The sequence below is a fragment of the Poecile atricapillus genome, chromosome 3, assembly GCF_030490865.1.
Source record: "Poecile atricapillus isolate bPoeAtr1 chromosome 3, bPoeAtr1.hap1, whole genome shotgun sequence".
Classification (NCBI taxonomy): domain Eukaryota; kingdom Metazoa; phylum Chordata; class Aves; order Passeriformes; family Paridae; genus Poecile; species Poecile atricapillus.
Window position 1 is genome coordinate 44,899,409 of NC_081251.1, and position 144,179 is coordinate 45,043,587.

General features: G+C 42.7%; 1 protein-coding gene across 2 annotated transcripts; it reads left to right on the forward strand.

The window, feature by feature from the left end:
* The first annotated feature begins 1,307 nt into the window (after window positions 1–1,307).
* SOBP (sine oculis binding protein homolog) lies at window positions 1,308–101,114 on the forward strand. 2 transcript variants are annotated; one of them, XM_058834664.1, is made up of 6 exons: window positions 1,308–1,498; window positions 10,692–10,830; window positions 12,688–12,873; window positions 25,081–25,232; window positions 64,823–64,918; window positions 99,160–101,114. In XM_058834664.1, the coding sequence occupies exons 1-6, from the start codon at window positions 1,403–1,405 to the stop codon at window positions 101,110–101,112; spliced, it is 2,622 nt and encodes an 873-aa protein (XP_058690647.1). In that variant the 5' UTR covers window positions 1,308–1,402; the 3' UTR covers window positions 101,113–101,114. The 2 variants fall into 2 exon arrangements, with proteins under 2 accessions (XP_058690647.1, XP_058690648.1); XM_058834665.1 differs by lacking the exon at window positions 64,823–64,918.
* The last annotated feature ends 43,065 nt before the right edge of the window (window positions 101,115–144,179 follow it).

The window sequence follows — 144,179 nt, forward strand, 5'->3', positions numbered from 1 at the left end:
TTTTTTCCAACATCTGCCTGATTCTTTCAGGCAGCGAGGGGAGTGGCAGCACCTTCCCCTCGCAGCGGCCGTGACCTTACCACTGCAGATGTGCTCCAGGATTTTACAGGGTCAAACTGGTTGCTATCTCATCTTTTGATGCTCGATGCTCTAACAGCTGAGACTGGGCTAAATCCCCGTTTCTTCTTATTCTCAAAGTCATGGGGGAAAATGTGCTCCGTGTCTCTAATCGCTTTGACAGGCAGGCAGGCAAGGCTCATTTTAGTAGCGAAACGAACAAAGTTGTGCTCAACTTTTCATGCTAAAAAGTGCCAGTGATTTAAAGCTTCGGAAACAGAGAATGTAAATTAGACATTGTTGCACGCAAACCGAACTCGTCTTTGACAGGCTAAACAGAGATTTTTATGGGGAGCCTACTCATGCCCACACGGAAGGCAGTTTATCTTTCGACTGTGGGTTTGGGTGTTTTACAAAGAAAATGGATCATTTTAAGGTGTATCGCAGTCGTAATGAGGAACCCCGTACGATTACAATTTTGGCTATCGGAAAAATGGACACCCCCGTGCCGTAATGTGTTGTATCGGGTAATCAGGGACTGCCAGGGAAAGCGGGAAAACAGAGCCTAGGAATAATCAATGTATCGCCTACAGTGTGTGCTGTAATCCGGCACCTCCTCGCTGAAGCGCGTCCCACCAAACCATTCATCCGCACCTCCCCGCCGCAGATAAAGGGAAAACCAGGAGTGATCAGGGGAAGAGCCTCGGCTGAAAGCGGCGGGGACGGGACGGGACCGGACGGGACGGGAGCGGTCGGGACGAGTCGGGTCGGCTGCGCAGAGGGGCACAGGCCGGGCGGACCCCTCGGGTGTTGGTGGAGGGCACCGGGCCCCCCTCCCCATGCCGGGCTGGGGGTGGGGGCGGGCGAGCACCGCCCCCTCCTCTCCGCTGCGCTCCGCTCCGCCCGGTGCTCGGCGCCTCCCCCCTCCCCGGCTCCCATGGCGGGCAGCAGCGGCCGATTCGGTGCCGGCAAGCCCCGCCCGCCGGCGGTCCGGGGCCGGCCTCCCCCTTCCCTCCGCCGCCCCCTCCGCGGCAGCCCGCCAGCAGCGCCACAGCAGGCGCGGGGCCGGCTCGCTCCGCGCTGCCTCCCGCCTGCCCGCCCCGCCGCTCCCATGCGGGCCGGCGGCGAGGCAGAAGATGGCTGACTCGCCGGGGCACCCGCGCCCCTGCCCGCCCGCGCCCCCCGCCCGCCCGCCGCCGCCGCCGCCGCGCTCCCCCCGGGCCCTCCGCGGCGCCGCCTGCCACCACTGAGAGCCGCCGCCGCCCCCCCGCGCCCCTCCCGGCCCCCCCAGAGCACCAGCAGCCATTTCATCTCCACCACCACCACCACCAAGTAGGCGCAAAAAATGGCAGAAATGGAGAAAGAAGGGAGACCTCCCGAAAATAAAAGGAGCAGGAAGCCGGCTCACCCGGTGAAGCGGGAGATCAACGAGGAGATGAAGGTAGGTGCCTGTGATGGGGACGGGAGCGGGGTCCCCCCCGCACCCCCCGCCTCCGAGCGTGGAGATGAAATAAGAAAGGATCTCTTGTCATTTTTTTTTTTTTTGTAGGATGCACTGAATGTGTCTCAACTCCGCCTCCTGGGCTGCAAACAGAGACGAATTCACAGGCTGCAAACCCTGTTCATTGACCAGCTTTATTTATTTTTTAAAAATAACTCTCTCGTTGGGCTTTTAAGCTCCTCGGGTGCCAATGATGGGCCTTTTTTTTTTTTTCTTTTTTTTCTTTTTTTTTTTTTTTTTCTTTCTTTCTTTCTATAGCCATCCCCTCAGGTAGCTGGGAAGCCCTTAAAGTTAGGAAAGAAAGGGATCTCTTTTAAACATTGTATTTCTGTCCTTTTTTCAGTAGCCAGCTGCAACTGTGTAATTAAATTGTCAAAGTGAAACGTTGCGGTCTGAGCCGTGCATCAGTCTCGCACTCCAGCGCGGAGACCCCTTTTCTCTCCTTCTCCCTCTCGCCTCCTCCTCTGCTGTACCGCTTCGCTCCGCGGCTCACGGCAGCGCAGAGGTGTCGTTGGAAGGTGCCTTGTCCGAGGGCTGCTTTTGATGGAAGTGTATTTACCGCGCGGAGGGCTGTCCTGCCTGATAGGAACCGGTGCCGCTCCAGCTGTGTTCTGGCGGCCGCTCCAGATGTTGGGATGGTTGCGATGGCACAAACCCGCTATTTTGGAACTTCTTTTATCATTAGTTCGTTGTTCCAGGCTGGACCAGTCCTATTTTTTGCGCCTGTGTTCCATGTCTGTTCCATGTCTGTTTGTTTGATGTCTCTAATTCCCTAAAGTTGGTAACAATGTATTGCTAGACTTCAGCTGAACTTATTGTTAAATGAGCAGATAAAGTGACTAAAACAGCCTAGTCTGGCTGCGAGATAAAGCTGCTGAGATTTAATTTGAATATGTCATTTATTAAAAGGCTGATTGTAAGTGGAAGACTGCCTGGAAAATGTCACTTGTTCACATAGTACGTATACTATATAGGCGACTGTATAAATATGCATGATACCTAGTGAAAATATCTTTGCTTTCCGGAACATTGATCTCCCCATATAAAATTTAACGGGAATGCATCGTTCCCTCCCCTCTCCCCTCTTTTGCACACCACTAATTTCTGCTAGGTGCCCTTTCCTGCCCAAGGCAGGCGTTCTTGTTCTTGCTGCCTATGTAATGAGCGTGTACATGGTTCTGTGTGCACTTCAAGTGTAAATGTGGACAAGGGTAGCATTAGGGGCACAAACAAAATAATGTGTTGGTGCATCTCTTTGGAAACAAACTGTAGTAACTTCAAGTCCAGAGGAGCGGGATCTTTCTTTGTGAGATATGTGACACATCCTATTTTCGGAGAGGGCTCTGTGCAGCTACCAGAGAGTCATTGCTCATTGTAATCCCACATAGTTTTGAGGACTGCAGAGGTCTGTAGTACAGGGCATTGGCCCCTCAGAGCATCGCCTAATGTGATCTATATGGATTGCAGCTTTTAAGTTTCATAGGTTCTAGAATTACAAATTAGCTAATTTTAATCAAAACATGTGAAATGTTATCCTGGCTGGATATAAAGGCTGACTGTGCTGGATCCTCTGGGTTTGTTTTGTTTACTTTGGCTGCAGGCACACTCAGCGGTTTGGGAGATAGTTGTTCTTCTACAGTATAACAGATGTTTGTCTGAAAGGGTGAGGAAGAAACAAAAACAACATTGTGTGAAGGAGAAAAATTACACAATTTTAAACTAATGCTTTGGTATTAAGCACTGGCATTAACCTTCGTATAGAGAGTTTCTCTTTTTTAATCATGGCTAACTGCTTAAGGTTAGGAATCTCAAGATTTCAGCTGATTAAAAACTAAATGTGTGTAGAAAGGACATTTTGAACCGATGTAATTTCTGGTTGAGAGTGAGACAGCTGATGGCAGAACCTTCCGTAGCCCATCTTTCAGCATACGCTATGCTAGATATACTATGCATTTAGTAGGACAGTTAGCTGCTATCATCTAAGAAGGGAAAAAGAGGGGGGAGGAAAAAGAAGTAGTTTGAATTTTTGACTGGTTGAGAAAGTTAAAATTCTGTGGCAATCATTTAGCCTTTTTCTTTACTGATGAATGTAGTTGTCTAGTTGTTCTTAATAAACCCGGAGAATACAAGAATGTAACAAATTGGTTGCAGTGTGCAAAATGTTTGCAGTGAAATTACAGAGGGAGCACAATGTGCCCTTGTGTAGGTTTGTATCTGTAATGTTCAAACAGGCTGACTGTTTCCCTTCATTTGAACTGCTTTCATCTGGACCAGTGTAAAATAAGCTCTGGTAAGTAATCACAGCAGAGCAGAAAGAAAGGAATGTATACAGCAATAGACAGCCTAAGCTGTAAAAACTGTAACCTGAGTATCAGCAGCAGATCAGATATCAAGGCTTTAAGGTAGGGGAAATGAAAGAGATGAAGGGGAGGAAAAGACGAGAGAGGGAATGGAAAAGTCAGCTTGGAAAGTAAAGGAGAAGTAGGAGGGCCCCCTCAGGGAAATTTGGCTCAGGGGTTAGGGAATTTTATCATGGTGTACATTGACCTACTCAGGTTTCAGCCCACGTTGGATTGAATTGCCTCCCTTTGCTAGCAGAAAGAGAAAGGACTGGTGTATATGTGATTTCTTTTTTCCCCCCTTTGGATAATAAAAAGACCATTGGTACAAGTGTCTATTTTAAGTACAGTAAATTCAAGGCACTGTGAATGAGCAATAATATTACCTCATCACAGAGACTTCCTTTGAGATTTGTTGTTTGATACAGTCAGATATTTACTCGAGAAGGATCACAACACCTCGCTGCTTGCTTTAGTGTTTTCCAGCAGTAGTGTCACAGCTTGATTTTAACATGACTGGATGGATATTCAGGTTGCTCGCTCTTTCCTTATGCCAGATATTGAGTTACATTTTTGTTATCGCTAACCTAATGTACACGATGGTTATAACAAATTTTAATTTGATACAATGTTGTGTGCAAAAAGTACATGACTCTGCACAGTTTTCTGATATTATGTTTCAATGAAAAATATATTCACGAGGACCTGTTTTGTTACACTGTGACCTTTACAGCCACTCTTTCCTATTTTCTAGCTGTTTTTTCTTTTGTCCTCCTTCCTCCTTCAGGTGAGACTTTCCAGTTTTTCTTCCAGAGGTGCCATTCACCTCGTGCCTTGGAAGAAAAGCAGATAGTTATCCTGAAATTCCATTTGGTGCCATTTTTCACTTGCTGGTGAAAAACAGAACACTTCATAGATCCAAACCCATTGTCACCAGGGAACCCACTGTTATTTTTTAAGATCAAAATATTTGTGAAAGTTTAATTGATGAAAGCACTTGTCTAGGCACCGTGGTGGATCCCCCATCCATCTGCCCTCAGCTTTTTTCCATTTGCCATCCTACTGCCAGGAAGCAGTGCTACTCAGGAGGAATAGCTAGGTGCTCTGCAAGGCTGTGTAGTGAGGTTACATACAGTACTGAATTGCACTGGCAGCTCTCCTGCATGGATGAGGCAATCTGTGCATCCGTGTGTCTCTAGCAGTTGAAAGGTAAGGAATTAATTTGAGTTGTAATTTCATAAGATTGCTCCATGTGGCCAAGGAGTTTGGTGTCCATAAATATTCTGAATAACTAATTTGTATCTAAAATCGGGCATTGTTCCTGGTGCCTAAAGCTTAGGGCAGCCCTATCTGTTATCATTTAATAGTAAACTCATCAGAATATTTTTCAGTTTAGTGTTTAAATAGTCCCTGTTTGGCGTTTGAAAGTACTGATGTCAGAAGGAGGAAAGTGGTGAAGCAGGCGTAGTAGCCCTGCGCCTGGAGCGAGCCAGTTTGCTCAGAGCGCTTGGAAGATTCCAAGGAAACTCCTCCCTTCTCTCCTGAAAAGCAAAAAATATCTTTGGGAAAGTGGAAAAGCAGGCAGACTTTATCAATTGTATTCTTTCAGGAGACCAAGGTGTTTCTGTGGAGTATGCATGGAAGTTTTGTGGGATGGGAGCAAAGGGCTTTCCTGTCTGCACAGGGAACCTCACCTGGCAGGGCACTGCAGAAATAATGCGTCCCCAAACAAAGCGGGTTACACAGGACTAAACATACATGAGAGGACAAAGGAAAGTAAAGCATTGTGGAATTTTGCTTTCTGATAGCGTAAAGGTCTAATCATAGAATTCAGTATGGTGACAACATAAACAAGCAAAGAATGTGGGGGCTGGGAAAAAAGATCTACATTTGTATAGTGCCTCTAGAAACATTTTTGTTTCCTTGATGCAGTGAAAGTGAAAAGTGAATTTGTGGGGCTCTGCACTGAGTGGGTTATGCAGGCAAGGAAATGGAATGGAGCCACTATGCTTCCTCCCAGATCTGAAATAAACATTCAGCAGTAAAACCTAGAAGAAAATGAGTCTGACAGACTCATTCTCCCCTGTGTTTCCTGCCTCCGTGTTTGCCAGGCCTCATTTGGTGAAGCCAGGTCTTGCCCCCTGTGAATAAGGTTCATAGAGAAAGAAAGTCAGGAGATCTAGGATAGAAAGAGATGCATGGCATAGCTTGAGAATGTATTAATTAGCAAAGATTTGGGGAAATGATGCATTGTAATGTAAAAAATAAAATTGTAGGTGTACTGTTACGATGAAATGAATCCTAAAGTGGGAATAAATGCGATTATATTTTTACTGCCTAGCATATAAGTCAGACTCAGAAAGGAGGGAAACCGCAGTCTAGCAAGTCAACACACTCTTCTTCATCTTTCAGTGGAATAGGGAGCAAATTCCAGTAGAAATACCAATGAGTATAACAGTTATCCTGGCCCTTCCAGGAGGGAAGATATTTTTGTGTAGTACAAGAATGGAGAAATCATGCAGTTAAAACATGCAAATTACACATTGCCCCACGGTGGTGATAAGTGGTTTGGGACTTAGCAGTGTGCAAAAGTTGAACTGCCATCTATTGGGAAGGAAGGGCTTTGGCTGTGGTGCGTGACTGGGGCCACCAGTGTGCATTTGGGCCATTTTCTTTGGCAGGCATGATCTGGTTGTGCCGCAGCCATGGTGAATACTCGGGCAGTCAGCAGCTGTAATGGTGCTCTGTCAGCTAGAGAAGAGCAGGAGGTTTGGCTCCTGTGGGATGTTAAACAACTGCCTGGGTGTGCTGGCAGCTGCAGGGGGGACTGGTGCTTCCACTGGGATCTCAAAAGCTTGTCTGCTTGGTGCATAGCGTGGCAGAATGAGCATGGAAGGACCTGGGGCAGGATTTCTGTGGTTTTCTTCTCAGCTCTGACACTGACCCACACTGTGGGTGACACCATGGCTCAGTCTCTGTTTTTGCACAGGGAACTGAGCGTTGCCTCCACACCTGGCTGAAGCTGGGCTCTGTGCTGTACATTTGCAGTGAAATCTGTGGGTCCCTGCAGGGAGGCTCTGTTTCAGCTGAGGGGATGTAGGGGTCCCAGCTTAGCAGTGTGATAGCTGACCTGAGATTTTATTGATTATGAGCAAGGTTTTCTCTTTGTGCCTGTCTTTCACATCATCCCAACCCTTTGGCACAGCTGTGGGATTGGGGTGGCAGCCTCATCCTGCAGACAATCCACATCCTTTTGGAGAATGAGTCTGAAAGTAGGCATGGACTGCCTTAATGCCTCTGCTGTCCTGTTCCTGCCAAAGCTTCGAAATGCAGGTCCTTGCACATCCTCCATCTGGTCATCCCTGCCTTTACCTCTCCTCCCTGGTCTTTGGCAGGTCTATTATCTTGCAATTCCTCTGGCTCCTGTCTAGCATGCTTGATCACTGCTGCTCCTGCTTTTCTGCTCCAATATTGAGTCCACGTTCCTGTTTTTCTCAAGCCGCAGTGTTACAATTGTCACCCTTCCTTTCACTAAGCCTTTGAAACTTATATATCTTTCAGTGATGTTCTGCTCTGCATGTACAGATTGTGTATTAATATGCTTTCTTCCTTTCCTTAGCTTCACCAAGAACTGGTCTTTGTCTCTCTTATTTTTTTCTTTTTCTTCTTTCTCCCTTCCCTTGCATTCACACAGAGAAAAATTGTCTCATTTGTGTTTTGACTATTGCCACTACACTGGTCTTTACAAATCCCATCTTGTTACCATGCCTTGAATCCACATGTATTGTGCCTATCATTGAAATAGAAGAAGGGAAAATGCATGAAAACAATGAATTAATAGTGGTCAGCTTCAGGGCAGTGGCTTCAGCATGATCTCAACTGTCAGGGTGTTAGACATCTCTGCAAATGGGTGTTGTAGTCAGGAGTCTGAGGGAAGGTGATGTTGTTCTTTGGATACACATCTATGCAAGAGAGTCAGTGTGGAAAAAAACATTTTTCAGGTTTGACACAGCTTGCTGAGGATGGGCTCATGCTTTCCATTTGCTGTGAGTAAAGTGTGGTGTAATGGAGCTCTGGCTGTTAGTCACTGAGAGAAGGGTATTGAGGGTGACTTGCAGCATTGTAGTAGGTAAGATAAATTATGGAGGAGAATGGCTTGGGTTTTTTTTGTTTTGGTTTGTTTTTTTTAAATTCTAGCCACTCTTTTGGGAAATCAGTGTTAAAAGGTGCTTACTTTTGTTATTCCTGGCATGCAACCTCATTGTATTCTCATTGAAGTTAGTAGAAAGGATGCCACTGATTTACTGTTTTATAAAAGAGTCAGATCTCTGTGATGAGTGATTTTGAAATCCAATGTATTTTTTGTCGGTATGAGTGTTCATTTTGGTGCATCACTTATCATGGATGGTTTAAATGAGACGTGAAAGGTACTTAAATTTGGTGCCATTACAAACCCAACCATCATTTTGATTGGACACATAAATGTATGAATTTTCATGAAAAAACAAACATATGTATAACCTTTCTTATGTGTTCCTTGACAAGTAATTAGAAATTATTCGTTGTCTGAGTTGATCAGCAGCGCAAATAAAACACAAAGCATCCACAGGAGGCAAATTTAGAGCTACTCAATTAATTTTGTTGCATGGGGTTTAAATCGGTAAGACTTTGTCAGTCGGTCTCTACCTTGCTAGATTAGTCTCTAGGGCTGTGTTTCCATAGTTGAAGTTTAGCAAAGCAAGGGAGGCTGGCAGACCTTGCCTTTGGGCCTCCATGGGCCCTTTCAGGTCATTTTGGGTGAGCTGGATTGGTGAGATTTGGCTCCCCAGGTCCAGGTCACTTTGTTATTGAGTTCCCATGGGTTACAAAAGGGGTTAGTGCATTGGGACTCTTCAATGCTAGGAGAAGAGTTTGCTGAAAATATAAGAAAAAATAAACCAAGCAAAAAAAATCAATTAAAAAAAAATTTTTTTTTTCATTTTGCTAGTGTTTAAAAGACAACACTGCATCATTCAAATGATTTAGGTAATAGTTAGCCACATTTACACTGCATTGTACTCATTGAAAACTGTAGTAGTGGCATAATTCAGATATCATACTTATAATGCTAAGTCCAGAAGTGGAGGTGGGATGATGGAATATTTTCCAGCAATTTGAGGCTGCACAGGACAGCCACGGAATTGTGACTTCCATCAGACAGTAAGGTGAAAACACAAAAAGGAAAAATCAAAAGGAAATGGATGCTTTAGGGGTCTGCTCTGGGGTTTTGTTTTGGGTTTTCTTTTCCTGAAATGTGCTTGTAGCATAATTGCACACATGATACTTTTGGAAGAGTACAAATTGCTTGTGTTTATTGCTTATAGCTGCTTTACAGTGCTCCTTGAGTGACAGGAACACCTATGTAATCTAGTGTGATGAATGAACCGGGAGCAGTGCAGCACTCTGAGGTTCTGGGGCACAGCGCCTGCTGTAGCTTTGAATTCGAAAGCAATTATCATCTGATTAATTTTATTTATTTGTTTAAATGACTGGAGAATTGCTGTGTTCTATCATTAGACTTTCTTCCACTCAAAAATTAAGCTAGAGCAGTTACTAGACAAAATCTGGCAACCTGCAAATTTGACATTTACCATTTGTTTTGAATTGGTGTTGTATTCTCCTTATTCCTTTGCCAGAGTCCCAGGAGACAGTGCTTATCAGAAGCATTATTTTAGAAGTCAAGATCTTGGAGGAATACGAAGTTTGGAATTTGTTTTAGAAGAGTGTTAATAAAAAAAATTCGCAAAAACCAAATAGGCTCTGTGTGTGGTTTTTTCGGTTTCAGCTTAGAGTTGTCATACTATTTTAAACTGATCTTTGCCATTGCAATAATTCATTAGCTGGTTTCCTTTGGTAGTTTCCTAAACCCATAAGCTGTAGAGCTCTGTGGCACTATTTGGTTTCAGAAAGCTTTGTTGCCTGGCTGCAGATTTCTTAACTTATTCCACTAAATCTCCTGGCCCGGTAATGAGCATTTTCTACAGAAATATTTTTGCTTCATGACCTAGAGGACATATTTTTAATAGAAATTGAGGGTTATGACAGTCATGTTCCATACTTTGCATTTCCATACAAACATAAAATGTAACCACTCAGCCGCTTGGAAATTGGTTTGAAAATAAATACTGCAAAATTGAGAAAGGTTTCCTTAAACAAATATAAGAAATGTTTGTATGAAAAATGATGGTAGAATGCTTTCACAGTGAAGAATATTTAAGTGCTTTGACTATGCAAGGGCTTATAACTGAGAAAAAACGTCTGCTGTGATTTTATTTGATTTGGTTCATGGGCACCTCAAGGAACTGTAATTGTGTCAGTGACCTGCTCCAGCTGAAAAGACTGTAATGCAGTAAGATTGATTAACTGCTGGTTGAAAAAAAAAAATCCTGGTTTTCTGTTATTCTCTTGCTTCAGTCTTAAATATTTTATGGCAACACAGACAAGTTTGTGTGAGGAATGTATGTTAAAGTATTTCTGACATTGAATGTCAGAGTAAAAGTCATAAATAACTCTCCTTTTCATTTTCTTTAAATTACAGACATATGAGTCTCTGTCATAATTACATGTGCCAGTCGTAGATTTAAATGCATTTCACTTTATGCACTTGAGTTATGAAATGAACATTAGTCTTTGAGGAGGTGGGCCAAACCTGACACTTCCTCATGTAGCACAGATATGGTTCGATTTATGCAGTCCTCCCTTCCTTCCAAATGGTTATTGATTACATAAATAAGTAGGTAATTTTTCTCTTTCAGAACTTTGCTGAAAACACTATGAATGAGCTCCTTGGCTGGTATGGTTATGATAAGGTAGAACTGAAAGATGGAGAAGATATTGAATTCAGGAACTACTCAGCAGATGGGGAAAGCCGCCAGCACATTTCTGTTCTCAAAGGTAACGAGACTTCATGTTTCTGTGTTCATGTAAAGAAGGATTAATCGCTCAACCTGTCTGATTGGTGTTGATTGCAAAGCATGTTCTGCTGCTTGTATCTTGATTGCTTTACATAAAAATATCTGTTTTTTAAAATAAAAATTCCTTGTGGTACAGAGAACCTGATAGGGTACGAGCGAAGTCACTTAACAGATTTGCTGTTGGTGTATTGATACATTGTAATATACTGATATATATCTTCACAAATTATGCCTTTCATGTGTTAGTTGAAAGCCATGTGCCTGTGGTATCAATAAACTACTCACAGCTGGAGAAAGGAGGGAGTACTTTCTTAGCCGGGTGGCTTTAAGGAACCCTTTTGTTTTCCATGCTAAGTCTGGTTGGCCTACAACTTTTTAAAATATTGAAAGATTTTAAACTGGAATATTCACGCATGTAGAAACAAGTGTGAATATTCACAAAAGGCTTCTCATCCATATTTGTAATTTATTGTCTTCTGCACTGTAGTAGACGTTTTCTGTGGATGGAATTTGTTTGAGACATTGCCAAATCTTTTTGATTCAAAATGTAAAGGATGAGAGCCTGTTGGTTTGTTCAGTCATTCAGTTTTTGCCTTCTGACTCCTCAGTCTCAGGGAATGGCTTCTCATCAGAGTAAGGAGAAGAGTAGAAAATTGCTGCATCTTGACTTATCGAACAGGAGTTCCTCAAAAGTAAGGTAAAGAGAGGAAATTCCTGCAGCTTTTATGCACTTTGAGTGCTACTTTTCACTGTGTTCATGGGCAGCAGTGTTTGGGTTTTCTTTCTGATAGCCAGCAGCAGCACTGTATTCAGTGAGTGTTGCAATGACTACTGACACCAGAGAGATCAGTGCTGAGGGACAGATGGCTAGAAAAAGGGGAAAAATTAGAGGTAAGGTGAAACAACCTAATTGTGTTAAAATTGAATGTTTGCAGCTTGTTAGTTCTATAACAACATTGGTGATCAATATTTATTCTTCAATGAAAACATAATGTCATTAAGCTGCCTTTGAAGAAACTTGTGCTTGTGTTGTAATGCACTTAATTTATTTCTGTTTTAATAAATACCTCTTTTACTGAAAAATTACTGGCTCCAGTCTATGCTTGATGAAATTTGTGACATACTTTTTTTTATAGGCACATGATACAAATCATATGTTTTATGTACCATAGATGTCAAATGCCTGTGACAGGTAGAAATTTTTGCTGTGTGAAGTTTTTGGGAGGGGAAAAAGCACATTTTTTGTTCTGAAAGATGGGAGAAGAGGGAGTCTCATGGGTGAGATATTAGAGAAATTCATACAAATAAGAATCCTGAGGTGATTTGGGATTAAAGAATTAGAATAATAACTGTCATCATTTTATGCACACTTTGATGTGATTTCAATATTTTGTTCCTTTCTTTAAATTCTGTTACTACTCATTCATCGTTACTACTCACTATTTATAGAGAACAGGAATTCTTTTATTCTTCAGTTAATGTTCCTTGTACTAGTGAAGCCACAGCACATTGAGTGTGATCACCATACAAACAGTAGAAATGAAGTACAAGAATAGGATGACTAAATCAGGCATATTAAGGCTATGCATGACAAAATAATCCCACCTTTTACCTTCTGCGAAAAGAAAGTGTGAGTTTTAATTTTGAAAAAAAGAATGGAGCACTTCTGAAGATTACTGGAAAGTATAAATTTCTTTAAAAGGGAAAAAACCTGGGTTTTTTGTGCACTGTTCTTGTATTAGGGTAAGTAATTTAATGAAGAGATTGGTGAAAGTATGTAGGGCCATTTAAGAAATTTATGTGTCATACTGTACAATATGTTCTTTGTATTTTACAGAAAATTCTTTGCCAAAACCAAAATTACCTGAGGACAGTGTTATTTCACCGTACAATATAAACCCAAGCTACCCAGGGCTTGCTACAGGAAATGGACTATCAGACTCACCAGCAGGGTCGAAGGATCATGGGAATGTACCTATTATTGTCCCATTAATTCCACCACCTTTCATAAAGCCACCAGCAGGTAAATCCTAATGAATATGTAAAAATGGTTACTGTTATTGACAGTGTCCTGAGATCACTGGATCACGGTATCTTACCAAGAGGGCTGATTTCAAAATTATTAAAATCCAGTCACAGGGAATTTTAAAAATGAGCAGGAGAGTGGCTTTAATCACTTTAGTATTCTTGAAAAACTCCTGAAATGCAATGACAACAAACTTAGATTGCTTGTGACACTCCTCACGCTAGATTATGCTTTCAGCACTTCAACAGCATTTGCTTTTAGGAAAAAAATAAAGATTTTGTTCTGGTGAATAAGGCCTTTAACTAAATTAATGGAGGATTATTAAATTAAAAATAGGCTGCATGAAGGAAACAGTGAAAGAGACAAAGCCATCAAATCAGTATCATGTCTTTATATCAGATTAACAAGCTCATACTGGGAAACTCTCTCTTGATTCCCATTGAAATCCCTGACCGCTGTCTCTCAAGGGTTTAATATGATCTTGACTCTACCCGGGAGACTGCACTGAGATGTTTTACATTTTCATTAGATTTTTATCAGGAGTGGTTTTCTAACATGCCATTCCTCAGAGTTTGCATGAGAAATGATTTATTCCCCTCTGCATGCTGCTTACTGTAATCTGTGAAAGGAGCTCTTACGGCTACACCAGGGTGATTAATTGTTGTGTTATTGTTTACTGCTCCACACGGTGTGAAAATTGGTGAATCCAGATAGGAGCAGGCTGAGTCCTGCTTCCGTGGACGTCCCTGGGTGGTGTTGTGGTTGTTCGTGAGTGACCAAGGCACTGAGGAATATAGGGTGACATGAAGCTCCTGCCCAAGAGCATCAGCTCTCCCCACACAGTGCTAAAGAGATCCTAGCAGGTGCTAGGATGCTTCTGCAGAGGCAGAACTGCTTGTAGGATCAGGTCCCAGGTGTTGGATGGTCACCTCTGCCCTTCGTAACTTTGTCTAAAAGTAGCTGTAAAATACTGATTGATTCAAGAAAGTGTTTGACTGTTGTTGATCATGTAACAGACTAGAGTTGCCCCTCCTAAATTATTGTTATGCCATTGAGTTTTATCTCTAAAGAAGTTTATAATATGCTATGAATAATTTTCAAATGTTACTCAATACACACTCCTTGCCAAAGACTTTCAATCTATTTTATATGATATTTGCTAATTACCAGAGCTATTTGGGCCCATTCCTGCAGCCTTTACACAGCTAAAGATCTCAGGCCATATGGGCTGGATCCTCAGCTGTTGTTGATTTGGCCCTAAAGCTTTAATCAAGGGCTTGTGCCATCCCAAGCTATTTTCCCCTCCAATCTGAGTCACAAATGAATCCAGAATGCTGAATTTGTGGTATGTGAACACAAGGCTATAGCATGCATTGTGCAAATTGCCACAGTTGCTGGATTTTTATGACACCAAATAAGCAGGAGGAGACTGAACTATGAAGTAGAAAAACAAATTACTGCAACAGTAGTTAAGTGGACACAAGGGAATCTTGGCCAAGTCAACTGCCTTCTGTTCTTTGCCTGTCCACCTACAACATATGATCCTGTGTTCAAATGTGCCTCTAAGGGTAACGTGTAGAGAGAGCTTTTCCTAAGTGTTTACCACCTTTAGGTTTTCTAATTAATTCATTAACAATGAATATTTGTTGTTGTACCTGTGCAGGAGATATGAATGCATAATCTCTGCCTCCTCTGACTTTATCCCATGATCGGTAATGAGCACTAGATTACCATGACTTCAGAGCAGATGAATGTATTTATCTCACCTTTGTTTTAGAGACCAAAGCCTGGGAGGGTTGGAGGGGGAGGAGGATCAGCACCTTTGTGGGATTTGCAAGAAGCATGGGTAGTAATGGTTTTGTTTTATCTCAGGGTGTAGGTGCCCTAGCCATGATCACCCCGAAGAGCCTGGCAAGAAACAACTGGTAGGAAAGGGAGTACAAAGGCGCCAGGAGAGCCAGTGTGCGAGGCAGTGGTCTTGGCACTGCACTTTGACACCATTTTGTGGGCACTACATCAAAGCAGAAAACTTCAGAGTGATACAAAGCCAGACAAGAGTAACTCTGGGGATGTTTTCTTGGAGTCACTTGCTAGCATAGGGGATGACTTTGGAAACAGCACAAAGGTGCTTCTTTTACTTGAGCAGGCAAATGAATTGACTCAAATCATTAATTAATAAGGTGAAGGTTGACATTTTCAGCATGGGGGGCAGGCTATGACTGACTGCCACAAACACCAAAGCATGTATCCACATTTGAAGTGGATAAATGAAGTAAGGGGACAGGAGAGAGAGGCAGAAAGAGGCCAAGAGAAAGTTTCAAGGTTAAAATACTGGGCAGAAAAAGGAATCTTTGCAGAATGTTTTGTGTGGACGCACAGAAGGCAAAGTTACATTACAGGCCAGAGAGAACACCAGGTAGTGATGGACTGTAGTGGCCGGGAGGCTAAGAATTAGGATGTGTCCAGAGTTTGTGAATGGATGAGAAAATCTTTTAGATGTTATATAGGAGAAAAATCTACAAGACTTCAATATAGCTCAAAAGGGAGTGCCCACTGGTGAAAATGATACCTAAATCATGAACCTGAAGGACAGGAAAGATGGTGCAGTCCATCCTTATTGAGCAAATAATATGGAGTGAGCACTCAGGGAGAAATTATTAAGACTTTAATTCTTGCTGTATTGATCTTGAACAGAAGGGTCAGCATAAGTAAAGAGGTGTCAGAGAGATAGGCTGAGGTATTCATTTAGACAGCAGTGTAATGGTCTGAAGAGGATAAGCAGGTCCATTGAATTATTAGATGAATAATTTTGCTGATCAGATTCAATACATGTAAGAGGAAGGAGAGCAGAGCATGGGGGATACTCACAAACCTGAAGAGAAACAAGAAGGATACTCTGCAATGTGCACTGACATAGCAATTGCAGAGGTAGAAAAGACACAGTCAGGAAGCCAAGGAAAACAGGAATTCTAAGAAGGCAAATATGATTCTTTATCAGAAATAGCTATCAGTTTGAAAAAGAGGAGGAAGGAGTGCCGATCCTAAACTGTCTAGGAAGCTGTCATTGAAGATTTCAGCAGACTAGGTTTTCCATGAGTGTGCTGGAAAGCTTTGAACAAGTGTTCTGTTTGCATTCATATTTAGTATGAGCAGGCTTAAAACCTTGAAGAGTTAACAAAATTACCTATTTTCCCCTCATAATATTTTTGCAGTAAAGTGTTTTTTGTTTTGTTGTTGATTTTGTTTTTTTTTTTATCTTATTTTTTGGGTTTTTTTTTGTTTGTTTGGTTGTTTATTTTTAAATTTGAAAACCAAATAATTTTAAGCAGTCTGACTAAAATTTTGTCTTCAAGCTGTTCAGATTTCTGTTTTAGTCAAACGAAATGTTAGGTTCCAATTTGCTTATATGATTCTGGAAAACATTAGGATGCTACTAACCAATTCAATAAAGGCACTCTCTCCTTGCTCTGCCTCATAATTAAAAACCAGAAAAGTCTGAATTAAATGCATGGGCCCTATGTGGTGCACTGAGTGTCTACAGACTCAGGTTATGGTGTGTCAGTGGAAGATGCTAAATCCAGTCATTGGAAGACTTCACCAGGAGAATGCAAGTTACTCAGATGTGGAGGCTATCTGCAAGAGCATTCCCTTGATCTGCAGCACCAGGCAGACCACACAGGAGCAGTGCCCAAATCAAATTTAACCTGATCAGAATTTAACCCTCCAGACTTTATAAGTCAGCATCAGCCATCCAACCTGCATCTGGAAGCATAAAAGTAGTCAATGCAGCCTCCAGAGAGCTGCTGTAAGAGTCTCCTTGTGGCTGGTAAGAGTCCATCTTGCCCAGCATGCTGATAACTACGTTTTGACCTGGCAGCAAATTCTCAGTGATCTCCAGGGTTAGACTTGAGTACAGCCTATTGCAACAAAGTGAGCCTAAGATTAGTTCTGCTTGGTGTTAGAAGGTTCTTATTTTCTGCACAGCAATGTAAAGAAGGCTGGTGGGTTGTTTCATTTGTTTGCTTGCTTGGTTGTTTTTCCAATTTAAAAGTTCCATAGAAATAGCGAGGTACAAAAATGCAATAGCCTGGAATGACCCAGAACTAAAAATCTCACCGTGGTTGTACAGGGAGTATATGGCCTTAGTATGTAGTGTGCAAACCTTCTGTTGTTCTGCAGCCTTTAATGATAGAGTAAATTTGAGAGGGCACTTAGGGTGACTCTGCCCTTTTGCTCAGGCAAGTTTGGACAACTCTTGTTACCTGGGATGAAGGAAGGCTGAAATCAAGAGTAGTCAAAGAAGAATGCAAAAAATTCTTTCAATGTGGGTGAGAACAAGCTGCCTCCTTCCCCTGGCACCTGCTGGAGGCTATGGTGTCTCAGTTTTCCCATTTTTTTGGAGTGCTCTTTGATTTATTTTATCCTGTGATCCCCATGGCAGAGCCTTGGTAGGGGGGTACCACTGCTGGTTGGTCAGTCCTTTGAGCATGAAGGTTGACAAAATCCTTCCCTTTCCTGCATCCTTCTGTGTACAGGTGATGCACAGAGTGCGCTGGCTGCTCTGAGCATCCCAAACGAGAACCGGCTTCCTGCAATGCTGTGCTGAGAGGGGAGATCACTGCCAAGGGACACAGTAGAAGGGGAGGCAGAAAGCATGATGTCATGCAGTTGACTGAGCTTTCCACAGAGGAAAAAAGTACAAAGGAAAAGTAATGCTCCCTCCCAAAGTTTTCAAAAGATACCGAGTACATTTGGAGAAGGAAAGGGGACGTAAATCCTACAACCCACAGATGAGTGTCTCAGCATAATGTTGGGTTCCAAATGATAATGACTGGAGTTGTACCAGAAGTTATCAGAACTTGTGAAGGTGAAGGAGGACTGGGCTGGAGGAATGGTATCTGATGAGTCAAAATGAAAGGAGAAGCATTTCCAGTGCTGACTTGCAAAATCAGCCTGTTACCTAGACTGGCAAAGAAATATCAGATTCAAATACTAAAGTGTTTAGTTATTTTATAGGAAGAAATTAGTGATCTTCCATGTTATGGGTTTAGCATTGCTTTAGAATTAAAGTTTATAGGAGATTCTGTAAATACAAGTGCAGATGAGTAACTTTGTGCAACATATGGGAATAAGCAGAGTTCCTGCCCTACAAACATTCTGGAACAGCCTGCTGTAACCTCCTTCAATATTTAAATTGAATTGGAGGAATCTGAAAGCATAAACGATGTTTTAAATAGTATTTAGCAGGTCACTAACAATGAATTCCGAGATCACCTGTCAAAATTTACTGAGGAATTGGATCTATGACTACAGTAGCAAGAAGTTTGATTCCAGGCAGAACCAAGTGGCAGTTTTCGTCAAGTAAGGACTACATTATCAGATCTAGTTGAAGTTTGTATATCTAGGAGACTTTCATTTTACTGTGCTCTGGATCCCTCTTCAGTATGTCACAAATATCTTCTGGCTGCTGAACAGCGTTACAATTTCTCTACCTGTAGGTTTTGCCCTCTGATAAAGACCACTACAACAAACCCTCTAGTCGCTACTCTTCAAATTATTTCTCTTGTTTTCAGTTTGAAACGTCATCAAATTTACACTGATCATAGGGTTATAACTGCCTGGGTTTTTAAATGCCAGTGGTTGCCAGGATGCCTGCTCCATCTAGCCCACTGTTGATGTCTTTTGCTCTCTGTGGAGGGCCAAGTGTTTCCTTTGTGCTAAAAAGAAAATCATAAAGTCCATGCATGCACCTTAATAGCATATATTCAAAGTACACAGGGAGTTCCCCCTCTATTAGCTGAAATAGGTGCTTTTTTTGTTTGCATGTTTAAAACCTGCCCAAATGCCAGCTTCTGTGCTGTGCATTCAGTCCCTACTGAACTATGCATAAGAATGCATCTCAGCTCATGCATAGAAAACGTAGGCAGGCCGTGGTTCCCCAAAATTATTTTTTCAAAAGGGGCTGGGACATTTTGCTTTATTGGCAGAGTAGTGAACTTGAAGAGACTGGTCCTTAAAAGGAAATGCATTGTAGAGGCTCTGATATTTCCATAGCGATGGCTGCAGCAAGCTTTCTATTGTCAGCCCTATATTTTAATCTTCCTCTGGTAATTACTTTTTTCAGGTACTTTTTTGAATTTTAAGTTTGTCACGTGCCCCATATGTTTAGAGGATCAGCACTTAAGGTGGTATCACTAGGGGATCTGCAGCAATGTCTCGGGCGTTTTGCTTCTTCACCTTTTTAAGCTGAGATTAATTTGGTAAAGCATTTTGGGTGTAAGAAAATTGACTAATGGTGCTTCTGCCTTGCTTGGGATCAACAATCTCAGGAATTACTTGGGGATGAAAAATCTGAATACATGCTACTTGGTTTTCTTCAATGGTGATCTGGGATTTCAGGAGCAGCAGGCGGGTAACTCGGAATTATCCAGTTCTGAAATCCTGGCAGGTCCCAGTGGAAACAGTGAGCCCTTACTGTTATTGCTGCAGATGCTCAAGTCAATTTAAGATCTAAAGTATTTAAAAAGGAAATGTTGCACATTTTCATTAGAAAGTAATAGTGAAAGCAGCTAAAATATTTAAAGATATATATACACCAGTGCAGTTCTCAGCTCAAAGTAAAAGAGCTAATATAGCTCCTTACCCAAGAAACCCGGGATCCAAACTGCCTGTGTGAGGGGGTGGGGTGAAGCAAAGAGAAAAAGAGGGGAAAGTAGATGTAAGTAGTAGTGGAGAGACATGGCTTCTGATAGTGTGATGGAAGGAAACTCATGCCAGAGATGAGTTGATTGGTTGGGAGACATGGAGGAGGGATGGGATGCCAAAATATTTCTTGTGTCAGATCATGGATAAAACCACAGCCAAGGCACAGGTCTCACAAAGGCCTCACGCAGTACAGGTGTTGTACTTGAGATCTCAATCCCAAACATTCCGTCCTCCTGGTCTTCCTACTGCGTAGGATTACTGTGGTTGGGCACCTTTGGGAGAGATGTTATCTTCTTGCTGGAAGAATTGAGTATCTTGTGTTGAATTTCTTGCAAGAAAATATGGAAAGTAAGCTTTTGAAGTACCTGCCCTTGAATCATCATAATATGCAGGATTAGAGCTGTAGCTGCATTTAGTTTAACCTAACTTTTTGAAGCTGGAGTTAAAATTGAAAATACAGAATCGCTAGGTTGGAAGAGACCTTCAAGATCATTGAGTCCAGCCCAGCCCTAACAGCTCAACTAGGCCCATCAGTATTAGTAGAGTGCTGCAACCTAAAACTTAGTAAACTGATCAGGTTTTAACGCTCCATAATTGTAGGAATTTTAGGAACATTGCACTAAACCCCATAGATCATGCTGGTTTGCTTAGATAAAGAGACAGGGCTGTTCATGATGGATTTACTCCATTGTACTCATTACCTTCCTTCACTTCCCCCCACCTCTTTAAATTATGGCTCCATATAAGATCGATTAGTGTAAACTGCTGCTCATTGGGTTTAAGAGGAACAATTTTCTGCAGCTCCTTCACATGGATTTGAAAGGAAAAAAATACCAAACATTCTGCTTAATTAAGACCTAAAGAGGCAGTGCAAACTTTTGATGATTAATTGAAGCATGCTTTAGACTGATGCATATTTAGTTATTATAATGTGATAATTTTATCTTGTTATACAAACTACTCCCTTTGGGAACATGATTTAGCACTGCAAACACTCCGTGTTTGTTGCATTGTTCATTATGAAAACTACACAGGATAAAAACCACAAGGAGATGTAACTGAACAGTAACTGTGTGGTGGGTGCAGGGAGTTCTTCTTCCACGTGTAATGACACAACCCAGAGGCAGAAAAACACAATATTGTAACTCCCACAATATCTCTCCCTGTGAAGAGCTGAGAACTCAGAGAAGTAGAGGCTGGAAATTTAGATTCAGTGTGCAGAACGAATTTATCTTTCTATTACCTGGTCTAATTACAGAGGACAGCAATGTATATGTTCTGCTGAATGTCCTCCTGTTACTATTCAGTTGTGTCAGTCCCATCTCTTCTTTTTCTCACCTGTAAGAGTGCCCATGCTGCCTGTCATAAGTATGACAGATCTGAGAACATGCTGAACACTGCAAAAGCAGGTCATTAAGGTCCAGGCCCAGATGGAAGGGGAAAAAAAAGCAGTTATTAAGAAGTATTTTCTTTCACTTCAAAATTATCTGTGCCAGGACTTGCAAATGATATTTTTGTACTTTACAAACATGTGTCAGCATAGCTATATGAGTCCTAAAAGTGATAGTGAATGATCTTCATCAGGAGAGCTGCTCCAGTGAGAGCTCACATGATGGATGTAGGCATGGTGTCAGGATGAGCTCATGTTACTTTAAGCAGATATGCTAAGATAGACTACCAGCAAAAGTCTGACTATGAGCAAAGGAGACCATTGCTGATGTAATAAACTGGTACAATTATAGTGGAGAAGCTTTCTTAGTGCAGTTCTAATCAGAAAAAGATTAGAATAGAGATTGAAGACAGCCAGTCTTAAACTACTGGATTTGAGATTTCCTGTTTTGCTGTGATATCTTAGCAGCAAGTTCTTCTAGCTGAGCGCTCTAGGAACAGGGATTTGATACATTTTCCTGAAAGCAGGGCAGGAATCTGGTAAAGTGATTTTCAAAGAATTTGGCCTTGAAAAACAAAGGTCTGTGAAAAAGTAAGAGGAATTTTATCTTGAATGGAATGCAAGATTCTAATTTCTGGTTTCAGATTATTAACTTCTGTTTAGCAGATGACAGCACTCAAATCCCAAGACTTTTTTCTTATTTCATACAGTCTTAATGTTTTGAGGCTACATTATTGCTTCTCACTGCTGGTAGAAATACATGAAGTAATACATTCTGCCAATGTTGCAGTCCTGATTTTTGATCACTAAGCTTAACACACTGTAACAAAACATGCCTATTAGTTCTTTTCACAAGGTCTGCTCAGATCTCTACCACAGCCGGTATGAAGAAGGAAAGCATGCAGTCAGGTCTGGACCTTGATCATTGTCCCCAGCTGTCATCCACACCCACAGGGCACAGCTCTGTACTCTCCCTGGTACCAAGTATGGCTTCCTTTCTCTGCTGTTCTTAGCATCACTTGTAGCTGAAAGAAAGGATTTGATTTTAGACCAAGTTTTTCCTCCCGTTGGGCTGGACCTGGTTGATGGTCCATAGAAATGTGATACTGGATGTTTTCTATTTCACTTGATAAGCTGCATTCCAAAAAGTTAGAGTTGCATCAAAAATTGACTTGGGCAAATGTACATGTGAGGGAGCAAAGATGACTTGAAAAGTGATTTATTAGTGTCCTGTCCCAGGAAGTGTGTACTCTGAACCCCCTTCTGAAGTACTGCTATTTCCTGGCTGCTTCACATGGCCATACTCAGTTAATCCTTTTGTAGCAGTGTTCCTGAGTCTATTAAATTGAAGAGGCATCTAGTTCTATTATTACTGTTACCATTAAATGAAAAAGATTGCATTATTTAATGACTAGGGTGAGAAAGGAGTAGAACAGAGAAATAGTTTGAGTTCTTTTTATATAGCTAGACTATTTCCTTCCCTTTCCCCCTTCCTTCTTTCAACATGATGACCATTTTGACTAATATTTATGATGCCTCCTGTATATCACATAACATTTCCTGGAAGTGCATACAGTGGCTGGAAGTAGTAGTTTGCAGACCGTTCTCTGCTATTTTTTTGACCGTCAGATCTGTGGATCACAAGTGAAGCCATGCTGCTTCAAAGGATTCTCTGTGAGGTAGTGGTGAAGTTCTGCTGGACAGGGCATGGCAAGACAGCAACTTGACACAGAAGGTCCCTCTCCCTCTCCTCTCCTCCCCTTGCCAGGATGTATCTTAGGGGGTCCTTGGTAGAAGAGGTGGGCTGAGCCTGACTGTCCTGCAGAAGATTGCAGAGAAGTAAATAACATGGTTTTTTTCATGTAAACAACTGCTGGGAGTCTGTGTAATTAGAAATGAGCAATTGTGTGGGTCTTTCTTTCTCATCATCTATGGGAGACAGTTCCTGTGAATCAGTGAACAAGAATTGAATGATAGGTGAGGTGTTCCCCTATCAAATCACTCATGAAAGCCCCTGAGAATCCCAGTAGTGCATCTCTGTGTTTCCCCTTAAAAACCGTGCGCTGGACAATCTAACCTGTTTCAAGAAGAGCTACTTCAGCGCCTACTTTGTCAGTGAACTCTCTTTCAGCTCTATAATATTCTTTTTTCATTTATGAGAGTTCCTCTCACCAGAAATGAAGGCTATTAGAAAAGTATCACTGGTAGATCTTCTCTTTTCCAGAGATAAAATGCTTCTTATCAGTAGGGGAATATATGTTACTGTTATCTGAAACAAGTGTCTGCCGTCTGGTTCCTTTGATTCAGAGGATCTCCTGTTGTCCTGGTACATTCAAAGAGGCAGGTTCAGTCTGTAAGGAATTGGTTTATTATGGTGCAAAAGTAGCAGAATCAGGATGCCTTTGTAAAAGATAAGTACTTCAAATGGCTCAGGCTAAGAATGGGGGGGAAGAGCTCTTGGTCTGTGCTGGAGTAGCTGGCATCTTGGACAAGACCAGTCTGCAGAGAAAGTGGCGATGACCCCACACACAGCCACTACAACAGCACCCTGTGTGCCTGGCTGATGTTACAGCCAGCTCAGGGCAGGCTTCTTGGCCCTAGAGATGGTTAGTGATAATTTTGGCCAAATTGTTTTGATTTCCCTTCGTGTTCAGTATATGAAGGCACTTATAATGCTGGCAAATCCCACTCTAAAGGGTAATTGATACAATACATTAAACACAAATCTGTGCTATAACTTGGCCTTAAATATAGGTTTAAAGGTAGACAGTCTGATTAAAACTAAAAGGTCATTATTTTACATTGTAGAATTTTATTTGTTGCTGTAAATCATAGCACAATTTGTGGAAGGGAAAAAGTTATTAAACTGGCAATATTTATTCCAGTAAGGTGAGTAAAATGCAGCACGTAGTTCTGAGTTATGATAGTCAGGGAAAGGAGCCAAATCACTTTGCTAAAAATTAGTTTGCCAATAATTTTACAGAACGATGACAGCGTAGCTTCAAAAACAAATCCTTTATAGGGAAATAGGATGGCTGTATGACAGAATCTCTAAGCTATGAATTCTCCACAGCTCATGGACCGGGAACTGCTTTAACATTAGTCTCCAGGGATATTTTTTCCAAGAAGTTAGACAATGGCTGCTGTCTGTAACTGAAAGGTCACTCAGTATCATAAACTGGACATAAGAAGTGAAGAATTCTGAGTTTTAAGTTGGAAAGATTCCTGCTAAGTTAATGACTTAATCTGTGTAGTAGGATTGACTATTCACTACCCTTGTCTGTGAAGCTGAGGTGGGAATGATGACCACATAAGGATATTGCTGCAAGTTAGTAAATAAGCTCTGGGGTATTTTTACATGGCAGAAGGCACACATGCCACATTTGTAACACATGTTAGAGAAGAGCTCAAAAGAGGCTTGGGAACTCTGCCTGAATTAAAATTTGACCAATGAGTATAATGACTGAAAAGTAACCTGGCAGATTTTTCCACAGTGCTGCAACTTGTGCCTTGCTCAAGTCTATGTTTCTGTGACTGCTGAATTCACATAAAAGCTCCCTGTTTTGTATGCTAGTCATTTCAAAATAATACAGAAAAGGGGTGTTTTATGTTCCTTCTTATTTAGAAGAGGGCTTGTGTTAGAGATCTGTCTTGGTGCAGCACCTTCTGGCTGTGTTTTATCACCAGCTTGCTGAGCAGAGCATCTCAGGGACTCACTACAGCAGACTGTAAGTAACAAGAACAAAGCAGCAATACCCACTAAACCTTCAGCCTTGGGTTACTCATTTAATAAAGAGTTATGCGCTCTTAAGCTTGCTGAAAAGTTCTTGAGATTTCCAGACATTTTCAGCAGTGCTCAATTTTTGAAGCTGATCATCTTTTCCAGCCATTTTAGAAGCTTTGCCAGTCTGCTAAGTCTGGCTGGCACAGGTCACCGGCTGCCTGGGGACGAAGCTGGTGATCACAGGCAGGCACAGTTCTGCTCTCTGGCAGTGAGGCAGTCAGAAATAAGATGAGCTGGTGCTGCTTGTATCTAAGAGTAAGTGTGCAGATGTCTGAGGAAGGTGTTTGCATCTCATGTAAACATTGTTCTTATATTTTTGTTGTAGAAGATGATGTGTCAAATGTACAAATAATGTGTGCCTGGTGCCAGAAAGTTGGAATCAAGCGCTATTCCCTGAGTATGGGAAGTGAAGTGAAATGCTTCTGCAGCGAGAAGTGCTTTGCAGCTTGCCGAAGAGCATATTTCAAGAGAAACAAGGTAAGAGAAATAAGGAAAGACATAACCTACATTGACATGGCTTTAATCAGGCCTAGCCTGAGTCTCATTTAGCTTCTAATAGAAACTCTTTTTCTTTTGTTTTCTCTGTTTCACCTGGTCCCACCACTTTCCATCTGTATTGTCTGTTGGACTGTCAGCCCTTTACTAACCTTCTTTCTTTCAGTTTCTCTCAGCTTGATACTTGGGTTTTGTGAGAGTCAGGGAATTTAAATACTAATAAGCATTAACATAAGACTCCAAATTTGGCCTTAGAGTCTCAGGATACTTCCTACACATACACATCTAAGAGACAGTTAGAGATATCAAAGAAATAGAGTACAGAGTAGTTGTGTATGACAGTGCCACCAAGTCCCATGGCATTGGGATCATGGCCAGTGGGTAAATGCTTTTACGGCCTAAGTCTCAGTCCCATCACAATACTGGACATCTTTTCACTGCTGGTAGTGAGATCTAGTTTAATTCTTTCAAAGTTTATAATTTTTAATAACTTTTCACTGCTACAAAATTCAGACGCTATACAATTTTTGGGTTGGGGTGAGCAGTGTTAGAACATCTAGAGTAACGTGAAAGCCCCTCCTACTCAATTTAAATTTAACCCTGTCTAAAATTAGAAAGCAATCCTAATATTGAATGTCTACAAAAATTGCTGTAATCACTGAAGCACAGTGCCTGAAGATGCCCTCCAGGTTACTTCAGCAGCTGTTTTTCTGCAGCAGAATTTGTAACATGTCATTTAAAGAAAAATAGAGAAGAAACACATCAAAATTTTTAGTTGTTAAAAACGTTAACTTTTGGTGTTCTTTTAGTGCTTAATAGTGTGAGCCTTTTGGGTAACTTTATTGTTTTAGAAATGTTTATCATTCATAAAAGTCTTTACATTTTGGTTTCCTAAATGATGCCATTTACCCTCATGCTACAGAACATTCCAAACCTGTTAAGTTCAAACTGACTTCAGGTCTCTAAATCTGGTCTTTTACATCCGTCATAATAACAAATAAGTGCGTATGGATTCTAGACTCAAGATGCAATGTTATAGCAAATTAACCTCCTTTATAAATTTGGGTCACATTATCCTGGGGAAAAAAAAAAAAAAGCCTGAAGAATTAGGTTGCAAAAATCAGTAGAGTGGAATTTTAGTGGCAGTCTTGGAGAATCAAGCTCATAGTGTCTACTGGAGCAGACAGGCAAGTAAAAGTCACATGAGTATTCTGTGAAGTGTGCTGTTTACATTTTTTTTATCTAGAAGAAGTGTAGAGGAGAGAAATACGCACTCTTTAGATGCTCCTCATTTGAAAATAAACATACACATGGATGTATGTGCATGTGCACACATGCAGTTCAGTGTGCCTTACAATGTGCAAGGCACAGTCCAGACACTCTGGGCTGTCAGGATGCAGATCTCTGTCAGCTGATGCTCCTGTGACTTCCAGTCACAAATTTACATCGATAGGATACTTCCTAGTAATGGAGGCATTGTCAGTGATCCTGGTTAGGTGGTCCTGTGTGTCCAGAACTGATGAGTACCAGATAATATGGGAAACCTTGGAGAGGCAGATGAAAGAACTTGGTGTATTCTTTCTCACCTTCAGCTTATATTCTAAAATAAGAGATTTAGATCCCCACTAAATGAAAGTAAATGCATGTTAACATAATGCATAGGTGTACTTCAACCTTCTAGTAACCCACTAGTAGTAGAATTCAGTAATAGTTTATGACCATGAAGTCAATCAGTGAGGCAGTATATGACAAAGTTCCCTTTTACCTGACTTACTATTTATTACCCTTGTGCTTTATTGGAGGCCTCCTTGTCCTTGTATTATAGAAAAGGATGAATTAGAGCTTCACATTCTCCTTGGTTCCCTTTCTGACACCTCTGTTAACTTCTTCTGGAAGACACTGAGTATTTCCATCCAGAAAGCTATCTGTGTTCATTATTTTGTATGTGTGTATACACACACATGCACACACATACATACATATATAAACACAATAGATGTTCCTAATATTTTCATATATCAGCATATCCCAGTGAAATGTCCTATTATTCACTAAAGAGGTTTCAAACTAACAAAATGTCATGTGGGAGGACTTGGCAAAACATGGTGAGAAAACATTATCATGCTGATTGGCTCTGCTTCAAAGCTAAGCCAGTGAGTTAAATTTTCTTTCTCTTTGGACTTGAGGAACCTGGAATTTCACAGGATCTGACTGAGCAGAGGAAATCTGTAGCTGCCCCTTGCATGTATGTTTATGATTAGATGATCCCAGGACAGAATACTTAGGAAGTGCTGCTTTTAAATTAAGACGAGCACAGTAGAACTCGGCAGACCCCCATGCTTCTGGTTTTGCACTTCGCCTGTTAGTGACAGAGTGGAGTCTTGAGGAATAAGATCAAAAGAACCAGGATGCAATAGTTTCAGATTTAACTGCTGACCCTTGCTCTGTTACTGTTATTCCAACAGCCTACCTGTCTTCTCCATGACTCTAATGCTTATTTATGTATTTTAAGGAGTTATGCCACTCTACACTTTCTCATTTTTCAAACAGAGGAGCAAAACAGTCACGTTTCACCTGCCTTATGCGTGTGGATCTCTGCCACAATATAGTGTTGTATTACATTAAATATGTACAGCTGCTGCATTTCTGGGAGCTGATAGGACTTTGTGGTCACTTTATTTAAAGCTTGAGTTTCCTAATGGATCACGTTAAGCAGTCTTCCCTCCCTCCCCTAGATAAGAAGTGCTGTAGTAAGTGCTTGCTTCAGATGATAGGACTGTTTAAGCAGTAAAGAATTAGTCATCACTAATGCCTCAAAACAGCACTAAGTGATGCTGTGAATTATCCATCCCTGAATGACAACTGCTGTGTTCAGAATCCTAATAAAAAATCTTTTCCCCATACACAGGGCAAATGCACACTACAGTGCTGCATGCTGCAGATTCCCACCTGGGAGAAGGCTTGACATGAGCCCACACCGAAGTGCCCTGAAAGTGCTCCACAAAGCCCCAGGTCAGCTAGGCACTGGCTGCTCCCAACTTCTAACTCCTTCCCAGCACTTTCCTGCACTAGGTTCAGCAAGAGTAGTAACACACTGCAATAAGCTGGTACCTTCCTGGCCTTGGGAGCTTTGAGCCCAAGGAGTTAAGTCAGAGGTGCCCATCAGTCTTCCCTGCCTTTTGTCCTGCTGGAGTTGTGTCTGTGTTCCAGAAGCTGGGCCCCTGTATCCTCTGCATCCATGCACAGCCAGGGTTGTCAGGGAGTTTCATGCCTGGAATGGGAAGTTTGTAAGGAGAAAGACTGGTGCAACCTTAAGGTGCCTTTCTTATAAGAAATGCAAATTTTGCTCCATGACCATTTAAAATTATGTCAGCCAGTAGCCATGCCTTGCAAAAATAGAAATATATATGTTTTGAAATTATAAAGGCTCTCTCAACAGAATAAGTTTATCTAAATTATCAGAGATTAATTAAGAAAAAATTGAGGCTTTTACTCCATAAAGCAAAGCAGAAAGTATTTAGACAAGATCCAATTTAGAAAGAAACCTAAAAATACTACCACTGCCACCCCCAAACAAAAATAACCCAAATCTGCATTCCTGCTCCTGTTTTGTCCAGTTTACCCAGTCAAATACACATAATGAATACTGTGTAATGGCAGCTTGTTGTGTATAATAATACTGATTAGAAGGAACTATTGCTGGAAAAGCAAGCATTTAGGACTTGTAAATGTCCTAAAAATCAAAGATACAAGATTTGGATGCTCCCTTCTTAGATTTAATTTTATAGACCAACTAATACAAAGTTAAGTACCAAAGAGTCACGTAAGAGCAGAAAGCATTAGACCACCAAGTTTTAGAATATGAAGTTTAAAGGGAATGGCTGGACTCATAATTGGGTCCAGTGAGTCTGAAGCTTGAGAAGATTAATTTTGAAATTAAGTTGTTTGACTCAATGGGTCAGAAAACAATTTATTATGACCAAATAGTCAAACGTAGAACTAGGACTGACTTCACAGAGGTTATAAACTCTGTTCACAGATATATTAAAGAATAATTTACTTGATTTGATGAAGACTTTGGAGACATAGTGACTGCAAGATTCTCAGGCAGTATTTTATACTTGACCTTGTCCCTGCTTCACACTGCCTCCCAATTAGGAAGAAAGATAAATGTTTTTGTTTACAGTGCAGTCCAATTTCATTCACACTAATAAACAAAATTACATAAATCAAGAAGTAAAGGTAAGCTACTCTTTCGCACCATGCAGAGGTAAACAAGGATGACCCTTTTCTCCCTGTTAAGTATAGTGATGGGCAACACCGTGTGTTAATAGTACAGACAGTGAATGTAGTTTAGGGTTCTTTATCTCATCTGTGTGGCAAAAATGAATGTGAACTATCAAATGGAGCTGTGAGAAGTCATACACATTTATTTAGTTCTGAGTTTGATTGCATTAGATGACTCCTCACATTTTCAAGCTATATTTAAAGATGAAAAGGAGCATGCAACATCATAAAGCTTTCTTTAGTGCTCTTGCCTGCATAATTTTTTGGTTAATTAATATCTATCACTAAGTGATAATATGGACATTTATATACAAACCCATACCATAAACGGGGAGTAAACAGCGGCTATCATTCCCCAGAATTATTACTGAGGATTGTCAGAGAAAGTTCTCTGGATTTCAAGCTTAATTGTGCAGCCTAACAGTGCATGAGAGATATTTAACAACGATCTCACTGTTAAGTCAATGAGTAATGGCAAAAAAAGCTACTTTCATCTTTTTCTTATGCATCTACAAAATTTAATTTGTGAAGTGATTATTATTCATTGAAATTTAGAAAATTGCTTAAAAAAAAAAAAAGCTTAGCTGTTCCTTTAGTCTCCCTTTCCATAGTTGAAACACATGGGGCCCTGAATAGAAAATCTATTTCTCCTAGAGATTTAACTTGCATTAATCAGGTGTTCAGAAAGGTCAGTGCAGAGCAGGTGTCCCACCGTCTTTGCATGCAGTTGTCCATATTTGGTTCTGTGGAGCTGTAGAGAAAAGCAGGATTTAATAAATGGTTCATGAAGTTGCTTCTGCCGCTGTGGGTTTGCGTCGAACGTGCGTGCGTGTATTTGTGTGCGCACATCTGCGTGTGTGCATGCGTGTATTTGCCACAGCAGCCAATTAGAAAGGTTTCTTGCAAATGCTTGAAGGTAGAGGGGGAAAAGACAACAAACATCTCCATAGCTGTGATTGCTTTGTTGAGATATAAATGAGCGCTGATGAGTGAACGCAGATGAGACGCTGAGTCTGCAGGGGAAACAGCTTGAGTGTGGGGCACAATTGCAAACTTCTTTGAGGAACTGGCTGGAGAAGGAGGCATAAGGAAAATAACCTCATTCCGAAGATGTTTTTAAAGTTTGTGGAGGGTTGAAGGCTGCAGGTAGTGACCAAGAATCTGGAACAGAGACTGAAATATTAAAAAAAATCCCGAGCTGTGAAAGAGATGGGTTGTATTGGTCAGAAAGAAGATTGGCATCGTCTTGCTGTCATCAGCTGGCCTTGTTATTTACAGGATGCTAAACCCAGAGATCTCATAGAACTGCTTCCTTAAACCAGAGCTAGGATTTTTCGTGATTAGAGGAGGCAAATGAAATTCCGAATTAACCGACTGAGGCCATCAGTCAGAATATCTCACCGCTCACCCACAGCAAAGCAAAATGTATTGCCACTGCTAACAATGAAATGGGCAGCAGCACCTGACTGATGCCACCAGTGACTTAATGAAGGGATCTGGCAAACCCAGCGTGCTTGTCAGTTTGCAAACTCAATGGACATTTTAATGTCCATCTGCTGCCATTTAATACTATAAATTTGAATCAAATTCCCATTGTGTGAATCACTAGCAGGTAGCCAATCCAATTAAAAGGCGTGTTCACTTTTAATTTTAACCACCATGTCACATTACATCAGTCGTGTTGCATTCTGGCTGCTTTGGTTATATCAAGATGAATATGCTAATTACGGCTGCCTCTTGAGGGGCAGGCATTTGATTCAAACAAAGCTACCAGTTTATGTGAGGTGTCCTCACATCAGTTTTGGACAGCTTCAATAATTGCGCTTTTCCTTTTTCCCAGAAGCAGGTTTTGTTTACATACAGCTGGTACAACAAAAACCACTAATTGTGTTAAGACTTGACTGGAAATGCTTTTAAGTTTTTTGCACTGGGTGAATGCAGTTTACAGCAATGATTTGGATTTAAATAGATGTTCTGACACCTTGGTATTGGAGAAATGAAAGAAATCGCTACCTGCAGAGTGACTGAGGGAGAAATATGGCCAGTAGCCATTTTTCTGGAGGTTACTAAAGAGCTTTGCTGAAGTCTTAAATCACTAAGGATGAATTTTTGAAGGGGAGAGGAAGACACTAGAGGATAAACACACGTTTTGCTCCTTTAAGAAGTTTGGCAAGATAGACTTCATGGTCTGCATCCACGACATTTTTACATCACCAAGGGATTTTTGATTTAAGAGCTTAAATGAATAACAATGATGCATTCAGAAAATGAGCAGATATAATATACACCACTGCTTACTTTACCTCTGAATCCCTTTGGTTGAAGCCTATGTGAGCTAGTCAATTGCTCAAAAAAATGTTGCTGTCCTGTGTTTCATGTCTCAGCTCAGGTTGCCTTAGATTAACCTTGGCTTTGTATGAAATTAAGCACCTTCCAGCTTTGTTTTCACACGCTCAACGCAGAATGAGCATCAATAACAGTCTTTATTCTGACAAAAGCTTAGGGTAGATATCCAAAGTGAATCTAATTTGCACAGACTGTATTTGGTGCCACTCTTCCCTTTCCTAATGAACACATCAATCATTAATACTAATATGAGCTGGGCAAATAAAGAAATGCATATTAAATGTTTGTTCAAAAATATCATGACATTTGAATAAATTATTGCCTTAATGGCATCTGTTCATTTATCAGTCAGCTCATTAACTTGGGGAAATATTGAAAAGGAGGTTGAGTTTTTTTTTCACTCTATATATTTTTATTTGAAAACCAAAATTAAGCAAATATGGTTTTAAAAAATGTGTTTGGATTAGGAACAATGTTGTGAACAGCACTATTCATACACATTTCTGAAAGGGTGTGTGGAATACAGAAATTGGAATTAATGGTGTAGTTTAATGGGGCAAAATTCCACCCAGGCAGGGTAGCTCAGCAGGCAGAAGTAAAAAACCTGAGGGACCCAGCTGAAGGTGGAAGGTAATTTCTAGTCCTAAGGTGTCTCAGGAGATGACATTGCTGTCACATTTTGCAAGTGGCAAAGTAATTTGTGCAGGTGAGGCAGCAGTTCAGTGGTGTTGCGACATTTCTTGCCAGCTGACAGTCTGTATTTAATCACTCTATTACACTCCCAGTGTGGCGACTTTCCTCTCCATCAGCCATAGAAATCTTGCAATAAATTCAAGGATGAAACTGAGTCAGACCAAGGGAGTAAATCACGTTGTCTGTCTTTTTGGCCCCTTATAGCCAGGAAAGTTTCATCCCTTTTAGGTTTGTTTGCAAATGTCTGCTGGTTTATGGGAAGACTGAAGAAACCCTTACACCCATTAACCTTGAGTCTGGCCTTGTGAGTTTAAATGAGGCTAGGAGAGGCCAAATGGATATAACTTATAATCTGCTGGATGAACAGGAAAATGTACTACTGGGGATTGTTAGTTGAAGTCAGTTTCTTGCCATAAATCAAGCCGTGCTCACTGTGCAAGCATTAAACTTGATGGAAGAACAAGGTGGGTTTTATAGAGCAAAAGTCTGAAAATGTAAAATGTCTTTCCAGGAGAAAACTGTTTCTCCAATAATATTTGACCACTTGGTGACGAGATAAATTCAGTGACTAGCTGTGCTCTGTCAAGCCCCCAAGCACTTACAACTCACCTATTTGAATTTAGGTTGAAAGCAAACATATGTTGTGAGTTGTCAGACTTGATGCAATTTTGTATCTAAAATAAATGTAGTCATCTGTTTAGTAATATTTAGAAACAGCCATTTGATGGGTTTGGAGGTGGGGAGCATGTGTTTTTAGATGATTTTGGTTTTTTGCTCTCCAGCCTAAGAAGCAGGAGGACAGACCCTGTCTCTGTCACACAGAGGGACTGGCAGAGATGCTCAGGCAGGAGTCAGTCCTTTGGCTGGCACACACAGGACGAGGGGGAGACGTGGCTCTGTTGCTGTCCATTTACTTCAGAAGCAGAGCAGAGCATCTCTCCAGCCCTTCTCTGAGCTTTGTGAGGGAAAGGGTCTTTAATGGGGCATGGCAGCCTGGTGCAGCTTTCCTGGGGAGTGTGGACTCAGCATCTCCATTAGACTGGCCAAGTGCAGTAATTTTCCTCTTTGTACATAGATGGATGCAGCACTGCAGTGTCCTGTATGCCTGTGGGCCTTTTTTTGCCTTAAAATTCAGTCTCAAAGGAAAAGGGAAACTTGTTGGGTTAGAAATCAAACAACAACTCAGTCTCCATAACTCTTATTATTTTTAATTTAACCCCCAGGCCTTTACAGTTGTGGTGCACAGTGCTACGAAAAATTAGGTGGAGGAGAGCTCCTAGAACTAAATGTGAGTCTTAAAAGATTAATCTAGATATTAAAACAGTGCACCCACATTGAAATATTTATGGGGAGAAAGGTTTGAATTATTTCACTGTGTAGTATTAAAATAACGGTCGGCTTTGTCTATTGTTGAATGGTTCAGTCTCATGCCTCCTTTTGCAGAAGCAATTTATCAATATCACTGCCTTGATAAGGCAACTCCCTGGGAGTTTTGACTAATGTACAAGGATTAAAAGAACAAGCAGCTGTACTCCTGACTTCAGTGTGTGAAGGTGCTAACTTCATCCTAAGGAAGAAGGACCAGGAGCTCTGAAAGAGGAGGTTCTAAAATACCAAGAAGAAGGGTTAAACAAGAGAAAATTTAAAAAGGGGGAAAAAAAGAAGCATTGAATCTCTCTGGAGGCTATTTAAGAACACCATATTAGATGCACAGATGGTATGTATACCTCTGAGCAAGGAAAAGTAGAAAGGGGAGAGTAAATCTGGCATAGTTAACTGAAGAAGTGCATAAGCTTAAAGGGACACTGTCAACTTAAAAATCACACTTTTACTGGAAAATTTGTTACCTACTACTGTTACAAACAACACCTATGATTACTGTAACTGAAAGATGAGACAAAAAACTCCCTCTGCTTTTTTGCGTACTTTCTTTGGGCCTGAATCCAGATTCCATTGGCATCAGTGGGTGACATCCCATTGCTTGTAATTAGCTTTAGATCAGGCCCTGCGCGTATTTGCCCTGTACATTGTGTACGTGAAATTCAATTATTTTGCATCTGGTCTGCTTTCCTATTGTTTCTGTGGTTTTCCACACAGCAAGAGAGGAAAAAACCATTTTTTTCCAAATTGCAAGTGTGTCTGTTAAATGATGGAAATGCCACCAAGGTCCTAGGCATACATGTAGCAAAAATACCAAATGTTTTGCCTTTTTAAGACAAAAACACTTCCTTCAAAAAATTGGAAAACATGATCAATCAGTTATAGCTAAAGGTTTCTGAGATGAAGTGCAGAAATTATCTGAAAGGTGTAGGTAGTAGGCAGTGTTGGAAATATGGAAGTGGCTTTGTAGAAAACAAAAAGCCACCTCTAAGTCCCCTGTGCCTGTAGGACATCCAGCCTTTGCTCTTCTGAAGAAGTGGAACAGCAGAGAAACTAAATTAAATTTCCTATGTCCATCTTCACTACAGTGCATGATGAGGAAAATCCTGTCCCAAGGACACTATCCACAGGAAATCAGAGTGTGGCCTTATAACAGAAATTTAAGTATCTTAGGATGAAGTTAGGGAGCAACTTCAGCAGCTCGAGAACAGTAAATCACCAGGAGCAGATGGTACTCAGCCGAGTGTTCCTAAGGAAGTAAAAGTGTGAAGCAGCAGAGATATTGACAAGGATCTGCAATATATCATTAAAACCAGCAACTGTTCCTGAAAATTTGGAAGTCTTTTGTATGGTGCTTAAAAAAAAAACCAAAACAAAAAAAAAAAAAAAGAAAAAGGAGACATAAGAAGGTTATTTTCTTCTTGAGCACAGGAAATGAGAGTTCCTAAATATTTTTTTTTTAATTTTCTTAACAGCAGAATAAAGTAACTTCAGTTAGGCATGGCCTGGCAGGTAGTAACACTGTAAAGAACAGCTGGGATATAATTTTTATATATAATGGCTTTTAGACAGAGATATTTAGGTAGTTACTTGGACTCAGGATCATGTTTGCTGGATAAGATTAGTTGGTTTTGATGTTATTTGATGTCTATGGATAGTTTGATGCCCTCCATGGAAACTGTGAATGCATTTTGGTATGGCATCATAACTCAGTCCATGTTTTCATAGGAAGCTGGACATTTAAATAAGAAACTGATTGCATTGAAAAGGTCTCAAGTTTCCTGCCAAAAGAAAAATTACTTTATAATACTGAGGAATGTTTTTATAATTTTTAATTCAATTTGCTCAAGAAAACGAATTGGTTTTTTAGAAAAAAAGTTGAATTTTCCAACAAAAGGCAGATACTGAATGCACAAGCGCACTCAACCACATTCCCGTTTTCTGCAGTTATGCCGTATGAGCAAGGAGTAACGGACGAGTACAGAGGTTTTGCCAAGCAAACACGGCTAGTATGTACACACACACAGAAATCAGCTGAGGGAGGCAAATTAGAAGTTCTAATGGATTTGAAATTTAGTAAAGTACTTGAAATGGCATCTCATGAAATCTTACCCTCAGATTAATTCAAATTACTTTGGATATGAACACTGTCAAGTGGCCTGAAAACAGGCTCAAGGAATAAAGTAAAGGGTGGTGATAAAGAGCAGCATATCAGGTTGTGGATAGAGAAGTGCCAGGGGGACTTTCGTGAGGTTGGTCTTGTTTCATATTTCATTAATGATCTCCAGGAGAGAACAGAGAACAAGTTCACAAACTCTGCAACTGATACTGAACTAGGAGGAGTTGCAGATACCAGACAGGACAGAAAATAATTTTCTGGAGGAATTAAAAAATAATGAAAAAACCCAACTTGTACTTTTACAGAAGTGAGTTAGTATGTCCAGGGGGACAAAAAACAACCTGAAAAAAAAAAATCTTAGGGGAATGAGTGAAGCTAGACAGCAGCCTGAAGCTGAGGATAGGAAAAGGGCAACAAGTTGGATGATGCAGATATAATGGTAGTTAAATGGGCAAGGGCCTGGGGTGGTGGAGTGTTAAGGAGGATAGTTGGGTGGTTGCTGTAATGTGGATAGAGCATGGAGTGGCAAGATTTGGAGAGAGTTTGGATATGCAGAGTTCGGTGATCAGAAGAATCAAAGATGCTTTAGGGGATACAAAAATATTATGCCTGTGGAGAAGGAGGAGAGGGCTGGAGCAGAGGTTCATCTTTAGCAATTTTCATGTATAATAGTTTGAGGTGTTAACACTTGTAACTGGGGCCTGAAATGAGCTGGTTTGCTTGGGACTGACTAAGCTGGGAAAAGCAAACACTAGTAAACACTGTGGCTGGCACTGGCAGGGGGAATGTGAACACTGTCCTCTGTGTATTTTCCGTCCCCTGCAGAAATGAAAGGATAGCATGGTCGGATTCAGCAGGAGTTACTACTTCCCAAAATTACATCGCCCATTTTTAGACTCAACTGTTACAAATAGTTAAAGGCCTGAGTGACAAGCCACTGAAATAAACAGGAGTGCTCCATTTGGAGTAGCAGTTGAACTGGTACTGAAATTAAATGGTGTAGTTGCAGAGGCTTGATAAAACTGATCATTATTATTAGCAAAGTGTTTAGCTAAACCAAGTGAAAGAGCGATAGAAACCAAATCTCATTCATGAGAGATGTTGCCTGCTGTGTCAGCGCCAGATGCATCCTATAACTGTGTAGATTACAGGATATTTCTCATTCCTTCCTTCAGGTATTGGCTATTGTCAGCTGCAGTTTGCCAGATGAGATGAACAAATGGGGTGATCACTATGGCAAGACCCATCTTCCTAATCAGAGTGGTTGCACGGCTGGCATAGCAAGCATGAGGGGTTCTGTGACATTATGCAGATCCAAATTGACGTGTCCCATTTGGATGGGCAAATATGTAGCTGGTGTAAGCTGGGGTAGCTTTATTAAAATAAATGGGACTACTTGGATCAGCAGTAATTTTGGCCCAATGTAGGAGTTGTAACAGCACCATGTAGCTCTTACTGGGTCTACAGGAGCAATAGGTTTGGTGTAGTCTTACTGGGGACTTTTTTGTTAATATCACTCAAATCAAAATGTTTTGTCTCACTTTCAGTTATTCTCAAGTCTCTCTTAAAATTTTTCAGCCTTCATAATGCAGTTGTCAGGGTCACCACACTGCTTTTTTGGAGTATTTTGAAAATGTCAATATTTTCTAGTATTTGCTGTTGGTGAAAATATGGAAAGTGTAAAAGACTTCTTATAAAAAGACTAAAGCAGTATGTGAGGTTGTATTCAATTTCACACAATAAGGGCTGTTTTAAAAGGAGGGTCATGCAGAGCTCTAATTCATTATGTCTGGACATTTCAGCATAAAATGTAATGTGTAGCAGCTTCACTATGCCTAACTTCTCCAAAGAACACAATAGAGATATTGCAGCATATTGCCTAGTTTGTAAGTTGTTTCCTAAAATTCATTTCCTAAAAACAGATTACAACAAATGTGGTTATTCTGAGCTTTTTATTCAGACTTGAACTTAGATGTGCATAACTCAGTACAAATTGCAGAACAGAATATGAAATAGCATCCTGACCACCAGTTTCAAAACAAAGGAAGCATTTTGGTCTTGTGAGTGTCAGGGGCAATATTTCCCTGAAGTCAGTAGGATGAGAACTGGATCACAAGCTTCAAGCCAGTGGTGGCATTACAACAGGAAAAATGAGGAATTAGATATTTGTGCTCTACAACTATAACTTTTTGCTGATAAAGCTGTATAAGGTATTTTAATTTAACCTAATTTATATTAAATAAAATAAAGCTCAGGTCTGCTGCAGTTAGGCTGGATAGCTCTTTATCTTCCAGTAGCCCAGGGCAGGGAGGTAATGCACGTTTTTCCTCCTTCACCATTCTACCTTATCCTTTCCCTTGTTTTATTAAATGGAACCTTTCTAACCATCACAATACAACTATCAAACTTTTAACCTCTCTCTGGCTATGTCTTCCTACTTTTCCTATCCTCTTTCTGCATTTTCACTGGCAAGGTTAGGATAAGGTATGGCATTTTCTGTTCCCTGTTGTGTTCTGTATTTGCAGCATGTCTTGTATTGTCTTAAGGATATTTTCCTAGGTTTTTTTTTTTTCATTGAAAGGTATCGAGGAGATTCTCAGTTGTTTTTTTCTCTGTGCCCTTAATGGGGTTTAACTTACTGCCCCATTAAACAGTCATTTCTTATGTGCAGTTGTGATTGCTGGAATGTAGGTTGCTATTATTAATCATTCCATTCTTGCTGTTACATTAATCATGTGAGGAGACATGGGCGTAAGTTTGGATCCAACAGGATGACAACTTCTTGTTCGTGGTGATCCGAAATTCAACCCGTGAAGCAAAGAATGACTTTTACAAGTCATTTTCATGTTTGCCAATTTTGAAGGCAGCTCTGTGCCATTTTGCAGTACTCCATGCTAATTATGACCCGTGTGGATTTAGGGATTTCATGAATAATACAAGAGAAGCAGGAGCAGTTGGGGAAAAAAAAAACAACCAACAAACCACCCGGTTTCACACGTTGTTTGTGTCAGGGCTTGGTAATGGATTTACCCTCGAACACAGTCAGCACTAAGAAGACATTCTGGTTTGCAGGGCCTCACACTGTGCACGCAGGAGTCATTTCAGTTTTGCACGCACGGCGCTCTGGCTGCTCTCCCTTTGTTTCCAAATCGCGCGTGCTCTGCCGCATACATGTGCCCTCACATATTCCTACATGAAATCTACTTTCACGCCCAGGAGGGAGAAAGTCTAGCACGTTTTCTGCATGTTCCTTCGGGAAGCAGACGAGCAAAGAGGACAGTACAGCTGTAGACATTCTGCACGGAGATAATCAGTGCCCCAGCAGGAGCACCTTCCCCACACAGCTGTACAATTCCCTTTGCTCCCTAGAAGGCACTGCACCCTACGTGCAGTTTCCAAGCTACATTTAACACAATTGCCCATCAGCACTTAGGAAGCAGTTACCACAGAAACCCAGCAGAGACCAATTAGTCACATGATTAAATTAATTAAAATAACCCAGGGTATCTGCCATCTTGCTTCTTTCTGCTATGCATAGCACATGACCCAGGCAGAGATGTAATTGGGTAGCATTATTGTGCCTTTTAATCCCAGAATCATCTTCATACTGTACTGTAGGTGGTCTTTGATTTTTCTTTTTCCACGGGTCTACATAAATCCTTTCCCAGAGATCCGTCTTATTCCCTTGCTGCAGAGACACTTTATTCATTTTCTGGAGATCTGTGTTATTATACAAAAAAAATTCTCCAGCCCCTTCAATAAGCCAAGTAGTATCGAATTTACAAAACATCAGATTTAACAACAGCAAGATTTGTTATGTTTGGGATAAGAGGATTTGGAAACATTTTGAATTGCACAGCTAAGACTTTTGGAGGTCTTTAATGACAGCTCTAACAATACTTGCCAGGGAGAGCTCTGTAATATGTATTAGCACTTGACCTGAGAATTGTAAAGCACTAAGAAAAGACTGTATGTTGTGTCTTCATTTCACAAGTAATACTGTTACTGCAGTGGGGCGCATTTAAGTGGAACAAGCTGTCTGCCTTGTAATACTGCTTCCTGGGAAAGGCAGGCAGTTTGGTTTCCTCCCTCGTTTTTGAAACCTAGAAGTGCACAGTCATATTCTAACTTAGTAAATCAGTGCTTTGTCCTTGGTCGTCTGGCTGCCCTGATAATGGCATCTCCTGAATATCCATGTCAGCTAGGGTTTTCTTCTATTATGTCAGTGTCATACTTCTGCATGCACACAAATCATCTCTACCTGAAGTGGCATAAAACACAGAACATTGCAATTTCCATCTCATCAGAGATTTGCTGGTGACTGCACTGAAGTTACCTTGATCCATAGCACCAAAAGAAAAGAAAAATTAATACTATTTCTGGCCCCAGAGTAGAGAGCAGCTTGCCTCTCCAAAGCAGATTCCATACAAACAGACTTGACAAAATAGCATGCATAAATTACACGGCTCTGATGCATTAATTCGTGCCTAACAGAGCAAGTGGCAACAACACTACATCTACAATGGGTGGGTATAAGATGGAAGAAATGAAGTCTGTGGGTTAATGTATAAATAATCAACTGTTACGGAATTTGCAAATATTATGGAAGAAAACTAGCAGGTTTTGCGTGTGCTGTATTGCTAAAGTGCCGTGCACAAACACATTTGCCACATAACTGGCTCTGAGTAGCCTGTCAGGAAGGATGTACATGTTTGGCAGTGCTCAGGCACAGATGCTCCAATACGAGATAGGGCCTGGTTGTGAGATGAGGTCTCTGTCTACCAGAGTAATGTCAGTGGCAAAAGTGAGCCTCCACTAAGTCACAGCACATTTCCCGAGGTGAAACAAGCTGTGTGCCAGGTATAATGTGGGTCTGTGGTTTTATAGACATTATCCCCAGCTAGCCAACATCCCCTGCATCCAGGACTCATGCATGTACACACACAAATTACCAGGCATAAGTGACACCAGTGCTCTGAGTGTTTCCATTTTTCTTGTGTTTTACTTGTCATCATTTACTTTACATCATGGGCTGCTGCAGTGTGAATAATAGCAGTGGAAAAGTTGACTGTCTCACTGTGTTTCATCTTGCTATTTTTGCAATAAGGGACAATAGGAACACTGGGAAAGAAATTCTCCATGGGATCACCCTGTTTTACACTGTAGTAGTCCCACAGAAATTGGTTTAATTATGTTTCCATAAAACTGAGGTTAACTAGAGGCAAATGTGGTTGAAAGATTGTAGGTGCAGCAGCCATGTACTCTTGTTTCCAGAATTAAAAAATGTCCCATAAATAAACTCATGAAAAGAATCATAGTAAGAAAGCTTTCTGCTCTGTATTTAAAGTACTGTTTCAACAAACCTACCTGCAAAGTTCTCAAAGCTTTTCTTCTGTTATAATACAGAAGAAAAGTTTTATTTTTTTTTCAGACTAGAGCAGGGAAAAGCTTTGGCTGTGTTTCCTCGTCATACTACATAAAATACACTTGTCTAAAAGCAGAGAACAGGCTCTTCTGTAACAGCTAAAGTGACAGCAAATGCTGAGGTGGCTGTTTTGAAGTCTCCAATATAAATAGGAAGGGAAGGGGTTTTCTTTGATGTGCAGGAGCTCTAGGTTCTTGATACAGTTTTCTTGGTATGTTTTCTGGCTTTTCTCAGGGAACAGACAGGCCTCCTTATCTGAGTACTATGGAGGAATGAGTAGTGATGGAAATATGGGTCCCTCTCCCAGTTGTCCTTGGAGTGGGGTTCATAAATGAGAGAGCAGGGGCTGAAGTAGGTCAGTACAAATCTCTGTGCCATAGCTGCATTTGGGAGGGATGTGCTGACCTCCTCCCAAACCAGAGCAGTTCATAGGGACCCTTCTGAGGTAGTCACTGCTCCTGGAATGGTCACTCCAGGAGCAGACAGATTCAAGGTAGGGATTGCAGATAAACAGAAGCACTGGAGGGACATGATGTTTTGATTGTGGAGGTATTGGGCAGGATCACCAGGATTCCAGGCTTCCTTTGTAAAAAGGTGAAAAAATTATATTTGGTCTCTTTGAAATAAGAAAAAGGGAGGATATAAAAGGAAACTTGATAAATGCAAAAGATTTTGAAATACCTCTTGTGAATGAATGGTCCAAACACACAGTGAATGTGAAAATAAATGACAGCAAATCAATACAGGAAAATAATTTTGGTGGAATATATTCTGCTTACCACAATAAGCAAAACAAAGAATAAAGGGCTGTATCATAACAGTTTGATTTTCCTAGATGTTGCAAACACCTCATCTTCCAGGAAGTGTGATGGGGCTTACAGCTAGACATCCATATCTGGGAAAGTCAGGTCATCCTTAGCCTTCAGTTTGAAGGCAGACTGAAGCCAGTAGGAAGCTTGAGCTGAGTGGCAGTAAGTGATAAGCATTTGGCTTACATGTTTTTAAACAGGAGGAATGGATAAAGCATGTACTCCTGAATAATTTATGTATGAATTTTTTTGTGTGTGGTAGAGGACATGTAAGGTAGTCTTCAGAGCCTAAGTAAATAGCCTAATGCATTGCATGAGAAGGAGTGCCAAGGAAAGGGAAATTCAGTGCTCTCTCAGTCAGAAAGAAGGTAACCTAGGTGACAGGAGGTTAATTTGGGGGGATTCCTTTTTGTAAGAAATCACTGCTGCTGGTGAACCCATAGCAGTCTGATATCCGGAATTCATCTATTCCTAATCTCTCCACTCATTTGTATTCCTAAAATGGCTCTGACATAGAACTAGTTAGGGCAGAAATAACCTCCTGGAGGTCATCCAGGCGTTTCCCTACAATGCAAGAGAGTTTGTTTAATTTAATCGCAGTCTATCATCATAGTGTTACTAGATAAAAGCATATGAAAAATAGTCTGAGAGACTGTAAGGAGGTGCTTTCTCTTTTGATATATTTCAATAGCTTTCCTCAACTCCTTGAAGTTCAGAAAGTTTAAAAGAATAAGTAAAAGTTCACAAACTTTCCCAGATTGTGTGTAGAAATTTGGGGTTGAATTCTGGTCATTCTAATCAGTTTGTCTGGAGTGATTTCAATAGAGTAAGTTGGGTTTTTTTGGGTTTTTTTGGAACAGCTGTATTCACAAGTGGACCATTGCTTGAAGCATGTTAGCATGAAGGATATTGCTGGTATTCTTGATTAGAAACAGCATAAAATTTTGGATAAATTTCAGGTGAGGGCTATCTAACTGAGAGCTGGGAACAGATGCCTAGTCAGCTGGGATAAAGGAAGGCCCAGGTGATTCCAGTTTAGACATATTCAGCTTGTTCTGAGGCCATTTGGATAGGACCCAGTTTCCATATCCTCTATGCTTATGTTATCATTCAGGCTTTATGTGAACTGGAGGAGGAGTCGTTCTGCTGTTTGTTTCTCAAGAATTGCTTTGTCTGAAGGCCCAACACTTTTTACTTCTCTCAGAAGCACTTCCATTAGTCTTGATTTCCTGTGCTCATCCTTGTCTCCCTCCCGCCAACAGCTTTTGATTACTCCCTTGACTTTCCCTGTCTGTCATACCTGCTCTCTGTATCTGCCCTCATGGACCCCAGCACATCCTACATGCCTACTGATACCTACTGTGAATTCCACAGGAAAACTGTTTCTAAATTCCATATAACTGAGGCTTCTTTTCCCCCCTGGAAGCACTGCCTTGTCTTTTAACCTATATTCATACACATTCCTTGTGCTAGGAAGTTATAGTAACTGTGTACCTGTTATTGCCCTGGTAGTGCCAGTAGATTCATAATACTGTGCCAGCACAATGTGGCTCTGCCTCAGGAGCTGCCACTGCAGGTGGCAATGGGCAAATGCCAAACAGGTAATGCTTTTATAGATGTGCTTTCAACAGATTCTTAGTGGCGTTATTGTTTTCTGCAGAAAAACAACTGGCCCTATGAGGAACAAATAATGACTTAAGGGAAAATTTTATTTTATGAATGTGGTCTGTTGATTGTCATGCCCTGTTTGCTCTCCAGCTGTCCCTTTTGCTTCCCTCTGGTCCCAAGCACCATGGCTGTCCTTTTCACAACTTCTCCAGTCTAAATCCTGGTCCCTTTGGAAGTCAAAGGTAAAACTCAGTTGGTTGCAGAAGGGCAGGATTTTAGCCCAGGCACTGAGCAGATGCCAGTCCCACGCTGTGAGTGGGTGTGTGTGGCTCTCTCCTGGGATGAGGCAGCAGCGTAGCAGGCTGAGTTAAGGGAGAGCGTGCCAGTGAGAGCCAGAGGAGAGGCTGAGGACACTAAACCAAGACATGTCAATGTTATTATTGCTGCCTTTCTGAGCTGCTTACAACACTGCATGCTCCTCTGTCAATTCCATTCAGATTAAAAACCATGATGGAATGTTCCTTTTTGTGCTTCTGAATGGGAAATCAGAGATTACTTAGATACCTAATATGTATCTGAAAAGATAAGTGGGGTTTCTTCCCCCTCCTTTAAAGAGTGTTGCAAAAAGAAACAGTAGCCATGAACTCTCTGTAAAATTGTTTCCTTCTCAAGAGAGTTGATTACCCTTCATCTTTCATTATCCTAAGATATTTACAGGTAGCATCTTCATTACCTTGAACATTCCTGCATGCTTGTACAGGCACACAGTGCACATATGCTTAGGAGACAGGCTCCTTAGTGCCCAAAGACAGGGCCTTCTCATTTACTGTTTTCATTTCACTGCACCAAGCTGTGGAGCTGAAGTATGAGCAGCTTCGGACTTACTCTGCCTGCGAGTCTCAGCGACACAGAGAGTTTTGACTGGTCACATTACGTGTCATGTTAAAGAGCCTTTTGTCTCCATTCAAGCTTTCTGAAACAAGACAAATTATGATATTTTCCTGTTAATTTCTGTTAATTTCTTTCCTTAATGAGTTTCATTAAAATCAAAGCTTCCGGAAGACTGAGCCATGACAGCTGTCTAAAGACTGTTTCACTTGCTATGGGCTGTTTGGACTGAATAATTATTTCAGCTTTGTGAGGATTATTTCTTTAAATAAGAACAATGATGCTCTGTTTGGGAAGAGAAACAAATGCTTGGAGTGGTGCAGTATAATTTCATAGCTCTGACTTGTAGTACTCAATGGCTTTAGGAGTACCTGGAAAAAACACATCTCTCTCTGTCTGACGTTTCTTAATGATTTCACTTAAGGGTACAAAGGCAGCTATTTCAGCTGGCAAGAGAAAGAGGGTTTTGGCTTTTAATGAAGCAAATCAATTCTGCAAAAGAGAGAAGGGTTTATTCTTTGCTCTTACATTGCTGTGGATGTGACCCAAGAAAGAAAGAAAAAGCAAGTCTTTCTGGCTTACCATTCATAAAATATTCCTATAAGTTGCAGGCCTGATATTTTGATAAGACAATGGCAAATATTTCAGTTCTTTTGTATTACCAGCACTGTAAAATCTTAAAGATGCATAGTGTGTTTCACAGCTATTGCAATCAAAAAGACAAGGATTTTACAAGATAGTTCAGTCTCTTTGCTGAGCTGACCAAATTTTTGACGTGGAAATTCTTAAATCAAGGGGTGGGAAGATGGGATTTTTACAGTAGTACACTACTTCCCAGTCTGAACTGGACACTCACCACCTGTTTTCATGAGCTGTTGCACCAAATTCCTTGTCAGAGTTGCAGAAAACCCGGCTGGTTTGGCGGAGCTCGTGTTCCTATTGTGAGTCTCGGATTTCAAGACCCAAATAGTAGATTTTTGTTTGGGGAAAGTGAGCATATTCTGAGATTTAGGGCCACCTTCTCAACTTCCTAAATCCTTGTTCCCTGACCCCGGTTTCTAATCCTCTGTCCTTCCTGTGCTGATTTTATCACACTACTCTTATTCCTTGAAGAATAGAGGCCAGGGACTTCTGCTTAAAATGAGATTGTAGTTAAGAAAGAGGTTATTTAGAAAAACAGCACCTTCTTGTTTAACAAAGAAATTCTGCATGCTCTATGTGCTTCCTGTGTTGACCCAGATGGATCTTGTCCCTGTCAGTGTGTCTGGAGAATGACCAGATGCCTTCCCACCTCAGTAGGAATCATCAGAGCAATGGTCAAGAAAGCCTAACATGCAGATTTTTTATTACCAGGAGTGAAAATCTTTGAAAGAACACAGCTTAATTTTTGAGTTAGAGGTTGATATTATAAGACAGATAGCAAAGCACAACCCTGTCTGACCTCAGAAAGCCCCTGCTATAATGGAAAACAAAGCCGAGCGTATCTGATGTAGTAACTGTCAAAGGGGGAGTCTTTTGGAGCTGGGCTGAGACAGCAGTCACTGCCTGATGGATACTCAGGACACAGTAGGGGTCAAAGTGTTTAATGTAATTGTGAACTGGCCAGCTGACAGCTGAAGATCTGCAGTGAATTTGCAGCTTGGACAGTTTCACAGGAAGGAGCCTCTCCCACCAACAAACAGCTACATATCAAGCAAAGGTGGGCTTCTGCCTCTTTGTTTTCCTTTCCAATCCACACCTGTAGCAGTCAGAGAGGTGCATTCTCATCAGAAGAGGAATGACACCCACAAAGGCACATGAAAGCCAGGTGGGTGGTCCTGCACCACATGAGCCCCTTCCTCCACAAAGTGCCCACAAAGGGAGCCACCCCGCAGGAACACCACATCTGGACAGCCTTGATGCAGCTGGGCATTTGTAACCCGTCATCATCGCAGCTCTGGAATGAGGGAAAGTGTTTCCTTTTCTCCTTTTGCCAAGCCTGAAATTTCTGAAAGCACAAGACAAAATGAAGCAACTGATTTCCCTGAAAAAAACTCAAAAAATGGACCTTGTTTGCTTAACTTTGCTTTAGGTCTTCTGAAAATCCAAGCCCTAATGACTTTGTCAAAGAGAATTGCATGGGCTCTTGACTCCAACACTTTAAATAAATCCAGAGCCACACCACAATCTCTTTCTGTCATGTCTTAATTACTGTTGTGACATGCAGTATGAGAAATTTCAGCAAGAAATCAGTTACTCTTAAAACTTTCCACTAATGAAAAATGAGAAATAAATGAAAGGAATGAGTGAAAAATATTAGTATCATAAAATCAGTCACAATTAAACACTTTTCCCAAAAGACATGCTGTCGTTCTAGTCAGTTGTTGGTTTGTTTTGCTTCAGTTCAGTTCTTTGCCTCTCTGCCTTTACCGTTTCATGATGTTTTACTGTGGAGATTTGATCTCCACCCATGAAAGCTATTTCAGATTTGCTGAGAGCCCCACAACTTCTGTGCCCTGGGACCCTGTGGAATGAAAGCCTTTGAGTGCTTGATGGACTTGGCTGTGCCTCTTTCTGCTCTGTGGCTAAAAGTAGCTAGCATAAAATCTTGCTGCCTTTCTTACTGAGTGGCAGCTTTTAGAAGTCAACCCATCTCCTGCATGTTACATGAGACAAACATAAAGGAGCTGGGTGCTTTGTTGTCAGAGAATTGTAGTATGGTTTGTTTCAGAAGGAAATTTCAGGAACATTCAGTTCCAACTCCTCTGCCATAGGCAGGGACACCTTCCACTAGACCAGGTTGCTCAGTGTCTAATTACAACCTGGTCTTGAACACTTACATGGATGGGGCATCTGTAGCTTCTCTGGGAAACTTTTGCTAGTGTCTCATCACTCCCATAGTGAAGAATTTCTTCCTAATATCCAATACAGATCTATCCTCTTTAATTTTAAAAACAATCTGTTTTTGCATATGGAGGAATGTTTAGAGTTTACAAAAGTGTTGGTCACTTTTTCACATTCATTGTCACTGTCCAATACCCAGCCTGGCAGACAAACTCCAGATTTCTGTGCTTTCAGCCTCAGTGGGTGAATCTGGAACCCAGATAGTTTTAGCATAAATGGGTAGCTAGCATGGATGTCTAGCTGCCTCTCAGTGATGTGAGAGCACTTAATTGAATGTAATCCATGAAAGATTTATTCTCCTGATCAGCTTACTTGTGATTTTAGACTCATCAGATTCCAGCTGTTGCTTAAATCCATTCAGCCATCAAGCCTGTCAATTTTATTGTGTGTATTCCAGGTCTGTTCCCTGCCATGGCCTAGATATAGCTCTCCTATTAGTCTGTTTTGCATTTAAGCCAATCTAGAATAACACAGGTTTTCCTGGTGCGTGTGTGGGGATGAGCAAGGATGTGGGGAAAAAAAAAAGCAAGCAAGGTCATCTGATCTAGTTGATCCTCCAATAAGGGTGGTTTAGACACTCCTTTTCTGTTCTGCTTCCTGCAGTGATCTGTCTACAGCAACAAGCACCTGGTGACCAAGAGGGATGAAAAATGATAGAAAGAGGAAATAAAAACCACGTAGGCTTCTGTGAGGTCTCACAGCATTTGACCAGCCACAGCTCTGTGTGGCAGCTCCACCCTTTTATGAAGCAACAGTTGTAGCTGCTTCATAACAGCTGTAGTTTTAAGATATTTAGGATGTTAATTAACTTTAAAGTTTCTGATTATTTCCTCTGAATGACGAAACTAAACCTAGAGATTCATGTTCATACATGCATTTATGCACATAGTGAGGCCGTTGTATCTTTTCCTCAGAACCAGCTAAAATGGAATGGAATATCTTGGCACAGCCAAGGGCTTTTCTTCTTTTCCATTATTACATTCTACTTTCCATGTCCCAGAACTACATAAATGGTGCCCCATTCCACCTGCTACCAAACAAGTTACTGACAGTAGCAAGAGACTCGATTTGGGTATAGAAACTGATAGCGCTATTGAATGTAATTTTGAAAGTCCTTTACAACTGTACAACTGTAGTATTAAAGTTTATAAAAAATGTGTCCAAGGCTAGTAGGGTTTTTTTTTTAATCCCATTTTGTAGTGAAACATGTGTTAAAAGTCCTGCTGAGGGTCTACACAAATTAATTTCCTGGTATCTCTAGCTGCCTTTTCCCTTCCTGTTCATATGTTTCAGGGAAAGTCTCTGAGTAGCTGGTGATATTCTAGCAAGCTCTCATTCCAGAAGTGGTGTTTTCTAGGATGCTCATTTGTAATTGTCTGAATTCCTCTGAGCAACACCACATTCCTTCGATTGAGAGAGAAAGATTTAAACCCCTGCTGAAAGCCATCACAAGAGCGATGACAGTTCTGGTTGCTTCATGTATCTCTAGGAGTGCAGGCTAAGTTGATTTCTTGCATGACCATGTAATTGAACTCAGAAATGCAGGTAAAACTGAAGAAAACTAGGAGTCAGAGTGAAATTTATTTCTGTTGTACTCATTATATGTGCATGTTTTCCTGTGGATATTTATGTGTTTCAAATCTTGTTGTCTTGTTTCGGCTCAAGTCAGGATATTCAAAGTCATTGAATTTCAAGAGTGCTGAACTTTCTCACAACAGGAGTAGATTCCTAGAATTTTTATTTTTTTGGTATGAATAGACAGCCGGAAGGCCAGAAAAGCTCTGATCTTCTGGCTGTCAAAAGCCCTTCAACGACAAACCTTTCCTAGAGCATATATGAGAGGAAAAGCCTAGTCTGTGCCAAATACCATCAGAGATACACGCCTGTGTTTTACCTCTCCACCTCTCAGCTAAAATGTAGCTGTGTTTGCTGTAAAAGTTAAATTCAGCTCCCATTTCTTACCAGTCTCAGAAACAATTTAATTACCCTTTTCTGGAGGTAAAAATGGTAGCCCCAACTAATTTCCATGGGTTACTTTCAAGGTTTGAAAACCTTGAAAACAGATCCAGAGTTCCCATTTCCATAATCTGTTCCTAGAGTTTGACTGCAGGGAGGCCCGAGTGTCTGAGATCTGCAGCTGAGGTCACCCTGCAGGCCAGACTCGTGACTCCTCACACTGAGGCCATGTCTACTGGTTGCTTGAACTGCTCTCATGTGGGAGTGCTTGTGCTGGTGTTGTTAATAGCTGATGAATGTGTCCTTCCAAAAGGCACTACAAGATTTTATATTCCTCCTGGGATAGTGCATGGTTTTGACCCGCACACCACCCAGATTGGTGACTTGTTCTGCAAAGAGTTATTTTTTTAATTTTTTTTTTTTTCACATTTATTGGACCTCTAGCTTTTTACGTTGTGAGAGACAGTGGATAGCTACTAGATACTTTTGTTTGGGTAACAAAAATACGGGAGGTTTTCTTTTTGGTACCATAAAAATATAGGATACTGCATAGACTACTATCACATCCATTCTCTCTCTCTCTCTCTCTCTTTTTTTTTTTTTAAGTGGGTAAGTCCTTGTTATTGAATATTTTATGTAAGAGCTGTTCAAAAACTCTGATTGCCTTTCACTGATACTATTTCCTCTAGTGCAGACGGACCATGGACAGGTTTTAAGGAGAAGTCTGCCATGTATTTAAAATAACTTTGGAAAAAGAAAGTTTACCCAGTGTGGAGATACAATTAAAGTCAATTGTTGAAAATGAACTAACATCAGCAGCAATTAGAGCTTGAGGCAAGAACTTGTTATTTTTCTCTTCCCTTGCTTCTCTTTTATTTTCATATATTTGATAGGAGAGGTGACAAAATGTCTAATCCAGTCTTAAATTGCTTTCTTGTCTGTCTTCCCCCTGTAGTGTGACAGTCGTGTTCCCTTCCCCTTTGCTATGGAGTAGCTGGGGTGTCACCCTCAGGGCTGGGGAAGAAGACAATGGACACAGTGCAATGTAAAAGTCGTGCAACTGTTCTCCCACGAGATGAGGCAGACAGGCTAAACCTGGCTGGGGGTTGTGTTTCATCCCCTGCAGGGCCAGTGCCCAGCTGCAGGACTCCTGCAATGACATTTGGGCAGCCCCCAGGGGCAGCTGAGTTTGGAGGTGCCATCATGGCTGTGTTAGAGGAAGGAAGTGTTCCTCACAGCTGAGTGACGTGGTAGCAGCTAGATGAAAGCTTCCTTGTGGGATGACTTTTCCCTCAGCTCCTGTTGATAGAAGGGTTAAGCTCCCTTTTTCCCTTGGAATCAGGTGAAGTCCTGCCTGAGGAAAATAAGTTTCTGTGAGGAGCAGGAAAGGGTGTGATTCCCCTGGTGAGTGCCTGTGGAATGCCGGTGTGCTCTCCCACCATATCGTGCACTCCACAACCTGTGTCTGTCGAGGAAGCTGCTGGAGCCAGAGGCCCACCTTGAGAGGCAGTATCTCCTCAGGCAGTGGAGGGGCTGAACAGGAGGGATTGTTTTCTCTAGCTGGGGAGCCCTCACAGCATCCGTGGGAAGAAACACAGGTCTCCCCTGAGAAGTCCATTACTCAGCTGTGTAAAGAATTCATTCCTATGGGATCAGGAAGCAAGTGTGATGTCTCCAGTCATGGCTTTCTTAGGGCAGTTCCTCTGTGTCCTAGAAATGCCATCTCACCTGCATTGCCCTTCTCTGTTTTGCTCACTCACCACACTTCCTCTGCCTACACATACATGCACATATGGAGTCCGTCAGTAGGTAGGGAAGGAGATGTACTACGATCTCACCTAACTCAGCACTTCACAGAGATATATGTAAAAAAATCCAGGAACCATGGACACACAAGCCAAACTCACTATCAAACCTTTTACACACCTATTCCTACTGCCCTCAGGGCAGGTCTGTACCTCTGGAAGGATTGGTAGCCCATTACTCAGATTCGCCTCAAGAATGCAATACTGGTTGCTGGTGGAGACAAGCCTGAGCTAAAGAAACTTAGATTTGACCCAGAGTGGCCGTTCTTACTCAGATTTAGATAGAGTCCTTGTTTCAAGGCTGTGGTGGAAAAAAGCCTACCAGACATCTGCTTCAACCAGCACCTGAGTTTCCTACCATGTGTTTCCATTACCTTCAGCCCAGTTTGCAGAGGGAGTAGGAAATGCAGGACTGATCCCAGCTTGAAGGCTGCTGTGCTGGGTGAGGAAGAGAGGCACAATTGCTTTTTGGCTCCTGGCCACCTCCTCCTTGAATCCCTTCCTAGCAGAGGCTGCCTGAAAGCACAGTGGGGCACCAGGGGGATGATTTGCCTGTTTGCTTCAGTCACTGGCTGGAAGCTGTGGGATTGGGAATCGTTTTCCTAGAACAAACCAGCGATGCTATTTGTGACCCATGGCAGTGAAAGTCCAAAACATGAAGTTAGGGCTGACACTCCCTCTCTAACTTGAGCCACTGTGCTTTTCATCACAATGCCAGGAGTTGTCAGCTGTAACTCCGTCTTTTTTTGGCTTGTGTCACAACCTAATAAGTTACAGGCCAGCTTCTCCTGTCGATGTTTTTGCTGCACAGAAGGCTTCACATTTTGTAAGCTTTTACAGCACAGCTGTGCTCAGAGATAAAACAGAATGTGTATACAGTACAGTATGCATTCAACTGATGCACTAGATTCTTCCCACCATATGTATGGAGTGGTGTGCATTTCACTCTGATACCTCACTGCCAAAACTGCCAGAAGCAAATAAACAAATGGCGGAAGAGAGACACCATATGAGGCAGTGCCAGGCACATGACCTAGACTTCCAGAAAGAGACCCAGGCTGCTTTTAAAGGATTGTAGTGCACCAATTTTTTTAAGCCTCACCTCCCGCCTGTGGAATGTTCTGCCAGTGCATGCTGTGAAGTGTGCCGGTTGTTAAAGAGCACTCATAGATTTCCCTTTCCTGCTAAGCAGCTGATGTTGTGGCTTCTTGTGCTCAATACTCATTTCACCTTCCTTCAATGCCAGTGATTCCCCATCAAGTTTCTTAACTGAGAGGAACAATGGAGATGTGTGAAACAGTCTAATTCTGGATGCTACTCTAAAAAGACAGAACACATGTAATTAGGATAATGAGATTAATAATATTAGTAACAATTTAACGATTAATATATAAACAATGGAAGGGAGACAAATGGTTGTTCCAGCTCGTTCCCCACAAAAAAAGTCACTAAGTTGCATTTCACAGCATCGATGGTGAAGATGCCTGCAATAAACTGACACGAACATTAATTACATAGTTAGATGTAAGGAATTTAAATGGTAATTCTGTTCCTGGAACTCACACTCTGAATATGAAAAGACAATTCCTCGGCTTCTTTTCTCTCTGACCAGCTTGTTGCTAATGAAAAGATCATGGCTACCACCACAGTCCTCCTCCTGCTAGTAGTAGTGGGAAACAGACGGATTTTCCTGTCTACTGGCCTCAATCTTATGTTAGGCTGAACATCTGTCACTACCCCAGTGGTTATCTTGCTAGCTCTGGCCTTTGTCTAAGCTTAACTTCACTCATGATTGTGTGAGGGGGAAGTAGGTGCTTTCTTCACTGCAGAGTTTCTGTAGGCACAGATGGAAAAAGCGTACTAAGAACAACAGAGGTCAAGATCATTCCTGTGCTTTACAAAGCCAATGCAAAGTGGTCTGGATGCAGGCAAGGGAACTGGGCCTTGAATTTTGATGGAATAAATTAGGGAATAGAAAATTATGTGAAATTTTTCAGATAGCAGCAATATTTAGTAGAGCAAGAGTGTGCTGAAACTATTTAGAGCTGGTTCTTTGCTTGTTGCATTTATACTTCTGTGTAGTGGTAAAAATTAGAGCACCAGTTTCCTCCAAGCCTTCCTGCCTCCTACTGCAATATACACTGTTGTGTATATTGTGACCAAGACAGAGAGTCTACATCTCAGTCAAACAATGGGGAACTTGTAGAGCTGTGCACAGTGGATGATAGACCAAAGGCCACATTTCTGCAGGTTTCTCCAAACTCTTCTTGGACAGGAACATCCTTTCAACTGAGCCCTAAACTGAGACATATAAGTCCCTGTGCTGGAAACAGAAGAGGCAAGCATTCTATTTACAGCCCAGAAGTGGACAAACATCATGAGTACTTTTCTCTCTGAATATTGCAAAGCCTACCAGGCTGCTTAAAGTCCAGCCCTTGAATGGAGGACCCAGGGGCACTCATAGTGCAAGGATGTGATTTTGGCAGCTCCCAGCTCTTCGGCTGTGGTACCCCTTTTGCAGAGGGGTGTGTCCTATCTGCATCTTTTTTCTTCCCTGTTGAAGAAAGTACCTCCATTTTTGAGGAAAATGAGACAGACCTGTGGCCGCAGACCTATTGCATAGGCCAACAGCTGGATTCCAGCAGGCCCAACAACACAGTGAGTGACACATTTGAGGTGACACTGAATAGTCCACAGAATAGTGAGGAAACATTAAAGAAGGTCAGGGCTGTAAGTGAGGTTATTGGCTAAGTATTTGTAATATATATTGTCAAGTAGGAGCTATCTAAGGGGCACACACATAAGAGCCTGGAATAAACACATGGAAGTTTTGAGGAGCTGGCAGTGCCACCATGAAATGGTAGGGGTGGCATGTAAATACTTGTACATATGCCTGACGAGACGTCAGTGCTAACTGGGAGTTTGCAGAGTCTGGTGAAGCCCTAAGGGATGCTTTTCAAGACAGGAGCTGAGAATGAGAAGTTGAAAAGAGAATCATAGTACCATTAAGGTTGGAAAGGACCTTCAATGTTATCAAGTCCACCTGTCAAAATTAATCATCAAGTCCAACCATCAAAATCAGGATTACAGGATTGCATGGCAAAACATGCAGACTTTTGCTGTGTGCTAAGGGGCCAGGTGATTCAGGGGGAGAGACATTTGAGTGAATGGAGAAGACGGAAAAATGTGTTTCTTTCTGTTCTTTTTTTTTGAGTGGAAGCATCCCCATTTTTTAAGTGTATCTTTAAGAGTTAAATTAGTTTGTTTGGTTTTTTTTTTCTGTAATAGCAATGAATAGAGTCAAAGAAAAGATGTAGTCTGATAAAGCTTGAGGCTTGAAGTAAACTGCAGAGAACAGTTAGAAATGGATTACTTTAGATTCAGAAACCTGGCCAAAGATCTACTTGCAACCGCTCCCCCCGGAAGATGGTAGTGAAGGGAGCTGGAAGGATGGAGGTGTTTTTCAGCACATTTTTTCTTATTGTGACAGAAAGGAAAACTCAGAATGGGACTTCTCAAATCCCTAGGCAAGCCAGGAAGATAAATTATAGTCAGTTGCATCCTATTGCCTGAAAATATCTGTGTGCTCTGAGCTTTCTTATTTGAGCAGACAGTTTCCTGGTTTAGACATGATATATGTTATTGGAATCCCTCCAAATGACAGAGGGTTGCAGTGGGCAGTAGAGAGCACAGGCATGCCCCTGTGATTTAGGCATAACTTTCTGACAGTGCTGAGAGAAAGCTCAGAGGTGTTTTGGTTAGGTCCTGTTTGTCAGTGAGAGCGTGGCATCCCACATGGTCATGACTTCTTATTTAAAATAGAGTGGGTATCCTAGAATAGGAGGGGTACCTCATTTGGACTGTATCAGCCTAGTACTCTGTGAAACATCTTTGAAAGTAAAACTTTGAATAAAAACCTCAAAAAAGGGTGCCAGGAGACAAGGAAGAAGTACTATACCTGGTGCTAGACCCAAAGGCAGTGGAGATATTGTGACCTCAGTCCCTGATCTCTGCCTGGGCTGCTGGGAATTAAAATGAATGGTCCTCACCACCAGGCAGGTTTTGCTTTTTTCCTGCTTGTATGTGCCACTATCTCACCTTTTATTGCAGCCATTCATCATTGGCAGCAAGACTGGGAGATGATATTAAGGTTGTAGAATACGTCATTTGTATCAAAGCTTTCCCTCATTTCTTTTCGCCCTCTACTTGCCTGTTCTCCTGCCTACATTCCTGTTGGGTTTTGCCCCCCTCTCCAGACCAGTCATCCCTTGGCCCAGCTCATAAATGATTGCTTTAATAATATTACAGCCCCTCCATTTTCATGTGTGAATGACCCAAGTGACATGTGGCTTGTAACCAGACCAGGAAGAGATTTGTATTTTCAGCCTTTAAAAGGCCACAGAAAATACAGAGAATGGGATCCTGCCTGTCTTGCAGTGGTCCCAGACAAGCATTTATGGCTGTGCATTAGCTTGCAGACACAGCCTATTTGAGGGAAAGCTTTACCAGCTAGACCTGGCCACTGTTTTTCCTTCTCTGCATTTATTCAAAGCTCAGAGCCGTTTATACACCCTGAAGATGGGAATTGAAGAAAAAGAGTATGTGTAGAATTTACCAGCTGTTTAAGTCTTATTGTTACCTTCTGTATCGATCAAATCCGTTGCCTCTTAATTGGATATTGACTGTTGTGAGGCAAATAAGGCAAGCTGTCAGAGGGGGGAGGGATGGGGCATGAGGTTTATCTTAATGGTATGTTGATCATGACTAGTCTATAAAAGCCAGTGGGAGAGGAGTTCATTAAACCAGCCTGCAATTGCTTTAAAAAAATATGCTCTGAGTCAAGATGATTAATCATATATGTGACATTGCAATCAGAGAAAAATCCGCATTGTTGCTCTGGTATTTACAATGCAAAAGCTTGAAATATGAAAATGCATTGAAACAAATTCACTAGGGACAGCTATCTGTTTGGTCTGTGAGCCTTAGGTAACCCCTACTACCATGTGACAGGGTTTTTTCCTGGTGTTTGTTTTGGGTTTTTTTCTTTATTTTTTCTTCCTCTTTGGTGTTGTGTTTTGTCTCCCTGCTTCTCTGGCAGGCTCACTGGAAATGTGTGCTTGCCCTGTGCCCAAATCTGTCACCAGGACAGGGGAACCCTTGTAGAAATGGCAGCAGTGACAAGGGATACTTGAGCTACCTGACAGTGAAACACACAGAATATTTTGGAAATTGATTTTATCTCATAAATGATAATAATCAGGGAATGTGAAGAGAGAGGGAAAGCTTATCGACTATGCTGGTGTGAGCTACCCGTTACAAAAATGGAAGCTACGGGCAAGTCTGTAGTATATTTTCATTTCTTTCCTGGCTGTATTTTAGGCTGGGTATTGAATATGTTGCAATAACTGTCAGGCACGGTCCATTAGTGTCTCTGGATCAGGCCTGTCATGAATCAGGAGGGAGATTAGCAGGACAGGCTCACGTTTATGAAGATCCCACACAGCAGTCACTTCTTGACAAAATGTTCAACGGGGCAATAAAAAAAGTTTATCTCAAATTATTTCAACATAATGTGTTTGTTATTATATTTATTCTTTGACAATTTGGAAGTGGTTATAAAGAATTTATGATATGGCTAAAGGTTCGTGCAGTTTGAAAAATTAGCTTTTGAGGCAGCCACCTGAACACTTCTCACGTATCACCATGCCATGAACTGTCGGGGAAAGGGTAGCGCAGTCCTGTGGAAGGTGGGAGTGCTGCAGAAACTGCCCAGGTGTTGGCTGATAAAGAAAGTAAAAGTCCCTAAGTTTGGAATGCAGTGGGGATATGAGGTTTAATGCAGAGTTTTCACTTGAGAGCATTAGGCAGTTCCATTCTTGAGAACCTGGATCAAGGCTGTACCACCTTGGCTTGCTTGTGGACCTGAGTCACAGAACATCTCAAAACTTCTTTCCTACAGGAAAAGCAATAGGGCAATAGACACTGCTATTTTAGATTCAGTTGCTCTTTCTGGATGTACTGGAAGACTGAAAGGGACCACCATTTTTTTCTAGGTATTTTATGACCCAGGTAGAAAGGGCCATAAATGTACAGCATTGCAAACTGTATAAAAATAAAATCCAGATTTTGCCTGGAAGGGTGAGAAGTCCAGCAGGAAATCAGGGTTCTTCTACAAAGTATATGAAACAAAACTGGGGGAAAGGAAGCAAAAGTTTTATATAATCTAGAAAATGGAATCCATTTTTTGGTGTAAGTTTTAAGTGCAGTAGGATGGAAGTTATTACTTTAGCAGGAACTAGAGTAGTACTGTTATTAGTATTTCCTTTTGATCCACTTATTCCTTACATTATAATAGAGTTTGCAGCTTGCATTTTAAACATAAACTGTGGATAATTTTATACCATGAAATCCTGAGTGAAAAATTTAATACATAAAGCTGGACCATTCTGAGCTATAGCCTGTGGAAGACAAGCATTAAAAAAAAAAAAAAAGGAAAAAAAAAAAAAAAGATCCTTAAATAACTGTTCTTCAGATTTGCAGGCACATTTGTTTGGATTTTTTAGTGTGCTTCAGTTATGCAAGAAAATGAACGTGACAGTCCTCAGTTGCTTTGACAAGGATAATTTCAGAAACGCTGCCCTATCATTCCACAGTTTGGCACCTTCTCCTTCTTTGTTGTAATGCATTTTTTCTGGGTTGGCTTTTCTCAGCAAAAGTGCCTGTTTGTCAGGAGATTTTACATGTGTTCAGAAAGGAATGATGAGGTGGTGTGGGCTGGGTTTGGTTAGAATAGCAAGTTTGACCTGGTGACTATTTATTTTTGAAGTCAGGGAGTATTTCGTCTGTCAGCACAGTGGAGAAGTTTGCAGGATATTCAGAATTAGATATTTTCTCAGGACTTAATCACACTGTCCAGATCACTGGCTCCTGAAATCGCTTCCACACCAAACCTTCTCCTAAACATGAGGACTCAAGATGTTTTTCTAATCCAGTCTGCCATTAGTGGTTTTGCATCTAGGTTCTGTATTTGCTTTTGAAATGGCAACTGAAATTTGAAAAAAGGTTGGAGTTTGAGTCTAGATTCGTCACTATCTTTACTGGACATGTCAGAGTAAGGCAAGAGCAGCTGTGAGCAAGAGCTGTGACAGCAGTGGGGACCATTGTTTTGCTGAGGATACCTGCAGGGGATTGAACCTGCTCAGGCTCTGCTTAGGTACTTTGTGGGGACATCTTTGTTCCTTCTTAGGGACCATATCTCTTTCCTCTGGGAAAGGGACTGCACAGTTGTGGGGTCTGTACTGTAATGTGGAGTAGCCAGGAGTAGCTGAGTGCCAGGGAGAGATTTCATGGAAGTCTGTGGAGACACCCCAAGCAACAAAATGGCAACAAAACCTGTCTCCTGCAGTACACCCTCTTCTCAGGACCTGGGAAGAGCTGCATGTGCAGTCCCAAGGTTTGGCTTGTCACGGCGATGTTGTTCTGCTGGTTTCTATCCACTGGTGCCTTCTTCCAGCATAAACAAGGTCTCAGTTCCTAACATCAGTAATGGGTGGAGATGTGCACGTGTGTGTTGGTACATGTGTTCGTGTGGCATGTTTGGGGAGAGAAGAGGAGGCAACAAGTCAGCAAAAGCCCTTCTGGTTTTCCTTTGCATACTTAGGAAGTTACAAGAGGGCATATTCCCAATTTCTTTTTAACTTTGTAGATCACCTCCAGTAGACAGATTGTCTCACAGACCACTTCCCCTCCCCTTGGCGATCAAATAACATTCCTGTGGTGACTACAGCAGTTGCTTACATGGAAAAATAACATTAGGAAAGTATTTAATGTATTTTTAGCTGTCTTTAAATGCATTTTAGCAGCTGGAAATGAGGGGAGTTAGTAGCACGTGACCTGCCAGTTCTCCATAGACCACCACCGAGTGTGCAGAGAGTCACTGCTGGTAGAGACCTCAGTCTGGAAAATATTGGGTAGGGTGGTCACCTCTAACCTGTTCTGGTCACTGGAGGTCAGGCTAAAGAGATAAACCTCAATTTTTGTGGGATGTAAATGATAACAACTTGATAAACAATCAGCGTGATTTTAGGTCCTTTCTTTTCACTGATCTGAGTCTTGGGAGATTTTATGAGACCTTGTTCTGACATGTTTTCAAAGTACCTGGGACTTTTTCAAAAGTCTTGAGAAGATTTTAGAGGTTCGGAGTGGCGAAATATTACAGCTGTAGAGATCAGTGAATAGAGTGCAGCTGAGAGAGACCATCAAATAAATACCGCTTATTCCATCACTCTGTGATTTAGGAAAATCTTGAAATCCTTGTGAAGAGCAAACCTCTCATCAAACATTAGTGGAAGCTTTTCCTGAGGGAAGACTTTCTCTGAGCTGAGGGCTTGCTCACTGTGTGAGCAACCACTTGCAACTGTGTGGTTACTGAACCAGGGAACATCCTCTCTGGACCATCTCCCCTGGCCCTGTTCCATTCCCAGCACAGCACCACCAGCCAGGACCCTGATGTTGGGCTCCCCCACCACCCTGCCCACAGCAAGCATGTTCATATTTCTGGGAAAAATATACCCAGCAGGTGGAAGTTTAGTACTATTTTTACTATTGCTGGTACAGTGAATGTAGAGAGCATGATAATTGATTATCTGGGACAACAGAAATGCACAGGAACTGGAATTTCAAGGATTAGGGTCTCCCCAAGGATTTCCTTCGAGTTTCAGTGAAAGGAGAGATAACCTTTGTGGTGGAAACGGAAACAGAGCTTTCAGTTCCCATCTGCAGCCAGCCTCTGGAGACGATAGTATTAAGGGTGATGTAAATTTCCTCTGTTCATCGCCACGGGACAGGAGCCTCGACTCAATTATCTGCACTTCTATAGCAACGCTATTCAGCTCCTTGCAGCTTATTCTCTGTCCTACCACAGACATTCAGCTAATGCCTGCTGCCTTTAATGTATCTGGGGGTAACATTCCCGTGTTTCATCTGTTTCAAAGGACATTTATGGAAATTAGGTGGCAATTTTATCCCGAATAAGCAGACTAATATTCTGTCACTCTGCCTTACTCCAGTGACTGTTGCTCTTAATGTTAGTGTTTTTGGTTAAGTGGCATTAGAGTTTTGTGGACTAAGCAGTAGGATTTTTTTTTTGCAAATGTATTGTCACATTTTAATGGAAACTTTGCATTAACAAGTTCCATCTTAAGAAATTATTTGGTTCAACCTACCTTGTGACTTATACTATCATAAGATCCCGCCCTTAATATTAAAATGTAAGCACAGATTTCCTCTCCCAAGGCTAAAGCTGCATAAAAAGACTTACACTGAAGCTAAGAAATCCTCTGTCTGGATCAAGATAATTTTTCTCTGAGAATAAGGAGAAACAAATATCCACGTTCTTTGGAGAGGAGGAAATTCTGCTGTAGATTGTTCTTCCTCCTTTGTGTTAAAAAAAGGAATCTTGACTGAATATATAGTCTGTTTCCAAACTATTGGCATCTTTCACAAATATAGGCTGGCTGGCTTACGAACAAATAGCACAGTTTCTGGAGCCAAAGATAGTTGTCATCATGCACTTATTAATGAGTACACATATCTCTGAACATCAAATGCTGTGCTATTTTCAGAGAGATCCTCTCAGATCCTGTTTTCTGGTTTAGTTTTTTTAATTTTTTTTTCCTTAGCCTCCTGCCATTTTCTTTCAGAGCTCAACAGCAGAAAGCAGAGAAAAAAGGGACCTAGGAATGGAGATGCTCTCATCTGTCCAGCTTCCCCACATCAGGAGCTACTCCATGCGTGTCATTCCTGGCAGATGTTTGCCTAATCTGCTCTTAAAAAACTCCAGTGATGGGGCTTTGACAGTCTCCTTAGGCAATCTGCTCCAGTGCTTTGCTGTACCTGTCATTAAGAAGGGCTTCCTGATATCTAACCTGCAATTAAAGGCCATGATTTCCCACACATCCCATCATCAGGCTGACCTTACAGCCAAACCAAGTCAACTGCACCTCCACCAAGTCAACTGCAGTTTCCCCACTAGGTCATCTTTGCCAGCCCTGCTCCTCGGGCAGTGTGCTCTACTCTGGCAGCAGCAGTGAGGTGTGTGTGTGTATGTGTGTGTTTGTGCCACTGCTCTTGTCAGGTGTCCAGCCCGCTGTCCCCAGGGGCTGGCGATGGACCGCTTTCCCTCTCAGATCCCATGCAGCTGACGGGAAGGTGGCTGTCTGCCAGGAGAGGGTATTGAATTAGGAGATTCAGTAAATCCCAGGAGAGGCACTGCCACAGTGAAGTTGCAGCAGTTTTGCCCTGATAAAACTAGCAGTGCTAACCATGGTTCCAGGCCTCAGAACACGAGCTGATGCCTTTTTTTGTCCTGAAACAAAATGTGCTGTAAGAGCAGTTGTCCCATTTATTACATGTATGCAATCAATCACATCTAGCAGCTAATACATGTATTTTTTGATGAGAGCACTCTCATAATAATTTTAGTAGCATTAAAGCATTTTTTAAAAAAATCAGAGTGATCACAGATTTGGCTTGGGTTTTTTTTTTTGCAGTTGTTTTCTTTTGGACAGCAGCATCCCATGGCAGCCAGGCCTGATGGCAAAGCTGTAGATGCCAGCTTGCTGTGAGTGAGATGCTGGGGAACCGAGGCAGTCACGAGGCGCGCAGCAGTGACTGAGAGTGGGTCAGTGTAGGCACAGATGCATCACAATATTACCATTGCAAGATAAATTCTGAGCCACTTTTTTAATATGCTTAGAAAGTGATGAACATTGTAAGAGTGTTTCTTTCTTTAAATTATTTACACATGGAAGATGGTAGTAATGAATTAATGTAAAGATATTGGAGAATTAGTCCTGACTGCTCAGAATAGGTGTTTTTTACAATGGAAATCAGCTAGCTAAATTAGGTGTATTTCTGCTGCCTGAGAAAATTATGGCAGTATGTAGCTAAACAGGTTTTGAGACTAGGAAATTTTAGTGACATCCAAAATTAAATAAGGCAAGGTTTAGATCAGTAGGAGCAGGAGCATGTTGCCATCAGCAGGGGTGAGTAACCTTTGTGTAACTGGCAATTTTGGTAAGAGGGCCAAGATCAGTGGGGTTTGTCTCTGTATTTTAACAGATGCACTGCAAACACCCTGATATCCATTTCATTTTACTAGGTGTGTGTGTGCACCAATATAACGCTCCAGAGGGTCACTGGCAGGTTACAATGTGCCAGCCTTCACATGCACAATGTGTTGCATGGTGCCAAGATACAATTGCAGGGTCTGGGGGCACCAACAGCGTTCAGAGCCCCACACAACACCTGTGCCCCACTAGCATCTCCCTAGGTGTCCATCACTGAGCATCCCATTGGCATCTGTTTTCCCAAGCTGACAGGTCTGTTTCTATTTGTGCAAGGCATTTTTAATGCAATTCATCCCCTAGTTGTCTTCTAGATGACCTGGAAGAACTTCAGTGTGTTGCACATATCACTTCAAGGAGGAAAGAAAAGGGCAAAGTTTGTTTTCAAAATGAGAATTTCGAGGGTTTTTTTCCTTAGAAAAACTGGTCAGATTTGAACTTTGTGTTCCACACAGCATGGAGGTAGATTTATTGTGTAAGAGAGGTTTCAGTTTCAAACTAATAATTAGAAGAATACATTTAAACCTTTGTCAAGTGACTTCAGATTCTCAGGAGTCCTCTTTCTTTTTAAAGAAAAATTTTAAACATTTTTCACCCCACAACTATTGAGGGCATTGAAAGAAAATACGTATAAACTGCTAGGAAACATACAGAATAAACTTTTTTCCTACTTCCCTGTTCTTGTAATAATCATCAATGTTAGGTACTTCTGAAAATACACCTTTGGACAAATTTTTCACTGTTAAAAATGGAATTTTCTATCGGGCAAAGTGTGTTCATGCCCCGTGGCTGAGGCCCGAGCCAAAACCTGCTGGAGTCAAGGGGCTTTCATTGAGGTGCAGACCCTGCATGTTTTCCTAAAAATGGACAGTGCTGTTAGCCCATGTCTCCCCTTTCCCAACCCTCTCCTCGGGGAGAGGCAGAAGCCTGTTTGAAGACAAACAAGTCGCAGAGCCTGCAAGGTGTAAATATCTTTCATAAATGCCAACGCTGAAAAGCCTGAGTGTCGGGCGTGTGACACGCGACGACAGGCAGTTCTCGCACACGAGGGGTGAGCCATGTGCCAGCGCTGCCACAGGCGCCCAGGTGTGCCCAAATCGCACCTGGGCATCCCTGGACACCCCTGCCCTGGGAACACACACGGGGCAGCAGGAGGGACGGGGGGCAGGGCTACCTGCTCCTCACCCCGCTGCCCCTGCCCGCACCCCTCGCCCCGATCCGGTCACCCTGCCTCTGCCCTCCTCCTCTCCCCAGCTTCTTTGGGCAGGGGCTGATTTAAATAGGTTGGCAGGGAGCCAGGAGCTCATCATTTTAATGCAGTGTAAAATGGAATGTGCATAATTATATGCAAGCCATATGTGAGGGAGACAGCTCAGCTGTGAATTTTGGGAGGCTGTGAGAGGGAGAGAGCGAACAGTCAGGAATCAGATGAGATGGAGCGGAACGGAGTGCAAGTGTCACTCAAATGAACAGTGTAATGAGCGTATTGCTGACACTCCTCCTTTCACCTGCTTCTCCCTTTTGCTTTAACTCAAAAGCAGAAAATGCTCAAGATGAGAAGGGAAAAATACTATATGCAAGCAGGATTGCTAATGGGCTCTGGTAATGTCTCCATTTAAACTTCAGCTTTCTTAATTAACAGTGTAGTTACAAATAACCAGTAACTTTTAATGCATCTTTGTCATTAAATATTTTGACCGCATTTGACTAAAGGATCATTGTTCTCACTAGATGATTTCTCCTTTCAAAGCTTCACTTAAACATGGAGGGGGAATCATTTATTTGTAATAGTATTACATGTAAATTATGAGTATGAAAACTTTTTTTTCTTTTTCTTTTTGGCCTTACTGTTAAAATGAAAATACAAGTACATTATCCAGGGATTGCTTAAGCATGTCAAAAAGTTTAAACGAGTACATATGTAATGTAATCCTGAAAAATGCAATGGAGTAAATTGAAACCCTGAGTTGCTCAGTTTCCAGCTCAAATATTTCATTTTGGTTTTGTCTTTTGTTGTTCTAATTATTACTCCACAATGAATTTGCATGTTCAATCTAAGCTATGTAAGAAAACAGCATCCCAAGTTCTCATATCTAAAAGGTGTACTGATTATTTAAAGAAACTTTTTAATAATGTTGTATTTTGGGATTCCCGTCTGTTTTAATGATCTGAGCTGTTATGCTTTTAGCTATATTTTTCCTTCCATTATTTGTAAGTCCCTAAATAGGCCATTATATTTCCCTTCAGGCTAGAGATGAAGATGGACATGCTGAAAATTTTCCCCAGCAGCACTATGCTAAGGAAACTCCAAGACTTGCCTTCAAGAATAACTGCGAACTACTTGTAAGAATAACATACTTACAACAAGTCTAGATTGTTACTTTAGCACAGTGAAAACCGTTTTTTTTTTTAAAGGCTTTTGTTCATTATGACATACATTATGAAATATGAGAGGGTTTTTTTTTTACTGTTTTAGCATTCTAATGCTAGTTCTGCTATCCATGAACAGTTTAAGATCTCAAATTGCTTGAAAAATATCATATATTTGATGTCAGCACATGAATGGCCTTGTCTTACTACCTTGTCTTGCACTGGTAAATCAGGGAGAGCCATGCAGGGAGTGGCTGGTGATGCACGGAAAGCACCCCCCCCCCGCCCCCCCTTCCCCCAAAGCACCCCAAAACTCACTCTCCCATCCACCTTTCAGTGCTGCCTTGTTTTGGGGTGGTGGTGCTGCATTTTGTTCTGCTAACAGGCAGTCATCCTTTCAGAGCTCGCCTATTCCTCCCCTTCATAGCTGCATGCAATCCAATGCATCCTTTCCTCTCCATTCCTCTCCATTCCTCTCCTCTGCTGTGGGGAAAGTGTGAAAGCCAGGAAAGCACATTGAGGGAGCCTGGAGTGTTTACAAGCCATAAGAGAGATGATATCAGCTGTGAAAGAATCTCTATTCCAAGGCAGGGTTAATTCGCTGTTCATTTTAGCATTTGCAGCTAGACGAGATTAAAAGCAAGCAGGAATGCCTATTATATTTCTATTAAATGAATCTGTTGGGACCTAATGTTCTTGATTAGCTTGCGAAAATGAGTGCTCCACCATGAGTTTTTCTGTTTGCCTAAAGTAAACAGAGGATGGATTGTCATACATTTAAAAGAGATTCATGCATGGCTTTCAAAAAGGGAGCTTTAGATACATCGGTAGATCTCTCCCTGGCATCAGCCTTTCTTCTCATCTGTACTTAAGTAAAATGTATCATTTGGCTAAACGTGTTTATGGAGAGTCAGTACACGGGGTTTTACTTTGAAACAACATTTCTTTTTTTCTCCTTGTAACCAGAGAAGAGGCGGGTGGCAGTGGAGGAGCAAGCTGTGTTTTATCTGCATTAAAGCCCGTGCCTGCCCCCCCGGGATGCAAGGCCAAGCGCTCCCCGTGGTGCCCCAGGTGCAGCAGGCAGTGAGAGTCGAGCTGCTGAGCCGATACCCCGGTGCTGAAGTTGGCCTCCAGGTTCAGTCAGCTGGCTGGAGAAGCCCACAGCAGGAAGCAGCAGCCCAGGGCTGGTGGCCAGTCCCTGCTCCCCACACCGGCCAGAGCGCAGAGCATCTTGGCCACACCTGCACTACCGGGCCTGCACTCTCCTACCCCACAAGTGCCCCCTATGCTGAGCCAACCCTTGGTTAGGTAAAGACGATGCTTTTTACAGCCACAGGTGTCACTTAGAAGGTTCAATTTGTTACCAGTATCATTCTCCCCAGCCAAAAGCAAGGTGACCCGTGAGATCTGGTCTTGATTCCTCTTAAACCCTTTGCGGAGCTCCTGGGGGTTTCAGGGATAGCAGTGTTACATCCTAAGGAGAGGAAACTAGACAAACACAAAAAGCGGTTCCCTGGTGTACTCATAATTCCTGTGCCAAGTAAATGAAGCTCTTTCTTCAAGGCCATGCTTAATTACTATGCTGCTAATCAGGCCTGACGAACCATCACAGCACACCAAGATGCTTCCAAAATCAGTAGGGCTTCTTGGTGCTGGAGAAACTTAGTAATAGAGACAACATGATATTAGTCATGTAATATTTTCATTGAAAATCTGCTTTATATTTAGTGCAAGCCATCAATGAACCAATTAACCCACTTTGTGCTATTAAAATCAAGCATTCTTTTAATGCCCAGTTGCTTATTCCTCTTTTAATACGCATTTAAGTTTTTGCTTTATTGTATCACCACTGTGTCTGGCAAAAGCTCAAGTCATCAAAGTTAGTCTTTCATGTGCTTTTTTGGACAAGTTTCAATTCTTGTTTAAGGAAGTAATAAAAGCAATTTGTTATAGTTTTATTTTTCCTAGGCTATTGGAAACAAAATTGGCAGGGATGTAATCTGTACTCAATTTGTATGTGGAAAAAAAATAGTAGGCAAATAATGAATATGTACCTCTGCTATCTTTAAAGATGTATTTTAGGAACTTTCAGTGAAAATATGATGTTGAGCCTAGGTGTGGGTGGTGGGGGAACTAGTGTTATTTGTTGAAGATTCTATGTGTTTCACAGAGAGGTAGTGTTATTCCTTCTACATTTTACTTTATGGAAACAATGCTATATTAAAATGTGCTCAAATTTCAAAAGCTAATTTCAGTGGAACTGGCCATCAAGAAACGTTTTTTCTCTTAAAGGCTAGTCAATATTCTTTGAGAGAGGAGAAAAAAAAAAAGAAAAAAAAGAAAGGATTGGGACAGCTGATCCTCTAAAAAAATATTTTCCCAGTGGTGAAAACTTACGCAGAATATAACAGCACAAGTCAGATGCTGGCTGTGTGAAAAGATGAGATTTTTTAAATAAAAGAGAAACTGAAACTTATTTATGCTTTTGAGAATGAGGGAATCCTTGGAGCTTTCTGAGGGCAGTTCAGAGTAAATAGAGTAATAGTCTGTCAGGTGAAATTGGAGGCTTCAGCTCAAAAATGCTTTCTTTGCTTTAGGGTTTAGCTGCCATTTTCCAGTGAGGTTTGCTTCAGCAAGGGCAGGCTCCTCTGTTTGGGAAATGCTCGTGCTGGGAGAGTGCTGCCAGCCAGGATCCAGGGCTGGGTTGCTGCTGCTGGGTCTGCATGCCAGGGCTCTCCCACAGGAGCCAGGCTACACTGGCTGAATCTTAACATCCCAGGTCACAGGCACACACAGCAAGCTTTAACTCTTCAATACTTGGAGAGATTTTAAGGCATGGTAGCGTAGAGCATTAGAAAAGTAACATGGAATATTACAAATTGTATGCTTTCTTCATTGCTTACGCACCACAAGAGGAGATGATTTGATGAGGTACAACTCAGCTTTTCTGTTTGTTTTTTATCTTTTTCGAATGTGAGCAAGTTTGATAGGATATAGAAGGAAGAAAGGTATAATTTAGGCAGAGGAAACCCCCAAAGTGTGTTCAGTAGTTCTGCTCATTAGGAAAAGCACTGACAATTAAATATTTTGGTTAGTATAGGAAACCATTTTGCAGTTATGGGATTAGAACAGGGTGCTCATTTCCCAAGCAAAATCCATATATGTTGTGTCCTGGGATTTGTTGTAGGGCATGAAAACCGAAGTGGTTAAGATGTTCTAATCAATGAGCACATCAGATTTTCCTTGTGGACTTTACAGTATTTTTGAGAATCATGTTGTCTAACGATTAGCTATCCATGATAAATATCGGGAACTACATAGAAGAAATCTATTTTTGAAGAGCCAGGTCAGCATGCTGTCTTGGCCAGCTATCCATTCTTCTCCCATAGGCACTGCCTTGGGATTTTAATTTCTTATTCCATGAGTGGCTGGAAGCTTTTCTTTCAGGCACATCTCTTTGTTTCCAGAAGGAAAAGGCAGAATTTAGTTCCTGCTGTAAGCTGATTGTCAAGAAACAGTACAGTCCAGCTAGTAGTGGATGTGGGGAGAAAGATGGGATTAACTGCCGAAAAAGGGGAGGCTGGAGTGAAAAGGCCAGCAAGAAGCCCACAGCCCCAGCTCTAGCCGGATGAAATTCCTGAGCCATTGCCTAGAGAAAGGAAAAATCCATCTGGCACCTACCCAGGTTAGTCAGGGTAGGAAGAGTCATGCTTGGTTGCCTTTTAACAAAAGTGGGAAAGAAAAACCAGCAATTCGTCCTTCCTCCCCCCATTTACTCAGAATATTGAGTCAAGGTTTCAGATTGGCATGCTGCTGTATGAGGTAAGGAGGGTTTGATGGGTTAAGGAAATTAAACATCAGGTTGCTTTCCATATCATTTGTTTATGGAGATGATGTGAGTACCACCCACTGCTATGGGATTATATGTAAAGCAAACAAATAACCAAACAAAACATAAATATTCTGAAAAAAAATTCCCAGTCCTACACCTAGTTGAATCCATGCTTTTCCTGCACTAAAATAATAATCTTTTCATCTTTGAAATCAAAAACTCTGCTCCTAGTAGTTCTGCTCTGAGAGGATAAACTTGCGAATGCAGTAGGAGATGAATTATAAATCCTGGTGCTTAGAAGCTAATATGTAAAGGACTCAAAATAAAACATGCTTGCTATTGGATTTAATGCAAACTCACCTACGGCCAGTTATCTTTAATCATTGACAAAAAGAGGCAGAGAGAGCTCTGAAAACACATCTACAATGGAAACATGAAACGCAAAATCTTACGAGCAAAAAGTCTTTAGGGAGGCTATGGCAAAGCTGTGGTGAGCCAGAGCTACAGCTAATGCTTTGCTTGAAGTCCCTCTCTGTGTTCTGCCGTTCCAGCACTAGAGGCAGAGTCAGGACAAATGGAACATGTGGGGCACCCAGACAGGGCAGCGGGGATGCAGGCAGGTTAACTTCAGAAATATGGCACTGGAACGTGGGAAAGATTTCATACGTACTAGACTGACATTAAAAAGTACTGAGAGTATTTGTGGCCAGATGAGGCCAATAGGTTTTGCTGTTGTAGGTGAGTTAAATGTAAATTTGCATATTGGTATCCTTTGAAGGCCATGAGAGTTTTGATTTCAGAAAGTGAGGCTTAAATTCATTTTTTTTAAGGTGCCTGACCTGCTTATTGGTGCCCCAGTGTCAAGTAAAACCGCTCCCTGTTAGTGCCTCAGCAGCAGAAGAAAATACCTCTCAGTCCATTAAAAATCACACAGCCTTCAAAAAAGGACTGAATTAGGGAGAAATAGCTTTGCTCATTCCATCTCTCGCCTTTCCGCCCTTTTTGTCTCCCCTGCTGTCTCCTTATTCCTAGCAGAGTGGAGAGAGAGGAAGAAGTGCACTTCCCCTCGTGCTTTTCCTGGCTCTTCCTCACCCTCTTGGGGGCAAAGCAGCGAAGGGAGAGGAAGAGCACTTCCTTCATTCTGGCCATGGATTGGGGATGTGCAGGGCTTTCAGTCTGAAAGCTGGAGCAGGAGTGCTGCCCAGCAGCTCTGAGGAGTGCAGGGCTGGTTGGGTACAATCCTGTGGTCAGGAGGCCCTTCTGCCACCTTGGAGAGCCAGGAGAGGAGAGAAGAGGGGGAAGAGACCTGTGGCACCTTGTGGAGGTCCAGATCGTAGAGCTACTGAGTCTGATGAGAGTTGAAAACCTCCACAGCCATGTGTAAACGCTGTTTCAGCATCAATCGATGTTTGTCTCACTGCTGGTGCAGTTTTTTGGTGTTTTTCTGATGGATTTCATCAGCTCCTTGCTCAGTTTGCAATCACAGTCTGAGGGCAGCTGGTCCTACTGCATCAGTTGCACTGTGGCATAGGCAGTGATTCAAGCAGATGACTCTGCAAAACCCCTAACAGCCGTCAGAGAGCCCACTCACTGTTGGTTTCAGGGACTTTGGATCAGGCACAGAGCTGTCAGAGTGGTGGTTATGGCCCTGGAACAAAAATATGGAGAAAAGCAATTGTAGCAGTGAATTGATACTGATGCTCTTAAAACCTCAGTAATCTTGGCCACATGAAATTCAACCTTTCTTGTGACTGAAATAACAGTGACGCTTAGGTCATATGGTAGATTAATCGCCTGTAGTGTTTCATTTTCAAAAACTAAATTGTCCATGAGCAATGGCAGAATATTTTGAAATGAAACTCCCCAAAACCCCACTGAAAACCCTGCACTCTGTTTCTTTTCAAGTAAGGGCAACAAACCAGGAAAAATTATTCTAAGTGGTTTTTTGTCCTTGATGGCCTCCAGGCTGAATGAAGGGCTAAGTGATGCTTGCCTTACATGCATGTTCCTCTTGAAGTCCACAGGTGCTGTGTAAATGCACTGAAAAAAGGCAGCACACAGACCAGGGGCCTATTTGCAGCCCCGGGGAGAGAGAGCCCTGAGACCCAGCTCCAGCTGACCCTCCCTGCCTGCTGTCTGCCAGCACAGGTAGGCACCATGGGGCACTGGGTGCCTTGGAATCTGTGCTGCGATCGGCATCTCGCTGGGGTAACACAGGACCGAACACAGAGCTGCAGCCTGCCAGCCACCCCGCGACACGCTGTCCCCAGGAAATGATAGTCTCTGTGCCTGTCTGCACAGATCCATTTACTGGTTTAGAACAAACGCAGCCACTGTCTTGCCCGAGACACAGGCTGTGTCCTTCTTGGCCCTGCTTTTTAATTATATGCTTTTCTATCCCACAATGGAAGTGAAGCCATTCCTCACATTATGACGGCGTGGACTGGACCTGGGAGGTTTTCTGGGCTGAAAGAGACCTTCTAGAGGGTCTTGGAATGAAATCTTGGTCTTTCAGGCCTTCTGCTCTCCTTCCCTGTCCTGCACCATCATGCTACTAAAGTATTAAGTTTTGATTTCTTAACTCACACCATGTTTAGGACTCCACAACCTCTGATCCAAAGCCCAGTGGAATCAATAGGATCCCTCCTGTTCACTTGAGGTGGGTTCTGAATGACACCTTATGTTCTGTAAACAAAAAAAGATGAATGAGTGTTTTGAGACATCTTCCTCCTGTCTGACCAAAAACTGCAGTAGGCCAGCTAACAGTTAATTTGAAGTGTAGAAAACATGATCTTTATTAATATCTAAGCTGAAGGCTGACATCAGAGACCTGTTGTAGGAACTAATAGAAAACAAAGCCCTGTCTTGGCAAGTCTGAGGCAGCAGACTTTCTTCTGGAAATAAGACCCAAACCTCACTCCTTTTACAGCTGGGGTTAGTGAGTGACCATGACCCACAGCACTAAGGAGGGCGAGGGATTCCCCACACAGAGGTGGGCAGGGGAGCGCCAGGCACCTTGAGAGTGTCAAGGAGGGCAAGGCTCTGCCAGTTCCCAGGAACATATAAAACACAAGGTATAAAATTCATAGGAGCATGAGGAATGGGAAGAAGGAAGGGAAGGAAGGGAATAAAAGGAAAATATCTCCCCCATGGCCAGGGATGCAGCTTCCTCCCCAAGCAGGTTGGTACCACCAGGAGCTCTACATAATCCCCGTTTTTTCAATCCAGTGAACCTAATTAAGGAAAATTATTTGGATTAAGGAGGATGATTCAGGGCCCTAAAGAGATGGACTAAAAGGTGTGACAGTGAGAGGTGTGGGCAGCATGGGAAGAGGGGCAATGGGAATGGGACAGATTTGAGAAAAACCATGGCTCCACTCAGTAAGTGTTTGGCCTCCTGGAGCCAAGAGTGAATCATATCCCCTTTCCCACTGCACCCAGTTACATATAGAAAGCAACTTTGCCCCAGTGCCTCTAATTTAGCATTTTCCTTCATCCCAATACAGGAGCATTACTCTAGGATGTGGAATTTGACACTTTATGAGCACAAGCCTGCCTTTCCTCAAAAGGAAGCATGTATTTTAATTTTTAACATCACAGTTATTATTATTTCGAAAGAGAAGCAAAATGCATTTGTTAAAAAGGAAAACAGTTAAAACCCCATTACAGCTCCAAATCTGTCATCTTCTTTCCCAGGACAAGCAGTAAAATTTTCATTAATAAATCTGCACTTACTGATGACCTCTGAATAATTTCTCTAACCTTAATTTCTTCTTACTGCAACATTGTCTTATATTACTCTAGTTTTACTCTTTACTTTCCTTATTTGATATATTTACTGAAGTTATAATTGTCATATTCAAAATGTTGTCACTGAAAAATTGGTTTTTCTTTAATACAAAAAAAAAAGTGCCCCACAATCTTTTTATTTACCACAAATTTAAACATGTAAAAAGTTAAGAAACTAGTAGATGAGAATGCATTCATTTATTAGCAGACTACTTCTTAATAATGATTTCAAAAAATTTTGGAGTGGAAAAGTCTGGAAAAAATTGTCAGCCATTCCCCCACCCAAACCTCTATAAGTCTAAAAAAAAAAAAAAAAAAGAAAAGGAAAAAAAGGAGGTTCATGTTACTTGGAAAGAGCACCAGTTGAGAATTGTGGCTTAGCTTTAGGAAACTGGAATTCATAACCTGTGTCAGGCACAGAAAAGAATTGTTCCACTCTGCTCTGCTTTGGTGGAGCCTCAACTTGAGTGCTGGGGGCAGTTTTGGGCACCACAATATAAGAAAGATATAAAGCTATTAGTGCATCCAAAGGAGGGCAACAGAGATGGTGAAGGGCCTTGAGGGGAAGCTGTATGAGGAGCAGCTGAGGTCACTGGGTCTGTTCAGCCTGGAGCAGACTGAGGGGAGACCTCACTGCACTTACAACTTCCTCTTGGGGGAAGAGGAGGAGCAGACACTGATCTCTTCTCTCTGGTCACCAGTGACAGGACCTGAGGGAATGGCCTGAAGCTGTGCCATTTGGGGAGGGTTAGGTTGGCTATTAGGAAAAGGTTCTTCCCCCAGAGGGTGGTTTGGCACTGGCACAGGCTGCTCAGGGAAGTGGTCACAGCACCAAGCCTGACAATGTTCTTGGACCTCTTGAATTTGAACAACACTCCCTGTGTTTTCTGGAGTGGTTCTGTGCAGGACCCGAGTTGGACTTGATGTTCCTTGTGGGGTTCTTTCAAATAATGTTATTCTATGATTCTTTGAAATAAAATTCAGACAGTTTTTATAGAATGTTAAAGAATAAAGATACATCTTGTTCCAAAGGAAGTGAAGTGCGATAAATTAAAATTCACTGGAATTCCTTCCATATAAAATGGAAATAAAACTTCCCAAGTCATCACCTAAAGCTATAAATATTTTCTTCTTGGGGTCTGTGCAGGAGATGCAGATGACTCTGTAATGCCTGTGGGATACCCTGGAAGCTACCTTGAAGCATCTTACCACCACCATACCTGCAGCACAGGGTCAGGCCATAAAACTGGGTTTGGTGACTGAGGGCTCAAGTCCACCTCTGACCCTGGCTCTCAGCCATGCAAGGTGTTAATCAGAATGGGTTTTATCAGGTCTGAACAGGTTCCTACATTAAGGAATGTGACTTCTTGTAACAGAGCAGTTGGCTTATGTCTCATCTTGCCGCATGTCTTGTTTTCCCCACTGAAAAGTGTTTGAAGGCTTTGATCCCTTGTAGAGACAACACACAGTAAGAGAGTAGGGTTTTGAAAATCAGGAGATTTTATTTCTCATTTTATTTCTCAGAGTTAAGATCCAGACAGTGGGAAGGAAGTTTGAGAAGAGCTTGGCCACCATTCAAGTAGACTACAGGGAGGTTTGGGGGTGCTCTGGGATATTAAGTGTCTGACTCCATCTCATTGGGAATCCCTGGGACTGTGCAGAGGTTCCAGGAATGACATCCCAAGAAGGAAGATTAGTGCCATGCAGTTATCTGAAGAAGATCTGAATGCTAGGAGCACGTATCTCAGAGTTCACTGTCTGTGGCAGGCACTTTTCTTTACATTTCAGCAGTGACATGTATTATATTGCTTTTGGGATGGGAAGAAAAACCCAAAATATAAATCCTGCATTTTATTATAGAAGTTAATACCAACAATTACATAAAATCTAATGAATTTCAGTTCTCACTTAATTGCTTCTGAGTAGTTCACTTAACTTATTATAAAGAAGCAAGGACATATTCATTTAACAAGCAGCAGCAGCCTTGGCCTAGCATCTGCCTACATTCTCTTTTCAATTAATCAATTATAGTCCAATGGTGTGTAATTACACATTAAAAAAGTTATTGGATATCACAGCATGGCTGTCCCAGGGGGCTCATGAATACACTAATATAACACACCTGTAATGACCTGTTCTCATATCTGCAAATTGCTCCCATTTCTCTCTCTCTCTCTCGTTGCTAAATGAAGATGAGAGCAATTACCATTAACTTTTTTAGTCACATCTAGTCAATGAGAGAGAAAAAAAGATCCCTACCAGCATTCATAATAAATCTGTCTGTTGGTACTCAGAATTTTAACTGTACCAGGCATCAGGCTGGAAGGCAGTAAATGTGCATCAGGATTGTAAAGGGTTGTGGGGATCTCGGGTTCATTCTGAGCGCATGCTACACCTGTAGACAAGAGAAACAGGCAAGCAGGAAGGTCTGGTCAGATCACATCCAGGCATAATTTCCCTGTCTTGGTTCGAATCAAACCAAACTCTGGAACTCATCCCTATGCAGTGGCTCTTAAGTCTTTGCATAGCAACTAAGCCGTGTTGCTGTTGTGTTGGGTTCTTCTTTTGAATGCAAGAACAAAATTTACTATGTAATGGCAGAAAGGCTTTGGTTGTGTGAGAGGATACAGGCACCGGTGCTCTCTTATTAATGCATAACAAATGAAACCAAGGAGAGACTCTTAATCTGCATAATGGAGTCTGACAGATTTTAAATTGGTGATTCAGTCAACTAAAGGGTCCAAAAATGCCCTGTGGAAGTGAGCTTTTGATGGCTCCATAAGTCAAATGGGGGATGATATCTATCAGCATTTTTATAAATGTTGTCTTGCACAGTGTGATTTTGATGTGCTGTTGCATCTCACCTTGTGAAGAAGTGTCTGTTTCCTTACAAGAAGTTTTCTTGTTCTTGCTTTCATTTGCAGACTGGGGTCTTTCAGATGGGTGTAGATGCAGCTAAAAGCACATCAATATTTTGAGCACAGCTTTTTGCTTGTAGTAATCTGAAATATTCCTATGCTGTACACCTTCCACCAGTATAGCCCTAACAATTTCAGTGGAATCTTCATCACGCCTGAGGTTGCTTCCCTGTTTGAAAACCATGCACCTCTCCTTGTGCTTGATATCTTTCAGCATAATTCAGGATAATTCTGTGGGATTCAGGTGATCAGATGCTGTTCTCAGTTGCATCCACAGTAAAGTGATGAATGTTTTCAGTCTGAGCTTCAGCTAGGTCTACACTTTCACCAGTGCCACGTTTCTTCCCAGTTCTACAGCACCCTTTGGTTTAGGACATGGTTCCATTCACATGCCTGGCTGTGGCATCTCAGTATTTGGCACCCAGGCTGGACTCTTTCTCAAGGTCCTATGGTTAACAGAGGAAGGCAAGCACTTGTAGACTGGGATTAACTCAAAATAATTAGGTGTTGATTTAGGATTGGTTAAACCAGTGTTTAGACATGCCTGTATCTGCTCATTAACTAGATTAATACCTTCCATATGACACCTACATTTTAGACACTGCAGTCATTGACTGAACTGAGTATTCCTGCATGTGTCTAACATCAAGCTTGCAGGTAGAACCATTCAGAGGGACTGCTTGTATGCTTGAAGTTAGGTATCTGCTAACTTTATATTTAGATGTCTAGTCTCCAGCTTTCAAATGGGGATGCTGCTATTTAATTGTCTTTGCATGCAGTTTGAGTTTAAAATGTTAGAAGTGCAAAATGATATCTCTTATTTAATGTTGTGTTATACTCCAAATAGTGAACAACTTGATCCTTGGTATTTGCAAAGTTTATTTATTATGAATTATTATCTGATGCAGGAGAAAACAGGTTCCAGGATTTACTTACAGGTATTTAAAAACAATTTGACTGCCCTGACATAGTAACTGAAGTAAGCAGAGCTGTGGGTGGATCCCACAAAGTGACCAAAGTGTGCATGTGCACAATGTTCTCAAATTCTGCTCAATGCACAGCTTTGTTTATGCTTGGGACCAAAATTGAATTTTGTGCCTTTTTTTTTTTAACCAGGGCCTGAATAATCAGCTAAAAATGTTTTAAACAAAGGAAGGAACACAGTTATAGTCTAGAGCTTTAATATGCAATACAATATTCAATTTTACAGGCTGGTTAAATATTGAACCTAAAATACCTGTCAGTTGCCTCTTCAGCTGTGTATTTTCTGTGTATCTGATGGGGAGGAAGGTAGTATTTCATTCAGTTTAAAATATTTGTTTTTATCTGTATTCTCCACGAGAAGCTGTAACTCTTTGCATGTCACTTTCCTAATTGAGCTATAAACTCTATATTGTACTAATACGTTTTATTATGAGGAATAAACATACTTCTTCTAGACAGGCAGAGAAGTAATTGACCACCTGTGGCCTGTCCCAGATGAACATTACTGCACATGACACTGAAATTAATGCCTCCTTAGTCAAGATGCGAAGCAGTCATTTTCTGTGAGTTTTTTAGTGATTAGGAAGGTAACACGTCCCAATACATTTCTACTCCATAACAACATGGATTCCTGACTGCCAAGGGTAGAAGCACTTGGTGTTCATATGGCTACTGCCCCCCTCTCTCTCTCTGTCTTTGGCATTCAAACAGCAGCTTAATTTGTTCTAAACATTAAGCAAAGGACCAGGTTCTGGCCCAAGCTAGGGATGCCTTTTCATCACCCTGGCAATAGAAAGAAGCCTCAAAATGTGTATGAAATGTACTTAGGTGTGGTGTGGTGCGTACGAAATGTACTTAGCTGGCCCTTTTCAGCTGCCAGAGTGGTGTAAAGGAGTCTCAATGTAGATGAGAATCTATCGCAAACATAGGATTATGTAATGCTGGAAGATAGCACCAGGGACATTGTGCTGGTGTATTGTTTTACCAAGTCATAAAGGCCAAAGGATGCTGGAAACTGAGATATTAAAGAGCTAAGAGATTGACTCCATAAATAGAAATGGTAAATGCTTCTCTATCAGTTATTTTGCACGTTGTATTAATAGATCTCTGGGGTGGTATTTAATGTAAAATCACTAGATCCTTCAGGATCCAGTCTCTTCCTTAAACTGGAAGCGTCTAGTGCCATGAGCAGAGCAAGCAGGTGAGATTCTCAGGTGTGCTTGCACCTGCAGCACGCAGGGCTTTTCCCAGACCATGTGCCCAGGGAGGAATGGGGTCCTCAGCAGGGACAGGCACACCCTTACAGGCTCAGGGGTTGCACAGGGCCAGGAAAATGTGTTCAGTTTTTTCTTATGCATATCCTATTTCTTCCTTTCTGAGAGATTGCAGGGAACTGTGTTGAGCAAGCGCTGCTCTCCCCAGTGGGTATGCTCGCTGTATGGCCACAGGGCTCTGGCAATTGCCACTGCGCTGTGTTCCTTCTTTGTCACCACATCATGCACATTTAATGAGGGGTTATAGCTCATGTGCAGTCCAGCAGTCCAGCTTTAGTTCCCTTTTTCCTCCAGCACAAACAAGGGCTGAAACTCCCCAGCAGAAAGGCATGGCCAAGGACTAGATGAGTGCAAGCTGTCCAAAGTTCAAATGAGATTAGCTCAAGATCACTGTGGTCAGTGAAAGGAAAGGCGGCTGTTGTACTCTTTGCATAAACTGATATATTAGTCCGTATCGGTTATCAAAATCCTTCTGTTGGGATCTTGCTGAAATCTCTGTTGGCCTAAGTCACCACGCAGCTGCAGTGACCTTGGTGTGATGGCTTTTGTCCCTAATGCCACCCTGGTGAGCTGTGTTCCTTTGGTATCTCTGAACTGCTGGTGGGAGCTGAGGTAGGGGCTGAGAAGACCACAGCAGCCTGCTTGGGAGAGCTGCAGTACCTTGCCCATGTATTTGGAAAGCAGGTTGTGCTTGTCTCCATGGAATTTACTATAATCCCACCACTCTTTGCCTCCAGTTCAGCTGTGTCACTATGAGTTTTGGGAGAAGCCCCTATGTAGGGAAGTTTGGCCCAATTTCCCCCCTGTGCTGTTAAAAAACCCTGCTGGAAACAAATCCAATTAACACAGCAGAGAAAATAGTTCATCTGGAAAACGCTGAGGATTGCCACTAGTGCAAGTAAGTTGTGTGCAGAAGGTGAAATGCCTTTTTGAAGGTTTATGGACTAATGGGAGCTACAGTTCATGATCTTTGCTGGATGTTTGTAGGTTCCTAGATGCCCAGCTAGAAAAATTGTGCATGGCGTGGGGAACACACTTTATTTTCAGAGCACCTTTCTGAGTGGCAGAGTGACAGCACATGGATATCATGGTGCACTGACACAGCAGGGTGGGCAAAGCCCTGGTGGGCAAAGCCCTGGTCCTGCTCAAAATCCATATGGATGAAGGCAGATGTTCATGGCAGAGGGATGAGATGCTGTGGGCATGGGGGCCTTCCAGTGCTCTCAGGGTCTGAACACTGAAGAGAGGGCAAGTCATAAATAGCCTGGGCCTTGTTGAACCATCAGTAACTCCATGTGGCTCTGTCTTAAAAGAGGGGTTTGGAGAGTGCCTAGATTGTGGCTCTTAGAGGAAAGCAGTAGTGTTTAGACTTCACATTTTATTTTTTCTCACTCCTGTTTGTTTCCTGGATGGGATTTGCTCCTTTCCATAGGTGTTAACACAGTGCCCAAATGAGTTCTGTGGGGAGCTTGACTTAGGGCCGATCATCCTGAATTTGAGACAGGTGCTTCATCTGAGTGTAGATATACACTGCTTCATATGAATATGTATACAGTGAAAACCTGGAAATGGAAAGGTTCTGTTACTTTCTTCAGACAACGCTTTGATTCTAAAGCACATCTGTATCATGCTGTAGACTGACACACGAGGAAGAGAAAATTGCTCGCTTTTCTGTAAATGGAGAAGCAACGATTGTCATGATCTGGTCTGAGAGAAACCACTCTGCAGTTTCCATAGCTTGTGCTGCCTTTTAGACCACCTCACTCTTCAGTGAAGGCACTGGGGGCATTTTGAAACTGTGCCTGGTGCCCCTTGCCTTGTAAGCATGACAGAGAAAGAGAAAAACTGAGAGGAAGAGGAGAGAGAAAAGGGCACAGCCTTTTGGTGAGGACAGGGAAGTGATTTCAGGTGTTTGTGACACTACATGAACCTTGTGTGGTTAGCCTCTTCCTAAGCATGATATTCCCTGGAGGATGGAGGAAATGGTAACAGGTAGAGATGTGGTGGAAGGAGTGAGAACTACCTGCAGATGTGGCATCTAAATAAATCCAAAGACAACACAACTATTTTTAGCAGAAGTGCAAACAGTGATAGATGCCACGGGGCTGCTGTCACTAAAATTTGTCTATAAGCAACATATTCATATTTAAACAAGTCAGCTTTGCACATTGAAATGAGCAAACACTGTCTCTGTGCTTGTTTGTTTGTTGTGCAGAAGCCATCAGCTTTCACTCCTTATCCCTTCACCATGGTGGTGATGCAGAGCCATGATGATGGATCATCTGTCTAGCTTATCTGCAAGGCCACAAAACATTTATATCTTTTATGGCATGATAGGCTGTTCTCATGCAGCAGTGGGAAACAGAAATTTGGGGCTGCCCTTGCAGAAGTACCATCTCCTGCACAACACTGCCTTTCTGGTAAGCTCACTTGGCACAGTTTGTACAGCTAAGTGCATCCACTGTGAAACCTAACACCGGGATGCACATGAATAAAATCACAAAATCAGGAGAGGAGCAAGCATCAAAGAAGCTTTTGAACACAGGGGGCAAACCAGCAAGGATGGAGTTCCTGCAGTTTCTCTCCTGCTTAGAGGGGGCCTCTCTCACCTCTGGTATAAGGCCTCCAGCTCACACCAGCATTATAGTTGGCCAATTATCTTATTTAGGTATCTCATATATATTTAGGTCTTGAAAAAGGTCAACCACAGAGCATGTCTGGGCAGGGGTTTTTGAAGCTGTAGAACTGGAAGCTTTTCTTCTAGCATTGTTAGAGAATAATTGCTTGTGGATGTCCAGGGATTTGAATCTACATGTTGGAGCTCTGAAAGGGAGGGCAGGAAGGTTTAAAACATTATTGAAACAGCTTCTGCTGATGTTACTCTGGCTGCAGATGCTGAGCAGGCAGCAGGTGGAGCTCATCTGCGGGCACGGCTGCTGCCCCTCACTTGGTACCCTTGCACTGGGATTCTGTCTCCTGGGTAGCTCCTCTTGTGACTGTCTTCAGCACAAATAGCTCCTCTGCCCAAGGTTCATGCAAGCTGGTACATTTTTATTGAAAGTGCAGTGAGGTAGGGGTTGTCCCCATTGGCTGAGCTGTTTTCACCTAAGTATACCTGCTATTTTTCCATTTAAAATTATTTTTTACCTTTGTTTTTGGTTTCCTGCTACTTGCAATTTTTTTCTTAGGCTTCTCTTCCTCTTCTGAATATATCTCTTTCTCCATTACTTTATTTTGTTTCTTCCAATTTAACTATCTTCTTCCTCAGTTCCATGATAAGTCATGTAACTTTTTTTTGAGCCTCCACTCATTCCTGTAGTCTTTGGCTTTTAAGTGCTGTTAGCTGTAGTAAGTCCCCTTCTCTAAATGTTGCAAGGCCCAGATGTTACTCAATGTGAGCTTTGCCATCTAAAAGCCTGTCAATAACCTGCCACAGCTCACAGACTGATTTCTCAGTATGACCAAACTAGGTGGGTCTCTGAATGCAAGCCATGAGTTTTTTGCAAGAAAGATTGCCCCAATGCATGGTATTAGATCAGTCCTTAATGAGGTGCCTGTTCCTTCCTCAGCTCTGTTCCAGATATTCCCTGTGACCCTGGCCAAGTCACTTTATCTCTCTTTGTCTCTGCTTCCATTCATAAAATGGACATAATTGCACTTCTGAAGCTCATGTGGAATTGTGGCAATGGATTCCTCCTGCTTGCTTTGCCTTTACCTCATCCCTTTTGTCTGCACAATTGTCAGAGGGGATAAAACAGCACCGAATCAGGGTTAGCCATAGTTAGCACAAAGCTCCAAGCAGCTGGCCCGGCCACTCGCCGTATTCCAATAGCACTGACAGCAGAGAGCCAGATTTGTTACTGCAGTCTTGTGTGCTTTGAGGAGCTTCCTATGCTCTCTGTGAATAGTGAAAAGAGATGTTTCCAAGGCAGGGTGCTCAGGAGTGCACAGTGGTTATTGCAGGACAAAGGGATAAAGTGGCTCCCTTTGAGGGCTTGCTCCACAGGATCCCTAGCAGAAAACATGGGGCCTTAGAAGAACCAGAAGGAGAGGAAGGGAGGCAAGGTGAACACTCCATTTGTAAAACCCATCTCTGGTTTTCCTCCCTGTTGTCCAGCCTCTTTCCCTTACCCTCTCCTCTGTTTAGTTCTGTGACAATAATAAAATAAAGGAATGCAAGGTAAAGGCATCCTTAAGGCTGTCATTGTTACCAAGTAGTCCTAACAGCACTTTCTCTCATACACCTGCCTCTGAATGCTAATATCATTTAATTATTGTGATGTTGCAGATGAAAGTGCCCACACACAAATTCAATATGGGATGCCAATTAAACATACACCAGAAGCAAGTGGTGTATTTTGGATTTGTCATCTGATTTATTGCCATTTACCTCACATGCCTCCGAGAGCATCACCTGTGTCAGGAGCAAAGAACCAGCCCTTTGTGCGCAAAGCTTGCTCTTAAATCTACACTTCACAAGATAGCAGCAAGTGACATAAAACATCTGTTTTTGAAATACAGCTGGGAGTGTAGTTTTGAAGCATTCTCTCCATCTCAGGCAAGGAACACAAGGGAGGTGTGATTTTTGGTAGACAGATACATATCTCCAAAAGAAAGCACTGCATACAATACAATTCACATACCTAACATATGTCAAAAGGCCTTCAGTGAGAATCCAAACTAGGCAGGGAAGAAGACCCAGCCTGCAAACAGTTTAAATATGTTGGCCAAGTCAAATAAGAAGATCTGCAAGATTGGGCTTCAGTAGCTGGAGACACACCTGCCTACCAGGTAATAACTGGAGTGGGGGGATGTTTCAATTTTTGGTTACCTCCTAGTATTATATTTTTCAGTTCCAGTCAGTCAGCCTTGCATTTTAAGGTGAGCAGCACAGTGCCAGGGAGGCATCCTGCCTTGCTGTGCAGTCTGGACACATTTATCATGTTTTCCTACTCTCCCAACCTGTAAAATCCTTCTTTGAATACTGTGCACTGCTCACCATGCAAGCAGCTCATTATCCCAGGCATTTCAAGACTAATTTATAGGACATTTGGCTAATTTGCATAAGCCATCCAGTACACAGAACATGTCTCCACAATAAAGTAATATGCCAAAATCAGGATTTATGTGAAAACATGAATATGGGGGGGGGACAGGAAGGGACACACACAACAACATTTTTAAGAAGCTGTTGTTAGCACAAATCTTTAAATGAATACCCCTGAGAAAAAGTTGCAGAATCCTGCCTCTCCACCTACTGTATGTGAAGCTCCCATATAATTTTCTGCTTTGAATCTTGCTCATCTTTTTATTAAGTAAGATGGGTTTTGATCCTTAAAACAGCCTTGAAATATGAATACTTGGCGCTGTTGGCTTTGTCTAAAAACGAAACAAAATCCCCCAAACTGAATCCAAATCGAGGGCTGCACATTCAGCTATCGCTGCGAGGAGCCTCGTGCATCCGCTGCTCTGATTATTACCTTGACACTAGAAACAGGAGGACCTGTAATCCTTGAAACAGCTGACATCTGAAGCACTGATTCTTCCTGTGCTTTGAGTTAGTCACTCCTTGATCTCTATGCCTGGCATGCAAGCCTGGCTTTCACTGAAACCTGACCTCGTGGTCCCTTCTTCTGCAGCCCTGTTTGTCTTCTGCCATTCAGAAATGTGCAGCTTCTGTCCTCAGGACTCTGAATTAGAGCTGCACAGGTCAAAGGAGCAAAAAGGAGACTTATCATTATTGGATCCAATGCCTGCCCTTGATATAGGTGTCCCTCCATTGGTTTTTTTTATTTTTTAATAACAATTACTAAATAAGAACATTGCAAGGTATTTTTTAAGCAAACCTTTCCTCTCCAAGGTGACACTGGCTTTCCGTGATCGCTAATGCATGACTGCTTCACCTACAGTACAGATGTTTTTGCTCCCTTCCTTGCAAAGCCAGCCAGGGATTTGAAAGTCAAGTTGGTTTCTTTCTTCTCTCCCTAATATGTCTTCTGCCATTATGAGGCCTCTGAAGAGCACATTAAGTCCATATTTACCCCTGTACAATCTAATTAACTTCCAGAATAACTGTGCAGGTGTAACAGAGATCTCAGTTTGAAGGCAGCTTTGCTCCACTTATTATAATTGAAAGAACTGTTTGGCCAGCAGCATTTCTATTAGTAGTAATGCTATTTGAAAAGGAAATAACTTAGTTTTGGGCTGAATTTGTAGGGATACCAGCTAGAATTGCATAAGTGAATACATATATGTCTCCTTACTTGCAAATAGAGACTAAGTGGAGCTGGGAATCACACATATAATGAACACATAATCCTGATGCCATTACTACAAATTCATTTCCCACAGCAGAGCTATGGTTTCAAGCACCTATTTCGGTGCTCTATTGTTTTGTAGGTTTCAACAGTGTTGGTTATTCATTTTGGTGCATCACATGTAGCTCAAGTTAGGTGAAACCTGATGGGTATTTAATGTCTTGTTCAGCTCGAACTAGAAGCAAATAGAAGGAAATAATTTGTTGAGGAAGACAAGGGCTCTAGGATAAAGATTTTTTTGCTGTTCTAGAGTCTGTTGCATGTGTTATTCTAGGCTTTGAGATTAGTATTTTTTAATCAGACTGTACTACAGGTTGCATGGAACTGACAGCATTATCTTGAACATAATGATAATGTTCAATAGGAAAAATAACTGCAGTTTTTAATTTCACTGTCTTCCAACTTGAATCAGTTTTTACTATTCTAAGATATAAGAAGCACTTTTTTTCCCTCTGGGGATTTACAGTTGCTCTTGGTGTTTTGATTACTTGTGAATAATTTGATAAAAAAACCCCAGTGGTGAGCAGCATCTAGGTTGGATTTGGTTTTTGACTGATCCCTAATAGCTGAAGTTACTGTATACAACAAAAACATTTGTAATGCTGTCAGACAGGAACAATCTCTCTTCTGCAACTTGACTCAAATTTGTTATGTGTATAGCTCCGTGAAGTTCACTAGATGTAAATACAGATTAATTATTTAAAAAGTAATAGGAATGAATGAGCTTCCAAACATGTAGTGTTTAATTATTTAAAACCTGTAATGGAATTTCAACCCTCGTGCATACCTCAGATCTCTTGCTGTGCTTGGACAAGTGCCTGAGGTTAACTGGCATGTCCCCACCTCTTAGTCACATCCCCTCCTATAGCACAGGGTGATAAATGTGCCTGGCACGTGTGAAGAACGGCCAATATTCTCAGTCATGTCTAATAGTAAACGCACTATACTTAACTCCATCTTCCTTTCCCCACTACTGTGTTGCATCCTGCAATAAGGCATTCCATGCGTAATTGCACTGAGCCACAGAGAACCAAATCCTAAAGTCAGAGTGTGAGCAAGGCCCCACTTGATTTCTGATCTCACAGGGTGGAAAGAGCCCCACAGGGATGCTGCACTTAAGTTGTTTGATGGTGGTGGATCAAGGCACCAGCTCTGTGTGAGTGACTGTACTGGACACGTGAGAGGACCTGATTCCCATTTCAAAACCCTCATGCTCCAAGCAGGTTAGTCAGATCTGGGGAAGCCTTCTCCCAGTTGTAGGAGGATCAAAGATACATACTGGAAATAAAGAACACAGAAGCCTCCCAGCTTTAGAGACTTGCTTGGTCTCCCTTCATTCCTCAGACAATGGATGGACAGACAATTCTGCTGGGACCAGTTCAGAGCCTTAGTTAGGATCCTGCTGTGATCCACCCTCCTGAGATGCCTTCCTCTATTCACAGACCTGAGCTAGGCAAAGTTAATATCTAAAATTGTGCTATTTGGATTATTTCACTGCCTGCCCTTCTCCTTGTCCAAAATTACTCAGCAGTTTTGTCTTTGCAGAGAATGACTAATGCCAACCTGGGAAGTCCTATCTCCATGCCATAGCTATGTAACCTTCCTTCTCCTACTGCTCTAAGTCGATGGATGAGGAGCACTTGACCCAGGATGGGTGTTAAAATAAATGTAAAGGAAAGCTCTTTAAGGAAAAAGAAACACTTCTGTTGCATTGAGCAAATGCACAGTTAGGAGTTTCTGTATGTGATGGCTGCAGGTCTTCATTTGCCAGCCAGATCTCAGCTGGTCCGATGAAGAATATTTTGAGTGGTGCTCTACCCTGTGAAATTCTTGTCAGAAGTAGTTTTGTGGGAAGACTTAGGGGAGGAAAAAGGCTGGAGAAAGCAAGACAGAGTTGGTCCTCTTTGAGGAGGAATGTAAGGAGCAAAGCATTCTTGAGAGCTTTGCAGGGTGATGGTTTAAATATGTTGATTTTTTTTGTCCTGGTGTGCTGCTTCCACACAGCTTCTTTGTCGTGCATGTCATGCAAGGAGAAAATCATCTGCATGGTCTTGTAAGTACGAAAGGCTTTGGCATGATGCATTTACATAATGGAATCTGTGCAGTCGCAGTATGCATCGTGCACGCAGGCAAGGAAGGAGTGCCATCTACAGTAACACAATGCATTGCTAAAGGGTCCTCTGTGACTGAACTGTTCTTTACTGAACAGTGCATCTGATGCCTTCTGCTGTAATGTTCCCTCCTTGGTGAGAAATTAATCCTTTGTGCCAAATTCAACTCTCAGTTACATGATTCAAATTGAAAAAACAACACTGGCTTCAGTGGAGTTATCCCAGATAGATCCTAGGATTACTAAGAATAGATTTGTTTTATGTAAATAGCTTAGTGTCAGGTATGTTATAGTGCTAAACATTTTCTAAACAGAGGGATAATTCAGACCTTTTCATCTGAATGGAAAAGATAATTTTTTTCACTTCCATGTCTTACTTAGAAAGAAAGAGGTATCAATCAGCAAGGAAAAAGACACATTTTGCATTTCTTGAGAACCAGCAAAGGTTTTGGGCCTGAGAAAAACACCATAGTGGGCAAGCAGGGTGTGTGAAGGACTGGCCTTCCCTCCCTCCCTCAGGTGTTGCACATAAGTAAAGCTGGTTGCTGCCCATCACCCTCACAGCTGTTGGCTCCTGTCAAAGGGAGCCTGGCTTCTCTGCAGGAATGTTCTTAGTAAAACAAGAGAGGCATTAGCAGAAGAAGACGACAAGGAAGTTTTCACACACATTAGTTCACCATATGTTTGGCTCTAGGCTGCAGTTTCAGACCTTTGTAACTCCTCATTTATTATTTTCAAGGTTAAAATCCTGAAAAGCCATGGTTTCAGATAGCTAGGGATCATAATATTCATGGTAAATCCTACCTACCAGAAAGGGAGTAATCCCTCTCCCTCTCCCTCTCCCTCTCCCTCTCCCTCTCCCTCTCCCTCTCCCTCTCCCTCTCCCTCTCCCTCTCCCTCTCCCTCTCCCTCTCCCTCTCCCTCTCCCTCTCCCTCTCCCTCTCCCTCTCCCTCTCCCTCTCCCCTCCCCATTTGAAGGATGTGCACACTGTTACAATCCCCATCTCTTCTGTTCCCTGGCCATTATTTCAGTCTTCCTTGCTCCATATGGGAGTGACCAAGAGTAATTCTAACAGTTGCTCAGAATAAGCCTCTCTCCACTGGTGATTTTGTGCTAATTAGGAGGGGGAAGGGGAGCTGGGTCTGTACCAATGGGCTCTGGGTTTCAGCCAGGATCAGTGCCTTGCAGCAAGAGAAAGCAGAGGACTCAGAATATTTCCTCTGTGTGCGGCAGAGCAATTTCCCTTACTTGGCTTCGTCTTCTCCAGCCCCCAGCTCCAGAGGAAATGGGAAAATGAATTCCACTCTCCGTGCCCAATCTGCAAGAGATGTGACATGTCTCAGTCCTGGACTGAAACTGATGTGACACATGTTTCCCTGATCCAGGCAGATTTTGGATTTGTCCCAGGGCTGTTCTAATCAAATGTGGTTTCCAGAGAGAGGGCTGCTTTTTAAACTGAACCTACTCTGGGACACAGGGTGATGTGTACCTTTACCAGCAGTGAAACCAGCAGTTCTCAAAGTGTGAATCACATGCATTCACATCTCAAACAGCTTTGACTCCCTTCAGAGTTCTGTAGCCTAAAACCTAGCAACACCTCTCTTGGGAAGTTTTGTGGGATTTTTTCATCCATTTTTACCAATGATCAAGTCAACATTTCCCTAATCAAGTCAATCTTTCCCTAATGTTATTTTTCGAGTCAGCAGCTGATGCAGTCCCTCTGGGATTTTTAATAGTTTGGGAAAGGTGGGGAAACATGCAGGGAATCCGTGTCAGGTAGACTGTGAGACTCAGGCAGTTCTGCTGCAGCCCGTGCTATGGTTATGTATATGTTACAGCACCTAGTGTAGTGGGTCCTGGACTGTAAAAATTATTGCATAATAAAGATCACCATGTAATAATAAAAATTGAAGATCCCTGAGCTATATACAAAAGGGTAAACAAACACATACACACACACACACACATATATATATATATATATATATATATATATGTTTCAAAACTCCCAGACACTTGAATTCTCTAAGCTTCTTGCTTGCAGAGGCATAAATCAGAAGAAACAGCACACCAGTGTGAGAGAGTTACGCCACTGTAAAATGGCAATAGGTGTGAGGGAGAAAATGGACTTAGAACCCTTCATTACAGGTAAATAAAGATTACCTGAGGTTTCAGATTGCATTCCTGCTTCCTATTCTATGGACTAATGAAATTTCAAATCTGGATTACAGTGTTATTCTCTAGACCCAATAATATTACATTTAACTCTGAGTGATTTAATGACTGTTCAGTGGCAATTTTGGTTTCAGGTGAAGTGGTATTGGCCTCCAGCAATGCCTTAGGCTAAAAGCATCATATGTTAGCAAAAAACATTAACCTGCCCTCAAACCTCCTTATTATTACACTTATAGTTCTGTCAACCAATCTATGAGCAACTGGAGTAGTAACAGAGGGGGTTTTATTGTTATTTTTATATTCTCTTGAATATTAAAAAGAAAATATACTGGGAAAAACACATATAAGATATTACTAGATATAAATTCTAGCCAGATGGGTTATTTTCCACCTCACAATGTCTACTGTATTATCAGAACGAAGTTTTGATCAGAAAACAAGACGAGTGAATGTGTGTATTCAGATACAGAATAAAAAAGTGAATTAATTAGAGAATGTAAAGCTTCATCTGGCTTCTGAAGTCATCTGCAGATTTGGTCACATGAGATTCCTAAGGGTGCAGATTTCTCATTTGGAAAGATTTTGGTCAATCAGTGAGATACTTATTGAGCCTAGTAAAGTGACCCTTTCATTTTTACCCTTAAGCTTTTCTTTCTTAACAGCATCTATATTTCTCGAAAGAATTTGACAGAAGAATTTGCAGTGTCAGATGTTCCCTTTCTTTTCCCAGTTGCTGGGGCTGGATGCAGGGAATGCTGCAATGCCTAGTGCATACAGGCTCTCTTTCTCACTGCACTTGTTGGCAGCTGTTCTGCAGAAGAAACCTTCTGTGGCTGATATTTAGTCCAGTTCTTGAAGGGAGCAGCCCCTGTGCTGGAGTGAGGAGTTCCTGGCATGACAGAAGTGCTGGCCTTGTTGTCAGCCTGGGCACTGATAGGACTCTGCAGCTTGGCCGTCCCAAGGATGGAGAAGCTGCTCTGCTGCCTCCTTTAGCTGAACATGTGGGAATGCAGATTATAAAAAAAGTACTCCAAGGACATGGAGGTGAATGTCCTCCTGAGGAAAGAAATGCATTTCCACTCTCTGGAAGGAAGGAAGGAGAGTATTTTCTAGTGCAACCTTCCCCTGCTGCCCCAAAGAGACAACAGGGCCTGAACACTCTGAGGAAGTATTTCTAAGCCCCAGAAATGTTTTTCCAGATGCTAGTTTTGATTTCTTTCTTATGACTTCCTGAATATTCAAGGCCAACATTTCTTGTCCTGTTCTCGAGGTATTTGCAATGCTTCCCCACTGCTCATACTTTGCACAGCTTTAGTGACAGCAGTTTGATCAAGTTCATTTGTATTGTCTTTAGGAAGAAGTGAAGCTCCTGCTGGGGCACTAACAACTTAAGGATCATAAAGCAAAATCTCCTGTTGTGGAAAGGCACAGGCTGTGGTTCATCAAGATTCCCAGCTTCACTACTAGATGTAGTTCTTTTTTCTGGATGCTGAGTTGTTTTCCACCATCATCTCAGGAGCAGGGGAATTTGGGAATGCACGTCATGAGAAGTGTTGGCCTGAGAATCAAGTGCTGAACATCAAGGAGACCAATGCCTACATAATCCAAATCAAACTGCTCGATTGACCAGCAGATGTTTGCACCACTGCTCTGCCAAGCTTGCTTCTCGTGCTGCCACCCATGAGCTAAGGGCCATGAGGAGCATGGTGGAGACACTCAGTTGACTCCACAGATCCCTCAAATTATGCCCACAAGGAAGATGGCTACAAACACAATTGAATGGTCTCCTGTGAGACTAGGTTAAGTCTGGAAGAGGCACTGTTCCTTGGCCTTTCTGTGTGATGAGCCTGGTGAGAGCTCAGGACTTGAGTGTAGGACTTGGTGGCTTGAGCTGTGGTTTGCTCTGCCCCACAGACTCTTGCATGCTCAAAGGCCAATACACTTGGTGTGGGATGAGGTTTCCCAGGCATGGGAAACCCATGGTGTGCCCTTTTGGAAAGGGCATTCAGATGGAGGTGTTCTTTAGATGTTTCTAACATGTGAGTCTTAGTGAGACAGACTGTCTGGCATTTAACCCCCAGCACTCTCTCCCGCTCTTACCCTCCATTTATCTTATGCATCACATTAATTTTATTTATTATATTTTATTTTATTTATTATTAATTTAGGACTTCTGTCACTGCTGCAGTGGTGGACTTAGCCAGTGCAGAAACAGCCATGCAGGCATACCCTTTAATCTGCTCTTGTATAGTACCCCTGTAAAAACCTTACATTAAAGATTTTAGATTTAAATGCCATTATTGTCACATTCTGTGTTATTTTAGCCAGGAACATTTCTGGGGAGAAGAACTTCCCTCTTGGCAAGCCCCACCTCACACTACATTCATTTTCCCTGAAGTTTTGGCCACCATATTTTGGTCTTCACCAGTGGTTTTAGATCCAAAGTTCCTTCCATGTTTTCAAAGCCTCAGACTGAAGGTGAAAACACAGAGCTCAGCGGTTTACGTACAAAATCAAGTATGTAGCTGCTCTGATGAAACAAGACCCAACCTGGATTTCCACCAGGCATTAGCATAGCTCACACTCATTCTTTTTGACTAGGAACATTAAAAAGCCCCCCCACACAAAGGAACCCAAGGGCTTTGAAAAGCCCTATGTTTTAAATACCACAGATGACAACTGCAATGATTCAAAAAATGGAATCAATTTATCATTATCCATTAATTACCAAATAACTCTATTTTCTCCTTATGCTTCATGTAGCTTAGACTTCTGCATAATTAGAATGAAAAATGGAGGCAGAGTGAGTCTTGAATTTAAATGACATAAGGTCAGTATTCACTCAGAAAACTGGTAAAGATTTTTGAAAGGACACGACATTTAGGAGAGTAACATCAGGGAAAGAAAAAACCATCAGACAGGCAAGATTTGGTATCTTTTTAACAGAAAGAAACTTGTCACAGGACAGTTTTAAGTTGCAGGCAACTGCAGTGTTCTGTTTTGTCAACTGTTTTTACACAAAGCTCCAAACATTGTAAAAATCTGTTTTCCTTCACACCTAGCATCGCTATGAGCTATATTGTAACCACATTCACAGCGTGTTAGAGCCTGCCTCAGGGTTCCTTCGCAGCAGGTTTCAGCTGGAATGATTCTTTTTGTTTTTTATAATAATCACTCCATTCAAATGGAACAATCAGTATAAAAAAATTATCACAAGCCATCTTGGATAGAAAAATCTTGCCACAATAAACATGCTGAATGTTTTACAATAAGACATCAAAAATGGTGATCGAGGCTGGATAACTGCTTAGAGCCACACTTAGGATTATGCCTGTTACAGTATTGTTTGACATTTTATAGTGAAAGAGCATCAATTCCCAGTCATGACAGCTGAGGCAGGGACTTAGTCATAGTTGTCTTCCAAGTAGACCCTGTGAACTGCCCTCCCCCTTCAGGGGCAGTCTGCATGCCTGCCGGGGACCCCCAGACAAAGCCCCCAGCCCCACGGGCCAGCACGTGGTGGCTGCAGTGCTGGACATGCAGACCCTGCACACCCTGCTCAGGCACTGGCTGTGCCCCAGGCTACCCAGTCCATCTCAGGAGGAAGCCAGAGCGTGGGCATTTTGGAGGAGGATCAAGTAGAGAAATGTGGGACATGCTGGTGAACGACAGCAGCTTCTGGCAAGGCTGCACCCACTCTATCTCTTGGCACTGGGTGCTGGCAGCTGAATACCTTTTGTGATAACTCAATTAGCTGGGAAAAAAAGCACAACAGCATTAGGATATTATGCTGATTATTGCTTGCCTCTCAAAAGAGTTTGTCATTTTCCATCATCTCTGGGTGGAACACATTACCCCTCTCTTCCTCACTCTGACCCCATTCTTCTGAGCATGGCCGTGTCCTTCCGCAGATCTTCACCTGCCCACCTTCTCATTGGCTAGCTTGCTCTTCTTCATAGCACTCTTTTTCTGAGTCAGGGAATGCTAAGAGGAAACTCTAATGCCTTGGAACAATCTTTGTGTTAAACAAATTGGTGTGTACTAAGAGGTGAGCAGTGCCCTCAGAGCCAGGTCAGGGCTTTGGCTCCTGAGGGGCTGTTCCATGGCAGGTTACCCTCAGAAGATGAGAAGAAGAGGAGGTGGAGATTGACACAGACCCAAACTGATGTTTGCAGGAGGTCTCAGTCTGACCCAGAGCTCTACTAGGGCCACAGCTTCTCTATGCTCACAAGCGCTGGATACATTAAAGCTTGAGGTACAGCTCTTGCCCCAAAATTTCTCTGTTCTTAATCAGGCAACAGACTGCAGAAACAGAGCCATTTGCAGGATTAACATTGCACATGGGATCTATGAGGGAATTACCTTTAATGTGACCTGCTCTGAAGAGAAGCCTTGTTGATGGATAAATGGAGAAGGGAGGGTGCAAATAGCCACATTGCCCAATAAGCCTGGGGAGCTGTCGAGGGCAGCAGAGGAGAGGCTTCACACTCCTTTAGAGACAGTTAGGTACATAGTCCTGCAGGATACATAGATCTAGGCTTCTTTCCTTCTGATTGACTGAATTTTCCCATAGTGTCCTGACAGGAGTGCTCACAGCCTTGCAAGGGGGCCTGGGTCTCAAGGTGCTTTGGTGTCTGTGCTGTGGCGGCTGCTGGGTGTTCTACAAAGGGTGTGACTGAGCTGTGTGTTAGAACACTAGTTGTGACTCATTTGGCTGTATACTAGAAACATCTGTATGTGTGTTTCTAGCCACTTCCTAATTTCTAGATTTTTGCTGTGTCCAATGTTTGGCAAACTTCAGAAAACTTGAGCCCTTGCTGAAAAACATACGGCTGGTGTGTCGGGTTCTCACTGGGCTGCAGGCAGGAGTGGTGCAGGGGAGAGGCATTTTGTCCTTACCTTGTGGCTTTTGGGATGGGGTGGGAGCCTCTGCCTCCATGCCTTGCACATCCTGCCTGGGTGGCAGTATTGGAAACTTCAGGGAATTTCCCAGACCCTTCCAGGACCTTCTGGGCGAACAGGAAAGGCAACCAGGGCCAGAACAGGATATAGGAAATGTGCAGTGGTGTTCTTGAAGTCAGAACATATGCCTGAATGTATATAAAGAGACAGCACTTGGATACCACAGTGAGAAAAGGAAGTAGGAACTACTCAGCAAAGTTGAATACATGGATTTTATGCCAAGAAGTGACTCTTTGATAATCTTCAGCATCTGTTCAACATCTTTGATAAAAGCCTGGTGCTCAGATGTGATTCAGCCCTCCCTTGTGCAAGGCGTACCCCAGTGGCATTGTCCTGAGCAAGGAGAGGAGCTTTGTCAGTCACCCTCTCCTTCTAGAGAAGCTGAAAATGGCATGTCTTTGCCCTAGTGACCACTTTATGTCCTCTTGCTAAACTTTACCATGGAGCTGATAGTTGTCCAAAGAATTGCGTAAGAGGCACAGGGTCTCTTTCATCGCAGCATTGCTGCTTGTTCCTGGTTTCTCTAGGGCTGATGGAAATACCACTGCAAACAGGTTTTGCCAAGTGTATTTCTTAATGAAGTAGCATCTGATACCAGATTATTCTTCAAAGGTTAGTGGTGGACTGCACCAATGTGTGAATTTTGTGCCTGCATTTGACAGCCAGTTGATTTAAGTATTAATTACCTGGTGACTATAAGTCCAAGTGCAGCCCTTTTAGGTACAGCAGGATTCTGTGTTGTGCCTGTGAGGCAGCCTCGTAGCCATGTCTGGACTCCACTTTGGATGTTCCTATCAAAATAAAGATATGGATACCAACAAGAATGGCTTTATTCCCGCTCTTTGTATTAGAGATAATCTGAGCGTTACAGGATCCCTCGGTCCTGGCCTCCTCGGTGTTCCCGTATCGGGCACGAGTTGTGTTTCTGCTGATGCAGTGTCTTCTGAGTTGTCTCCTGGTGGAGATTGCTGTGTGTTTCACAGGAAAGCGGATAAATGATACCAAGTCATTGAGCTTATAAGTAGCACCCTGGCAACCCGCCATCAAAATATAAATACATTAAATGTACTGAAGGAATGTTCATTCTGTTGTTTAGCCTTGGATATGCCCCAGTTAGGTAAATTTAATCTTCTTGAGGGTTGTTGCGTTACAGCTGAATGAGATAGGCCATTATCTTATTACTGATCATTCTGTCATTCAGGATTCATGTTCTGGGCATTCATAGTGTGAAGTGTGCTTGCCCTAGAGCGGTCCTAGAAGTGTTTTCCAAGTGAGATGAAGGTGCATAGGGGATCTGTTAGCACCTTGCAAGTTTTGACCCTCTGTCTTAGAAATGTTCATGCTCATTGTCAGTGACACCACAACTGGTCCAACCTTCTGTTGGTAGAAACGTATAAAATGGTGCCTTTGCCTGTGTTTGCCGGGAAATGTCTGTAACTCGGTCTCCCAGCATTTATTTTCTTCCCGGGTATTTCTTCTGCAGTTCCTCCCAAAATCCCTGTCTGCAAAAAAACCTTCCAAAAACCTCTGCTGCTGTTGAGGTTGGGAACAAAGCTCTTGATGACTCCAGGGTGAGCAGGGGCCAGTGTTAAACAACAGGCCCAAAGCTGATGGCATGCATTAAGGAAGAGTCTCTTCATTGTTTTCCACTGGTGCTGGGTCAGGCCCTCCAAATGCAATCCTACAGCATTAATGCTTGTGACTAATCCCACTGAAACCCAGGGAGCTGCTCCCACGTGTAAGCGCTGCCAAATCCAGTGCGCAGTGTCAACAAGCACTCTGCAACAGTTTAGCTCTTCTCTTGGTTGTACGATGAAGGGAAGGGATGAAACAGAAAAAGGGAGGGAAAGGGAACACATGAACAGAGAAATTCTGAGCTGGTTGTGAAGAACAGTGATGTTCTCTACAGAATGCAAATACTTTAAAAAATAAGATATCAGCTGTGTGTTCTACAGATAAGAAAACGTTATTTTATTGAATGGAGAGATATATACGTTTCACCTATCACATCTGAACTAATCAGTGTAGGCTTTTAGAAGAAATCTGTAATTACTCTGAGCACGTCATTAGTTAGATGTAAAATGAGTGATATTGCTCCATTTTATTACCTCTAGTGATATAGCCATTTGTATCATAAATTCATTGACCTCATCTTAAATGATCAATTCTGTAAGACAGACTTGATTAATTAATTCTTAAGTGACATTTTTTTCTCCTCCAGTAATTTCGTCATTGTTGTAGAGACTGTTTTTCTGCCTTTTAGTACGGTATTGTGAGGCGTCATAATACCTGCATATTATCTGCATATGAGTCCCACATTTTTATACCTTTTATCTTAACTAAGCAGCACAGACTGATTGCTTATATAAATAAAAAGAATGAGAGAAAAAACAAAATAAAATTAAGAAATACATGAATGTAGAAGATGGGCATTTTTCACTGGTGTTGTAGCTTCAACACTGAGATGCTGCATGAAATCAATGAGAAAATTATTGAATATTTAGTCTGTGCAGTGTATTCAGAGGAACCGATTTGCTGCCTTTAATTTCCCTGGCTTTAATTAATTTTATCTAGTGATAAAATATACAGAAGGGTCTGTGATCAATATGTGAGTGAGGCAGGCGTACTTCAGAGTTTCTTGTTCCTCAGTGAATTATTGAAAACTGGAGAAATCAGTAGAGAATTTGTAAGCAGGATTTCTAAATATTTTACCAAGGAAGAGAAAATATTTGTTTAGCCAGGAGAGACACAGGAGCTCACAGGAGATAAACAAATCAATACAGCAATAATACAGTGATATGTTTCAGTGAATTTTTCAAATGCTAACTAATAAAATTAAATTATTAGAAAAGATGCCACAATTTTTTGTGGGGCTGTATTTCTCTTTCAGTCCCTTTAATTAAGGTCATGGATGGGGCTCTTCCTAGGAAGATAAGGAGACTGGATTTATTCTCTTGTATTTCTTAGGTGCTTCTTTGGCAGCAGGCTTACAAGGTGGTTTACTACCTTGTCCCAAAGGAAAGGCAAGTCTTCACTGCAGCTGCACCTGAAGTCCTGCTCCATCCCTTACTGCAGACACCTCTGAGGCCACTCTCCTCCTTGTCCTTCTACTGCAAATAGATGGTGATGGGCCAGGGGGGCTTCATTCTGCCCCAGCCCCCCAGGAGCTGTCTGGGAGCTCCTAGTTATAGCTCCTGGGGTACATGTGGAGACCCTCTGCATCTTTGCCAGCCCTCAGGGCAATAGCATACTCTGCAAGCAGCAGGAGGACTGTGGTGGAGTATGTCCTGATTCCATACATGCAAAATAGATAGTATTTTGTGGCTACAGCAGTGATCTCTCACTCAGAAATCATTTAAGGTGAATTCAGCAGCTCCACTGAGTTAAATAGTATCCTATTACCTTGTGGTGTAGACTCACAAATTCCCCTTTTGTCTGGTTTGAAAACAGTGGCAAGCCAGAAAATTTCAGGAGAGTGGTTATAGGATGGTTCCATCATGTGTGGTGACTTGCCAGGTGGGTGGCAAACCCCACACCCGTGCCAAATGTGCGGAATGGTTTGGTGCCCACTGCTGTGTGTTTGCACTATTTGCAGCACAAGCTCCAGGGCTTGCTGTGATGGCCACTGAGCCTTCCTGTGGGGAGCAGACGGAGAGCTGATACCTGATAAAATCCAGGAGCTGTTGGAAGTGGGTTTGCCTCCTCTCCCCTGCTTGCTGCACTCCCGCTTTCCCATCTGCCCCACGCTTGGGGGGATGCATGCATCATGGCATTGCAGGCATTTATCTCAACAGTTCTGTGTGTTTGACAGCCTTTTTGTCCACTTATTTTAGGGTGTGACTCCGTCACTGCGTGTTCACTGCAGGGCTGGACTTGTTCGTGCCAGGAAATTTCCTTTCTTGCAGTGGGGCACCATGCTGGAAATACACCCCTGCTGATGCCACATGTGCCAAGCAGCACCAGCACCCCCTCTGCTTTATCTCACAGGGCACAGTGTCTGTATGCCCAAGCTAAAAATCTGGGTCCTGCATTCCCAAACTTCAGGGTTGACTTAGGAGCTGCTACTTCTCGATTATTTAGCTTGATTTAAATGTTGGGATAGAAGAGAGGGAGCATGTGTGTGTGTGTGTGTGTGTGTGTGTGAATGGGGAAGGGAGCAGGAGGGAAACAAACAGCAACCTGATGGGATAGCTAAAAGGTCAAGGAGCTAAATGGGCTAATAACCATAGTTTATAGTGTCTGTGTGTGTGTCTATATACATTAAAGATATATTATTGAAAACTCAAGAATGTCGCCACTGTTTATATTAAAGGAAAGCTGAGAGTTAAATGAGATGGGTAATCAGATGCCCAGCATATGTTGTTTTGAATTGTTTATATGGCCAATAGTTATTAAAATTAATTATCCTTTTAATGCAGTCTTTTCACAATCATAGTCTTCTTTGGGGTTTTTACTGTATTTTTTTTCCTTTATACAAAAGATGGAGTAATTTCAAAGCAAGCTAATATGGGCTATTTGGAAAAGGCAGAACAAACAATACCAGGATATATTATGACATGGTCATAGGCTCAACATGCTGATAGAAAGCACCAAAATTCTCTGTCAGTGGAGTATTTTGAGAACTAATGTAAATGACAAAAATGGGGGGGGTTTGTGTGTGTAAAATTCTGTCAAAAAAGTGAGGCACTGAAAAATCTGACATCTGTTTATCTGTTTATAGCTATGGCAAGATTACTCATATTAATTCTTGTTTAAAATGCCATATGAAGGAAAGGCATTTGTGCAAACAAGAGTCATATTTGAATTGTAGATCATGTCTTCACCATCTGTGAGAGCTGTTGGTGTTGCAAAATTAATGTGTTAATGAAATCACAATAATTTCTCTGAAGTAATGGATTCTGAAGCCTAGAATGACTATTTTTTGAACTTTGGTGTCTAGTGGTTTACAACTGGGAAAACCTTTCACAGCTTAATTAGTTCTGCAGCCTTATTTTAAAAAAAATTGGCTGTGCCTTCACCACACCAATACCAACATAAAAAAGAATTAAATGGAAAGCAGAGAAACAAAACAAAATTGAGCCTGCAATGCAAACTTTTTGCTGTAGTATTTGAGAAGTTGCTAAACAGGTCCTTGCTTGCCAAGAAGTTTTACTCAAAGTGACTTGTACACAAGAGTGGGCAAACATCTCAGAAAATAATTCCAGCTTGCTGAAACATCACAAATTGGGACTATTTGAACCTTTCACAAATATCCTGACTTTTTCCAAGTTTCTCCTTGGAACGAAGGGCAAAGAATCAATGATGCTTTTTGCTTTGTGATGCCATTTTGAAATATCACACTCTTTCCAACTTATTATTTGATACCCTTAGTAGACTACTGAATGTTCCCGTGTGCTGCAGTTTAGCAGAAAATGGTTTACATTAATTTCCAGCAATTTTCTGAGTCCTTTTCCAGCTCTCACACTCCTTGTGTAGCATGGCATCTCAGATGGCACAGGCATGCTTAGATTACCACCAAGGAGTAATCACAGCCATACTCATATGGACTTTGCATACTTACATATGTGTGTTATAACAGTTTATGCCAGCTGGGGATTCTTCTCTGTGCTATGGGTTTATGATAATGCATCATATAAGGTAGGACTGAGATAATGGGAGCCAGAAAAGGGAGTGGCATTCAATTCATTAATATTTTGGAGAAAAAAAAAAAGGTGCGGTTTTCACAAATGTAACTTCTTTTTTTTCTGTTAGAAAAATAATGTATTTAGCAACTGAAAAAAATACTTTAAAAATAACACTATGAAGAGAAGATTGCTTTTCTTACCTGATTTGATTTTATTACTGTGTTGTAGGTATGTGACTGGTGTAAGCACATAAGACACACAAAAGAGTATCTGGATTTTGGGGACGGGGAAAGAAGGCTTCAGTTCTGCAGTGCAAAATGTCTCAATCAGTACAAAATGGACATTTTCTACAAAGAGACACAGGCCAATCTTCCAGCTGGACTGTGCAGTACATTACATCCTCCAGTCGAAAATAAAGCAGAAGGCACTGGGGTGCAGCTGCTTACTCCAGATTCTTGGAATATACCGCTAGCAGATGCTCGGAGAAAAGCCCCATCCCCAGCGTCTGCAGCTGGCCAAATTCAAGGCCCTGGACCATCAGCGTCTACCACTGCCTCTCCGTCTGACACTGCCAACTGCTCTGTCACTAAAATCCCCACGCCAGTTCCCAAACCTATTCCCATCAGTGAGAATCCAAATATTCCACCAGTTTCTGTCCAGCCACCTGCTAGCATTGTGCCTCCAATTGGTGTCCCACCTCGCAGTCCTCCCATGGTGATGACAAACCGTGGGCCAGTTCCTCTGCCCATATTCATGGAACAGCAAATTATGCAGCAAATCCGTCCACCATTTATTCGTGGCCCACCTCACCATGCCTCGAATCCTAACAGCCCTCTGTCAAATCCAATGATTCCTGGAATCGGTCCCCCACCAGGTGGTCCCAGAAATATGGGTCCCACCTCTAGCCCCATGCACAGGCCAATGCTGTCCCCCCATATCCATCCCCCTACAACACCTACCATGCCTGGGAATCCTCCTGGCTTGTTGCCGCCTCCCCCTCCCGGAGCTCCTTTGCCCAGTCTTCCCTTCCCCCCTGTCAGCATGATGCCAAATGGTCCTATGCCTATGCCACAGATGATGAACTTTGGATTGCCATCCCTTGCCCCACTGGTGCCACCCCCAACTCTACTAGTGCCATATCCTGTCATTGTCCCTTTGCCCGTTCCCATCCCCATCCCCATCCCCATCCCCCACATCAACGACTCCAAACCCCCCAATGGCTTCTCCAGCAACGGTGAAAGCTTCATTCCGAGTACCTCCAGCGAGACGCCTGGGGCAAAGCCAACCAATAGCTCTTCATCCCCTCGAGAGTCAAAGCAAGGATCATCCAAATCCTCTGACTCATCACCGAGCTGCTCAGGCCAGTCCCTTAATCAAGCTAAAGTGCTTCAGGAGCACAGTAAAAATGAAGTTGTTGATTTGACTGTCAGACCTAGTAGTCCAGTGAACAGTAAATTTGGTTTCCCCAGTGTGCTGCAGGGTCCACAGGACGGTGTGATAGACCTAACAGTAGGCCACCGGTCTAGGCTGCACAATGTCATCCACAGGGCTCTACACGCCCAAGTGAAAGTTGAACGTGAACCTAACAGTGTTGTAAATTTGGCTTTTGGTAGCTCAGACAAAAGGAACTGCAGCGACTGCAGGGACAGCTGTAGCCCAGTTGACTCAAAAACGTTACCGTGCAGTGACGGAGCTCACTGCTGTCCCGTCTCCTTGGCCTCTGGCACGCCAGGACTGGAAGCTGGCGCAGCGGTGTGCAACGTCATTGTGAATGGCACAAAGAGCACGGAGGGTTCCAAGAACCCGGAGCCGCCCCAGGAGACGAAAAAGCCCCAGCCCCCGGAGGAGCTGGCGGTGAGCGAGCTGGAGTCTGTTAAGGAGAACAACTGTGCGTCAAACTGCCACCTTGAGGGAGATGCTGGCAAGAAGACTGGGGAAGAGCCCCTGGCTGCGGGAGACAAACAGGACCCGAACCTTAACAATCCAGCAGACGAGGACCATGCATATGCTTTGAGGATGCTGCCCAAGACAGGTTGTGTGATCCAGCCTGTGCCAAAACCAGCAGAAAAGACTGCTATTGCGCCGTGCATTATCTCAACGCCAATACTCAGCACAGGGCCAGAGGATCTGGAGCCACCATTGAAAAGGAGGTGTCTCCGAATTCGAAATCAGAATAAGTAAAGGTTTGTGTAATCGCTACTGCCTTCTGTGTGAATAGAATTCAGTATTTTCAGGTATGAGGTCAAACTCCTGTGGATGTGGCCTTTATGAAACAAAAAGATACAAATTTCAGTTTATGAGCACTTTCAGAAAACTATTGGTATTTGTGTTTTAGTATTGTTTTTTGTGTTGTACTGCATCTGTACTTGTCAGTACTCCATTCATCAGCAGCCTCATTACACTTTTGCTCACAGAACATATCATGATGGTTCTGGCTGTGAAGTGATTGTGCTGTGTATGTCAAAGTCAGTGGTTTTCTGACTAGAATATGGTACAGGTCTGGGCCATTAATCTGCTTACTTATTCCAGCTGAGTTACACAGCAACTCAAGCCTTCACAATGACTGAAATTGACCTGCAGCATAGCATAGAGCCAGATGACCCAGCAGCTTCCTGCTAGCTCAGATCCAATGGACTTAGCAAATGGTTACCTCCAGCTATCTTACTTTGGTCTGCCTCCAGACTGCACCTTGGCTTTCCACTGAGCTGCTCTCTAGAGACTGAACTCCTCTCCATGAGCTTTCCTTTCCTGTGTATTGGTGCTTAGGGACTGCCTGCTGTTTGGGACCTGCCCACTATAGCTTATTGCAGCAAAACCTCTGCCGTGGGGCTTTACTGACTTACCTGAGGTATCTGCCTTTGGTGTAAGTCTCCCACCTTAGAAAGGCAGCTGAGGTTTGCCCCAGCCCTGCACTTGGTATGTGTCTGTGGCTCCTGGTAGGGCTGCAAAGCCAGGCAGAGATATGGGTAACTCCACAAACCCCCATGGCATGTCCAAGGACAATGATCCAGATGCATAAACGTCTCATCCTTCATTTCCAATTTCCAGCCTTCCAAATCCCTCTGATAGCATAGCGTCTTTGTAAAACTCTTAGTTTAGTATGTGTGTGATGCTTCAAACCTGTGAGCGAGAAACTGTCTAATGACTCTTCCCGGTCTGACCATCCAAGAACAGCTCTGGCAGTCACTCTCATACCACCTGAGCTGGGACAGAAGCCCCTCCACAGCTACACACACCCCACACTTACACAGTCAGACCAGGTTTCCTCACTAGCTCGACCCCAGGTTTTCCATAGCAGAGTTCTCAGATATCCCAATCCTTAAAATAATTTCATCATGGTGCAGTAAATAAATAACAAAACAACAGCTTGAGCTGATGCCATTGACAAGGGATCCAGAACAAAGGAACCCCTCGCCTTTTTTACCTTCTATAGCCTCACAGTCTAAGCATAGGAAAGTCTGGGGGTGAGTGTCTGGTCACCCTGTGTTCTTTGTTATGGAAAGGATCGCTGCCCATTCCCATCCTCTTGCCTGATGCTCGGGCTTGGTCTCCTGCTCCCCCAGAGCTCAACCTGCAGCTGGCACTGCAGCTGCACACTGAGCTACCTGCACTGAATATATTCCTTAACAAAACTAATGTAATGGAATTTATTTAGATTCACAAGCACGGAGAGCTTCTTTCAGGAAAAGGGGAAATGGTGGGTGTTGCAAGAAATCTGTTCAGCAGTAAAATACTGATGGTTCACCGGATGTGGCTTGGTGACATGCCAGATTTCATTCCAGTCCTTGGAATATTCTGTAGCCTCCAGTAAATCCCTGTCCCTGGTAGCACAAATAGTGACTGCAGTGGTGTTTGGCACCTACAGCCACAGATAGCAGCAGCGGGCTGTGTAATCTGGGCCATTGCAGTATCTCCCTGCTTCATTAGTGTGGGTTAATTGCACCATCAAAGATATATAGTATAGTCAGGACTCCCTTCTCATTTGTTAACACTGCATTCCCTGTGCTGGTTTCAGGGCTGGAAACATTACTTCCCTTGATCACCAACAGTATTTATTTACTTTCTTCGGTGGAACACAACCATTATTCTTTGCTCTCAGCGTGTGCTGACACATTTAAAAGATACACTAATAAGAATAGAGGACAACTATCACATTCTTGGACTAGTAATCAGCAGGTACAAGAACTCAAAAGTCAAACGAGTATTTAAAATCTTTACACACTCGTAGGTCCTGTCAGCAGGCATCCCCCTACCCACCGCTGGGGTATGGAATGTATATCCCTCAGCAGCGATATCTTTTTTGCAAACCCCAGTGTTACCTTTGGGGCTTGAAGGATTCCCTTCATAAATATATGCACGGTTCTATGTAGGGGTAGTGACCTGATCTAGTGAGAAGGTCGCTATTTGGCTGTATCATTTTTATCAAATTTTAGGAAAGCCATGATTAACCCTTCCTTTCCCACCTTGTTGAATCTCCTCATAGCTGCTTATTTAAACACAGTGCTAGAAGACTTGGGCATTTATGTGCTTACTCTGTAGTCAAAGACAGTCTGGCATCTATTTCTGCTTGCTTGGACCATCCAGGCTGCAACACTGCTGCCTCTTCAAGGTCCCAGTCCCAAGAGGAGTTTAGTATCATTCAAAGCCAGAGCTTAAACCCTCAGAGAGAGAGTTCTGGCTCCACCAAGTTGTGTATTTTTGCCTGTTGAAGTGATTATTCATGACATCACTTCACGGATAGTATTTGAGAAAGTAGGCAAACTGAACAAGCTGCATTGGAAAGACAAGGATTCTTTATAATTCAGTTACTGTCCTCAGCCCTTTGTATTCTCTAAATGTCAATAACTGCCACTGTGATTATCCTCAGGAATAGCCATTTTCCCTTTCATCCCGAGTTTTACGTATTTCTTTGCCTCAGTGTAAGTGTTGTCTTATAGGAAAGTTTTCAGGTTGCCAGGCAAGATTAATCTGACCCAATACAGACATCTGTAACAAAGATGCAGCTGAGCTAATTGTCTAAACTCTCTTTAAAATCAACCTAGAGAAGCAGGCACTTCAAAGAGACAGCTGAGCTCGTCCCAGAGTCAACAACTACGACAGCTCAGATGAATTTTGCCCTAGGAGTGCTTATTTCTGCCCGCAGTAAGGGAAACTTAGGTTGACTGGCACAGACATATATGTCCACACAGACACTGGAAGTTAAGAAGCCCAGCCTAAGTGTCTGCCCTACCTCTGGGGCTTGTGCAGTAGCATAGCACGGCATGGTGGTGGTTATCAGTCTGTGTTCATTCCTCCAGAAAAAGAAAACAAGTAGCCTCTGTGCAGAAGATGTGGGAGACCAGGGTCCTTATGTGCTCCAAGGGAAAGAGGATACTCCAAACACTCTGCAGAAGTAAGCAGCATGGTAACCATCTCATTCCAGTGGGTGCCTCAGTGATATGCGGGTGGGTTTTGAGCGTCTCAAGGCACGCACAAGTGATTTGTGCAGCTCTGATGATAGATTTGAGGTGAGGATTTTGTGGTTTCGTGCAGAAGCTATATTTTGCTATTTCAGCATTGCTGATCATAGCCAGTCTGGGGGAGCAAAAAGGCTCTGCCTTAGATTTCTGCCCTAGTTGCCTGTGAGGACTGTGCAGGGCTCAGAGCCTATCTGTGTCTATGCAGAGGGGGTAACAGGGAAGGAGAACATCCATGTAGCCTCTTGCACCACAGCCCTGACCTCTGCCATGCCCATGAGTTAGTTCTGCCTACCCAGGCCCTGGGAAGCAGGGAGATAAAACTTCTGCAATCCAGTTGTGGGGAGAATACCTTAAGAGAGACTACAACCTCATAGAAATTCTAATAAATTACATGGAGGATAGAAGCTGCAATAACAAATGTGTTGATTTGGGCCCTTGGAGGTTTGTATTGATAGCACTGGCCACACTAACCTGGGAGAAAAAAAAAGTCTGGCCAGTTGTCTTTTTCTCCCTTGCTTCTTACCTACCCAAACTGGAAAATCTGAACATATTGCCCTAATGTGCAACTTTTCCTGGATTTTATTTCCCATTAAATTGTGTGACAAGAAGGAAATTAGCCAAATATTTTTATGCTAGAGTTCTGGACAGACAGATTGAATTAATGTAACAGCAACACGGACTCTCTAAAAAGGAATCAGTGCAAGCGTGACCTTTTCAGGCAAGTTGCCAATCTCTGGATTATTTAATGTACCAATTACTTGATTATTGAAAGTGCTAATCAGCAACATAATCCTTGATGTTAAAGTTTAGTTTCTCCATCAGGACGTGGACTGTCAAGCTGTTCTAGCTTGATGCAATTTGAAAAACTATCAAAAGATATCTTGGTGCCAAGTCCTGCTATGATAAAGGAATGAAGCTAGGAAGAATATTCTGTTGAGTGTTATATTTTCAAGTTTGAGCAATGTGAGTTTCTAAAATTAGCAGTGTTAGTGTTGTCTGCCTACATGCTTTATGCCCTGGCGGGATCAGTTTTAACCCATCAGCTTTGATGTCAACGTTTCCTAAAGCAAAGAAATGAAAACACCGAGGTCTGCTTGGATTTAACATGATAGTTATGTTAAACTAAATGAGAAAATGAAGTGGCACATGCTAAAATCACAACTAACTTATGTGTGTGTATGTGGGTGTGTGTATGTTTGTATGTGTTGAGTAATCCTGTGCTGGGGACAGAGGGGTCAGGAAAGGAAGGAGTTTTTCCACTTGTCACAGTAGAATTTCTTCCAGAAGTAATGGAAATAGTAGGTGTATGGCCACCTACAGTGCCAGCCTGTATGTCCCAGGGTCAGCATCTGCTGAGTGAAAGGCCTCAACCTTCAGCTGTCTAGTCCATGAATTGTGCTCATAAAAATATACAGCACGCAGAACACTCAGTTCAGTGCAGAAATAATCATATATCCCACTTTGAGCTCCTCAGACCATAATGGTCCAGCACAAGATTTCCTGCTCTGGATTCCTGAGGCAAGGGGCATAGCTATTAACCTCCTTTTTTTTTTTTTTTTTTTTTAGCCTAAGAGATTTTATCTCTCCTCTATCACTGTGGTATCTGTCTACCAACATCATTCTTACCTCGGCCCAGCTTGCTATGGTTAAGACCAAATTTGACCTTAAAGATATACTTGAAAAGAGTTTTTCTATATTTGAACACATTTCTATGCTAGTCATCTTTGTTAACATGGTACAATGGGCCAGAGCCTTAGCTCATTTTCACTGGATATAGTTCCACTGATGCCAAACTAATTTAAATCAGCAGAGTAATTGGACTCATATATTTAACACCTACTCTTCTGCTTCAGAAGTTTTCCTTCACCTGGCTACTTATGAGCCTACAGAAATTTTCCATTTATCCAAAGGGGCAGAGGAGAGACTTTTAACACCACAAAGCCTTAAACACATTTGCTTGGGACTGAAGTTTTGCCCTTGAGAGCTGCCTGACTCTAGCAGTGTGATCTTACGTTACAAAATTGCCTGTATACCTTCTCAGGTACATAAAATCAGAAAAAGGATTTCCCAGAGGAAAAAATAAAAAAAAAAGGAAAGAAAAAAAGGGTTCTCAAAATAGTGAAGTATAAAATGACATACTTCCAGGATAGCTTTCAGCTCCCACATCTTGCTGCCGGGGTGTGGGAGTGCTAACTTCCGTCTCAGTGGCAGTAAATAGCAGGCTCGTGGTACGCTGCCATAGATCACTGCACACTCTTTGAATCAAAGGAGCAAGTGCTGATTTCTGATGGGCTCCTCCTGCTTTTCTATAAAACCTCCTAGGGCACATGTTTCAAATATGAAATCTGATTCTTGAACTCAGTTTAGAAAATAACTACACCTGGTCTGATTTGTAAAGGTAATAAGCATCTAAGGTTGTTGGCAAACAAAACACATGGTCAGAACTTGACAGCAAAAAGAGGTATAGTCAAACGACAGACCCACAGAAGAACCTGACATCTACAGACTGTAGCCTACCTGACAGCTCCCAGGACCTCAGACCACCAATTTCTGTGATCATTTTCGTGTTTACTGGCCATTATTAGTTTTAATTGCCGTATGAAATTAAAATAATTTGAACTGAAATAAGCACCATGCCATTCCCTAACTTGGTACAACCCATATTCATATTGAAACAATGAATTGCTCATAATCCTTTGCCAGGCTTTAAAGACTGATCAGGCACTTTCATACATAAAAGATCTAAAGTGCTCCTCTTATTTAACTTGGTTCAAAGCAGGTTTGGCTGCACTGAAAAGTGTCAAGTGTGAAACAGCTCTATGGGGACACTCGAGCTCTTCATCAGCTTTTCCTTGTGCTGTTGAGCTACCGAAGTCAGTGGTGCAGGGAAATTTTATGGGGGTGGGGAGGAAAGCACAACTCATAATTAAATACAGAGACCCTAAAAACAAAGACCATAGTAAAACAGACTCTTGTAAAAACACTTGTAAAAACATCATCTAAACATCGATTGCCTTGACATGCAGGGGCCAAGATGCTGGATGGTACGTGTCTGATTGCCACTGAAATCTGATGAGGAGCTAAGCACCTCACAGTCCTTCTGAAGCTTGACCCTGAAACACCATGGCCAACTTCAGTGCAGAGCAGTGAGCTCTGAACAACTGTGAGGAGCTTATAAACTATTTAACAGTATTATGAGCAATACCTCAAAGTGGGAGAGAAAGGAGCAAAACACTTTTGAGGACTGTAGTCATGAAAACGTTGGACATACTCAAGCAATGAGCCATAGATTTTAAGTTAAAATTAAAATACTGTTTAAAAAACACAGTGGAAGATTGAAGCAAAGTAGAAACAAAGCTCTTTGAGCAAGAAGTCAGGAGGAAATTAGATGGTGGCAAGCAAGACTTTCTGAAGCAATTTTTGTTTCCAGGTCACCTGCGGAGTCTCTCCTGTCTATTTTTAGGTCCCATAAAGGTAAGCATGTTTCTGGGTGCCTCCACCAGTCAAAGCCTCACAACTGAGACCTACTAATCATGACCTTATTTACACTATTTTGATAATGAGCTACAGTGCACTCACGGGATTGAAATTTGTCTTTGGGAACATGCGTGATCATCTCGTGAGAGCCGTGGATCGAAGTAACCTCTAACATTCTGCAGAACCCTCAACTATTTAATGTTTCTTCTACCATGAAAATTACAGCTGATTAAATATCTGGGCTTGATCCTGCTCAGTACTGTGTGCACTCAGTGCTTGGTGCCTCTAATGCAAGTTGAAGGCCCTCGGCATGTTACAGATCCTGCCTCCAAGTCCTTTGCGTGGCTTTACATCCCCAGACACAACTCTGGTATTTGAAAAGAATGGTATTCCTGTACAACATGTGTCTCAATTTGTAATGATATCCGCCCTGCAGCTGGCTTGCTTTTCCAAGTGTTTCTGAAACATTGCTGCCTTAAATTCAAGCCAACCTTCAATAACAAATTATCTAAAGGCAAAGAGGCTGAACTGCGTTTGCTGAGAGGATGCCCATACTCCCTGCTGTGCTCCATCTTCCAATCCCAGTTTTGGACTTTCATACTGTGTAATGTAATCATCTTCTATGAAGGCAGATATTTAAAAAAAGATAAAATTAAGAAATAGGGGGTTTCAGGACTGGGTACTGTTGAGTGAAATAACTATGGAGTTCTGACCTCTCTGGAAAGATCTGCATCCCGTCATCAGGTGATTGATATTGAAACCTATGGTTAGAGCAATTTTCAGCCATTTATTTGGAGCCCACGTGGTTAAATGTAAAACTTTGTGTCGCCTGCTTATACTCCAAATATTTATAAGGTTTCACGAACCACTTCTGCTGCCACTTCTAAGTTCCTTATCCAAAAAGAGGAGAAAAAAAAAAGCCCTTTCCCACAGGAATTCTCCAATTGAGAGAATCTTGAACACAACTAGAAAAGATCCGTGATGAAGTCACTGAAAATTTGAATTCTTACCCTAAATTTCAAAGATCAGTTAAAATGCCAATTCATTTTTATTTGAAGCAGTTTACTAATTATTGCTGAAATGCTTATCTTGATGTTAAAAACATTGTTCCTGTCTTCTTGGGGTGAGAAATAGAGAAAATCTAAAGCAGTGTTTGGGCTCAGTACAGGTTTTTCAGAGCCCAGTTCAGTGCTGAGGATAAGGGAGATTCCCTAACGTGCCTGGCACTGCACTGAAGGCTATGCCAGGTCTCACCCACTTGCTCCTTATGTGTTCGGTATGAGTTTTTCCTCTTCTTTCTCTCACAAGATAATCCACATGACATTTTTGCCACCTGAGCATGCCCCCTTGCTTTTGGATGAGTTTGCATCTGCTCTTGCTTAGAGTTGAAATGAACCAGATCAAGGGCTGTGAAAACCAGAGGGAAACCCCATGGGGACAGTGCCAGGCATGCAGTCCTGGATGGTTATGGACAGTGGAGTTGTTCATGGGAAAATGTTGATTGTTTCCTGATACAGGATGCTGAAACTTTTCACTAGGAAGGTTCATTGCTGCTTCAGAAATTTCTGCTATTGTAATTGTTGTAATTTTGTGGCCCACAATAACATTTCAGGTTAAAAAGCCAGGCCCAGGTGTAGCCCAGGTGAGGAGGAGGAGGACTCTCCCAGGGAGGTACAGGCTGTGGCTCAGCAAGACACTCATCCTCACCATCCTCCATACCACTACCAACAGTTAAACTGCCTTGCTCTGGCTATTTAACTGGTTTTACTGGAGAGATCAGGTTGAATAAAAAAATTGAAAAGCACCTTGGAATAGTGGTTTAGGCCCAGAGAAGACAGCTGAAATACAAGTTGAAGTGACTGTTCTGATTCAGACAAAATCAGAGGTTTAAAGAAGGGTTATCACATCATAGCGGTTGCTTGTTTTCAGTTTTGGGGTTTCTTTTGTTTGGTTGGCTTTAGTTTTTTGTTGTGTTGTTTTGTGGTTTTTTTTTTGTGGAGGGAGGGTGTTGTTGTGCTTGGGGTTTTTTGGGGGGGAGGGGGGGCTGTTGCTTTTTTGTTATTTTTTAAAAAATACCTTGCAAAATTTCAACTTTATCCAAGCTTAGAATGGGAGAATTTGTTGAAAATTTGGCTGGTTTTTTTCAGAGGAAAATCATATCTTCTGCCACATCTGGACACCAGTGGGATAGAGCACACTACTTACAAGGCTGGCAAACACACTGGTGCTGCACTAATTGGGGGAGACTAGGCTGTCTTGTTGTTGTGGAGGTATACCCAATTGCCCCAGTGTAAATCAGGACTGGCCCTGGCAGACTCTGTGCTCTGCCATAGGGGTCACTTCCAATGTAGAGCTTAGAAGACCAGAGCTGTGATGGCATTTTCCTCTTTGCATGATCCATACCACAGAATGCCCCAAAATATAAACCACAGACCCCCTGTCAGAAATAGCCTGGAGAAAATGGTGCAACAATTCACAGAGTTGGGGGTGTCCTTACCACTTCTTCTGCCTAGGCATAAAAGGCAAATCCCAGGGCTCTTCCCCAGTGCAATCCCTAAAGTCACAATGTTTGCTCAGATTGCAGCTCATGTTTTGGTAGAAGAGAGCCTGAGTTCCACAGGTGACCCAAAGCTGAGGAGGATCTTCAGCTTACAAGGTCAGGGCAGAAGGAAATCGCTCTCTATGAAATCCAGAGTTGGGGCTTAAGGATTCAGCTTGTTTTCCCATTCATGCTAAAAGTCCTCCCTGTCTTTTGCAATGTGGCATCCCTTCCATTAGCTCATGGAAAGATAAATCATAGAGTATTCAAAGGGGGAGGTTTTAATGAAGAATCTTGAACTGCTTTAAGAATTGTAAAAAAAAAAAAAATAGAAAAATTACAGAACTATTACAAGTAACAGATGATTCCCGAGTGTTTCCAGGGCTGAGCTTGCTCCCATGCTGACTTGAGCTGCACTCTTGTGGTTTATCTTCAGAGCAATTTCCCTGAGAAAATAATTGCAATGCCTTTACTCTAGGGCCATGCATGTCCCAGATGAACCAGGCCTCTTTTAGCACATCAGCATTCATTGTCTGGGTGAATTAAGTGCTGTGCTAAATTATGGAAACTGCCATGCCAGTCCACATCAACAGTTGTTTCAGCCTTCCCCACCCAGTCTTTAATTTTTCCTGAACAATAAGATGTGAATCTGGATACAGAAATGTTCAATGGGGCATAGAATGACAGGGAAGCAACCATGGAAAAAACTGTGTGTGTGTCTGGATGTGTGTATGAGTCCAAAGCCATGTCCATGACAGGGCCCCTCTGAGGGAGCAGGACATGACTGGAGAGGACACTGTGTAAAAGCAGCTATTTCTGGTGGCCATCAGGAGCATGCTGCCATGGCTCCTGGGGCAGTGCTGGGAGCAGATATACAGGGATCAGTGCTTGGGTGTGGGGGAGCAGAAGCAGGCCACAGCTGAGCCACCCAGCTCCTCAGCACGGAGGGGTGGGGAAGTGAGGTACAGTTCCAGCATTTGGCTCTACCAAGCAGGCCCAAGCTTCCCACCACAGGACAAATGGCTGTGTCTCTGCAACAGCACCTGGAAAGAGCTGGGTAACTGCAGAGAGGGAGCAAAGAGTAAGAAGGCTTTCCCTGAGCTGCCAATTTGACATGCCATGCTCTAATTCTGTACTTCTCTGTGCAAGGATTTAAATCCTCACATGTCAGGCATCAGCCAAAGATGAAGCTCTGTGTGGATGAGTGCAGCCTGTGTCACAGCTGCCAATTGCTCAGGTTTTGACTAACAGACATACAGGGCACCAGTGCAGCTCTCACCTCTTGCATGGAAGCACTGCATCACTATCTGAGCACATACAGATGAACCTCCAAGCCACCTGCTTGAGCTAGGTCATCATCCAGTTGAGTTATTCTCTCTCCCTACCATGTTAACAATAGGGCAGGAATGAGCCTTCTTGCTTGTTCTCTTTCCCTCATCTTTTCCGTGCTGCTTCCTGGGTTTGAACTACAGCCTGCCTCTAACTTCTAGGTGGTCTTCCAACCCAGGATCAGCCCAGCCCTACTTGACTTTGGAAAGCAAGCAAAACCCAGTGTGCTTACCTCAGCACAACTCACATAAGCTCAACTCCATGGCTTTACCCTGATGAAAATTCTTTTGTGGTTGGTGCAATTTTTCTATCTGATCAGCAATATTTGATGTGTGTTGAAGGCAGGTTCAGCTAGGGTGAAGAGCATATGTCGCTCTCCTAAAAAGTAATTTGTGTTTTTTGGGGGGAGATATAAATAGCTGACTTTATTGTGCTGGTCATGCACGCTAGTACTGGCACGAGGTGTGTAGCATTGAACTCTGAAGCAGTGATGACTAGTGAGTTCTCATTTCTTTATAGACCTTTGCATGCTATGCCTGATATGGATTTTTATTTTGTAGCTTAATTGCTACAAAGATGCATTCATCAAACACGATTACTGCCATATGAGCCAGTCAACAGGGAAAGTCCTTCTCGCCATTCTGCACACCCTGTTACACTGAGTCCATCTGCACCACAGGAAAATAGACAGAACTTACACAGCTAGAAGCTCCTGGCAGAAAGCATCAAGAGCCATTGAACTTCTTTATGCCTTCCCTCCCAAATCCCTTATTGGTCTGTGCTGTACCATGTACCATGAGATTGGTTAGTGAGGGATGGAAATTAATTTCTGTTGATGTATGGAAAGAGAGAGCAGTGTGAGGCTTCATACAGACATTACAGGTTTCATTTTCTCTGCTTCCCTTTTTACACCAAGACTTCAAGCCAAAAAATGTGACAGAAAGCAGTCGTGTACTTCACCTTAGTAGGTGGGTGCATCCCAGTTCTCAGTCTAGTTCTTGTTCACAGCTCTCTGTACACACAAAGAAGCTCATCTCACTGGGCACCTTGCCTGAAAGCACAAACGTTACTCCTTAACCTAGATATCATGGTCTCCATGCCATGGAAGTTTATGCTGGTCGACATATTCCATGTGCCTTCCAGTCTCTGCTCTAAGGAGAGTGGAGGTTTGGCAAGGCGACACAGGCACATTGTTGAGAGGGATTGCAGAGGAGCCAGTGTGAAAGCGAGATCATGAAGCAGACTAAGAAAATGTGCCCCAGCACCAAAGCTAAGGCTGATAAATACTGCAGAGTTTCAGTCCAAATCTGTAGGGGACAGCAGATCCCATCCAAGGAGATCAAGTCCAAAGCTCAGTGTGTAGAGGGGACAATCCTTGCTGGGTATCTTACACAACCAGCTGATAAGGGAAGTAGAAACACATGAAGCAATGGTGTATCTTCCAGTAGCCCTTAGAAACACTAAGACTCAGGAGCTTATAACTGCCAGGGTGTTGTTGAGAATGAGCTATAATTATATCAGTTTCCAGCTTTTATCACAGGAATTCCTCCATCTTCCTCTCCAGCAACCTTGGAGGCTGTGTGTTCCAATGGCCCGCGAGGCACGAGGGGCAGACGAGTCCGGAGCAGTGGGCTTGTGCCTCGGCCTGGCTGCCTGCCCAGTGTGAGGCTGTGTGGGATGTGAGCTCAGGCAGTGCCCAGCCTGCCTGCAATGAGCCTCCTGCTGCTCCTCCTGACCCTCTCTGCTTGTCTGCTTTGCAGGAGCGCTCACTGACAGGGTACCTTGCATGGAGAAAGGGAGCAGAGCAAACCACGTCACTCCACCGAATGACACCAGCTGGTCCGCTCACCACCCCCTCTGGCTGAAAGTTCAGCAAAGAAAGCAGCTTCCTGTCATGAAGCCCCTCCGAGGAAGTCTCGGTCCCACGGGTGCCTTTGACCCAGAAGACAGCACATCATCAATCCACACAGTGTGCTCAGCATTCCTGCGACCACCCCTCTTCTCCTCTCGGAACGCTTTTTCCTCTTGGTTTCTTGCTGGTGGGGATTTTTCACCCGGGTTTCAAAAACCACATGGACCAACATAGGTACTTTTCCCTCACTGACTTCGAAGTTCAGATATTTGAGACTGGGCAATGATATGGATTTTTTTTTAATTTTTTTTTTTTCTTTGAAAAACTGCTGTGGTTTTGCTGCTACACTAAGAATCGTGATTTGCATTGTATGGTTTTGGACCTATTCAAGTTTTGATGGGGGAAAGGGGTAATACTGGAGTAGCAACGCTTCAGAGTCATCTCTGTCCTACCCATGATGCACTTTTAAATGAAGAGTTAGAATATTTTATTGGCTAATATACTTTCCTTGTTATTTTTACAAAGGCCACCTTTATCCTTTCTAATGCCATATTTTCAGTGTTACACTTTTATGGCTTTTAATTTTTGATTTGACAGATGTAAGAAGCAGCATGAATAGTTTATACTGTGGTTTTTCAGAGACTGAATGCCAAGAGAACTCAGTAAATGTTTATTCTTCTCAGCTTTCTCTTTAAATTCCCCTAAATAGCGCCCCATTTGGGAACAGAGCAAGAGTGTTGAACTAAAGACCAAAATTCCCTCAAGGTGTAAAATAATCTGAGGGGAATATTTGCTGGGCGTCACGAAAGACTTGGATGAAATTTCAACCCTGATGGTTTTCAGTGATCCAGGAAGGCAGTGAGACAATCTCTCCATATGCATAGCCCTTTCATGATAATTAGAATGGTATGGACAAACCAATGAAAACAAGGGTAAAGTGAGAAAGATCCCCCATGATTCTGTTTCACTGTTTGCTTTCTCCTGTCATGGTTAAGAGAAATGTGCAATTTGATCCTCAATCAGTGGGTGGAGGATAACAGGGTAGAATTTACTTGTGTGCACTTGTACAGTTGTAGCCAAGAGTCCAAAAGTACACTAGAGCATGTTATACTGGCACTGAATTGGTAAGAGAGTTGTGGAGTATCCCATTCTGACAAATAAAAAAGAAAAAAAAAATAAAAGAAAAAAAATACAAAAACCCATAAAAACCCCACAAAAAATCAAAAAGAAAGAAAAAAACTAAAAAAAAAATTCAGATCACCTTGTGATTCAGTGTAACTGTTTACTAACTCGAATAAAGCAATTGTTCACTCTTGAGTGTTCAGAGTACACCTTTTCTATAAGGCTGCTGTGGGGAAGAGAGGAGCAGTTTGCAGGAGCAGTCTGTGTCAGTGATGTTGGGAGCAGGGCAGCTGAACCAGAGCCTTGTAGTGATGGTGCACTATGAGCACTATGTATATACTGTATTTCTATATTTTCCTTTGTACAGATTCACTTAAGTCAAGCTACTGTTTTACAGGTGCTCCTTATTTATTAGAGCTGTGAAAGCTTGGAAATCACACCGGGCGAGTAAGCTCGCTTTTTAAAAAAACAAACAAACAAACAAACAAAAAAAATCAACAAAAAAAAAAAAGGGGTGGGTGGTGGGGGGGAATCCAACAACTCCTGAGTCTAGGGAGAGAGCTCAAAGACATTTTGATGAAACATCTTCAAGAGAGCAAGAATCTGAAGCACCCTCAGCGTGCTCTGCTTTCCTTTTGGTCATGCAACGCTTTTCTCTCTCCCTGACTGGTGTCAGATTTATTAAAACAAAATAAATCTCCAAGAAAAAAAAATGCACTTAAACGTGCTGTTGTTTTATTTTTCTTTTTTTCCCCTTCTTTGTGCATGCAGTTATTCATTCCTCTACCTGCCTGGTCACAGACAAAAAGACCCCTGAGTCTGAAGCCACAGAAAAATATGTGTAAGCTGTTCTTGAAAGCTGTATCTATGGCCCTTCCATCTTCGTGCCTCCCTTGACACTTCTCAGTTTCTGCAGTGTTTAAGGCATAGGGAGAAAAAACCTTGCACTTAGCACAGTGCAGAGTTAGGTCCTGATCTTGGAGAAGATCCCTGGGTAGATGCAGCGGCTGCAGCTTCATTGATTTCGAGAGGATCTGTGCAAGCGCAGTTTTCTCATGCTGCCTGTGGGGCTGTGTACAGAGATTATTCTGCCTGCCTTTTGTGAGGATGGGGCTTTTCTGTACATGAACTCCCCCTGAAGTCAGAGGTTCTTCGAAGGACCAAACTTCTCCCAAGTGCCCCCAGACCTCTGCCACAGCTATCTCACACAATAGCATTTGCTTTCCAGCTCTTGGCCAGCACAGCCAGTGCTGCTGATGGAAGCCTTTGAAATGTCCAGTGAGCTCTGGAACTATTTGACTGATTTCATTAACCAGCCATGTAAGGCAAACAACAACCGCCTAAGCATGCCTGCTTGGAAGGGCACGTAGAGTAAAGCTTGTCTCCCTAGTAAACAGCTTGCTGCATCTCTATTTATTCATCTGAACTTGGCTGTAAAACAAAGGCCGTGTGTATTGATTTTGCTTTTGTCAGTGGTCCAGAATTGTTAGCACACATTTTCACTCTTCTGAAAAACAGCAGACTCTTTAGAGAAATCTTTCTCTATGGTGAACTGGTTTTATTTTCTAGAAATGGAATCAGCTTGTCAAAAATCATCAGGGCAGCAGAGGTAGAGAAAGTGATCTAGGCTAGAGCTGGCTTCACATGTTTGCAGTGATTACAAACTTACCTTAGCTTTCCTGAGAATTTTCTCACCTTATACTTTCTTAACATCTTACCCCAAAATTCAGAATGTGAACAACTGCTTTGGACAGCTGAATCAGTTCATTGTTTGCTATTGAAAAAATATCTCCAGCTGCATATATGTGGAGGAATATCCAAGTATACATAAACCTTGAGGAAAATGCAGACCAAATGGTACAATACATTATTCAAGAGAAACCTGCTTTATTTTTGAGGCCAAATCCATCCCTTGTATGATGCCAACAAAATGAATGGAATTACACAAAGGATGTAAAGGTCCTTTGCAATTAACGGGAACCCAGCAAATGCTTGCAGAACGGTGCTTGCTTGCTGCTGACATTATTTATTGAGCACTAAGACCTAATAGCCAAGCCAAGCCCTTTCCTGGAGAACTCACCATCAAGGAGCCAGACAAAGAAAATCCTGTGCACTGGGAGATACAGGGGAAGGTTCCTGCATGCAACAGCCATCGCTCCAGCTCTTGCTCATACGCAGTTTTGGGATACAGGCACTGTCTCCACCAGCAGAGAGGCAGTTTTGCCTCGGGTCTCAGAGCAGCTGGCTGTGCGTGCATCCCTTCACACTGCCGGGGCAGAGGGGGAGTTTGCTGTGATCAAGCTGCATGGGCCCTTCTGCTAGCACTGAATTCTTGCTGTCAGCGAGAATTTTGCCCTTGTGATAAAAGAGGGTCTGCGTACTGCAAGCACTCTGAATTAATTTCCTCCCCTGTTATCTTAGATGATTTTGAGAGCTTTATTTTTTTTCAGAACTACTACACATGACAGCTTTTTGAGTGGCCCGATTCTGTGAATAAGGATGTCCCTCAAAATGAAAACAATTTGTGCTTTTTCTGTGCTAAATGATAGAAATAAATTTGCTTTGTTCAAATAAGTGCTGTGAGCCAAATTTGCAAGGATGCTTATCCAAGTGAGATATCCCATTCTGAGGTCCATATTTGGACACTCAAATCAACACTCAGCCAAACACATGCATGAGGCATTTCAATGCCATTTGGAGTGTCCATATATAGAACTGGATGCCCAAACTTCATTGCCTTTGTTTTAAAAATAGACCTGGAATATAAAGACATCATATAATAATAACAACGATGACAAACATTCTGTGTGCAAACTAAGAGCAAATTTGCTGATGCTGGTTCAGGTTGATTCCCCTAGAATTGCTCTGAATTTACAGAGGTGTAACTCAGAAAAGAAGCAGTCTCTTAAGTTGTTTTGCCTTCCACTGTCACTTGATAGTGAGACTTGACTGGATATTTGGGATCTGTGAGTAAGGAAAGGTGGCACTCAGGCAGTATCCACAGATGCATACAGCAGGGAGAGAGAGAATCCGGAAGAGTTGAATGTGCTTCATACTGAACATAACAGCTCAAATGTTTTGAAATGGGGAGAACAGCTTTACATAGGCTTACACACATTTTAGTTGTCATTTATGTGGTACTGGGCAAAGAAATGCATTGTTACCTTGAGCAATACTGGGACATTTTGCACAAACCATGGGAAGCACCAGCAAAACACAGAGAGCTGTGAAAAACACAGCAGAACAGCAGTTTCTGGCTGTTCACTTCCAGCAATGGTGGGAGCATGGCTCCTCAGAGGTGCAGTGGATGCTGACTGCAGGGCACTGCAGCACCCCCAAAGAGGGACAGGGTGTCTGATACAGGGGTGCCCCTCAGCCTGACGTGTTGACCTCAGTCAAGACCTGCTGAGACTTGAAGTTCTGTGACAATGTGAAGAGCAGACTCAGGCACAAGGAAGAAGAAAAGAGTAACTTAGGCTGCTATCTTTTCTCCAAGCTGTTCCCTGGTCTCTAAAGTATCACCTATCTGCTGGAGCAGTTGTGTCCCAGCCACTTCATCCACTGCCCTACTGAAATAAGTTTAAGGATACTCAAGACACAGAGAGCAGCCAAATGCCAAATGCCCAGGACCTTTCTTTACAAATGATGCAAACAGCTAAAAGTCATGTGTCCCTACATCAGTAGTCCAGGCACATGACTGTCACCAGAGAAGGGGCAGTCTCACCTGCTCCCTCTTGGAGCTCTCTGGCATCTGGACAGCCCATGCTGCAGGTGGGATCCTGCCCCAGAAGTGAGGGAAAGCTTAGTTGTTATTTGCTGATAAGATAGCTGAGGACAGAGATGTGTTGTGATTCCCAGCTCTCAGAAGGCCTAATTTTGAAGGACCTTGCTGGACCTATTTAGTAAAAGAAAAAGGCTTGAGGAAGAAGGAATGCTGCCTTCTTTTCCAGAAAAATATTGTACTCTGGGGGTTTGCCAAGGGGCCAGGAGACTCAGCTTCACTCCCCTTCTTCAGCTGAAGGAATTGAGCCCACACAGGCACATGCAAAACAAGTTGTTGAGAGAGGCTGCTATCCCTTCCCATGTCCCAAGCCAGACTCGATGTGATACAATCTGTCCTGGCTGGTCTACTGGGCCACAAGCTATGCCAAGGAAGCAGGAGAAGTTCTCCTCATTTTGCAGGGATGAGACGTGAAGATGACATCCACAGTGTCAGGAAGAGGAAGCACAGTTCTCGAGTTAGTGCTTGAGGCTCTCTCCTGGAACAAGGGCATTCGCTCCTCCCTGCAAAAGAGCTTTAGAGCTGCTGCATTTACTGACCCATTACAGAGCCCACTTCTGAAGCAAAGGAAGCCTCCCCTAAGCCAGCTCCAGGAGTTCACTTCAGTGTGCTGCAGCCCTAATGTTCTCCATGCTTCCTGGGCCCTCAGCAGAGCAGGACAGTGAGGGCAGGCAGCCAAAGAGCTCACTGGGGCAGCAGCACTGGCAGCATCACGCAGGCAGCTTTGGAGCGGGGGAGGCTGGCAGCCCTGCCCTGACACATCTGCCCCACACGTGTTGGGTGATGCTGGCCCTTCACATCACCCGCCCTCTCCTGAGTACCTTGGGACAGAGATGTGGTTTCTAATTCTTGCCAAAGGAGATCAACTTACTGCATCCCAGTTGCTAGCATGGTCTTTGGCATGACAGGCGTTATGTGAAACATAATGTTTGGGATGCACACACACACACGGCTCAGGAGCAGCTGTATGACTCCCAGGTATCTCCCCAAACACATGGTTGAGCAGGTATCTGAGTGCTGAAGCATGGCTGGATGCTGGGGAAAGCTCCCTGTTGCCTGCACACCCTCACTAGAGGTCTATGAAGGATGATTTATGGGCAGGGTCAGGTAGAGGAGCTGACACAGATGGCTCAGAGAAGATGGGTGCCAGCCCACAGGCTTATTGTCGGTCGACATCCAGGGAACGAGGTGGGAAGAGGGGGGAGCATGAGTCAAATTCCTTAATAACATGAATTACAAAATCATTTCCTGTGTTAGGGGTTAGGAAAGAGAGCACAGGACCCAGAGATCTTCCAAACAGAAAACAGCTTTTGTTAAGGCTTTTGGCCTAAGGAGTTTGAGGAGGATTGGGGGGGTGGTGGGAAGGGAAAGTGCTGGCACATTTTTGGCTGGAAGCCTCAGACAACATATTTTTTACTCTAGTCTTTATTTTTCAAAATAAAATTATGGCAAAGCAGCAACAAAGAGGGGGGAAGAGGGTGAAATTAGGAGGAACAGTACCCAAGTATTTGCCACTTCTTTCTGTGCCTGCCATTAAACACACAGGGTGTCCTTTATTATATACAGTAGCGGGATTAAGTCAGCAGCCCGAAGGCTAGGAATGCAACAAGATACTTTTATACTTATTGATCCTTTTTGGTTTTTTAGGGAGATTGTTTTCATGAAAGTTTAATTCACCTTTTCTAGCTTTTGAGTCTAACTGCCACACATTTTATCCCGCTTCTTTGTGAAATGCTAAATCCATCGGTAGGTTTTAGTTTTCCTGGTGTAACTTTTCAGAAACTGTATATCTGCATAGCAACCCCACTGCAGGCAGCTTATGTCACGGTATCACATGTCAGAAAGATGAAAAGAACTCCAAATCTGAGCTGCTCCGCAAACTTATGTCCCCCATTCTTGGGCATATATCTTCTGTACTTAATATAAGTGTCAGGAAGGCAACTTCAAGGCCAGAGAGGTGCAAAGTTTTATCTTGGAGATGACAAAAAAAATAAAAAATACCTCAATTCAGCCTTATGTGGACAGTCAAGTGAGAAACAAAGATTGTCTTTTTCCTCCTCTCCCCACTCCCTCTGACCCCCACCTCCCTGTGTCCCTGTTGTCTGCTTCCAACTGCAACCTGAGCCTGAATCCTGAGCCCAGTGTCCAGATTAGAGATTGTTGACTCAGATTTAGTGGTGAAACTTGAGCCAGGCCCTGTTGATGGCATAGCCTTGAAGGAGCAGGTTTACTTCAAGCCAAAAGAGAGATTACATGTCAGACGAGAGCCTGCCTTTTCTTTATCACAAACTTCCTGATCTCCCTCTGTTCTAATAGTGTGCGTGTGTCCCCCCGCCTTGTGCCCATTTTCAATTCCTTCTATAGGGTGTCATAAATCAGGAAATTAGCAAGTGTGTAGCTGCCCTTTGCCACAGGCAGAGACAATGAGCTTGCTGTGTTTTTAACCAGTGGGTAGCACTTAACATAATCAATGGAGAGCTATGTGCAGAAAGGATGAAAAATTTGGTCTCGGTCTCTCCACTTACAGGGTATTTCTCATCACCCAGGCAAGCTGCTTTTATGAGAATATGACATGCCCTGGAAGCTTGCTCTCCATTTTGCAGGAGAGTCATTAAAAGAAATCATTACATGTTTTTTTTTGTTCCTTGGCACACACGCTGCTTTTCCTTGGCTTCTGATTTCATCCATCTTTCAGGCGCTTCGTGCCTTTAGTAATTTATGTGCAAGATTTTTCCAAACCTCCAAATGTTTTTCCATTTGGCAAACTGTGGAAGCCTCCACAGAATGTAACCGTAGAGTTTTCTTGTACTTCAAAACATGAGCCCTGTTAGCACAAAGATGCATCTAATACTTGTAATCCTGTACATAAAAGCTATAAATTCATCTAAGACAATCAAAGACATCGTTCCTTCTTCTGAGCCTTTACCAGCCTTGTTGCTGTAACCCCTTCCTTGACACATGGAAGGAGAATTTCTCTACAAGCGTTGTTGTTTTCTTTAACTATAGTTTTTGGAACCTTTATGGTGCCATATGGAGAACTATTTTATTCTGCTGCTGGTAGCTTTCTCAGCACAGGCTATAAATTAGATAATTTTCCTTGTGTCTGATAGCCACACACTATCAGTCAGACACATTCGCTCTCACAGGAAAATCCAGGAGAATTTAAAAGAAAGAGATAATCTTCTGACCGTATAGAATCGAATGGAAATTTTTATTCTCTACTCTAGCACTTACAACACTTGATTAAAAAAAAGTGTCACATATTTCACTGTCCATTAAGCTCACAGGTTTTGTAGACTGCTTTTTACGGAGGTCTCCTCACATTGCTCCTGTCCAGCCCCTCTCTTCTGACAGGGATATGTGCTGGTGGATACTCTGGCCAGGCTTTTTAAGAGCTCCTAAGGGGATCAAGAACTCCTATGCATTTTGGGGAGACTTAAGGAGGTCACCCAGCAGGGTAAGCATGGCCTCAAGAAGCAGCTAGGCTGCCATGAGTTGCAATCTGGGCTGCTGTGGCTTTCTTAGGGAATGCAAATCCAAGGGGAGGTTCATTAAATGTTTTTGATAATGCAGTCCAGTGAGTGAAACAGCAGGGTATGTAACCACTAGAAAAGAGATCTTTTTTCAGCCATCCATGCTCCTGGGAAATTATCAGACATTGAGGAACAGGAACAGTATCTTTGCTTTAATTTGTTTATTTTCAAAATCCCTAAGTAGTTTACAAGGTTGCACTATAAAATACTTTCATTTGCTGGAAGTCCCAATTGGACTGAGTTCCTGAAAAAAACGTCTGTTTTGCCAGTAGAAATTGGTCCAGTGCAGGCCTAATGTATTATTTACACAGAGTTGTGCTCCATCCTTGCCTTCTCGGCATGTACTGCCCTGCTTGACCTGGAAATAAATTCTCAGTGAGACTATAGAATAACTGGTGGGATAAGTAGCTTCAACAGTCCTTTATCCAGACTCCTGCATTCAAACTGAATTTACATGGGAAGAACTTTACATGTTTCACTTAAGAAAGGATATCTCTGTTGTCTGCCAGCACAAACCTTCCAGAATCAGTCTGGACCTACTGTGGCACAGGAGAGAGGTGAATCAGACAAGCGGTAGGGATTCCTTTTTTAAAGAAATGAGGCTGAACACTGAGAGCTTTGGCAGCCCATTCCTGCCTTAGTGTCCATCTATGTCAACCCAAACAAAGCAGAGGGAAGGGTCAGTGAAATTCTTCCAGGCAGCACTGCTGTGATGGAGAGCAGAGTTAGTCTCTAACACGTCATTCCTCAGACTGCCAAACTATGATGACATTTCTCTGAGATACACATGACATCCGCATTAACAGCTGAAGACGTCATTGCAATCTGAGCTATTATGCTGAATTTATCGCTGTTATATCACTTTAAAATAAACTATTCCCTAATTAAATCAAATTAAGAGAACTTTATCAATGTGGGTGTGAGGCATATTTTCTTCTTGTAATTTCCTCCCTCTCAAATGACTCTAGACTTTTGCTTATCTTATTGGGTTGATAAACTAGCATGCTCTATTGTCAACATGCATTAAAAAAATATTATCTAGCTGTTGAGGGAAAGAATGTGTGGAAAAGACCAAGGACACCTGGACACAAGCATCTGCTTTGCCCAGGCTATTAAGCTGCAGCATTTTACCATTTTCACAGCTCTTTTTTTTTAACCTAGTTTTTGGTTTTGACTGGCTGAGTGCTTTTCCTGCTCTCTGAAACTCCTCTGCATTGCATCCAGTTTGCTCTTCCAGAACTGATTGACTAGTACAGCAGGTCACCACCCCTGCTGAAATCAGCCAACAAGCCGACCATAACCCCAGCAGATGTTTGTGGTTTATAGGCCAAATGAGAGCCCCGCAGACCAGTGAAATACCAGCACCACAGATGTGGAACCTGGCCACTCGACATGAGCAACACAAAGCCTCATCCTGCCCAGCCGGGCTGGGACTTCCAGAGGAGCAGAAGGTCTGAAAGACTGATTAGCCTGCAGAGCCAACATGCTGGCCTACGCTCCATCATTCTGATCGGCACAAAGTCCTTTAATGAAACGCCACATGAGTGAAGTCAGATGAGGCCCCTCTGTAACTTCACCTCGGAGTCTGGCAATCACCTGAGTTCATGATGTCCCCAGAACGTGCCAGCCAGCTCTGACAGGCTCTGCCACGCATCCCAGCGGGGCTGGGGATGGCCAGCCAGCCTCATTACCACGGTCTGCACTGCTCCTGTACTCCAAATGCAAAGTGGAGACATGGAACCATTACACCTCCGAGAAAAAAATATATGTCGGGGTTTTCTTTATTTGTTTTTTACAGACGCTGCTGGTAATTACCGAGGTAAAGAAAGACCAGCAGCTCTCAGCAGGACCCCAAAGAGATGGAGGATGGCACAGCCCGTGTTCAACCAGCCTCTTTTGTGTAAAGCATGTGATACTTCTCTGATGAAAAAGCCAAGCCACATTCTTGTGCTTTCTGACAAGACAGACACAAATGATCTTTGCGGCTAGTATTAGCTCCCGAAATCTCCGAGGCGCCTTGCGGTGCAGATTGCCGCTGGAGCATCGGGAAGATGTGATTGAAAGCGAAGGAAGCGGAACAGCAGCAGCGGCATTGAGAACCGTCTGCCAGGCCGAGAGAGACCCCGAGCCGCAACGGGCCGGCTCTGAGGGGACACGGGGCCGTGCGGCGGGGATGAGGGACGCTTCCCGAGGAGCGACCGAACGAAGGAGCGGCGGCCGAGCCCGCGCCTCTCGGCCCCGCCCGCCCCTCCCGTCGCCCTCCGCCGCCCTCTGCCGGCCTCACCGGGCCGCTGCGGCTCCCGGGGAGCTGCCCCGGGGCACGGCGGTGGGCCGGGATCCCGCCGCGCCGCCTGCCACCGCCGTGCCCCGGGCCGGGGGGAGCCGCGGCCGCCGCCTGGCGCCGCCCGGGGCCCGGGGCCGACGTGCAGGCCGCAGCCGCCAGGTGTCAGCCGCGCTCCGGGCAGGGGCCCCGCCGCTGGCTGCCGGCCCCGCGGGGAGCAGCCGGGACCCGGGGAGGGGCCGGAGACCGTCGTCCCCTCCGCCGCTTCTTCCCGTGGAGCGATGGATGGCGAACGACGCCTCTCGCAGGCCCTGCTCTCAGGATGGCTTGTGAGCCGTCAGATGTCGGCCGTGGGTGATGCCCGGGGCTCTGCCGAGTCCTGCGGATATGAAAATCTCGGTGTTTAGGGGAGATCCATCGAAGCTGCGTGAGAACCTACTTGCGTCAAAGGCATTGAGATCTCTGAGAGATTTCGAGGAAGCTAAGCACTTCAGTAGGAATTGGAGACCCAAAATGTTGTCAGAGTGTGTGTGGTTCAGGGGCAGAAGTGCTGCTGCAGATCTCTGGGACCAGCACTGCCATGTTTTGAACTGGCAGCGCAAGTGCACTGGCCCTGAAATGTCACCGCACCAGGGTTTGTGAGACCGCAGGGTTTTACACCCGCTGCCGGCAGAGGCATCTCTTGCAGGGCTGCTCTAATGGCACACTTGGTCTCCAACAGAATGACATTGCCAAGGTCCCTGCCATGGGATCTCTCTCATTCCTGTAGGCAGTCCTGCAGGCTTCTCCAGGCCTCATTCCCTGCTGGGAAGCCATCACATAGGATCTGGTAGCTCCAATAAACATGGAGTCAGTGAGCTGGTGGATTTTGCCAACATGATCCAACAGCTCTTTGTAAAAATTGAGGGGCTCTGTTGCAGACCAGTATGCATCATACTTAAAATAAGTCTCCTTTTATTGGTAGGAGACAGGAAACAACAGTGATTAACTTAGTCCTCAAGTATGTGCTTAACTCATGGAAACAGAGAAGCCTTTTTTTTCTGCTTTGTTTGTAGTTATTTATGATGTCTACTGAGGAGCCAGGTCCCAAAACAGTGTTCCTTGTCCCCCAGGTAAAGAGCAGGAAACTGATTTCTCACTTGTTCTTCATTATGAACTCTAGAGTTCATCAGAGATTGACATTGCCTATACTGTGCATAAACTTACAGCTACCCCTTTGCAGGACTGTGAGTGGTTAAATGATGTCTCAGAAAATGCTTTGTCTGCACCTGGAAAGGCAAACCCTGGACAGGAAAGCAGAGCACATTTAAGAGGAAATGATCCCAGTCTGTGAATGTATCTGATCCAAAGAATCTTTTACGCATGACGATTTCTTGGATTAGCTCTGTTAATCCCACATGATGTCAGGATGATCTCTCCATGGCTCTCCTTTTGAGTTATGCTTGTAGAGCAGAGGGTGAAGGCTGCTTCCCCCATGTATGGTCTGTTACAGCTAGAGAGCTGAGATGGTGTTTTTGGCAGAGGATAACTCTGGATTGTGCTTCCATGAAACTGCTTTTATACTCTGTTCTCTAAAGTATTTAAGTGCAGGGAATGCCTCACTGAAGAAGTTTCTTCTTCTTAAATAGAAAGGCATAAGCAGATTTCCTGCAGATTATATTCCGTGGAAAAAAACCCCGAAACTGAAGAAGATATATATAAATAAACCTTCTTGTGGGATGCCCTGAGTCAAGTGGGGTGTGCAAGGCACCATGACCTTTAAGAGAGAAACCAACAGAAGAAATTTCACTTCAGGATCAGAATTAGCCTAAATTGGATGTAGAAAGCTAAAAAGAAACTGAAAATAAATATTTTTTTCATGTCCAAAGAGTTATTATTGTAAATGTGAACAGAGAAAAACAGTTATTTCCACAGTTCTAATAAAATTACAGAGGGGTGTAGATCTTCAAACAGTAGTTCCCACATACTCCTTTGGGATTTTGTCTGTAAAAAGTTCTGTAGACTTTCTGCATCTTTAGCTGCTTTAAAAGAAAGGAAAAAAAAAAATTAATGAAATGGGATTCCCAGGCCAAATGGAATAATTTCCTGTACTTTTTTTTTTTTTCATCCAGGAATCCTTTTTGAAAAAGTACATGAAAGATTTGCGATGAGGAGCAATGATACTGTTTCTTTGAAATACTTTGCTGCCTCTGTCCTGCCCATGTCCATGACAGTCCCTTTATTTTTATGGGTTTCCCCACTTTTTCTGACTCAGAGGGGAAACAGACCTGATCTTGTTCAGCAGGCAATACTGGGGAAAATAATGCTGTGACCCCTAGGCCACCTGCTTAAAGGTGTGTGCATCTTTATGGCTGTTTCTAGGCCAAGCTCCATCCTCTGTAGAAGAAACCCTTCCTCAGCAGCTGTGGATAGCTTCAGAGTGCTGGAACAGAGCACAGCTAATGAATTGCCTGTTAATGCCCCGTCCATGCTTATGACAGTTAGTAAAGGCACTGGTGACAAGGTAATTTTTAATAGGATGAGCAGTGTGTCAGAATACTAATAAGGCACTAAAAGAAGTGATTTCCAGGGCAGTCACCTCATTGCTCAAGTGAAAGAGGGGACTATTCCCTCCGGCCCTTTCCTCAGAGCTCCCAAGGACTGTCACCTATAACGATCCAAATTCCACAGCCTCTTCTGAACTAGTGCTTAATTGGGAAAGTACTTCAGAGAAAAAAAAGAGACAATCCTGCAAGTCACTGAGTTTCCCAAACCTCACTGAGCTTAACTTAAGCCTTGTTTAAGGGTTCAACTAGACTTGAAGGTTTCAGCCAGTTAAAGGTTAATTGTGTTGTCTAAGTTGTCTCTGCCAGTGGCTGAGTCCCTCAGGGTCACAGACTGAAAATTTCCTAGAAAATAGGAAAAAACAATCCAAATACCTTGTTGGCACAGAATAAGATGAATGTCAGCCCTTATATATAGATTGGCACAGGGATCCTGTGAAATAGTCCATGCTGTGGTTGAGCTGGACCTTCTTACCTGGACATAACTGTAGGGGAAATAAATGAGTGCTGAGGATGAATAGCAAAAACAGTATGAAGTGGGAAAAGGTTTATATGCAAAGGACAGGTAGATGGACACATCTATCCTGGCAAGGAGAGAATCACAAAATAATGGCAAAGGAGGGGTAGGTGAAATAGTGCTACTTAGTTTCACAGCATGGAAAGAAATATGTCAGCACGAGGATTTCTTAGCATTGCATCTTAATCTGAGGATACCATTGCCACAGTACTTTGGAGGCAGAGGAACTTTTAAAAGGATAACATGTTTACAGAAAGACAAGGAGGTTTTCCTGAGCACAAGCCAGCTTTTAGCTGACAGGGACTCACAAAACACCTGGGTATGTCTCTGGTTTTTGTATCTTCTGATGCTTCCATTGAGTGCCAGTCAGAGAGAGGCTAGACTCTGAAATGGACTTGGAGCTTCCAGGCAATTCTGCCATGGCTAAGGCAGCCACTTGCACATGTGAAAACCAGACCAAGTCAATCCTTTGATGATACAATGGTAAACCCTGAAGCTACCCACACTCAGTTGCTGGCATTTTGTGAGCCTCGTGCCCTTATTTCTCACCCATTGGTGCAGTAAATACAGGGTGCAAGATAGAATAATATTGGCATGGTTATTCCCTTATGTGGTAGGGAAACCACGTTTTACCTGCTGACAGGAAATGTATCAAGGACTACTCTGTAGAAAAATGATGTCTATTGTAGATCACATGGCTTAATAATGGAAAAGAAACCCACTGACCCCTCCATTTGGAAAAGTTACTACATTTTACTGCAAATGTGCCTGAAATACATTGCAAAAAATGTGTCCCAGTCAGATTTCCTTGGAAGAAACATTACAATCCTCACTTCTGCAAGGAACTCCACCAAAATCAATGAAACTATTCACTTTAAAAGCTTATTAATGTGAGAGCACGTTTACTTTACAGGAACCAGCGGCAAGAGTCCTCTCTTACCAACCAAAGATTTATCTGCCTCACAAGGATTTATTGCTCTGAAGCTAAGGTTGAAACATACATATCTGTATATCCCTGTAATTACAGTATGTGTCCTTTCAATTGCTTCATATATCTTAGAGACTCTGAGTGGCCTGATAGCTGTATGTCAGCGAGATGTGAACTGATCCTCTAAGAGCCTTTGTGCTTAAATGTAATGTTTTCCAAGCACTTGGCATCACTGATATCCCTGGTTTTAATATTAGTGTCATCCTGGGCACAGCTAGGTTGTTAAACAGTAGTCAGTCTGCCTTTTACAAATGATAACTGCTTTTTATTAATATTTTACATTTTCCTCTAACCTCTGCCAGCAGCCCCAGATGTTTGTTCCAAACCTCTCCTGGAAGCTTTTAGCCCTGACTTGGATTAGCTCTGCAAAAATCACTGTTGCTGTTTGGCTCATCCTGGAGGAGGAAGGGATTTGGAGGAGAAGGAGGTGGAGGAGGAGGAGGAGGAGGGGAAGCAGAATTGAGCAGTGAAGCAGGGGAGGCAGCAGCCTTGTGTCAAGCAACTTCTGACACAACAGAAACTTTCTCCACCCGTAGTAGATTTGCTGTTAGAGGATCCTTTCTTTCCCATGCCTCAGTTATGCTGGATGCAAAATCAAATGTTTTTCTGGCAATCCTCAAGCTGTGGGGCCAGAAACTTCTCTCTTTTAAGGAGACAAGAGGAACAACATGCAAACAGTCATAGTTTTTTAGTATATTCTTCCAAATCCATGATCAATTGCATTTACAGAGCAAAACTGGCAGCTGTCACCACAAGTCTGACTTAGTCCTGATTGATAGACACCAAAAAATCTGTGTATATCAATATAAACCAATGCTCACCTGTCACCACCCAACCTGGCCTTTGTATGTTTGCAGGGATGAGGCATTCACTACCTCTCTGGGCAACCTGTTCCAATATTTCACCAGTCTCATTGTGAAACATTTTTCCTTGTATCTCATCTAAATCTATCCCCTTTTAGTTAAAAGCCATTACTCCTTGTCTTATTACTACAGGCCCTGCTAAACCTGATAACAAAGTTTGTCCCTATATCTTTCTTATAGGCCCTTTAGGTACTGGAATGCGCTCTAAGGTCTCCCTGGAGCCTTTTCTTCTCTGGCTGAGCAACCCCAACTATCTCAGCCCTCCCAGTTTTCACAGAGAAGGTGGTCCAGCACTCTGATAATTTTTGTGGCCCTCCTCTGAACTTGCTCCAACAATTCTATGTCCTTCCTTTGAAGACCTGGATGCAGCGCTCCAGGTGGGGTCTCACAAAAACAGAGTAAAGGGGCAGAATCCCCTCCCCCAGACTCCTGGTCACAACCCTTTTGATGCAGCTCAGAACACAGCTGGGTTTCTGGGCTGTGAGTGCACACTGTTGGCTCATGTACAGCTTCTCAGAACCCCCAGGTCTTTCACCACAGGGCTGCTCTCAGTGCTTTCCTCCCCCAGCCTGTATTGACACTGGGAGTTTTCCCAGCCTAGGTGCAGGACCTTGCAAAGTAATGAGGAAAACTCTTTTATTTGAATTTTTGAACTTGAACAGCACTGTAAAAGTCTGGGCCAAAAATTAATTATTTTAAGTGACAAATAGTAAATTAATATCTTGGTTTTATTTGAATGTTATTCTCAGGTAACAGAGTAACGAGTGATGATGAGTAAAGTTCCGGTTGGGTTTTCCTCTCCCTGGAAGCCACTGGGATAGTGCTGTGGAGTTTCAAGACCATACAGTTCAAGTGGATTGCCAGTGGGATATAATATGGGTTGGACTTTGATGGTCCGTGTGGGTCATCAAATCTTCTAACTCAGGATATTCTATGACTCTGTAGCTTAGAGCACCTTTTACTTCTACATGTTGCAAACCAGCCAATGATGCAGAACACTCCATGAACCTTTATCAGAAATGCCAGTTGGTCATCTAGAGCAAATGCAGAGCTTTTTGGGGCCAAGCGTGCCTACTCCCTGAACAGCATTGGCTGGGCATGGTGGAGCTCTGTTTTCTTGTCTGGGACTGCTGTGGACAGAGCTGTGGTGGGAGAAGTCTTGGTGCACCCTTTCCTGCTTGGCTGGGGCACTGCACTGAGGCTCACGCTCTTGACCTTGCAGGGTCAGGGGTTCCCTGTGAGGGATGGCAAGCCAGGAGCCAAGGTCTGTTTGTCTGAGTCTGCTGGGAGTCCAGCAGTTTAGCACACATCTCTGTCTCCTGTCAGGCGAGGCTGAGTGTCCTTTCCATGGAAACTTGGCGGGTGGTGGGATGGCAGGTCCAGGGAAGCTGGCCAGAACTGCACTGCTGGTGCTCAAGGATTACCAGACAGGACTTTTTGCAAACCAGGAATGCAGAAAGCTCTTGTCCTGGGCAAGTCATTGTGGCCTCTCACCCCAAGGTGAAGGGAAGTAAATCCTGGGCAGAACTGACATTCTGATTTACAGTTGCAAGCCCCTTCCAATAGGGAACATGGCAGCTTGAGCAGCTCCCTCTGTCTTGGGGGGGCTCAGCCTGCCTGCAAACCACAGCAAGGTCAGGAAAGGCTCTTTTGGGTTAATTCATCTACCCCAGCCTCACTTCAGGAAAGTTTTCATTAAGGCTGGAACGTTGGTGACAGCTATAACTAAGGCTGCCAAAGTGTTTCCATTATGTTATATCTCCCTGTTTTCACTTGCAACTATCCAAAAGTTTCACCTAGAAAGTTGAAATTTTCCAGGCCTCCTCTCTAGCTGGAGGTGAAGGGTTTTGTGGAAAGTTGGAAAAAAATAAAAAGAGAGGGAAGAAATGGCTCTGCTCTTTGTGAAATGGCAACACCCAGGCAGAGGTCATAATTTAAGAGAACAAAATTTCATAAAAGCAAACAGTGCTATTGTGCACTCAGAAATTACTGACACTTTGAATTTTGGATGAATCTCCAAATATTTTTTTTAACATTGGCAGATATAACTAATTTTTACTTTCCTTTTTTCTGCATTCTTTCCTTTTAGATCAAGGCATCTTTAAGCAGTGCTGCCTGTCTTGTTCTGCTCAGCCTCCAGCTCCCTCTTCTCTCTGTGCACAGTTCCAGGCTTGACACAGTTCCAGGCTCTGTGACTTGAAGCTCCTCTCAAACCCAGAGAGGAGCCAGATCCTGGATGGTTCCTGTGACCAGCAGAGCTCTTCCCTCAGTGCACATTTGCTCATTGCCTGAGGATAGGTCTGGTGAATTTGGGAAACCTCTGTTGTGCTGGGCTTGGTGTTCTGGTGGTTCTTGAACTTGCAGAATTCTCCATGTGGAGCTTTAATGCAAGCATCCATTCTGAGCCAGAGGTGGGCTGCAGAATGTTAAACCACACGACCACATAACATGGAACTCTAGGTAATAAATTTACGATTTAAAAATCAGTTAACACAAATAGTGTTCTTATTTGCAGAAAATGTAGGTGCTGGGATTTCTCTGGTAAGCATGCAAAGCAGAGAAATCTGAATCCAAGTAAACTGTGGCAATTAATCATGCTTTCTAATTGAGTTTACTCCCTAAACTGGAGAGTCTTTTACTCCTATAGCTCATTTAAAATTGGTTCTGACCTAAACCAGGGTTGCAGTTCTAAGTCCTTGTAGCTGGTGTGTGGAACTATACAGTTGGCTTAAAATGAACCAGTTCACATTTGAAAACCCCTAGTTCACAGTTGTCTGCAAAAGAAGCAGCCAGTCACCTCATTAACCACCAAAGGAAACTCAGAGTGCTCCATTTGTTCTAATGGAGGGTCTTTTTCTTCTAATATAACAGATTGCCTTGGAGGTTTGCATATTCTTTTGGGTAGTTTTTCTCTGAAGAATGCAGAAGACCACTGCTGCCCATGACTACTGTTGATGCCTCCTGCTCACAGGCAGTAGTAGGACACGGGTTTGGCTGTGAAGGACCCATTCTCAGTCCCTGCTGATGAGGGATGGTAGAGCCAACAAAAATACCCAAGTCAATAAAATCAAGACCAAGTTGAAATACTTCAAACTGGATAAATAAAGCACAGGAGACAGCTTCATGTGTGGAAATGGAAAATTAAGACCTGGAAATTTAGAGAAAAACTACCCCCTTCCTGCCTCCCCTGCAGTCAACTCTGAGCTTGTTGTTTTCAGATGAAGGTTTTCTTGCAACTCAGCTGGGCTAGCTGACTCTGTTATATATGCAGGAAGAGATTTGTAAACCATCCATTTCATAGCCGTACTCAAAACTCTGTAATCTGACTTTTATGTTCCTGTCTCTGCACAAGATGGCCCTTCATTTGCGAATGTGTGGGGGCTGAGATCTTCATGAAGCTTGCTGAGAAGAAGCATTACAGACAAGAATTCATTTTCAATTTTATGCCCTCATCCCAGAGTGGATGGGCTCTATTTGCTGAAGGAGGTACTTTATTTCAATTAGGATTCATAGCCTTCTACCTCCTGGAACTAGAGGCCAAAGTATTTTTGTTCAAAAACTCAGAAGAGCCAAGTCCTCCCAAAAGACAACCTTGTGACATGGTGGCAGGTCTTTTATTTGGCAGCTTGTTGGCTAGAAGGCTTATTGTTTTGTGGAATATGCCATCAGAAATTTACTGCCTCAATGAGGGGTGTAATGATTTCTATTTTGCATGCTAACCAGTGAGGTGATTAGAATCTGCATCTCCCGGGAGAAAGTCTTAAAAACCTTTGCCAGGTGACACAAGGCAGAAGGATGTTTATTTTGTGTACTTTGAAAGTATGAGTAAGGTGGAGATTCTTATTTTAGTGCAGGCTTAGAAAACACTGCCCATGCTCAAAATCAAGTTGTTAGGGTCTCCAGGACACTTCCCTGGTGAGGGATGTGGTCCTTAGGAACCTTTTGGTGGAAGTGACATTAAAAAATAGCCCTGAGGATCACAGTTTGGGATGTTTGTCCCTGAAGTAGAAGTAGCTCCTCATGGCAGTGGACATGCCAGTCATAGTAACAGTGAGGCTGGCTGCTTCGCAGAGAAAGGGTTTTATGTCAGTGCAGGGACTTCATGGGTAAAACTTGAAGGATCTCATCATCCCTGAGCCTCTACCCTCTGGCTGAGCTGTGCAAACTGGTCAAAGGACTAGCAGGTAGAAGGTCAAAAGGTAATAGACAGGGGAATATTCAAGAAGATAAGCTGGAAAAAATTTCACTGGCATGGGTCCAGCTGAAGCTCTTTCAGTGCAACACATGGAGGCAGCAGTTTGGGAAAGCTGAACACTGTCAGTCAGGGTTCTTGGGAGAGATTTCAAATAGAAACCAGGTTCATCTCCTTTCTCTGGGATGTGCAGTTTGCTGTACATAGTGATCACTGCATTCATGTGTGTGCATAAATGTATGTATATGTGTCTCTGTATAAGACAACTTATCCTACTTCACTGTGCCTAATTTTAAGCTTGTGGCAGCTAAAACTTCAGGTGGATGCCAGCACCTGAGAAATACTGCCTAAAAATATTCATTCAGAGAAGAATTGTTATTAAGTGCTGTGTGCAGGTAGGTGCACTGAGGAAAAGCTGAGGTAATTTGACAGTAACTTAACATTGAGCATCCTTGGCAATAGGAAGAGAAAACCTGAGAATTGCAGTGGAGGTCACTGGCCTGCTCTGAGGCCACTTACTGCCTTCATATTGTACTGTTGCAACAGAAAATGAGTTCCCAGCTTTCTAGACCCGCTCCCTGGAACTTGAATTTCATGGCTGTCAGCATTTCCCGGTTCAAGGCAGAAAATTCCTAGCTGACATTTTGTTTCCTAGACAGTGATCTTGAAGGAGGGATCCACCTGGAAGTGGATTTTCTGGTAGAAAATACAAAGGTGTAAGAGAAGAACCAAGCTATTCTAAGTGAGGAGAGCAAGGGGCAGGGAAGCAATGGTTGGTACAAGGTTAGCTGCTAAGTGAAGGAAAGATACAGAAGTGCAAGCAAAAGTGGGAAAATATGTGCAGAAAATGCGAAAAGTAGAGCACAGCCAAAAATTACAGAATTCCACCCAAAAGGAAGCTGTACATAGCTCTAAGAGAAAGCAGAAGATGTGTTAACAGAAATGAAAGTGAAGAAGAAAACACCAGACATCACCAGCCGGCATCATCTTGACTGAGAAATTCACAGGCAAGTTTCTCAGTGCCAAGAAAACACAGTGCCAGGGATTCAAAAGGCACTTTGGTATCAGGCTCTGACCCTCTGGTCTTGAGCCCTTCTTGACTTCTGACAGGCACTGCTTGCTCCAGTGAGGATATCACGGAATGCACAACATATTTTGTATTTTCCTGGGCCACATATGCTTCTCCTTCAAAACAACTGTTGTCTTTCAGCTTTTTCTCTATGGGGGAAAAAACTTCCCTTGAATCAAAGCACAATATTTCCTGTCTGCTGCCTGTACACCATTATATCACCCCTACTTCCCCAGGGGATCATGGCTTTTTTGCATGCTCCAGAAGGTGGCTGCCCAGCAGCACTGGAAATAAAGGGGGGGTTTGATTCCAATCACAAACCTAATGGGGAAAGAGAGGAGAACAGGGAAACACCCCATCAGCACCAACAGAGAGGGCCTCCTGCCTGCACCCACCTGAGCACAGAGGCTGAACAATGTGCTCTGAAGGCCATCCAACTTCCACCTACCCTGAGTGGGACCATGGTCACTGCTGCAGGATTGGTATGTGTCTGCCTGTAGGTGTGCACCTGGTCCCATGCAGAACTAGGAGTGCAGGGCAAAATCCCACTCTTACCAACAGCCCAGTAAGTCTGAAGTTGCTGCTGGAAGTCATGGAGGAGTGTCAGGCATGTAGACACTTTCTTACGAGGTAAGTGGCCAGCAGTAGTGAGGCTGCTGTGTCCCTGCAAACCTCATTTGGCACTGGAGGGAGGAGTTTTGCCTAAAGCAGCTGACTTTTGCATGACTGTCTCTGGAAATGTAGATTAAGAACATTTCATACTGGAAAAGAGCCCTGCTGTCAAGTTAGCTATTGGCACTCTTCATCTTCCATTTCCAAGCAACTGGACAGATTCTGAATTTGGCTGTGTCTGGGACAGGGAAAGCAGTACAAAAGGGACTGGTAATCAACGAGTGCCTCCAGCTCTCTAACCATAATAAAACACATTTTTGTACTCTTCTTTGGACAGTGATGGCAAAAATCCTACTCTCTAGTAAGAGAGTTGAAATCTAGAATGATGATTGCATCAGTGGAAGGAAGCCAGACTTGCAATGCTGTAAGCAAGCAAAAGATCTGGATGACAATCAAGATGCAGCATTATAATGAAACTTTTCAGGTTGTTTTCTTTTTAATTTTGTCCTATGACAGGAGCCAGTTCTGATTTCACTTAGATTGGGCTATGTCTGACTTTAGGATGCCTCTCATGTAGCAGCAGCATGTCTGAGATCAAAACTAAGCATCCATGGTTTCCATTCTCTTCCTAAATATAAATTTCAAGGTGGCAATAAACACCAAAACAAAAAAGATATGTAATTTTAGTGACAGTGAAGCAAATTGATGCAGAATGTGTGTGACATTTTTTCAATTTTCCTCTTGTTTTTCCTGATGGTGTTTTGTGCTAAACATTACATTTGCAGATGCAAAATTTAAAGAACACTTTATCTTCGGCACCAAGAAACATAACATGTAATTTGCAGCTTCAGCCAAGAGTGATGGCCTTATTAGTAATGGGAATTTACTGATTAACTGCTGTTAGCAAAACATCATCTTCAAACCCGTTAGTCTCAAACTGGCAGCCGCTCTGTCGTCAGGAGCTTTTTTATTTCATCTCGGGGGAGTTCTGTAGAAATATTTCTCATTTAAACAGCTTTAGCCTTGGCCTTTCAGTAATTTTTATGGTCTCCACTAATAGGTTAACAATTGGTTAAGAGCAACTATCAACTTAATGTCAAGTCATTCACAGGGAAAAGTTCAAGGAGAGAAGTAACACTATTTCAAAAGAGGGCTTATCCTTGAACAAAGAGCTCCCATCCATTTAAAAAGACAGGAATGGAAAAATCAGCATGTGGGAGGAAAAGCCAGGGATATGAGTGGGACCAGGAGAGGGGTGCCAGGGTTACTGGGTGGGGGATGAAGGTGCACCTGAATGTCCTATACTCGTCTGTGGCTGAAATGGTGTCACAGGGAGCATGTGGTTGTGGGCTGGCAAGGCTTCAATCCCTGCTGCAGCTACTTCTGAAATGCTTCTGGAGGAACCTTGCACAGATTCAGTCGCTGCTGCTTGCAGTTCTTTGTAAGTGCTGCAGGTCCCTGCAATGATTTCCACATTCAGAGAACCCTGGAAACCAGCACTGTCTTGTCTTTTTACAAACCATCACAGTCTCTTCTCTCTTTGTCCATAGCTTCATCACCAATTTGTCCCGCTGGGGTTTTTTTTGTTTGCATGCTTGTTTCAGCATATTCCCATTTTGCTTACAATTCCTGTCTTTCCTACTTTCTTTCAGTCTCAAGCAATACCACCAGTTCCCAGTCTCTCATTTATGTCCAGGCTTTTGTCCATTCTGCTAGTAGCCCCTCCCTCAGACCCAGCTCTGCAACCCTGCTCAGGATGCATCTTTCTCCTTCATCCTCTCTAGGCACTGACGGGGCACTGAGCAAGTCTTCAAAGGACGTGTATGCTCCTGCTCTTTGTTCTGTGCCAGATTTCAAAGTGGCCTACACGCAGCAGGGAAGGGAAGTCCTGCTCAGCCATCGGTGGCATGGGTGCAATCACAGAGGCATTGGCAGATAGACGTGTTCGTTGGAATGAGTCTCGTTGCTGGGGCATGAACAGAGGTTGTTTTTGACACCCAGAGCTCTCATACAGACAGATCTTGGAGTTATTTACAGTGTTGCAAAAGTGCACAACATTGCTTCCAGAGTAAATCTCTGCTGAACTGGAGCTCTCTGTTCCTTCTCCTGGATGTGCAGTGAGGCAAGGGCATGGGAAGCAACTCCCATCTCCCAACAGTAGTTTTTTCCAGCTTAATAACTCATCTTGTCTGGACATAATTTTTAACCAAAAGTTTTCCTCAAAAGCGCAGCATATGAAAATCCTTCCCAGATGTGCTCAGTGTAGATTACCGTGGCAAAGGTGGGCAGGCTTTCCTTCCAGAGATCTGAAAAACCTAGAACCACCCTAGCATATTACACTCCCCTTTTGCCTGGTAATACCAGATAAACAGCCTGTGCAGAGGGCTCTGTAAAACATCATCACTTTCCATATCCCAGCTCTTGGGCCACAGGTTCCTGACAGATGTGCAAGAGGCAGGCAGCTGCATGAGCAAGCGACTCATATGGTCTTCTATGGGGAGAATTCTTATATGAGCAAGGAGAGACAAGACCTTGTTGCAATCACACCAGGTAAGCAGGGGAAGAAAAACAAAATAAATATGTACATAATAGTTATAGAAGGCATTTATATATTTTGTTTACTTTGCACTACCAGTTTTGTCAAATGGTGTTTTGCTCTCTCCATATAGTGCATGCATTTTTATAAACACATCTCTATATGTATATACACACACACATATATATTCATCCATTGCCCAAAATCTAAATCCTGGGCTGTTTGCTGTGCAAGGCAGGAATTTTGATGTCTTATTTCGTTGTGTGGTTCCTTGTGGAACTGGGATGTGAGGCCCAGCTGGGATCTTTAGACAGAATAGTAAATTAAAGTCCCTCATGGCCCATGTTATTCAGTGATCTTCAAGATCAATGCTGGCTTCCTGAAGTCCAGTCTACTCTACACATTTCTTATAATCAAAGGAAGGAGCTTTCTCCCTCCCCCCACTGTTTATTACAGACAGTATCTGAGCTTCAAACTGAGGCCACAGAGCCCTTTGCAGACACGTAAACCAGCGATGAAGTTGAATTGCTTCACCTCGGAAACCAGGCTCTAAATGACTTCAGACAGCTTCTAAATATATTCAGTCTGAAGGAAAACTTTCTTCTGGCTTTAAAGCCTGGAGATAAAAGATGTCTGGTGAAAAAAAAGGCAAATTTCTCCTCATCAGAAGAGCCAAAATGCTTTACTTGATTGTTTAAGGGCACAAGGGAAATATATGGCTTAAGTCAGACTTGTATGAACTGGGACTTAATTCTGTGACTCACACAGAATATGAGCATCCATACCAGGCAGAGGAACCTCTGGCCATCAGCAGGAGTTGGCACAGGGCCTCCTGTCAACTCTGCCAAGGCCTTTGGCCTCTCAGAACTGGGATATGTACTTTCCTGCTCTTTCTCCTGTCCCAGGAATAGAAGCACAGCGACAAGCTACAGCTGGGGATGAGCAGCAGCTGCAGTATATCTCACAAGCCTTCATTTTTGGTCTCAGCATGCAAAGGCATAGCATAAGAAGATACAGCTTTAAAACATTTTTAAGTCTGCCTTAAATTCTGGATTCATAAAGAGAGTCCAGAATCAATGAAATCAAGGGGCGTCCTGATTCATCTACTTTTTCTGTAACATCAGTTTTGCTCCTGATTTCTATCTGATTAGGGAGAGCAATAAGAAGATAGGACCCAAAGACTATTATCCAGGGTCTGTACTTGCTTTCACTGACGTGGATGGCAAATTGACTTCAAGGGAAACTTCATCCTGCTGTAGAGTTGATAGCATCATGGAGGAAAGTGTAATTAAAGAGCAGTGCATCCAATGCACTGTATTTCTTGGATAGCTACATCTGACTCTACATAACAGGGAAAGCATTTCTTATTTTCTGAGGGAAGTTTTTTATAGTGTTTGGGCTGAGATTTTTTTGGCTGTTTTTCAGGCTTTTTATTGAGACATTGCTAGAGTATTCCACTAGCTGCCAGAGTATAAAGGGGGCAGATCAACCTTGAAATATTATGGTCTTGGGATAACTCTTGGTCTTGTTTTCTCCCCAGTGTAAATCCAGAATAACAGTAATGACTTCAGCTGAGCCAACTCAGATTTACATCAACACAAATGAGAGCAGGGCCTTCCCATGCAGAGGCAGCCTGAGGGATTAGGCATCTGCCTGTGTGTTGTACCCTTGCCTCAAATTGACACCCCAGCCTTAATTCAGTGGAGAAGCAAAGAAACTGCTTGCCCTGCAAATGAGCATTGATGCTAATATATCGCAGCGGGGATTTATCAAGAGCCTGGCACCTCGGTATCCATCTCTTATTTGCATAGCAGAGAAAGGTGAATAAATACATGAGATCAGTTCTGCAGTGGGCAGGATAGGAGGTAATTCTGGCATTAGGAGAGCTGCAGGCTCAGCCTCAGGGAGTGTGGTAGGTAAAAGTGCTTTGTGTGTTGAACACAATGAACACTGCAGATGCATAAAGACTGAGCCCAGATCCTTATTTAAAAAATAAGGTTTATTAGAGAAAACATACATTAAACCAAGTAAATCCAATTCTTTATTAAAAAATACAGAAATAATTTTGCAATAGTAAAAGAAAGTACTGGCTTTTTCTATGAAACATAAATCTGAAGTTTCAGGACCTTTTCACTTTATCACAGCCGGTCCCCTTCCATACTACATTCTTACACATACTCCATCAAATTGTGAAACCCAAGCAAAAGTCTGCTGTACAAAATTAAGAACATTTAGACCAGTAATACTCAGCTTATTCAAGATGCAAGCAGTATCATATAGCACACAGAACAGGCAATATACAGCTATACATTAAAACATGCCTCTAAATAGTGACAGAGAATCCACTGGAAGGAATAAGTTGCAGTTAATAAAGAACAATGTCTGAAGAAACAGAAAAGAATCACAGTTTGACACTTTATTTGGTAAATGGCTGCACATGTATTAAAACAATGTACATATGAAGAATTAATATATTGGACCCACCCATACAGAACATGCTAAATTGAGTTACTATTTGGCTCAGATGCATGAATACGTATGAGGTGTACATATGGTGGGCAGGTGCATATCTGTGTACATACATCAGACCAGTGCGTACATACATGTAGAAAGGCACACACCTCCACAGCTGAAGACAAATCACTTCAATAAAACCCTTTGAGGCAGGGTGAGAGCAATACTGATACACTGTTTGTCATAATCGAGCCGCTCCTGGCACTCCAGGCATTTTATTCGCATGTTATCCCCACTTATAAGTTCCACATTCATTTTACCTCAGCTCTCCCATGTTTGCCTATTGGCAAAGTTAACACAAAACTATTGAATATAATGCAATGTTCACTGTTAGAGATCATTTACTGAGGGAGGATTTGATAGCTGAGAAACAGTGAAGTATGGAGAAGTTTGCATTGTTTTTCCAATAAGTGGAACTAAGGGGCAGGTGTCTTTTCCCCGATGATTGTTAGCATCATATGGTAATCCTGGCATTAACTGGATATAATTGGATATAATTAACTGGATATAATTAACAATATATCCTGTATGTCACCTTTAGTAAGACTTTTTGGTCAAAAAATTGAGAAGACTTGTATTAAGAAGAGTGATAGGCATCTAAATCTATGTAGGCATCTAAGCAACCCAAATTGTTTATTATCTCCTGACAATAAGAGAAAAATAATGTTAAAATATGATGCTAAGTAAAATAAGTGGACAGCAGAGTGAACATTAGGCTTTCCAGAATCAGAAGTTACCTATATTCAGCATGTTGAGCATTCAGCTTGAGACAAAGCTCAAGACTTATGGCAATGATACAAACTTTCAAGCTTGGCATTGACTGGAAGAGAACTGCATGGCAGCGTGGGCATCTTGAAGCTGTTCATAAGCTAAGATGCTTTCTTCTTCCTCATTGAAAGAAAGCAAAACAAAACAGCACTAAGGCAAAGATGTGTAAAAGATGAATATAGAAACCCTGACTGTTCCCTCTTCAGTGAGTGTGCCATGGGTAGCCTCACACTGATGCTGGTGGGGATGACCTGGGTTAACACCAGCATCAGGAAAGAAGGAGCGAGGAAGATTTACCCAGCAGGACATGCTCAAACAGTCTGTAAAGCTTTGTGGTGCTATGAATTGGGAATAGGGGTGGGAGAGTGCTGAGAGGAGTCAATGTTGTCTTTTCTTTCCAAGGGGGCACTCAGGCAGCATCACTCCTGTCACGGCCAGTGGGGCTGCCGTTGGCAACGCTGCACTGCCAGTATAAATAAATACATAAATAAATACACAAATAAATAAATAAATCCCACTGCCTTTTGCCAGCAGGAATAGAGTAGGAGCCTGGTGACACCATGGTGGTAGTGCCAAATAAAACCCCACAAGACAATAAAAGGAGGGAACCAAGGACTTTCAAAAGTCCTCAGCCTTATGCACACCTCACATCATGTCTTAGAAGAATCAGAGAACAGAATCACAGAATAATTTGACTGAGTTGCCAGCATCATTCAGGCCCATAATCTTATCATGACAACACATTTTTAATAAATAGGAAATCTAGTTATTTACATTCTATTTTTAATATACAGTCTGGCAGGTGAAGGAATCCTGGTGAGCTACTGTATGCAAACTGATTTCTCTGTTTTGAGAGCTGTCACTGATGAGAAGCCTGTGCTGTGTGCTGGACAAACTCCTCTTTTCTCCTATGGGATTTGGATGAGAGCAGTCACAAATACGCTTTTCTAATGATTTGAGATGTGGAGATGTTGTGTCTATCAACAGTAAGTGGTATAGGCTGTAATAAATTTGGGAGGGTCAGAATGTAAGACTGAGTTTGAACTCTTGATTGTAACCAAATTGCTTATCTAGTCAGGTTTTACTCTGTCTAGTAGGTATTATATATGCTTGAAAAAGTTGAAATAACTGTATCATTCCTTGATATCTGATTCCTATTACTAAAGATCTACTCCTAAGTTTGTACAGCACCTGGAAAGAGCTGTCATTCACCTTTCAATGTTAGTAGATATATAAAAAAATCCAACGTTATGAAATATCTGCAAGATGTAATGGAAGATGCCCTAGCTATACAGCTGCTGCAGAAATGTAGGTTTATCTAGCAAATTACAGAACATTAAAAATCAAAGCTAACACACTTTGAGCCCAATTAGCAATACGAAAGCTGATAGCTGTACATACATCAAAAAAGCCCTGTACATGCTTCACTAGCCCTGGAAGCTAATGCTGAGGAGTTGGGAGAGAGCTCAGAGCAGCATTTAAAGAAAAAAAATTAAAAAGTGGGAGCAGGAGTTGCTCTGTTTTGTGGCCTGATTTAAGGCTGCCACTTTCCAGCTGGATAGAAACTGTTCTGCTCTCATCCTTCGCGCTGTTTGGAAACAGACACCCAGAGCCAAGATCTGATCTCATTCCTACTGGTAGAAGTATGCAGTAGCCCCACAGAAGCTACTAGTCATTACTCTAAACTCACACTTGTGTGCACCCATGTGTGCTTTGCCCTGCATTATTGCATGTATTTCAGTATGAAAGATGATGCTGTAAATATTGAAATGCCAGTTTCCACGGAGATTTTTTTCCTCCATTCTTAATATAAGCTTACAAGCATGGTCTTCCCTTACTTCTAATTTTGTCTATCCCACCACCACCTTCCAGCTGGCCAGTGTCTCTTCTTTCTCCAACTGGATAGCTCTTTCCTACCTTCTGTTGTCCTTATCATTGGCAATGGGCACCTCTTCTTTCCAACCAACTTTCTGATGCTGGCGGAAAGAAAGCTGGACCTTCTCCAAGCCCAGGGAAGCAATGCTGGTGGCTCTGTACACATCAGTGCTCACACCTGCCTAATGGTGTGACATTTACAGGTCCAAGCCCGGTTCATGTGGCCATCAGCAACAGGGTGGGAGCCAAGGATTCATCCCAGTGAGCAAACTCTTCAGAACAAAGGAGAATTTTAGCAGCTTGAATATCAATAGGCAGCACAGGAAAAGATGGAAGCTAGAGGGGGAAACTGCACTTATCTTTCATAAAAGTGCTGAGCCTTTAATGAGATATTTATTGCAAATAGTCATCAGCCAACTAGTTAAAGACCATTCTCAAGAAGTGCCTTTCATGCTGGGGGATGAAAGCGGTGGAAGAGCTTTTGTATGAGATAGAATGTGTCAAAAAATGTACAGACAAGCTAATTCAAAGATGTCAGTGCATGATAGTCTCTGTCACAGAAGAACAGGTACAAGATTATCCTGCAAAGGGCACTTGACTGAAAGGAAAGAAAGGATTGCAGAAAACTAGACAAAGAGAGAGGGGAAATGTTAAAACAGGGAAGAGACAAAAGATAGAGAAGGAGTTGTGGCAAGGGTGAAGGAGACATGTACATGGTTACTGAGAGAGGGAAAGGAAGGAAAAGAAACAATGCTGCAGGAATGGAACTAGGGAGAAGAAAATGGAACTAACTACAGTGGGAGGATAGGAATGGAAAGGAGCGGGAAGCTCCAGGGGAAAAAACTAGATAACAGAGGAAGACTGAGCTGAAGAAGAATGAGTGCAGGGCAAAGGACTAACTGACCTCTAAAAGCCCATTTGGGTGCTTTTTTTCAGGTTCATAAGGATGTAGTTAAGGGCTGTGTGAGGACACAGATGTGGACAGCACTGGGAGAAAAGTCAGAATACAGTGAGAGTAGAGGGTCTTGTGGGTAAGGCACTAGATTCAACCAGGACGCTTGGGTTCAGATCCCTGGTTTCACCAAAGGCCAGGCTTAAAAGTGTAGGGAAGGAGGCAATGTTGTTAACCTCCATGGAAGTTTTGCTTCATTTTTCTTGGTGTTCTGCTGTTTTCCACTCATGTCACTGTGGGAAATTCATACCATTGACTTTAAATTTCAGTATCATCAGAGGACAGGTCTATCAAATGACATGGATTTTGTTTACACTGATAAAAATGTGCAACAACTCTACTAAATTTACAGTGTCAATAACTCTATTATATTTAACACTCCCATTTACAGGGTCAGTGGAAGACTGGAATCAAGGTTGGCTTCTTGTATGTTCATAGACCAGGTA

Bases quoted from the DNA above. Each gene is read 5' to 3' on its own strand.
- SOBP (XM_058834664.1), top strand. From the start codon at position 1,403: ATGGCAGAAATGGAGAAAGAAGGGAGACCTCCCGAAAATAAAAGGAGC. The intron at 10,831-12,687 runs GTAACGAGACTT...TGTATTTTACAG, and splicing joins GCACATTTCTGTTCTCAAAG to AAAATTCTTTGCCAAAACCA. The intron at 64,919-99,159 runs GTAAGAATAACA...ACTGTGTTGTAG, and splicing joins AGAATAACTGCGAACTACTT to GTATGTGACTGGTGTAAGCA.